The sequence below is a fragment of the Zea mays genome, chromosome 10 (genome assembly GCF_902167145.1).
Source record: "Zea mays cultivar B73 chromosome 10, Zm-B73-REFERENCE-NAM-5.0, whole genome shotgun sequence".
In the NCBI taxonomy this organism is placed as follows: Eukaryota; Viridiplantae; Streptophyta; class Magnoliopsida; order Poales; family Poaceae; genus Zea; species Zea mays.
In genome coordinates, this window is record NC_050105.1 from 84,099,682 (window position 1) to 84,243,860 (window position 144,179).

Below are 144,179 nucleotides of genomic sequence, written 5' to 3' on the forward strand. Positions count from 1 at the left end.
GGCAGGCGTGCACGGGCGAGGGGCGCGGCGTGCAGGGGCGAGGGGCACGGCGTGCAGGGGTGGGCGTGGGGCGTGGGCCTCGGCGGCGTGCAGGGCGGGGCGGCGTGGGGCTCGGCGGCGGCGCGGGCCTGCGGCGGCGCTGCTGTGCGGGCGCGCGGGCTCACGGAGCGCGCGGGGCGGCGGCGTGGCGCGTCGGCCTCACTGAGCGCGCGGGCTAAGCGGGCGGCGGTGTGGGGCGGCGCAACGAGGGCGGGCGTGCAGCGATGGCGACTTGAAATGCGCGATTGAAACGAGCGAGAGAAGGCCGAGGACGACGATGTAGGGCCTCTATTTTCGTCGGCCTCAATGAGGCCGACGAAAATAGTGGACGGTTAATGACGTATTTTTGTCGGTGTGGCCTCGGCCCACGAAAATACGCCTCATTTTCGTCGGCCTAGTGTCCGACGAAAATAACTTCCGTATTTTCGTGGGCCGGCCGACGAAAATATCCCGGCCCACGAAAATTTAGGCGATGGAATATGATGTAATGCAGTACAAGAGAGCTAATGTCCTATGAATTATCCTACAAACCAATATAAGGAAAAGGTGAGTTAGACATAATTATACATACATTGTGTCATAACACAAAAAACAAAGTCTAGCTATCAATTACGTACCGGTTCAATGACTGCATTGATAGCTCCATCCATGTAGTCGTAGTGCTGCATATATCTCATAACAAAAAATCCACAATCATTAGACCCGCTTTCATTGTTGGGCAGTTTGTGGGGAGTTCAATAGGGCACTTCCAAAAAGCAAGGAGGGATGATCTTGGTCGAACATTTTGTATGGCTAGATTGAGCCTACTCATTATTAACCTGGCCCATGAAATCTTCCTGTCACCCATATCCATAGGTGTACAATGGTAAGTCTTCCAGGTAGACCCACCAAGTTCTGGCCCATATGGGTTAGAATCTAACACATGTATCCGTCCAATCTGAAAATTAACAACATACAAGGTCCAATGTCCTGCGCGTAGCATGGGTACCATTATCTGCAAGTAAAAAATGAAAAAGCCAAATGTTGAATACACTATGGTTGATATGCATGAATGTGATTGGAATTTAAATGCAGCAAAAATGTAGTGACAATGTGATGGGTCAGGGAACAGAAAATTACTGATTTGAACTCATCCAGCTTCTTGATGGAAGGCAGTTTGTTCAAAAGGTAACTCTCCAGAATTGAAGGGTCAAAAGGACGAGGAGACTTACTATGTTGCTCCTGCTCCTCAATGTTCAATATAGCCTAATAGGATAGAGTAGTATTATGTATTTTCCATATATGCTATGCATTCAACAAAAGTGATATAAAGGTAGAAGTCATACCCCCAACATTAACATCTAGGATGAGCTGGTGAGCATTAAATAAAGGAATATGTTTAGACGCGTCATCGCGGACACACTCAATGAAGCATTGCATAAACACATTATCGATACACGTGCCATCAGCAAAGGATTGTTGTATGTCACGACAATTGCCACGATGTTCACCAAAGTCAATGATATTTCTACAAATGAAATAAATTAAACATACAACAATGGAAACAACTGTTATTTGTAGATATAAGATACATAATTACATAATATATCCGCAAATACTTAACAATGTATAAACATTGAATTTAATCTACTACATGGGAAGAATGATTTATTGCCTTCAAATATTGAATAAAACTTAACAGTGTCTATACCATTGCCACGATGTTGATAAATCAGAATACATAATAATTAGACAGTATGGCAGGTAACACAAATTTACGAGTATGTACCTATCCATGTGAATGGCCTTAGAACACAAGTAGGTTCGGAGAGCGTGAGCACATTCTAATTTGGATAGGAAGATGCCTGAGGCACTAACATTTCCAATAGGAGTCTTGTCAAAGACTGGGCCAGAGTCATGGTCAACTATGCCACCTGGCACGGTGTGACCTTGCTGCACAAAAAAAGTGAAGTATTCGTTCATCATAATATGTAAACGTCAAATGCACAATATCAAGCCAGAAATTATATATAAGTCAAACTTAAATATTAACAGTATTAGGTGTAACAGATTCATCAGGGCAACTTTCGAAGACTCGCCGCACTTCCTGTTGTCTGATAACTACCTTTTCCACTTGACTAGGAGTCATCTGCGACTCCATCTGGTTGGGTGTCATCAATGGTTCAGATACAAATTGATCACCAGATTGGGAGGCTGGTTCAACACATTGAAAACTATGGATTAGTGCATCATATGTTTGCATGAAATATACATATATGATGACAGATTTATTGCAAGATTGTGTCACATTATCTTTAATGTCTGAACTATATGACTCAACCCGAAGAACCTCGTCAATCAACTCTCCAAATGTATCAGCTAGCTTATACTGCTTCCTACCAATATTATTCAAACATTGCTTCATAGTGGCAACTATCTTGCCAACCTTTGAGTCATAAGCAAGCAACTTAGCTTGGAACTTGGAGCGTTGATGTACTGGAAGCTGCTGGATCTTAGTTGACATCAGATCTTGGATAAGAGGAAGTTGGATGTTAATGTTGGGAAGTTGACCATGTTCATTTGGGTCAGCCTCACCGGAATCTGGCCTTATTGTATGCTGAAGTAAAAAAATATATGATAAGAGAATAAATATGTTAAAGAAACAGACACACAAAGAACAGTGTGGGTATGTGATCTAACCTCGAGCTGACCAATAAATGCCGATTTTTTGACGTAACAAGTCTAACCGCTGCTCCGAAACTGATGAAACCGAATGAAAATTAATAATTATGTATATGGATTGACTCATAGCATCAAGTGAGATCATGAGATAACTACTAAAATGAATTGGATTTAAAAATAGTCATAGATAACATTGTTGTAAAAAACAAAAAAAAATATTCTGATGTGATACACCTAACATAGATGACACCTTATATTGTGCAAAATGGAAACACTACAAAACAAATATAGTATCAAAAAAATGTGCATAATGCTGAAATTATGATATAAAAAGTGAATACTCACAGGGCAATAACCAAATGGTTCGCCACCCTATCGAGGCTTACGCTTATCAGCCATTGACAGCGCCCTTATGATATTCTTGTTAAAATACTTGATGCGTGGAGTGCCACTTTTGTTGTTGGGAGCTACAGCATGGTGCAAGTGATCCAAATAATACAACTACATAACATATAGATAACATGTGAGTCATATGCAAATGAAGATAAGTGAACGTAAACACATAATATATGTCTATATTTTCAGATTGCAAATTATTAATCTAATAGAAGATTTATCATATTAAGTATGAAACTTACAAGAACAACGATGGAACACCCGTATATTATCGCCGAGACGTTATTAGTGCTCCTATTGTGCCATTTCTGGGCAGCTTCACATAGGTCGCTGAAAATGAGATGGCACCAATCAATGTGAGTGAACCGCTCCAATTCTTTTGTCAGTAGAACCTCGTTGTAAGATATTGACCAGCTAGCTATTGGGAAAAGCAGCCGGTTGAAGAGGATCAAAAAAACATCGGATTGAGAGCTCATCGTCGTTGCCTAGCCTCAGTCTGTCCTGTAGCTTTGAAATCACAAACTCATTCTTGCTAATACTCAGGGAGGACCGAAGGGTTGCCGCAGCATTCGCTTTGTCAATATTTAGTGGCTTCCCACCACCAGAATTTGGAAGACCCAATATCAGATGGATAGTCTGCTTGGTGATTTTTAGTTCTTTGTCCGGACCAATACGAAGAGTTATGTCTCTGGGGTCTAGCTTCTGCATGAGCCAACAAAGAAGTGTCTGACATCCAATTGCATCAATTGTCATGTCAAGAATACTAGAGAAACCTTTTCTGACTATAGCTTGACGTTGCCTTTCATTCAATATCTGAATGGACGCAAGAACATCTCCTAGGTTGCATCTGATGTTGAGTCTCTGTAAGAAAAAGGTGGATAGATGGATAAATATGTTAATAATTAAATATCATAATATATGCATTCTTATTTTTACATAGTTCCATGGCCTATTACTATTTTGGATTGATGTGCTAAGGTAATATAGTAAGTTGTATGTTTCAACACAGAAAGCATGCATTGTGATTGTATGCATGATTAAAATATTGGAAAAGATAAGTTTCTGCAATGTTGTAAACTCACCTGCGTCTTGTTTGGAGCATCCATTTTGATATTGCACTTCTTTTTGGGGGGCTCAAAGTCATCATCATCATCCACACTAGGCATTGGGAGCTTTTTAGCATCGGTAGCAACACCTCTCTTTCTATGTTGCGAAGGATCACCATCACATCACGTTTTTGTCGGATCTCTGGTGTCTGTCGAGCGCGGGATGTCAACACTAAAGCATTCTTGACTTGACTCAATGATTAATCGCTTTGGATTGGTTGGGAGTCGATCAACCTTCCGCATAGTTGAAGCAGCAGCATGCGGAGCAACAATGTAAACATATGTGCAACTAATAAAATGATTATCACTGAACAAATATACATGCTGATTTTACATGTACTTTATTGACTTACATACATCAACATATAAAAAATGATTATACGAAATAATTGTACACTCTACACATTCGTCCACAATAGAATTCCTCAATTATGTTATATGGCCCTAGCAACATAGATGGTAAGTGAACAAAACATCATAAAAGTCGTATCATTGCATTGTAGAAATTGCCATATACATCTATGCATACCAACAGAATGTTCATATAAAATAGTATTTATCCAGTGACTAACCAACAAAATAAAAAAATGAATGCAATAACAAATAGAACTTAGTAAAAAACATAAACATTCATATACAGAGATAATTATGGCAATGTCATACTAGGTTCTTACATTTTAAACAAACGAGTTTCATGGATTAAACACATCAGGTCTATAATGTAAACCTATTTAGGCCCTGTTTGGCACTGTAGCTTTCAAATACTACAGTATATCAAATCCATAATATACAGTACGACATGACAGAAAACCACAGTTTTAGCAAAACAGGAGTAAAACGTAGTATTTCTTAAAACATAACCATGTTTGGCAGCCATAGGCCGACAAAAACGTTCCAGCAGCTACCCTTAAAATCGTATAATTGCATAGTAGAAAGCAAAAGCACTGGCAGTTTATGAACTAGATAGATCCCATGACTTTCCCTTGCCCGAAGTCAGCAAAGGTCAGAATGAAACCGTATCCATCCATACGAGAGACTAGATGCTATGAACCAATGTTCTGTTCTCATATCACGGCAAGCAAATAGGACAATGCTCAAAATGGCCATATACATTTATGCCTACTAACACAATGTGCATAAAAACGATATCCAGTGAGTAACAAACAAAAATAAACATTTATGCAGTAGTAGATCACCTGTGATTTCTTTGTCATCGACGGCCAGAAAATTCGTCAAAGGTTGAAACGCAACAACCTAGTCGCCGGTGATGGAGTTGGGCACCTGGAATAGAGCGCAGTGATTAACGCCTCACAAATACGGCGCACGAGCGGTGGATAAGAAAATGGCGGAGATGAATGGGGAGATTGGGAAGTAGTAGTGTAGGGCATAAGGATTTGTGAGGAATGCGAGCACCTTGGGAAGTAGGACGACCGTCGGCGGGCGTGTAGAAGACCAATGTGACGCGGGGCCGAGGATTGTCGGTGGCGGGTGGCTCGATGACACTGTCAACGGCGGCGCCAATTAGGGTTGACGGCGTGCGAGGGCGGAGGAACGAGGAATCGCCCTGCCGACGCCCGAGAAATCGCAATGAGTCGGCCAGGAAAAGTTGATCGCGCGGGGAGTTAGGGTATAGAAGTGTTTGACCGCGTGGAAAGTGGGCCTAAGCCGGTATTTCTAGAACGTGGGTTTGGATGAGGTATTTACGCTAAATCGATTTTGTTTCATAAACATAGGACGAAATTGGTGTAAAGATGTTTTGATTATGGCATGGGTGGTTGACCGCGTGGAAAGTGGGCCTAACCCGCTTTTTATGGAACGTGGGTTCAAGGGTGGTGCTATGTTTACGCTAAATTAGTTTGGTTGCATAAATAGTGAACAGAAGTGGGCTTAACTGGATTTGTTGGTGTTGGTGGCCAGGGCTCTCTACAGTTATTGAGAGCCCAGGGATATATATATATATATATATATATATATATATATATATAAGGAAGAGATAATGGAAGCCCTGGGCTTCCATTAGTATGGGAAGCCCCAGTCAGGTATATCCACGCGCGCCTAATCTGGTTCTGGTTCTGGCTCGGGCGGATTCCAGTGTAAAACGTGAGCTAAAACAGCATAAATGAGTATGAAATTTAGCGTAAATCCTATATCTGTTTTGTAACAGCAAACGAGGCTCAAAATTACGGCGTGAAAATCGCGTGCAACCGATCGTGCACGGGTTCTTGCTCGGGCAAATTCTAGCGTAAAACGTGAGCTAAACCAACGTAAATGAGTACGAAATTTAGCGTAAATCCTATATCTGTTTTGTAACAGCAAACGAGCCCCAAAATTACGGCGTGAAAATCACGTGCAGCTGATCGTGCGCGGGTTCTGGCTCGGGCGGATTCCAGCGTAAAACGTGAGCTAAAACAGCGTAAATGAGTACGAAATTTAGCGTAAATCCTATATCTGTTTTGTAACAGCAAACGAAGCCCAAAATTACGGCGTGAAAATCGCGTGCAGCCGATCGTGCGTGGGTTCTGGCTCGGTCGGATTCCAGCGTAAATGAGTACGAAATTTAGCGTACTTCCTATATCTATTTTGTAACAGCAAACGGGGCCCAAAATTACGACGTGAAAATCGCGTGCAGCCGATCGTGTGCGGGTTCTGGCTCGGGCCGATTCCAGCATAAAACGTGATCCAAAATAGTGTAAATGAGTACGAAATTTATCGTAAATCCTATATCTGTTTTGTAAAAGCAAACGAGGCCCAAAATTACGGCGTCAAAATCACGTGCAGCCTATCGTGCGCGGGTTTTGGCTCGAATGATTTCAGCGTAAAACGTGAGCTAAAATAGCCTAAACGAGTACGAAATTTAGTGTAAAACACGCGCACAATCTCACTTCGCAAGAGATTGCTGTAAAACACATAACAAATGTCATAAATTTGGCGTAAAGCACAGTAAGACTGTTTTTTAATGGAAGCATAAAACACAACAAGAAGTGTCGTAAAATTTAGTTTGAAAATGCATAAATCACGATGGTCTCATAGGGCACTTGTTTTGTTCACATTATATCAAAATATAAAGTACAATGATATTTTGCCAATATTGTTGCATTCATACACGATTTTTTTGACATGACAAAAAACGAGGAGCTAGCCCTGTCTTCGGTACTTAGAGATTTGGAACCATTAGCCTTTAGCTAGGTCATGGTCCGAAATGGAAGCATCGCTGCTCGACTCTTGTCAAAACAGGTCTGTGTAAGCCTGTATAAAGCATAAAAGAAACAAAAAACTAAAATGATTCACCAGTTAAAAGACATGGATTGAGAGGAATGATATAATATAAGAGTAGAGTTATGCATTCACTTAGATCATGCTGCTCTACAACAACCTGTCACATCATTTATTCATTTTCAGATTCTTGTATCTCCCATCATTTATTCTTATTCCTTCGTTACTTATGGTGAGAGTGTTTATCAACCAAAGGTTGGAGCCTAGACTGCAATAAAAATTTGTTTATGTGCAAACCTCTTGCAGAAACCAGAGCACGAACGTTTCCTTTACTTCCTAAAAAGGCCTATTACTGAAAGGATCATCATGAACACAATGAAACAGGCGACACCAACATAGATTCTGGCTACCCTGCTTTTCCTCCCTGCATATATCAATAGTCATTTAGATATTTAACAAATCGAGTAGGAGAGCTACCGATAACAAGAGTCTGTTAGATATTTCTGATGGATTTTGACAGTATGTACTCAACTGGACAGTAATAATGTTGGAAGAGATGTTCTATTTTGGGGAAAACGAGAATAGTGAGTGTCCTACCTCCTCCGGACTCCAAAACTGATGGCGTGAGCACAACCCCGGGCAATGGAGCCGACAATGGAGTTCAGTGTTACAGCATCCAAGAGACTCCAAAACTGATGGCGTGAGCACAACCCCAAGCAATGGAGCCGGCAATGGAGTTCAGTGTTATAGCATCCAAGAGCCGACAATGGAGTGAAGGAAAACCACAATGTGATACCAAAGGTGCAACGCTACATACAAAATCATTGCTATTACAAGAAACAGGGTGGAAAAGAAGAAGAAATGGTCACATTGGTGGGGGTAGTTCATCCCGAGATCAATAATTTCTTCTCTTCTGCCTGTACTTAGCCCTATTCTTCCTCGCCTCCTCTTTCTGCTTTTCGGCCTCCTCCTTCTCAAACTTCTCATTTTCCCTCTTCTACAAGAAGTCCTGCACCGACAGGTATATCACCTGCATTGCAAAGAGAATCGTGAGCCAGCCAAAAGCACAGTCTGGCGTCTGGAGAGACCAGCATCGACCTTCCAATGCCACAACAGTTCGCAAGCAGCAAGTCGCAACCCAGCTAATGATTTTCATGGAAGGACACGCACCCCGAGGGTGAGGATGGAGAGGCTGATGAACGCAAGTGTGAGCAGCACAGACACCACCGTGGCCGTGATGCTGTCGTCGTCGGCGGCCACCCTCATCGCGGCATCCACATCTTCGAGGGTGTAACACCCTGAATTTGGGGGTATAAAATTTTCTTTTCTAATATCCACCAAATTCAGGTGTTACCCTCTTCTTCCTTTGCCTTTCTTTATCTTTTAAAAATAGAGAAGGAATATTTTTCTTTTATGGAAGTATTAAATGTATTAATGGATCTCAAAAAGGGTTTTTGATCATTGCATCACATGCTGGAGCATTAGTCTTCTTGTTGTTGATTGACTTGAAAGAGTTCGACGAGTTAATTTATTCTCTTTTGCGAAGCCCAATTTAATTAATAATAGAAATTTACCAAAAATATTTATTGAATATTCTATTTGGAAATATTATTATTTTTAATTATTATGATTTTTATTTTAATATTTTGAAAAAGAACAAATATTTATTCATACATTTTGAATAACATGCGTTAAGAAAAAGAGGAAAATGAATTTCAAAATAAACAAAAAAGAAAGAGAAGGCTCAGCTGCTCGGCATGTCCGTGGCCCGCTCGGCCTTCCAGCCTCGTCGCGCGCACGGGAGCACGGGTAGCGCCCATCCAGTTCGTGGGCCCACCCGTCAGCAGGGTGCGAGACCCAGTTGTCAGGCCTATTTCCCTCAACTGCCCCCTCCCTTCCCTAGCCGCCACTACTCCTGTTTCCCAGCCACCAGGTTGTTCCTCTTCACGCACGTCCACGACTTCTTCAACCCCAAGCATTCGTTCCCTGCTCTCCTTGGCAACCAGCAGCAGCAGCAACCAGCGGCCCCGGCTCGGCGTGCGGGCGCTCGACCCAGCACGGCGGCTCGGCACCATGGCACGGCGGCTCGCGGCCATGGCACGGCAGCCGACACGGCGGCCCACGGCTTGCCCTGCGCGGCAGCCTACGTGGCCATCCTGCTCGGTCTCTACCCGGCGCGGCGGCTCGCGGCCAGCCAGCGTGACTCGCGCGGCCTAGCTCCTAGCCCGCTGCCGAGCCCTCTCCTGCGCGCCTGTCCCGCATGCCCAGGCGTCCGGCCCCGGCTCCATAGCCCGCCGCAGTGTGCTCCCAGCGGGCCCTGGCTGACATCCAGCCGTCGTGGTCGACCGAAAGGCCACCCTCGCCGAGCTCCTCCCTTCGTGTTAGTTCTCATGTGCGCAGTGGAGAACGAGAAGAAGAAGCAATCGTCCTGTTCGTGGGTGAGATGGGTTGTGGCCGCATGAGATTCCATCGTTTTGAACTGTGAACTAGTACGTATTCAATGTGTGTGCATCGCAAATACATTTGATCCTGTTCTAATTGTGGTAACTTCGTAATCCTGTCGAGTACACGTTAATAATAGTATTTTCTCGCATCACAGGATTTAGCTATTTAATTGATTATTTGGTTGTCCAATGATTAATAAAATAACATTCTAATTTAGGTATAGCTCTAACCTGTTCTCGTATAAAAACCCGTTAATGTGATTATGTCGATGGAAATGTTGTAATTAACACTTTCTTAATAGGATGCGGGATCGGTTAGCGGTTCTAGCTTATCGTCTCACTGTTTTCGCGTGTTGACGCGTGTTGTTTCACGTGTGTCGCGCGCCTTGCCGCGCGCCGTTCGCGCGTATCGCGCGTTGTCCGCGCGCGAGATTAAACCATTCGCTTATAATTACTTATGTAAGTTAATTAGTTATTTATTTAGTCATCCACAATTAAAACAGTAAGTTAGCCAAAACTAAGTAGTAAATATTATTTATATTTGAGATATATCGGATTAAATACTCTAATTAATATTCGCTTAGTGTAAACACGCTAACCATTCGACCGTAGCTTCGACTATCGCGGTTCTTTTCCTTGCATAACTGTAGAAGCGCTCTCTATTTTGTATTGCTCGTTTTTATAATGTTTTACCTTGTAGGGTGTAATGTTCTTATGCACATATGTTTGTTTGCTTGTGCCTATTCGTCTTCGCTCCGCGTTGCGATTAGATCGTGGTTCTCTTCCGAGCTTCGAGGAATCGACGATCAAGCGTTGGCGACCAAGCGATCTAACTCTTCAAGTTCTACAAGTTTGAAGACCCTGAGCATCTGTTTGGTGAAGGCAAGTGTCCTCTGACCCATTATGTCCCATTTACTTTATAATTCACTGTCCCACATACTATGAACAACCTAAGGATTGACTAGCTTTCTATTTACCTGGTTCTTGATTACCTTTTGGGCTACTATGGTTAGATTCATGCTATTGCTTTACTTTAATCGATGAACATGATGTGAACACTCATGATACGATGTTGTCATTATGATTATGATGTTGGACTGGTGATATTTAAGGGGACTCGAGCTGTTTCTTGAGTGCCTCTCCGTAAGGACTGGTTCGTTGGATGACCGCCCGGGAAAACAGTGCAACCATGAGGGTGGACTGGGACGCCCTTAGCTGAATAATTAGAGGAACTGGGGTGTAGTTCGCTTCGCCGTCGTGCCATTAATGGGGCTCGGTGTATGCGGCTCGCTCTGCCAAGGTTGGTTCGCCCCTTAGGGAGGAGTGTGGTGCATTTAGGAAACCTAACGGGCGACTACAGCCTCAGGGAATCTTTGTAAAGGCTTCGTAGTGAATCCCTGGCCATTCACCTTGGGAGTGAATAAGGGTCTTGCAAGCCTGGGGCTAGAGAGGGAATCATGACTTGTGGGTAAAGTGCGCAACCTCTGCAGAGTGTTATGAAACTGATATATCAGTCGTGCTCGCGGTTATGAGCGGCCAAGGGAGCTCCATTGATTAGAGATACTTGATCAGAGATGGTTGGTTTACAGGTGGTGACGAGGATGATGGTTACGATTATGACTATGGTAATGGTAAGGGGTATTCTTTCCGTTTGGAAAGGGTACTTTAGGTTAAGAACTTGGGTTAATGCTAAAACCTGGCTTTCCACTAGTATTAATAACCTGACCAACTAAAAGCAACTGCTTGACTTAACCCCACATAAAGCTAGTCCACTACAGCCAAACAGGACATTTGCTGAGTACGTTGATGTGTACTCACCCTTGCTTTCACAAAACACTAGGTTGCCTTTGGTGCAATCTATGCTCAGGTAAAGAAGAAGGAGAACGGTGTCGAGGCGGATGTCCGGGAGTTCCAGGACTTCGACGAGTTCGAGGATTAGGCTAGCAACCTCCCCCAGTCAGCTGCCTGTGGTGGGTTGTTTACGTTGGCTACATTTCGATTCTGTGTACTTTGATTTATATTATGCAAATGGCTCTAGTCTGTAATAGTATTACTTACTCTTTATTGTAATTCGAAGCAATGTGCTATGATGAGTCATTTATGTAATCGTTGTGTACGTGAATCACTGATCCTGGCACGTACATGGTTCGCATTCGGTTTACCTTCAAAACCGGGTGTGACAGAGGGCCAACTCCGCTTCGCCGGCCACTACAGCAGCAGTCGGGCGTCTGCGCCACAGCCCATACCTCGTGAGGAGCAGGGGACTCGAAGCCCTTCTCCCGCCTCCCTCGAACACATTCCTAGCAGCATGCCTCAACGGAAGAGGCCTCAGCGGCGCGAGGGGTAGAACACAGACCGAGCTCACTGCTTTCTGAAACTATTTATTAGTAATATATGAACAAATCAGCTTGCCGATTATCATGCAGTAATAAATCAGACTTTATGCAATACTAGCACAATCAACAAACTATATAGTGTGTCTTACAATTTACAAACAACAAATAAATAAGAACAAAAACAAATCCTAACTCTGGTTAATATGCACTATGCTAGATGAACTTCTTGTATAGAATTTTGTGACTATTTTTAGAATGTACTATAATGGTGTATTTTCAAAGGAACCATGTCAAAGAAAACATTCTTTATACAAAATTTGGACAAGTTGCACATCAACTTTCAACAAATGCTTGAATTTTCTTTCAGCATAAAGCTAGTGTAAATCACTTCTCACATAAATAAATTCCAGTTAAATCACTGAATGAAAATTTATTGGTAGTTTTGATAACTCAACGTGGAGCGTGAAATTCTCAAGCCAATAACTACATATGTATCAGAAAATGGTATTCAGAAAACAAACAAACATTTTAACTTTTGCATCTTGGAGTAAATTCCCTTTAGTATTCACAAGCGAATGCAAGCACAAATAAATGAGCATCGGTGAGAGAATTGGACACCAAACAGGTTGCAGGGTATAGAAACAGACGATGTGGGCAACTACCAGTCACACCAAACCAACTTTATCTTTGCTTGTGCTAGCTACAATGACGTGGCTAGATTAGAGCATCACAAGTAATGATTAACCTAATCATCAACTAGTCCTGATAAAGCATCCCAACTTTCTCAGTGATTAAAATAACAGTGGTATGGAAGGAGATGCCTCATATATTTTGTGTTATCGTGCCTATATTATAATACATTTGCCACGGGCACGCACGCATACGCGATTGGAAAAACCCTCCACAAAATGAAGGAATGAACAATGCAAATCGCCGCTCCTATTCGATTTGAGGAAGCATAAAAACAATACTGACGCAATGCTAACAGAAATAATTCATGCACGACTGTGCAGGATGGCATCCAGAAACTCACATCGACAACAGGAATGAAGGCCATCCTTGGTCGAACCCAATTGATAACAGATCCTTCGTCAACACTGTATAATATCTAGTTAACAAAACTCACATCAACTAGGAGAATCCGCTAGTCTAGCTTCAATGATCGGTAGATGGACCAGAAGTGGGCAGAACTATATCTACAAACAACAATAGAAGCAAGGGGAGACGGTGGAGCCGCTGGAACTTTGTCACCACTTGTACATGACCTCTTTCGCTTGGAGTCTGCCTCATTGGTGTTTCCTTCACCCAGATCCACAACCACACACCTCTGGGCAATGATTCTGTTGGGGACTTGTTCTCAAATACTATGAATTAAGAACAAGGCAACACAAATGTTATTGGTTAAAGGTCCTTCGTCCTTCGAAATATTATTTCCCTTAGGATATAATGATCTTCAGACGAAGGTCATGAAGGACATACCTTCATCATCATAATATGTGTTAATGAAAGAAGAAGCATATGAAATACAAGAGACACCATGAATAATCATATGACATTGTTAATATGTCTTCTTTATTTTAGCATAGATAAACAAAAACAATATCGAATTACATTTGTACCTTCGGCTTGATAGAAGGTAAAAGTCCAAGCATGACGCACAGATGAATACAAGTCAACATGAACAGTACGGGGGTATTGTTCACCTATTTATAGGCACAGGGCGCAGCCTGTGTAAATTTACATTCATGCCCTTCATATTTACTATTGACTTATGGACAACCCAGCAGGGACTAAATGGCCTTTTTCCTTTTAAGTCGGTTCCTTTTTCCACCATTATTGAGCCAAAGCTCCCTTACGCGTAGCTTCGGAACAACATCAGCCTTCGTCTCAACCATGCTTTTCACATCGTATATGCTTTTAACCTGAGTCCGAAGGTACGTGTTCATATGTTACACTTGGAAAACATTGTTAAATCATGTTTTTGAGGACCTTCGGAAGACGAAGGCCCCCAACAGTAGCCCCTCGCAGTATTAATTTGTTAAGATAACGAATTCAGACTGCGACATAGACGAAGGCCTTAAGCCGAAGGTCCGAAAAACACATTCCCTTTGCTAGAATAGCAACAGTCAATGACAGACGGGGCCCTCCAAATTGCAGCGCACTGAACATATAAATAGGAACTCGCACCAGTTGCATTTGATACGCTGCTTGTGCCATTTGCATTATTTTCTCAATCTTTTAGCTCTTGCTCACTAGCGCTTGCTAGATTTTCAAGCTCTCTGAACATCGGTTTAAAAAGCGCATTTTCACCATGTCTGGAGAAAAGATGTCTCAGGAAAAGAAGGTTGTTGTAGAAACGAAGCTGACCGAAGAAGCGAAGCTGTTTGAGGAGAAGAAGTCTGTGGATCCTTATGTTGCTGGATTTGTTGAATCGATGGCAAAAACAAACAAAGAGAAAACTACTAAAGAGATACTGGAAGGTTTGTCTGAAGATACTGGTGACAGCGATAGCTATGGTGCGGAAAGTGGGGATGAAGATTCTGAGGATCGGCCCTGGCGGCCAAGTCATTCAATCTTCGGAAAATCGACCATCAAACAGAGTCATCTTGAGAACATGAGAGGAAGGTACTTTTGGGATATGTCTATTGTGAGGGCTGGCGGAGACAACAACATCCCTGCCCCTGAGGAGAACGAAGTTGTGATTTACCGAAGCTTCTTCAAAGCTGGACTTAGGTTCCCTTTGAGCAAGTTTGTAGTTGAAGTGCTGAAGACCTACCAAATCTTTCTTCATCAGATCACCCCCGAAGCTATAATAAGAATGGGGATTTTTGTCTGGGCAGTAAGGAGTCAAGGGCTAGAGTCAAGTGCGAAGTGCTTCTGTAGTATGCACGAACTTCTATATGAGACGAAGGCCATGGGTAAAGAACAATACCACAACAACTTCGGTTGTTATGGATTTATCGCTCGCCCTAACGCAAGCCACCCAGTGCCAACATTTCGGAAAAGATGGCCCGGGGCCTGGATGGAAGAGTGGTTTTATGTGAAGAATGATCTAAAGACGAGGGTAGACATAAAAGAAATCATTATGCGTCCCATCTAGTCCCGCTTCGGCCTGCGAAGCCCGAAGATCGAAATTGATGATGCCGCCAAAGCGTGTCAGAAGGCCTTCAGTACTGTTTGCTCCTTCATTGGCACAAGAGATTTAATTCAAGAACATATAGCATTCAGAGTATGGCCGCTTGTGAAAAACTGGGAAATGCCGAAGGATACCATCACTAACTCTAGAGAACATGGTTTGGTCCGGCTGAAGTATACATTCAGGTTTGGGGATAAGTTTGATGAACCAAATGATGATTGGCTGAAGTGTATTGAAGCTACTAGCGATGAATTACTTGGGGCGTACTCCAAAACCGAGGACAATGCCTTGTCCGCAGCCTTCGGGGGTCGGAATAAGAAAAGGTTGAACAGGGTATTCGATGCTATTGGCTTCGTATACCCTGACTATTGTTATCCGCTGCGACGGCAAGGGGTAAAAAGAAAGATTGCTGCTTCTGGAAAGGTTGCCGCTTTGACTATCATAGCTGAGCCGAAGGGCAAAAAGATGAAGGTTCTGACTCACCGGCCGCGTTATATTGAACCGGCCGTGATACCTGAATTTGACGAAGGGGCCTCTTCAGCTGCCAAAACAAAAGAAACTGTTCCTCCTACGCAGAGGACTAAAGAGCCGGCTATAATGTCGAAGTTACTTTTAGTTAAACTAGTTGAGACGATGGCTGATAAGGCTGATGGGTCAAAATTTAAGAAATAACAAAAATGCCAGAGATTCTGAGCCCTTCAACAGAGGCAACAGTGCCGAAGGCACAAAAGAGTTCTGCCGCAACACCTAAGAGGAGAAGGATGGCAAATGTGCTAGATGTTGTGTTAGAAACAGCAAAAACCTTGAGTCCTGCTCCTACAAGAAAAATTGTCGAAGCTTCCAAGGCACAACCCAAAGCTGAAATGAAGCAGGCAGAAGTCAAAGCTGCAACAATTCAGGCTAAAACCGAAGCTGGGCCTTCAGTGCCCACCGAAACAGAGTCTGCCGTAGTTGAAGAAAAGGCGACATAGCAAATTGCGTCTGAAAAGGTTGAAACTCCTGCTCCCGAAGCTTCAAAAGAAAGCACTGATTACATCATTCGTCATGCTTCGGGAAAGGGACTTTCTCAAGAAGAAAAGCTAGAAGCACGACACTATGCCCAAAAATTGAAATACCCGAAGAGGGCATTAGTGTTTAATGGCAGTGGGGAAGAAGATTTTTTGTACTGTCTCTCGGATAATAAAGAAATATCTGTTTGCTGGGAGATAGGTAGAAGCATCGGATTCCCGAAGCTGGAAGATGGCCTTTCAATCTTATCGAAGGATGAGCTTGCTGACAGCTTAGCGTATAACAGCATAAAGGTATAAGAGTTACATTTGAATTTAAAAATGGGGTATTTTATTTGTCATACTTATTCTTTCCTTCACTTGTAGGGCCTGATTCCCAGTAATGCCCTCAGGGCCCAGAAAAACATTGAAGATGAAGGATATACAATGGCTCTCAACAACCTTCGATCAGAGGTAATCGAATTAAGAAACGAAGGTCTTGAAAAAGACAAAATCTTGATTTAATTGGTAAACAAAGTGAAAGAAGATGAAACTAGTTTCAAGGCTCAAGCCGAAATCCAAAAGAATGAAATTGAAAACCTTCGGAAACAGTTGGCAGAAGCCAAAGAAAAATGTGCACTCGCAGAAGCTAACCGAGAGATCAACGAATATTGGAAAAACCATTTAGAGAAATCTGTTGAAGAACTTCGTGCATCCAAGGAAAGATGCTTTGAAAAATCCTTGGGCTGCATGGAGAAAATAAAAGCTAGCTTCGCCAACGTGGGCGCCTATTCTACCGATGAGAACTTCATACGAGGCGACCTTGAAGGTGTTATCGAATGGATAAGTGGGGAGGTCGAGAGCTTCGAAGAAATCTTAAGTGATCGCGGGGATGTCTGTGCATTTTCTGGTGCACGGGGAATTTTAGCTATTGTTGGGGGCCTTCGGCTTCCGAAGGTCCTCAAAAACATGATTTAACAGTGTTTCTAGAGTGTAATGTGTGAACAGGTACCTTCGGACATATATCAAAGAGGGAGAACCTCAAAAGATACGAAGGTTGGCAGTGCCGAAGCTGTGAAGCAGGAAAGCTTCGGCATGTTCGCAGAAAAGGGAACCGACTTAAAGATGAAAAGGCCATTTAGACCTCGATAGATTGCTATGGAATTATCACCAAATGTAAAGGGCATGTATGTAATTTTGTATGGGTTGTATCCCGTGCCTATAAATAGGTGAACAGTACCCCCGTACTGTTCACGCTGACTTGGCATTCGCTTTTTGCGTCACACTTGTACTTTCATCTCCTTCCAAGCCGAAGGTACATTTATAATACAATATTGTTTCTATTTTTCTATGATAATATAATAAAGTTAAATGAATAATATTATATGAATATTCATGTTATCTTTTATGTTTTATATGCTTCGTCTTTTGTATACTGTGATGAAGAAGGTTCGTCCTTCGTGACCTTCGTCCGGAGATCGTTATATCCTAAGGGAAATAATGCTTCGAAGGACGAAGGACTTTATCGTTTAACATTTTCTGTGTTGCCTTGTTCTTAACTCATAGCATTTGAGAACAAGTCCCCAACATTGGCGCCCACCTCCGGTGAACTCACTTCCACTTCGAGTTTTTTTGAACACCTTCGGAAGCTATAGACCCTCGCTATGGCGCCGAAGAAAGCTTCAGCGACTGGGGCTGCAGCACTGCAACCGCTGGACCCCAACCAGGAGACCGTCTCTCTTCGGGAGGCCCGAAACCAGAAGAGGAAGGCTGTCAGCCCGACGATTCAGGAGGATGAACTAGACCAAGAGATCAGGGACATGGAGATGCTACATCAACAGGTGCAGAGGAAGAAGGAGAAGATGGCCAGGCTAGCTGAGCTGCAGAGGCAGATAGACGAAGCTTCTGAAGAAGTCCGTCATCTTACCCACGATGAGCAGAACCGAAGGCCTCAACAAAAAGACCTTCATCAGGAGGGCTTCTTCAATGAAGATGACTGGTATGACAATTTCCATCATGGAAATTTTGTTTTCGACGATGCTTCTCCTCTGTCCGCTGAGCTGCAGGCTACACCTTGGCCTCCGTCCTATAAGCCACCCCAGCTTCCCATGTTCGATGGCCATTCGGACCCGAAGCAGTTCTTGATGAGTTACGAAGCAACAGTGTCTTCGTATGGTGGCAATGCTGCAGTAATGGCAAAGTCTTTCGTTATGGCCGTCAGGAGTGTTGCTCAGACCTGGTATTCCTCCCTTCGGCCAGGAACGATCACTTCATGGCAGAAGCTGAAGGATATGTTATTGACCAGCTTTCAAGGATTTCAGACGAAGCCGGTCACTGCTCAAGCCTTGTTCCAGTGCACTCAGGATCATGAAGAATACCTTCAGGCGTATGTCAGAAGGTTCTTGCGTTTGAGGGCGCAGGCACCAACGGTGCCCAATGAAATTGTCATCGAAGCCATGATCAAGGGGCTTCGTCCTGGACCTGCTGCTCAATACTTTGCTAGGAAGCCTCCTCAGACCCTGGAGAAGCTGCTCCAAAAGATGGACGAGTACATTCGTGCTGACAATGACTTTCGCCAAAGAAGGGAGGAGGCCTTCAGATTTTCTGAAATGACCAGGGGCTTCGGAGGAAGATCCTATCCGAGGCATGTCAGGTCCATCCATAACTCCACTCAGAATGATGATAAGGGGAGTCAGCAGAACAGACCGCAGTGCTCCTCACAGGCTTCGGGGCAACAACAAACTTTCTTCCGGCCACCAGCTCCAAGAGGCAGAGGCGCCAGGGGCTTCGGCGGAAGATTCGGAGATCAACCAAGGAAACTGTTTTGCTTGTTCTGTGGAGAAAGCAAGGGCCATACCACCAGGACGTGCCATATTACAATCCAGAAGCAAAAGGAAATAGCCGAAGCTGCATCTCAACAAGCTCAGCCGAAGCAGGTCATGCACACTGCTTCGTATCATCCACCTTACATCCCACAATACATAGACAACCACCCTGCAGCTTCTGTAGCTTCGGCAAGTCAACCTCAAGCTTCCTGGCAGCAGCCTCCGCCTCCACCTCCACTGCAACAGGGTCAACAGCCAGAAGGGAGTCAATATGCCCCACACCAAAGGGACTTCAGAGAACAATCCGAAGCTCGCACAGTCAACAGCACTGTGCCAGAGTCGAAGCACATTTATTGACACATATCCTACCTTTGATAGCAGTCTTTTCTATTCAGTTTTATTTTCTGTGAAACAAAGAACATTATTAGTTTTCATGTAATAATTTCGTTGTTTCCCACGAGGAAAACCCATTTTCTTCACAGGCTTAAGTCCCTGAAGCTAACAAGGAGGACCTTCGAATTATTAAAAATCCTTCGAAGCAACAGAAAGTCGTTCTAAGGAACGCAGAGTAAGTTGATGAAGTCACAAAAAGCCGTTCCAAAGGGAGCGCAGTGTAAGTTTTCTGCTCAAAAGTCGTTCCTACGGGAATGCAGAGCTTACAGCGAAAAGTCAACGCTGATACCGCCTAAGTAAAAGGCGAAGAAGCTCCTAAGGGAGGCTTACAGCGAAAAGTCAACGCTGATACCGCCTAAGTAAAAGGCGAAGAAGCTCCTAAGGGAGGCTTACAGCGAAAAGTCAACGCTGATACCGCCTAAGTAAAAGGCGAAGAAACTCCAAAGACGTTCCTAAGGGAATGCAGAGTTTACAGAGATATTTTGTGTGTATCTTCGGAACAAACGTCATTTGCATAACATAACATCATCACACCATTTTGCATAGCATAAGCATCATACATCATGTTGCATATGGCAAAAGAAGGGGACACCGTATCAACCTTTGAAAGGACGCTTTGAGAAAGTGAAAATTGTGTAAAGTCATGAGGAAATACAATGATAATCTTCGGAATACAGCTTCGGAGAATGTTTTTACGAAGCATGGATGAGCCTCATCAGAGTAATATAGAAATTGTACAGCTTCGGAGAATGTCTTCTTCACGAAGCATGAAAAGAAGGGAAGGTGTTTTTTCGCCGAAGGCTCAAAAATGGTATGTATGTAGAATTTCATGCATCGTAAAGAATCGAATAATGAAAAGGGACTTATATATTACATTCAAATGTACAAAATATTACATAGATCACACTTCAAATGTTTTTTCTAATAACATCTAGTCTTCTCTTAATACTACTTCGGCAGCCTCATTTAGAAGTTGTTCAACAACTTTATCCATAATATCTTCGGCCATCTTTTTAATTTCGTCGTCCCCCTTCGGCTGAGGGCCCGAAGGCGCTTTAGTCGGATCTGAAGCAGGACACGACTACATTACTATTACAAATCGCAAACAGATCTTAAAAGCCTAAAGATTACAACACGGTAAAAACTACTATTTAGTACCTAATTGACCTTCGGGCTCTGTGCTCTTTTCAGCAGCCTTAGCCACTTCTCTAGCATCATGGATGCCCTTTTCACTTCTCTGAATAATTTCTCTTGCCATTTCTCGGCCACCGTTATCCCAGATATCAGTAAAAAACTTTCCACCAATTATGCTAGCTTCGGCCGAAGGATCTTTTGTGTCTTCAAAGGACAAAGCAGCTTCGGACTGTGCTAAAATTTTCACATGCTCACAGCCCTTCTTCTCTAAAATGGTGGCAATCCCTCTGGCGCCAGAGAAGGCACATATATCTCCTCGGCTATTTAAAATTTCTTCGAAGGCTTCAGCTTCGTGGTCAATCCATTCAATGACACTTTCGGGATTGCCCCTCAAAAAATTTTCTTCACTTGAGAATGCGCCGACCTTGGCGAAGCTAGCCTTTAATTTTTTAACACAATCTACAGATTTATTGTAGCATTTCTTTTTGGACGAACGAAGCTCTTCAACAGTCACTTCTAGATGATCTGCCCATTGATCGCTGAGTTCACGCTTTGTTTCTTCAAGTATACGTTCTTCTTTGGCTCTGGCCAGTTGTTTCCGAAGGTCTTCAATTTCGCGTTTCTGAGCTTCAGCTTGACTTTTGAAAGCAGCTTCGTCCTCCTTTATTTTATCTATCAATGAGTATAATATTTTGTCTTTTTCGAGACCTTCGTTCCTCAGTTCAATTACTTCGGAACGAAGGTTGCTCAGGGCTATAGTACATCCTTCGTCCTCAGCATCTTTCTGTGCTCTGAGGGCATTGCTGAGTATCAGGCCCTGCAGACAGGAATATGTCTGTGTCAATAGTTTTAAACAAACGAAAAATTTTGAATTCAACAAAAATATAAGAATTCCATTTGTCGCACCTTTAAACTGTTGTAAGCTAGGCTGTCAGCCAGATCGTTCTTTGACAGCACCGAAAGTCCGTCTTCTAAAGTTGGAAATCCGAAGCTTCTGCTCATCTCCCGACAGACAGAAATTTCCTTGCTGTCGGGGAGGCAATACAAGAAATCTTCTTCTCCACTGCCATTAAATATCAACGCCCCCTTTGGATATTTCAACTTTTGGGCATAGTGTTGGGCCTCTTGTTCTTCTTTTTCTGTTAATTTTTTCCCCGAAGCATGACGAAAAATATAATCACGAATTTTGGATGCTTCGGGGGTAACAACACCAGTTCCTTCAGCAAAAGTTGGCTTTGTTATTTTTTCTGCCTCACTTTCCAAGGTTTTTGCCTTTGAGGGCTCTGAGGGCCCAGCTTCGGCTTCAGTATCTTGCTCTGGAGCTTTAGAACCCGAAGCTTCGACTGTTGTTTCAGGAGTGACGGCAGCCTTCTTCGGAGGGGTGCTTGAAGATTTGATCGTTTCCAGCACATCTAGCACATTAGCCATTCTCCTTCTTTTCGGAGTCACTGCTGGCACTTTTTGATTTCTTACTGTTTCAATGTTTGCCACAGGACTCAAAACTTCTGATGTTTTGGAGTCCTCGCTTGCTTCCTTTACCTCTTCCATTTTTTCTGTGAATGGCGCTTCGGCCTTCTCTTTCGTTTCTGGTAACAAAATTTTTGATTGCTCCAATTTTGTCTTCGTTGGTATTTCGGCTGTTTCTGTGACTTCTGGCAGCAAAGTTGGCTCGGCTGGTTTTTCAGCTTCGGTGGCCGAAGAAGTCTCTCCGGTAAACTCAGGCACCGAAGCTGGTTCAATATAACGCGGTCGATAAGAAAGAACCTTTATCTTTTTCCTTTTCGGTTCTGGCTCGCTAGGAGCAGCTGCAGTTTCTTCTTTTGCAGAGGTTGTATTTTTTCTCTTCTGCCTTCGAATGGGGTAGCAATAGTCAGGGTAGACAAACCCGATGGCATCAAATACCCGATTCAGCCTTTTCTTTTTTCGGCCTCCGAAGGCTGCTGACATTGCAGTATCTTCGGCCTTCGAGTATGTCCCAAGCAGCTCATCACTTAAATTGTCAATGCTTTTCAACCACTCATCATCTGGCTCAATAAATTTATCTCCAAATTTAAAAGTGTACTTAAACCTGACAAGTCCACCTTCGTCGGCCTCTTTAATGGTTTCTTGTGGCATTTCCCATTTCTCCGCAAGCGGCCACACCCTGAAGGCAATATGCTCTTGTACTAAGTCCCTTGTTCCTATAAAAGAGCAGACAACGCCGAAGGCTCTTTGGCACTCTTCGGCGGCTTCGTTCATTTCAACCTTCGGCCTCCGAAGGCCGAAGCTTTGCCAAATGGGACGCATAATTATACCTTTGATGTCTTCTCGTGCTGATAAGTCATTCTTCACATAAAACCATTCTGTCATCCAATCCCCGGGCCATCTCTTCCGAAAGGTTGGTACGGGACAGCTTGCCCCGGACCGAGAGACGAAGCTGTAGCAGCCAAAGTTGTTATGGTACTGTTCTTTGCCCCAAGGCTTTGTTTCATATAATAATTCATGAACATTACAGAAGCTTCTTGCGTTAGGCTTCAGACCTTGGCTTCTCGCGGCCCACACGAAGATATTTAGCCTTATAATTGCCTCGGGAGTAAGTTGATGAAGATAGACTTCGAAGATTTTCAACACCTCCACGACGAAGCTGCTCAAGGGGAATCGCAATCCAGCTTTCAAAAAGCTTCGATACACCACAACTTCATTTTCTTCAGGGTGTGGACAAGTTTTTTCCCCTTCGTCCGCCCTCACAATGGACAGGTCCCGGAAATACCTTCCTTTCATATTAACAAGATGATTCTCTTTGATAGTTGATTTACCATAAACTGAATGGCTTGGTCGCCAGGGGCGATCTTCGGAGTCTTCGCCACCGCTGTCCACATCATAACTTTCACTGTCACCAGTATCTTCAGACAGCCCTTCCAGAATTTCCCTGGTGATCTTTTCTGTGTTGGTCTTCGACATTGCTATAAGAAACCCTAAGTTCTTCTCTTCATCAAGACTCAGCTTCATCTCAGCAGCAGCCTTCTTAGCAGCTTCAGACATCTTCGGAAACACTAAAAAACTGTTTTTAAAAGCCGAAGCTTCAAAGCTAAAAACTTAGCAGATCACAGTGCACAAGAGCTAAAAGATGAGTGAGCAGGAGTGGTTGGCCAGAAAGCGTGCAAAATAAGTTTGCGGTATGGCCGTATTTATACGCTTGATGCGTTGAAAGTTGAAAGACCCCACTTGTCATTGAATGTTGCTATTCTAGCAAAGGGAAGGTGTTTTTTCGGACCTTCGGCATAAAGCCTTCGTTCATATCGCAATCTGAATTTATTATTTCAAACAAATTAATATTGCGAGGGGCTACTGTTGGGGGCCTTCGGCTTCCGAAGGTCCTCAAAAACATGATTTAACAGTGTTTCTAGAGTGTAATGTGTGAACAGGTACCTTCGGACATATATCAAAGAGGGAGAACCTCAAAAGATACGAAGGTTGGCAGTGCCGAAGCTGTGAAGCAGGAAAGCTTCGGCATGTTCGCAGAAAAGGGAACCGACTTAAAGATGAAAAGGCCATTTAGACCTCGATAGATTGCTATGGAATTATCACCAAATGTAAAGGGCATGTATGTAATTTTGTATGGGTTGTATCCCGTGCCTATAAATAGGTGAACAGTACCCCCGTACTGTTCACGCTGACTTGGCATTCGCTTTTTGCGTCACACTTGTACTTTCATCTCCTTCCAAGCCGAAGGTACATTTATAATACAATATTGTTTCTATTTTTCTATGATAATATAATAAAGTTAAATGAATAATATTATATGAATATTCATGTTATCTTTTATGTTTTATATGCTTCGTCTTTTGTATACTGTGATGAAGAAGGTTCGTCCTTCGTGACCTTCGTCCGGAGATCGTTATATCCTAAGGGAAATAATGCTTCGAAGGACGAAGGACTTTATCGTTTAACATTTTCTGTGTTGCCTTGTTCTTAACTCATAGCATTTGAGAACAAGTCCCCAACAGCTATCTTGGAGAATGCAGGATGTGACCACATCAAGACCATGACCCAGGCCGAAGCTGCCTTCTCCGCAGATGTCACGAAGGGTCCTTCAGCTGAAGCAACCTTGATGGGCGGAAAATTCTATAATGATGTCTGGGTGAATGGTGGCCGAGAGATGGCTCACGAAATTATGAAGAAAAGTGAGAAAGACATCCATGACGCCCGAGCAGAAGCAAGGCGAGATGAAGAAGCTGCAGAGCGCGAAAAACGTAAAGGTATTGTTTCGTGGCTTTTAGCTTCGGCATTTGTTTTTATGGCTTCGGACTGATTAACTTTTTCCTTCTTCAGCTGAATTATCTCCGCTGCCGGAATCGTTCGATCCCCTATGTAACACCCCTGGTGTTACTGTTACTAAAACTTGAGCATAACATCATAAGCATTGGCATTCCATATGTTCGTCACACCTAGAGTGCATTCACTAGGCAAAATTTCAAACAAGTTGTATTGATATGACATTTTGTGGATAAAACCCTAGAGTAGGGTACCTAACCCTAGATTTGGCTTAATAGAGCAAACAAGGCTTAAGGAGGGAAAACTTAAAACTCAATTAAAATAGTCATGAAATGTCACTAGGAATGGACCTAAGTAACATCCAAACCCTAGAAGTGTCAAAAATTCTAAAAAGAACCCAGAAAGCCCTAGCCTTAAACCCTAGGGGGGCTAAGTGCAAAATTAGTACACTTTTGGACTAAAGTGCAAAAACCATGAGATTAGAGTATCTTAACTCATGTGGTACACAAGTATGGTGAATTGCAACTTAAATCCTAAGTTTTGGACTTATTTGCAAAAGAGCCACAATTGAACTCTATGGGCTAAGTCTGAATTTCAGTGTAATTGGCTCAGCTTTGGGGCCTTGTAATTTTCAAACCATAAGGATTTTGCCCTAGGTCACCACATCAAGTTTGTAGAGCTATCATAGGAGAACAAGTTTACTTAAGCATCTAACCACTGGTGTTGAATGAAAACTGAAGATAAATGAGTCTGAAGTTGGACTGTCAAACTGCTTGGAGTCTGAAGTCAGACTAACAGTGGGATTTCATGAACTTAGAGCTCAATTCTAAGCATGATCCAGTAGGAATCTGACTAGTGATGCTATAACAAAGGTGAAGAGGGTTTATAGGTCTACAACTTTGGTGCAGAAGGATGATGAAGTTGTCATGCAAAACATGGAGAAAATCTACCTCGAATATGTTCTGTCATGCACTCTGAAGATGATTCCCATGGTACAGTAACCTGATCGGGTCAGGTTCAGTGAACCTCGCTGCCGACAACCTTTGCGCCCGGATTCGCGCCGGCGTCACGATTCACGTTCGACCGTGCTCGGATAAGCATTCCTCGGCTTAAAGCATCGCGTTGGAGATAAACTCCGACCACTGTTTTTACCGGCGTCGTGTCCCGCCAGGGTAAGCCGCGCTGGCATCACCGGCGTTCGCCGTTATCCGGCCAAGCTACGTGCCTCGAAGCTGTACCACGTCGCGGTGAGTCATTAGGAACCGCCCGGAAGTATAAGTTCGTCGCCGGTGAGGTCGCCACGGTAGATGCCACTGATCTCTCGTGCCAGTAACTTTCTTTCCCTCCGACCGCCATCACATCTTCGTGAAATTGAGCACTGCCGCCCTAGAGGCTATAAATTGTCGCCCCCGTCCGCTCCACTAGGTAATTGCACACCCAGTGAAGCAACTCGTGCCTCAGATCGTCCACCAGAGCGCCCCAATTTAAAAGTTCCCCCAAATTGGTCAAGAACACCGCGTGTGTGAGCTCGCCGCGGTCAGCCCGTCACAGGTCCGATCACGTCCTCCTTGTTCTTGTTTTAGCATCCCTGTGTGCTTGTGGTGCTTCTCGACCGGTTGTCAATTAAACTAAGACTCCATAGATCGCCGGGAACATGTTAGGTTGTCCGCGACACCCGCTGTTACCGTGGCCAGAACAAATTGGGTAGCCGTTCGTGAAATTGAGTGATGGGAAACGCTCATTATATCTTGAATTCGGTCTCGGCTAAGATAGGGCACCGATCTTTGAGTGAATTGGCCGGTACATGAGCTTGTCGGAGCTCTGCGCGACACCACCCACACCGTCAGGGACTCCATTCGTGAAGGAATAGAAACTCGGGGGGTTTTCATAAGCTGCCAGTGATTCCAATGAATAGTGCTGCGACCCCGCTTCTGGATACTCAAAAAGACAGGGTCTTCGGTGCAACGATTAAACGCGGCCGCGCGTGGGCGCGTTCTGCCCTAGTTGGGCTGGTTCAGGCCAGAATCAGCCCAGGGTTGTTCATACTTTTTCTTTTTCTTTTTCTGTCAAAGTTCAAGAAATTCTAGAAAATCGTAGAAAAATGCTAAAAATGCAAGACCAATTTTGCTAGATTCCTAATTTTCCATAGAATTTAATAAAAATAGTTTTAGGATTTTTAATCCAAACAGGAAATTATAGAGTATTTAAAACAGCCTAAGACCTTGCTTTTGGATTTTTAGAAAATAAATAATAAATCCAAAATTCACTAAATTTTTAGGATAATCTTTAAATAATATTTAGAAGCCTTGGGTAGAGTTTGGTATGATTTGGACTATTTTTGGTACTTAGAACGCAAAACCCTACCCCCTGCCCTATGAACTTCACTGTTGACTCCGGAAACCCTAAGTTCTCGGAGATCCGTGAAGAAAGTTGTACTCAAGACTTTAGATAACAAACTTTTATTATTTTTGCATCTTCATGAGCATTACATGAGCATTCATTATTATATTTGGCTATACCTAGAAAACGAAGAGGAAGTAGAAGAAGAAGCAAGGACACCACCACCACCTGAGGAACATCAGGCAGGCAGCTGTTTCTACTTTGATATCTGTGGGACCGAGCCTCATTCACTAGTAACACAAGGCAAGCCCCAGTGCATTTGCCACCTCCTTGTTCCTTTTTAAATCTTTCTCACTTGCTTGATGCATTAGGTAATAGGAGTTGAGTGCTAAAACAATTCCTGCATTTCCTTCCTTGAATTTGATTACCTCCCTTTGAATCCCTGTTTTACAAAAGGTTTTTCCTATGCTTAGTCTTGCTCTAGCAAAACAAAATGTTTTGTTTTTACAAAAAATGATGTTGCAAAGTGGGAGGGATGTTTTCAAAAATAAAACTTGATGGTGGATCCATCATGGCCATGATGGGTTCAACATCAGAAAAGATGTACCTCTGCCAGGTACCAAACTTTGGGTTTGAAATGATTAAGCTGAGACCAGGCGGGTGGCTTGGACGAGAAGAGAGTCTCGGTGTAGTGTCTCCTTCTGAGTCGATTAAGGACCGTCTCGATGTAGGCTTGATGATCGAGGACCCTTTAACTGGTCACATGCCTCGTCATGGGTAAGCTTTGCCTCGGGCAGACTAATACTAGAATAAGATAACATGCAATGGGCGTGGAGAGATGGCGAGAGTAGCGTGTACCCTCCGTGGCAAGAGGCTGGACGGTGTTGTATTTGTGCTCTCGGTTGGCGTGAACCTGATCTAGTCTTAAGAACCCTGGTGGCGAGTTGACATATGCAAGGGTTAAGTGCTACATATGTCGTGTGATTGGAGATCCTCAGCTGAGTATAATCGATTCAGATCGCTGTAACTTCGCGGATATGAAGACTTGGTCACTGCCCTACACGTAGCAATCCAGTAAAGATTGAAGGGTTGTTAAGAAATGGGATAGTGCAGGTCAAGTGGTTGAACTAGGGTAGAAAGAACTCTAGTTGCAGGTAATTTTACTTAACTTGACAATTAAAACTAGATTTTTAAGGAGCCACTTTTAGTAAGCATTTTTGCAAACAAAGTCATTGGTTATTGATAAGCCTTACCTTGACTCCCTTAAAGCCAACATATCCTTGAGAGTCTTTTACTTTGTCAGGGCTTTGTCCCATGTTGTTTTAGGTGAAGAAGCGACAAACTTTTGTTGCTTCTGTTCAAAGGTGGTACCCAAAGAAGAGAACCAAGACTAGAGCTGCGGGAGGGAAGGCCCTCCGTTAAAAACTTTTTACTACTTATTCGGGAGGAGTTTTTACCTCCCCTGGTTTGTAATAATAATACTCAACACTCATATATTATGTTCTGGTCTATAAATATTTAACTCTGTCTTACTTTTCAATAAAAGTAAATTATTGTAACTGCTTCCGCATTTCCGTATCTCCGATGAATTGTAATGTCTGCGTGAGGGGTAAAACGCTCTTGGGAAGGTAAGGAATTCAGATACCGAACTTGTCAAGTGATCAGGTGCACCTGCAGGGTTGTCTGAGGTCCGTGGGACAAGAACAACTGTAGGTGGGCCTAATGACTTGGGAGGTTCCGTCTCAGCTGGTATCGGAGCGAAGCCCATCTCTGCAGATATTATGAGACATTTTCAAAAAGTATTTTCAAAGACTTATCTAGAAAATTTCTTCCCTTCTTATCTAAGTATTTTCTGAAGAATTTATTTTAAAGACCAGATTGTAAGAGTGCAATGTATAGAAGGTGTGAATCAACTAAGGTTGATTCTGTAATTATACATGCATCATGCTAAAAACTATGCTAATAAGAATTTCCCCTCAAGGAGATATGCTGCCGCGCACGAGAAAGACTGCGCGCAAGTCTACCAGGCCATTTGGCGTACCCCGTTATCAACTTGCCCCACAACATGAAGACAGTAGCAGTGGTAGTAACGATCCAATCAGGGATCTGGAAGCACAAGTTGACCAGCTTCGATCAAAACTCCGTCACAGGAACGATATATGGGTCGCGGATGGTGAAAGGATAAATGAATTGAGGATAGACATCCGCCACCTGCAAGACCAACTAGCGGAACGGGATCTAGCGCTCGACTAGGCTGTGAACTCTCGTTCACTAGCTTGGGCAAAGGAAGCTAGAGCTCAAGCCCGCGTGGAAGAGCTTAGCTCGGCCGTGGATAACTTGCAGGTTTATTGCAATACACTACATGAAGAAGTTCATGTGTTGTATTCGCAACTGCACCCGAACGTCCCTACGGATCCTGTCGGGATGGGAGCCGGACCATCTAGAGCAGCGGGTGAAGCCCTCGAAGGAGAACTAGACCTTTTTAGGCCCCCCTCCTTCGATGCATTTGGTCGACCAGTGGTCTCCTACACCTGACAGCGAGGCTACCAAAAGCGACAAAAAGCAAGAATAGTATAGTATAGAAGTAGTAGTAATGTGTAATAGGTAATTTTCGGCGTTTCGACCCCGGGGGGTCCCTGGACCGACGAGTAAATTGTCGCTGCGTGCCCCAGCCTAGATGGGTTGGCGCGAGACGGAACACAAAGGGGGAAAACCATGGCTTCGTGTTATCCTGCGCCAGAGTGGGTGCGCTTGCAGTAGGGGTTACAAGCGTTCGCGAGGGGGAGAGAGAGAGTCCCGCGCAACCACCCCCCGCATGAGGGCCCTGGCCCTTCCTTTTATAGATGCAAGGAGAGGGTCCAGGTGTACAATGGGGGTGTAGCAATATGCTAACGTGTCCGGCAGAGAAGAGCCGGAGCCCTATGTACATGCCAGCGTGGCTGTCGGAGAGGTGCTAGGGCCTGTGTACATGGTGTCGTGGCCGTCGGAGGAGCGTTTGAGCCCTGTAGAAGCATAGCTGTCGGGGCTGTCGGGACCTTGCTGACGTCTCCTTGCTTCCGTAAGGGGCTGAGAGCCGCTGTCGTCATCGACGCACGCGGGGAGCCATCATTACTTGTTACCGGGGCGAGTCTGGATGGGACGCCGGTCTTGTTCCCCCGTAGCCTGAGCTAGTAGGGGTAGGGTAATGATGTACCCCCTGTGGCGTGGTCGGTCCGAGCCCGAGGTCGGGCGAGGCGGAGACTCCTCCTAAGGCCGAGGCTGGGGTCGGGCGAGGACGCGATTCCTCCCGAGGTTGAGGTTGAGGCCGGGCCCTGGGGTCGGGCGAGGCGGAGACCACCTTCCGAGGCCGAGGCGGGGGCCGAGCCATGGGGTCGGGCGAGGCGGAGACTTCTCCTGAGGCCGAGGCCCAAGGTCGGGCGAGGCGGAGCTTCCTGTGGCGCCTGAGGCTGGACTCAGCTGCTGTCAGCCTCACCCTGGCGGGTGGCACAGCAGTCGGAGAGGGGCGAGCGGCGCTGTTTTCCTGTCAGGTCAGTCAGTGGGAGGGCGAAGTGACTGCGGTCACTTTGACCCTGTCGACTGAGGTATGCGTGTCAGGATAAGACGCCAGGCGATCCTGGCATTGAATGCGCCTGTGATACGGTCGGTTGGTGAGGCGATTTGGCCAAGGTTGCTTCACTATGAAGCCTGCTCGAGCTGGGCTTCGGGCGAGTCGAGGGAGCGCCCGTTGCTGAGGAGGCCCTCGGGCGAGGCGTGAATCCGTCTGGGACTACTGTTCCCGCCTGAGGCTGGGCTCGAGCGAGGCGAGATCGCGTCCCTTGAGTAGACGAAGCCTTGACCTGAATTGCGCCCATCAGCCTCTGCAGTTTGCGCTGATGGTGATTACCAGCCGAGTTTAGGAGTCTTCGGGGTACCCCTAATTATGGTACCCGACAGTAGCCCCCGAGCCTCAAAGGGAGTGTTGGTACTCGCTTGGAGGCTTTGTCACACTTTTTTGCAAGGGGATCGGCCTTTCTCGGTTATATTTTGTTCCGGTGGGTGCGCGTGAGCGCACCCGCCGGGTGTAGGCCCCGAGGCCTCAGAGGAGTGGTTTAACTCCTCTGAGGTCTTAATGCCTTTCGTGATGCCTTGGCCGGTCTGGTTGCTCCCTCATGCGATCTGATCGTAGTCCGGGTGCATGGTCAGGTTCCGAGTTTTCGGGCTGGTTTGTTGAAGCTGTCAACGGTTTGGCCAGAGTCGGTTTTGCGAGAGCAGCCCCCGAGCCTCTGCACAGAGCGAGAGGACGTTCAAGGACTGACTCGGCTTTTATCATACGCCCCTTCGTCGCCTTTCCGCAAGGAGGAGGGGGGAAAGCGCCATGTTGCCCTCGGAGGGCACCGAACATGGTGTCTCCAGTGAGTTGCTAACGGGTGATCCGAGTGGACGCCCGTGCCTCGTTCAATAAGGGTCGGCTAGTGGCCCAGAGGCACGCTCCAAAAGTACCTGCAGGTGATTTGCCGAACCCGGTCCCGTTCGATAGGGCCCAAGGGCTCGATGCCTCCCTCTGATGGGATTCCGTTACAGAATCGCTCCTGCTGGTCTCGGAAATGTCCTAGGGTACCTCAGGAGCGTAGCCCGAGCCTCGACCATGTATCAGACGTACCCAGAGTCATCCCTCGCTCTGCGTGCTCTGGGGCGGCTGTCGAACCCTTCGAGGGGCCAGCCTTCGAACCCCTGATCAGTAGTGGGCGCGGAGCCCGAGTGCTCTGAGGCGGCTGTCGAACCCTTCCGAGGGGCCAGCCTTCGAACCTCTGATCAGTAATGAGCCTGAAGCCCGAGTGCTCTGGGCGGCTGTCGAACCCTTCCGAGGGGCCAGCCTTCGAACCCCTGATCAGTAGGTGGGCTCGGGGCCCGCTTCCTTCGCGGAGAAGGATCCCTTTCGAAATATCCCCTTTCCGGTCCCTGTAGCAAGAGAGAGAAAGGGGAAGAGGAAAAGGATACGAAATTAAACGGTGTGGCGCACCTTTTTTGACGCGGTCATCATGGCGGAGGTGAAACGTCGCCCGCTTCGCCTGCCAAAGGTGTCGCCTGCCCTGCCGCGAAGTTAATGCAACGGGACGGGTGGTTCGCGGGGCAGCCGTTGCGCGTGCGCGAGTCGTTCGAGGAACGGGTGTTTCGCCTTCGAGTTTGAATTTCGTGGCGGGTTAGGGCGAAGTGTTGAACGGGCCTTGCCCGGGCCTTTATATACCCGGAAGAGGGAATAGTCAGAGAAAGAAAACCGTGCACCTTGTCCGCTCCGCCGCCACCCCCTTCATTTGGCGATGGCCGACCGGGTAACCATCGTTCCGCCGCGCGACTCGTGGCCTTTCTCCACCGTCACGGTGGACGATCTGGAGGCCCTTGTCGCCGATGGTTTGCTCCGTCCCCTCTCCGATGATCTGGAGGCTTTTTGGGGATTGACCCCCATTGGAATCTGTGGACCCATCTCTTCTTGGCGGAGCTTTTTGCCTTGACGAAGGGGGAAAAGAAGGTCCGCATGGCGGTGCGGGCCGGTGGCTGCATCCTCCAGTTGAGGCAGGCGCGCGCGCAACAGTACATCCCCGCCATCCTTGTGTCTTCGAACAAGGGGTGGCAGCGCCGGTGGTTTTACCTCCGGAATGACGATGGGAGGCTCCCGTCGTTTTCTCAACGAGTGGTGACTGCCACCGGCAGCAACTGGCGCTATGGGGCCACGCGCGAGAAACAGGAGAAACTCCAGCCCCTTCTAGAGGCCTTGCAGGAGCTACGAGACGGGGGGCTTACCGCCGTGGGGGTGGTTGCCGCCATCCATCGCCGGAGGGTGCTTCCCTTGGCAGAGCGGCGGTTGCCGCTTTCGGAGATGATGCCGGGGGTCGACTTGGAGGGTTCGCAGATGTCCTCGGTCTCCCTCTCTGCCGATGACCTTCGCAGGCGGGTAGCAGGCACGGTAGGGAGGCTGGACATCGGCGCCCTTACCCAGCCCTTGATGCGTCCCGAGCGTGGGTGCGTGTCCCCAGTAAGTGTCCGCTCCTTCTCCTATCTTGTGTCAGGTTGCCTTTGATTCTCATAGTCGGGATTTCCGTTCGTCTCCAGGAGTTGCGGTTTTACAAATCTTCCCTGCCACCGGTCCCGGAGGACGCGGTGGACCGAGCAGCGCGGAGGGTTGCTGTGGAGAAGAAGAAGGACAAGGAAAAGGCTCGGGCTCGCGAGCGGATGCGGGCTCGGGATGCCTTGGAGAGGCGCCATCGGAGGCAGGAGAGGGACGGGCTCCCGAGGGAGCCGTCACCGGAGACGCCTGATGACGACGAAGACGACGATGATGACGAAGATGGCGACATGGCGGCCTTCCTTGGCCTCATCCCGGATCTGAGGCTGGGCCTGGGGTCGTCGAGCCAGCCCCCGAGTGGGTCGGCGCCGTTGGTATCTAGGGCCGGGACATCAGGGTCCCGGTCCGAAGAGCAGGGGCAGTGTCACACCCGGATTTCGGGGCACCAAGACCCGGGCACGAACATAATCACCAGGTGTGCTGGGACCAAGTCTCACACATATGATGAATCATGGCACAGGATCGAATGTCACATCATTACTATATAATTGGAGTTCTATACGAAATCAATAATTACATTATAAGGAGACAACAGTCCAGCAACCCAAAGTTGACTAGGAGACGACGACCTAGATCTCTCACGAACACATCGCAGCATCCTCCATGCGCCTCATCCTATGGTACCTGTTCTTGACCTGTGGGGGTGTGAGACAGCAAGAGTGAGCTCACATACGTTCATCGCTCAACAAGTTGTGGGGAATAATGTGCATGAACTCGCCAAAGGTGGGAGCTCACGTGAAGTGTAAGGCTTACCAAAGAGGATGGTTAGAGCTGAGCATTGCTTTTAAAGTTGGTCAAAATTTTATTAGCAATTACTAAGTATAAGTAAATACCAGCCCAATTAAGTAGTAGAACAAAAGTAACAACCTCACCTGCGATGCAATGCATATGACAAATTGAGTTTAAGTTCCATAATTTAATCATGTGAGTGTCCGAGCTGCTCATGACCGTGAGCACGGCTAGTATACCAGTTTTACACTCGGTAGAGGTTGCACATCTTTACCCACAAGTCATGTTACCCATCTGCCAAGAGACGACCAATCACATACACCTCTACCGAGGAGGCGAGGCAGGGTAACACTACGAGGCCTTTACAAAGTTCCACTAGCTTCAGAAAACCCACTACAGTTTATAGGAAGCTCCAGTGCAGGAGTCCCTCGACTGACCACCATCGCAGCAAAATCAACCAAGGACCTCCCTACACTGACCACTCCCCTACTGCCCTTGCCCCTTTCGGGTAAGGTAATCATCCACTAGCTTTCCTAGTTAATCAGCCAAGGGCGTCCATAAACCCTTGTGGTAGCACTGTTTTCACAGGTGGTTCTCCATGTTCCAATTAACATAATGATCTTAACATGAACAATAAATAACAACTAATAACAAAAGTATAATCATGAATAGTGTAAACTTCATACACAAAACCACATAAAGCAATAGTAGGTACTACCCAAAAAGTTTAGTGGAGTCAAGGTATAAAGATAATCAAACTAGGGTAACCTGTTGGGTCCCATCAAAATTAACCTATGCAGATTATTATGATTAATCAGAACACGACTGGGTAAAAAGAATTGATCAAGGGCACAACTTGCCTGGCACTTGAGATTCCAGGTACCACTTGCTCTTCAGATGACACGTGCCTCACTGCTAAACGTAGCAATACAAACAAACATGGCATATGCAAAATTAACATTACACCATACATAAGAACAAACTGTATAATAATGATCTACGCGTTGCTACGAGATCCTGGGATCGAGAACTACTAAAATAGGAGTTATGATTACAGAGTTATGATTTATGGGAGATCTATGTGGTCCAAAATATTAAACTATAAATTGATTATTATACAATATATGAGGAAATATATATTCTTAATAACTAATCCAACTTTAATCTAGATTATAACTTGATTAGGGATTACTTTTTTCCTAGATTATAATTATAGATAGATTAACCTAGATTAGCAGAGTTAATCCAATAGACAAAGGATTAAAATAAACTATGTGCATAATTTTTAATCTAAGTTTTATGGATAACCAGAGGTACTAGGTGATGAACAATATTAAAACAAAATTATTGCAACTGGAATGACTCAATTTGGAGTTAAAATGAATTAGTTATGAATTAAATAAATTTCTGGATTTATTTCTAAACTAAAAATCATTTTTCTGAATTGTTTTATTCCTTTTATTCTCTGGTTGGACCAGGGACACTATTCTGTGAACGACCAGGGGCTGTTTTATAAGAAATCAGGGCCCATCCGCATTTGCCTTATACAAGGATAGGACGGCGGGTTAATTTTTGAATAATACGAGGGCTCGTTTGTGAAAGATGCACGACGAAGGGGTACGGGACTGGCAGGACCGTCCGATCAAGATCCGGCTGCCACGATTAAATCCATTATACATCTGAACCGGTATCCAATAACGACCACAAGATTCACGATCTACGGTCCACACTTAAATAGATGATACCTAATCCGATCCGCTGGATTCCCCATGGACGGTCCTGATCACAACCCTGAAGCGGTAACCTGAATCGAATCTCCAACGTCCATCTGTGATCAATGGCCCACGCGCGTCTTCCCCACCCCTATCCGAGCCGGGCGGCTCTGTGCGCACATGACGGGGGCGGCAAACCGGCAATCACCATCTTGGTGCTCCGGTGAACCATCCCACGTGCCAACTAGCGCAACACAACGAGGAACTCATTGTGAAAGCTATAGGGCCAACTCACCGTGGTTTAGTGTAGCATAGAACCACGCCCACGGTGAAGAGCGGCACGACGGCGGTGCCAAGGCCACGGTGAGCAATCCCCGGGCAGTGGCTGCGACAAAACCTACCGCGGGTGGTGCCAGACGAGGTTAAGATGAGGGCAATTCTCACGGAGGGGCTCTTACCGATGATTGGAGCCGCGAGGAGATCTGACCACGGCGAGACACACCACATTGACGGCAGTCACGCCCTGCCGTGCCATTTTTGTCACCGTGGCCCCGATTCCACCCTGCTGGCGCCACGAGCTACTTCCTAGAGACACGGAGAAGCGCCCTGACTGGTCACCGAGGACCCGACGACGCCAGTGGCCCGGTTCCCAGGGTTGCTGGTTCCTCCCTGTTTGCTTGTCGCCAGCGAGGTCACGAACGAAGCGTCGATGATGCAGATCCGAGGTAATGGGCTAAGTCTTATAGTGCTACGGCAGAGTCCGACCGGTGGTGCCCGATCGGTGAGGTCATGTGGATTAAGCGTGGTTCGGTGCAACGACCCGCGAGCTCCGCGGCGAGCCAGGGGCGGCGACTGCAACTTCTGTTTGAGTCCGAGCGGGGAGGGGAAAGATTCTGACGACGCGGTCTCGTAGTCAGTGGACGAGGGGAGAGCCACCCACCATCCGTTTGCACGCGGTGAGCCCGAGCAGCAGGCCCCATATGTCATTGTCTTCGCGCGCACAACGTCAAGCGCCCGACCCGCGGGTCCCACCGTTCAGTGGCCATAGGAGCACGCGTGGTGGGGTGTCGGGCTAGCCGATTAGTGGGCTGGCGCGGGGGCTAAAAGTGGAGGTAGCCAGCCCAGTAGGAGAGAAATTGTTTTCCCTTTTTTCTCTTGTTCATTTCCATTTCTCATTTTTAAATTTTCAAATCTACTTTCAAATTTGGTTTTGAATTTCAAATTCAATTAAATGCACAATCATGAGAACCAGCATGAGATGTCATTATATTTGTATATATATATTATTCATTCATTTATTATTTTACATAAGCAATTTCTTTTGAATATGTAGCATACATGTAATTATTTTAGGAAAAGTAGTTTATATTGTATGGTCTCTTATTAAAAGAAATGTTCTCACATTAATACTTATAAACTTCAATAAAGGGCTAATTTATATAAGAATCTTTTTATTGATTTTTTTTGTTATAAAACTTTTATTTAAGGAGATGCGACTTCAAATGTTATGGGAATTCTAAAAAAATTATTCTAATTCAAGATCTTTGAAAAATTTTACTATATTCTCAAAATGAGATTTAGGGTGTTACAAATCCTACCCCCCTAACAGAAATCTCGTCCTCGAGATTTGTAAGAAAAAGGATTATACCAAGATCGGTTTGTAATTGAGATTGTAGTTTCTAATAAAAAAATTTAAGAGTCTCTCTCTCTTTTTAATACTATTTAGCAAGTAATTAGAAATGCATGGGTATCTTCTATGTTTAGACACACAGTTAGGTAAGAGGAGAGATGGTCAGAGTGAGGTTAGCTGATGGTAAGAAGAACTTGGTAAGGGAAGACTCCATCCAAGGTGGTAAATCTTGAATCATCTCGAGATCTGCTTTAACTCCTATTCTTCCATGTCGAGGTTGATCTCCTCCTTCTTGCTCTTTGGTGTCTCCATCCGGGTTTGGGACAAGAGGCCAAGATAGATCTGTTATGTAGGTCAAGTTGTTGGGTATGGCCGAGTTGATCTAGGTCACCAATTTAGGCTTAAGTGAATTTGGAATATGGCCTTATCCTTTATACCAGCATTAAGTAACTCACTCTAGATTAGATCATATAAGATTAGATAGGATCTAGATTAGACTGAATATGACTAGATTAAACTAGTTTAGGTTAGATAGACCTATTAGGGTAGAATAAATATTATTAGGGTATGTTAGAATCTTTTGAGATGAGATGGATCTATGAGTGTAGGATATAATCTTTGAAGATGAGATGGATATTGTTAGGCTAGATACTTTAGTGAGGGATAATCTAGTTTATCTAGTTATTTTATAAGCATTTTTTCCTATATGTATATGCAGATGTAATTGTGGACATTACTCCACAACTCATCACACTCAATCAAAGATCCAAATCAAACCAGTATCATAAGAACAAGCACTCAAGCGTATAAATACCTATAAAATAGTTTTGTTTTTGTTCCTAAGAGTAGGTCTCCTATTCCTAAAGTCACTTTAGGCACATGATTTCAAAGTGTGAAATCCACATTTGTCTTTAGAGAGAAAAGGTAAGAATAATCAAAGTAAAGCAGAAATAGATGAGAAAAGATTAAGATAAGTTTAGAAAAGGATCAGAGTAGCAAAGGTAAGTAGATAATGGTTGTCCAGTTCTATCTAGGTTTCATCCTACAGTCAACATTCCTCTGATACCACTTCTGTCACACCCGGATTTCGGGGCACCAAGACCCGGGCGCGAACATAATCACCAGGTGTGCTGGGACCAAGTCTCACACATATGATGAATCATGGCACAAGATCGAATGTCACATCATTACTATATAATTGGAGTTCTATACGAAATAAATGAATAATTACATTATAAGGAGACAACGGTCCAGCAACCCAAAGTTGACTGGGAGACGACGACCTAGATCTCTCACGAACACATCGCAGCATCCTCCATGCGCCTCATCCTATGTTACCTGTTCTTGACCTGTGGGGGGGTGTGAGACAGCAAGAGTGAGCTCACATACGTTCATCGCTCAACAAGTTGTGGGGAATAATGTGCATGAACTCGCCAAAGGTGGGAGCTCACGTGAAGTGTAAGGCTTACCAAAGAGGATGGTTAGAGCTGAGCATTGCTTTTAAAGTTGGTCAAAATTTTATTAGCAATTACTAAGTATAAGTAAATACCAGCCCAATTAAGTAGTAGAACAAAAGTAACAACCTCACCTGCGATGCAATGCATATGACAAATTGAGTTTAAGTTCCATAATTTAATCATGTGAGTGTCCGAGCTGCTCATGACCGTGAGCACGGCTAGTATACCAGTTTTACACTCTGCAGAGGTTGTGCATCTTTACCCACAAGTCATGTTACCCATCTGCCAAGAGACGGCCAATACCATACACCTCTACCGAGGAGGTGAGGCAGGGTAACACTACGAGGCCTTTACAAAGTTCCACTAGCTTCAGAAAACCCGCTACAGTTTATAGGAAGCTCCAGTGCAGGAGTCGCTCGACCGACCGCCATCGTAGCAAGATCAACCAAGGACCTCCCTACACTGACCACTCCCCTACTGCCCTTGCCCCTTTCGAGTAAGGTAATCATCCACTAGCTTTCCTAGTTAATCAGCCAAGGGCGTCCATAAACCCTTGTGGTAGCACTGTTTTCATGGGTGGTTCTCCATGTTCCAATTAGCATAATGATCTTAACATGAACAATAAATAACAACTGATAACAAAAGTATAATCATGAATAGTGTAATCTTCATACCCAAAACTACATAAAGCAATAGCAGGTACTACCCAAAAAGTTTAGTGGAGTCAAGGTATAAAGATAATCAAACTAGGGTAACCTGTTGGGTCCCATCAAAATTAACCTATGCAGATTATTATGATTAATCAGAACATGACTGGGTAAAAAGAAGTGATCAAGGGCACAACTTGCCTGGCACTTGAGATTCTAGGTACCACTTGCTCTTCAGATGACACGTGCCTCACTGCTAAACGTAGCAATACAAACAAACATGGCATATGCAAAATTAACATTACACCATACATAAGAACAATCTGTATAATAATGATCTACGCGTTGCTACGAGATCCTGGGATCGAGAACTACTAAAATAGGAGTTATGATTTATGGGAGATCTATGTGGTCCAAAATATTAAACTATAAATTGATTATTATACAATATATGAGGAAATATATATTCTTAATAACTAATCCAACTTTAATCTAGATTATAACTTGATTAGGGATTACTTTTTTCCCAGATTATAATTATAGATAGATTAACCTAGATTAGAAGAGTTAATCCACTAGACAAAGGATAAATAAATATCTAATTATAAAAGTATGTGTAATAGTATTATTAATATTGTAACTGCATAGAGAATATTTTTATGAAGCTAACATAATTTGAATGGGTCAAATCGGAATTAAAATGAAGAAGTTATGGATTTCTGAAGTTTTAAGTGTTGGATTAAAATAAACTATGTGCATAATTTTTAATCTAAATTTCATGGATAACCAGAGGTACTAGGTGATGAACAATATTAAAATAAAATTATTGCAACTGGAATGACTCAATTTGGAGTTAAAATGAATTAGTTATGAATTAAATAAATTTCTAGATTTATTTCTAAAATAAAAATCCTTTTTCTGAATTGTTTTATTCCTTTTATTCTCTGGTTGGACCAGGGACACTATTCTGTGAATGACCAGGGGCTGTTTTATAAGAAACCAGGGCCCATTCGCAATTGCCTTATACAAGGATAGGACGACAGGTTGATTTTTGAATAATACGAGGGCTCGTTTGTGAAAGATGCACGGCGAAGGGGTACGGGACTAGCAGGACCGTCCGATCAAGATCCGGCTGCCACGATTAAATCAATTATACGTCTGAACTGGTATCCAATAACGGCCAGAAGATTCACGATCTACGGTCCACACTTAAATAGATGATACCTAATCTGATCCGCTGGATTCCCCATGGACGGTCCCGATCACAACCCTGAAGCGGTAACCGGAATCGAATCTCCAACGTCCATCTGTGATCAATGGCCCACGCGCGTCTTCCCCACCCCTATCCGAGCCGGGCGGCTCTGTACGCACATGACAGCGGCGGCAGACCGGCAATCACCATCTCGGTGCTCCGGTGAACCATCCCACGTGCCAACTAGCGCAACACAACGAGGAACTCATTATGAAAGCTATAGGGCCAACTCACTGTGGTTTAGTGTAGCATAGAACCACGTCCACGGTGAAGAGCGGCATGACGGCGGTGCCAAGGCCACGGTGAGCAATCCCTGGCCAGTGGCTGCGACAAAACCTACCGCGGGTGGCGCGAGACGAGGTTAAGATGAGGGCAATTCTCACGGAGGGGCTCTTATCGATGATTGGAGCCGCGAGGAGATCTGACCACGTCGAGACACACCACCGCGGCGGAAGTCATGCCCTGCCGTGCCGTTCTTGTCACCATGGCCCCGATTCCACCCTGCTGGCGCCACGAGCTACTTCCCAGAGACACGGAGAAGCGCCCTGACTGGTCACCGAGGACCCAACGACGCCAGTGGCCCGGTTCCCAGAGTGTCTGGTTCCTCCCTGTTTGCTTGTCGCCAGCGAGGTCACGAACGAAGCGCCGATGATGCGGATCCGAGGTAACGGGCTAAGTCTTATAGTGCTACGGCAGAGTCCGACCAGTGGTGCCCGACCGGTGAGGTCCTGCAGATTAAGCGTGGTTCGGTGCAACGACCCGCGAGCTCCGCGGCGAGCCGGGGGCGGCGACTGCAACTTCTATTTGAGTCCGAGCAGGGAGGGGAAAGATTCTGACGACGCGGCCCTGCAGTCAGTGGACGAGGGGAGAGCCACCCACCATCCGTTTGCACGCGGTGAGCCGGAGCAGCAGGCCCCATATGTCAATGTCTTCGCGCGCACAACGTCAAGCGCCCGACCCGCGGGTCCCACCGTTCAGTGGCCACAGGAGCGCGCGTGGTGGGGTGTCGGGCTGGCCGATTAGTGGGCTGGTGCGGAGGTAAAAGTGGAGGTAGCCAGCCCAGTAGGAGAGAAATTGTTTTCCCTTTTTTCTCTTGTTCATTTCCATTTCTCATTTTTAAATTTTCAAATCTACTTTCAAATTTGGTTTTGAATTTCAAATTCAATTAAATGCACAATCATAAGAACCAGCATGAGATGTCATTATATTTGTATATATATATTATTCATTCATTTATTATTTTACATAAGCAATTTCTTTTGAATATGTAGCATACGTGTAATTATTTTAGGAAAAGTAGTTTATATTGTATGGTCTCTTATTAAAAGAAATGTTCTCACATTAATACTTATAAACTTCAATAAAGGGCTAATTTATATAAGAATCTTTTTATTGATTTTTTTTGTTATAAAACTTTTATTTAAGGAGATGTGACTTCAAATGTTATGGGAATTCTAAAAAAATTATTCTAATTCAAGATCTTTGAAAATTTTTACTATATTCTCAAAATGAGATTTAGGGTGTTACAGGCAGGCTGAGGGGGTACTTGACCCCTTGGCCGAGGTAGTTGAGGTGACTCGGGGAGTCGGGCCGACCTGCCTGTCTCCCAAGAGCGGTCGCTCGTGCCGGCTGTACAGGAGGTTGATCCTCGGGCCGTTGTGACGGCGCATGGGCAGGCCGTCCCTCCAGCGCCCCGGGCGCCCGAAGTGGGAACGGCGCCGAAGCCGGCAGCGGGGCGAACCTCGGCGGTGCCTGCGGGGACCGAGGCCCGAGGGGCCTCCCCGCAGGCACGATTGGCCTTGGTCCGGAGCAGGTAAGTATCTGAGGATACCTCTGTTCTGGCTCCTTCTTCGTGTGTCCTGATCCTGTTTCACCTTTTCCTCTCAGCAAACAGAGGCACGGTTCGGCCGGTCTGGCTCCCAGGAAGGCCGTTAAGACGGTGCCGACTTCTGCAGCCAGTGCCGCACCGCGCCATGCCGGTTAGCTGGCCTCACCACAAGACGCCCTCAAGCAGGGGGCCTAGACGGCGCGAATTGCCATGGGGCAAACCCCCCCAGGCCGACCCCTCCGTCGGGGCGGCCATCGTGCCGGGGGAGGCTGCTGGCGTGGCCGCGGCCCTGAGCCCACCTGACGTGTTGCCGGCGCCGGCCCCAGCTTCAGCCGAGGCCGTTGCTGTTTTGTCCGTGGAGCCACCCGTCGCCGCTGATGCTGGGATGGCTGAGGTGCCGCTGCTCGAGGTCGTCCCCGACCTTCCCAGTCTCGGCCATAAGGAGGGGGCGGCCACCGTTGCCGAGGTCGGTGATCAGAAGCCCACCTCCTTAGCCGAGGTGGGACCCGATGCGTCGACTGCAGGGGTTCCCAACGCCTTGGAGGAGGGGTGCTCAGAACCGCGGCCCGTCTTAGGGAGCGGCGACCTCATCCCCGCGCGGCGTGATCCCGACGAGTGGCATGGGCAGGCGCTCCGGTTCTGGACCCGTGGCACCTCGAAACCCCTCTTCGTCCTTGATGACGAGTGGGAGGAGCAGTCTCGGGATGAGCTCCGTGAGTATGCCGAGGCAGCGATGGAGTCGCTTCGGTCGACCATGGAGATCCTTTCCAGGGATGTTCCCAGGGTCCTCCAGGTGAGGATTTCAGGCATACCTTTCGCGTGACCAGGGCATTCTTTGTGACACCCTGCTTCCCTTCTTCAGGATCTGACGGATCTGAGCACCGCCAAGTCGTTGTTCATCCGCCACGAGACCAATGTCTGGGGTTCGTTGCGGTTCCTGAGGGCCACGCTTACCGAGGCTACTGAACGCCTTGCCCAACGGAGCACCGAGGCGGCGGACCTCTGGTTTCTCTGTGATGAGCTGGAGGTGGAGGCAGCGGCGACGCGGGCAGAGGCGGCGTCGGCACGGGCGGAGGTGCAGCAGCGGCAGCTGGAGCTTGGCCAGGTCATTGGCGAGCGGGACCAATCTCGGGACCAGGCTGCTGAGGCTGTAAGCCGGGCCGAGGTCCTTGGGGGCCAGCTAGCCGAGGTGTCTACTCGGGCCGGAGCCCTTGCGGAGGACCTGGCCGTGGCGGTCGGGTCTGCCCAGTCTGCCCAAGCCGTAGCCTCGGAGCAGCGTGCCCGGGCTGAAGGTATGTTTCAGTCGCTTTGTGACTTCGATTCATCTTCATTCTTCAACTCGTGTCTGAAGAATTCTGTTTGGCTGTTTGCAGAGTTCGAGACAGCTCTCAGCGAGTCCGTCAAGGCTCTCGCCTAGGCGGCTGAGCAGAAGGAGGCCTTCTGCCAGGTCTTTGGCCTCGATGATGTCCCCTCGGGTAGCTCCCCCCAGAGCCGCCTGCGGGCCTTGGGCGGCCATGTGTGCGACAGACTCCGTGAGGTGCTACATCACGGCGTTAGGCGGGCCTTCGCCGTGCTCGCTTCCCACTACGACGTGGATCTGGAGCGGGTCAGCGAGGGGTACTGTCTACCCGACAAAGATGAGGCTGCCTTAGGTGAGGTCCAGAGGCTTGATGCGGCCGTCGCGGGCCCAAGCGCAGTGCTGGTGTCCTCCTTTGAGGTGGAGATCCTTCCGCTTGTGTCGCCGTCCAAGGTCGGGCCAGATCTCGCCGAGGGTGGAGACGGCACCGAGGGTGGAGATCAAGCCAAGGGTGAACTCCTCCCCCGGGTGATGCCTGATTCTGCCGGAGCAGTCTGTTTGGAGCATGCGTGTGTCTTTCGTGGCTGTCGAGGCCTAAACACTTTGTTGTCGTGTTTTAAAGCTGCATTTCTTTTTCCTCTCGTTTTGAGTATCCGAACTTGTTCGTCAGTAGCAAAATCGTTTATTCGAGTAAGAGTTACTTTTCACGGAAGGTGACGAGTGAGGTATCCGTATCCCAGAGGCGTAGGAGTCCCTTGGCTCGGTCGGCCTTGCCGCTTACGTGCGCTCTTGCTCGTTCTGCTATTGATATAGTCGGAAAGCACGAAAGTCGTTTTGGTAGAAAACCTTTCCGAGGAAAATTTTGACGCAGAGGGGGTTCCCCCCTTCTAGCCCCCGAGGGAGGGTCGGGCTTTGCCGAGGCAAGGTTGACCCTTCCTTGACGGTTAGACTTTATTTTGAATAGAAAACAAGGTATATGAACGACTTGAAAACATCTTAAGGGTAAAAGCGATGTAGCTGTCGGATGTTCCAAGCGTTGCTGTAGACCTCGCCTTGATTGTTGGCCAGCTTGTATGTTCCGGGCTTCAAAATCCTGGCGATGATGAATGGCCCCTCCCAGGGAGGAGTAAGCTTGTGGCGCCCTCGGGCGTCTTGCCGCAGCCGAAGCACCAAGTCTCCCACTTGGAGGTCTCGGGGCCGAACCCCTCGGGCGTGGTAGCGTCGCAGAGACTGCTGATATCGCGCTGAGTGTAGCAAGGCCACGTCCCGAGCTTCTTCCAGCTGTCCAGCGAGTCTTCTCGGCTGGTCTGGTTGCTTTGGTCGTCGTACGCCCTTGTCCTCGGGGAACCGTATTCTAAGTCTGTGGGCAAGACAGCCTCGGCCCCATAGACTAGAAAGAACGGTGAGAAACCCGTGGCTCGGCTTGGCGTCGTCCTCAGACTCCAGACCACCGAGGGTAGTTCCTTCATCCACCGCCTGCCGAACTTGTTGAGGTCGTTGTAGATCCTTGGCTTATGTCCCTGCAGAATTGTAAAGCCCAAAATTTGTATCAGGAAAACAAATAAATAAATAAAATTAATCTTAGTGTTTGAGAATTTATGAAACCTTGGAGATCATTTGAACTCCTTCTATTTGTGCATATTCAAATAATGGAATTACATTGGTCAGGTAACAAATAAATGAGTTTAAAAATATGCATCTCATGCTGATGATTTTGTGATGAGCATTTTTTGTTTGAACAAAGGAATCAAGACTTAATTTGACCTCAATTTACAAAATATATATATAGTAAAGAATTTGAGAAAGATAATTACCATAATCCTTTATTCCTTTTTGAATTAAAAGGTGAGGAGAAAGATAAATAATAAAAATAATAAAAGTAACAGTAATAATAATAAATATGAAGATAGGATTTCTTTCCACATTAGAGTTTTGCTTGAAATTCAAAGATGAATCATGGTTAAATTTGAAATGGGAAAATGGAAAATAAAAAGAAAAACAGAAAGGAAATACAGAAGCGCGCGCGGCCCAGGAACCGATTTCGGCCCACCTCGCGCTAGCCCAAACCCCCTCCCACCGCGTGCGCTCGCTTCTCCCTTCTGCTCTCTGGGGAACCGGGCCCACTCGCCAGTACCTAGTCCTCCGGTCTGTCCTCGCAGTGTCACTGCATCATGGGACCATCCTGTCGGATCGGTCTTCTTCAATCCACGCGGGTCGCTCGGGATCGTGCGGGTAGATCGAGTCCATGGCTGAGCTCCAGTCCCGCGCACCCGAAGTCGATTATCCCGGGGAGAATCTCTGCCGTGTGGGGCCCACGGTCAGGGTGGTCTTCGACCCGGTCTGCTGCGACATCCGTGCCGTCTCCTCGGGGTTAGTTTCAACAGAAATAGCGAAAAGCTCGCCCAGATCCTCATCCTTGCTGCCGTGTGCTTGGGGGAAGGTGGACTCCGCCTGCGGGGGGCATAAAACCCGCCGCGACCTCTTACCTCGCCTCTTGGGTTCCCTAGTCGAGCCATCATCCTCCCCCATCATGCACGGCAACGCGCCGCGCAGACCATCTCGCCAACAGCCGCCGCCGGTGATTCTCCTCTGTGCTCGCGCACGGGTCCGCGCGTGCGGGTGGGGGCGTTCTGCGGGGACCCGTGAAGCTGTCCGCGCCTTCAATTTGAACTGCGTGGCCTTGGGGCGACTCGAATTGCTCGCCGTGGTTCGATCTCCGTCGCGGATCCGCTCTCCTCCGTGGGCAGGCTCGCGACCTCTTCAATCGCCGGTATGTGTCCACCGGATAACTCCGCTAGCTGCCCCTCTACGTTTTGCGCCAATCTATTCTAGGATTTGGGCTCTGTAACCCTGGATGCGCTGCTCGTCGGCGTGAAGCCCGCCGTGCGGGGTATGCTCCGCCGTGTCCAAGCGCTTGGGGTGGCAGATGACGTTCTTGGCGTTGGATCCTCATCCAACGGTGGGGATTAAATTGTGCAGCTGATTGTTTCGGGGCGTTGATCTCTGCATGGGCGGACAGGATTAGAATCAGCATACCCCCTTCATCAAACGGATCCGAGCCGTAGGATGGTAGTTCGATGACCGGGATTAGATCACATCTTCATAACACCCTAGCCGTAGGATCTTAATCTGATGCCCCACGCTGCGTACCGGTTCGCTCGAGTTACGATCTAATCTGGGCCGTCAACACTTGATCGGACGTCCGTCCGCGCACCGTACCCCTTCACCGAGCCATAATTGCAAAAGAGACCCTGGAAAATGTTTGAATCAACCCGCCGTCCTACTGCTTAGTATTCTGAGTCGTAGGATCTTTTGCGCCTGGGCCCCTGCTGTTCTCATAAATGAAGGCCCGGTCCAGTGCTGTTTAAAATTGATTAAATGAATAGGAAATTGGATTTTTAATATAAAAATAAACCCTAGAACTTGTATAATTCATAGAATATTCATATGGGCTCCAAAATAATCCATTCCACTTTCTAAATTTTTATAATTTTATTCTCTAACACCTAGAGCCTCTGTTTTATCATGACAACAGTCAGAAAATTTATCCCACACTTAATCCCATTTTAAACACATAAAACCTTTGAAAATCCATAACTTAAAATCTATAACTCCAAAAATTATGATTCCTGTTCCTAGGATTTTATTTCAATATGTAGATTATTACTGTGTATTTTATTTATATGTTTGGTGTAATGTTAATTTTGTCTATACCATGTTTATATCTGTATTGATTCGTTTAGCAGTGAGGACACGTGTCATCTGAAGAGCAAGTTGGTACCTGGAATCTCAAGTCCCAGGCAAGTTGTGCCCTTGATCACTTCTTTTTACCTACTCATGTTCTGATTAATCATAATGATCTGCATAGGTTAATTTTGATGGGACCCAATAGGTCACCCTAGTTTGTTCATCCTGAATACCTTGCTTACCCCTGAATCACTTGGGTAGTTCTGCTACTGCTTTATATGGTTTTGGGTTAATATTTCATTACATCTATGTTCCAATTATGTTGTTATTCTATTTATGTTCATGACAAGATCATTAAATGTTAATTGGAACATAGAGCTTAACTTGAGAAACACGTGCCACCACAAGGGTTTATGGACGCCCTTGGCTGATTAATTAGGAAAGCTAGTGGAGGACTACCTTACCCGAAAGGGGCAAGGGCAGTAGGGGAGTGGTCAGTGTAGGGAGGCCCTCGGGAGGATTTTGCTGCGATGGCGGTCCTGCAAGGGATTCCTGCATTGGAGCTTCCTATAAACTGTAGCGGGTTTTCTGAAGCTAGTGGAACTTTGTAAAGGCCTCGTAGTGTTACCCTGCCTCGCCTCCTCGGTAGAGGTGTATGGGAAGTCGCGATCCCTTGGCAGATGGGTAACATGACTTGTGGGTAAAGGGTACCACCTCTGCAGAGTGTAAAACTGGTATACTAGCCGAGCTCACGGTCATGAGCAGCTCAGGACTCTCTGATGATTAAATTATGGAACTTAAACTCAATTTGTCATATGCATTGCATCGCAGGTGAGGGTGTTACTTTTGTTCTACCATTTAATTGGGCTGGTATTTACTTATACTTAGTAATTGCTAATAAAATTTTGACCAACTTTAAAAGCAATGCTCAGCTCTAACCATCCTCTTTGGTAAGCCTTACACTTCACGTGAGCTCCCACCTTTGGCGAGTTCATGCACATTATTCCCCACAACTTGTTGAGCGATGAACGTATGTGAGCTCACTCTTGCTGTCTCACACCCCCCCCCACAGGTCAAGAACAGGTACCGCAGGATGAGGCGCATGGAGGATGCTGTGATGAGTTCGTGAGAGGTCTAGGCCGTCGTCTCCCAGTCAACTTTGGGTTGCTGGACCGTTGTCTCCTTATAATGTAATTATTTACTTATTTTGTATAGAACTCCTGTTATGTAGTAAAGATGTGACATTCGATCCTGTGCCATGATTCATCATATGTGTGAGACTTGGTCCCAGCACACCTGGTGATTATGTTTACGCCCGGGCTTTGGACCCCTAAAATCCGGGTGTGACAGAAGTGGTATCAGAGGAATGTTGACTGTAGGACGAAACCTAGATAGGACTGGACAACCAATATTTACTTACCTTTGCTACTCTGATTCTTTCTAAACTTTTCTTAATCTTTTCTCATCTATTTTCGCTTTACTCTAATTATTCTTACCTTTTCATTCTAAAGACAAATGTGGATTTCACACTTTGAAATCCTGTGCCTAAAAGTGACTTTAGGAATAGGAGACCTATTCTTAGGAACAAAAACAAAACTATTTTTATAGGTATTTGTATGCTTGAATGTTTGTTCTTATGATACTTGTTTGATTTGGATCTTTGATTGAGTGTGATTAGTTGTGGAGTAATGTCCACAATCACATCTGCATATACATATAGAAAAAAAACGGTTATAAAAATATCTAAATGAACTAGGTTATCCCTCATCAAAGAATCTAGCCTAGCAAAATCCATCTTATCTTGAAAAAGTCTATCCTACACTCATAGATCCATCTTATCCTAAAAAAAAGATTCTCATCTTATCTTGAAAAGATTTATCTTATCCTAATAGATCTATCTGACCTCAAAAGATTCTACCTTATCCTTATGGATTCATCTTACCCCAATAAGCATATTTATCCCACGCTAGTGTAACAACCATGATCTAGCCTAAAATAAATAAGATCTTATCTAGTCAAACTAGTCACACCAATCTAACCTAGATCTGATCTAATCTAAAGTGACTTATCAAACATGTTAGATAATTCTGATGAAATAGATTAGACTCTACTCCTATAGAACGGGTCTTAACTTAGTTCACCCTGCACTAAATTAAGAATGACAGATCGACTTGGCCACATGCAACTACCTTAACCATCCAATAGTTGCATAACCCCACAATTTTAACCTAGCAAGAGATTCTAACCTACCTACACCATACAATCCATCCTACTCACATATATCCTAGCCATATGTCCTTAACTCGGATGACAACTCCAAGAAATAAAGGCCAAAGAAGACCAACCATGTCAAAGAAGGATAGGCACCAACTCAAGTCTTCAAAGGGCAAAACGGAATCACCAGATGAGTCAAGATAATGAAATCTTTCTTTGCCCTAATCCTTATTAACGCAACCTTCTCTAATTCTACCTAATAGCTAAACATAGTATACCCAGGTGTTCCTAATCATTTTCTTATTTAAATGACTTAAAAAAAAGTATAGAGAAAACATTTGTGCTTAAAATCATTTGGAAAAAAAAACCCTCGAAGCTAAACTGCAACCAAACATTTGGCTTTCTATATCCCTTTTCTTACAAATCTCGAGGACGAGATTTCTGTTAAGGGGGGGTAGGATTTGTAAAGCCCAAAATTTGTATCAGGAAAACAAATAAATAAATAAAATTAATCTTAGTGTTTGAGAATTTATGAAACCTTGGAGATCATTTGAACTCCTTCTATTTGTGCATATTCAAATAATGGAATTACATTGGTCAGGTAACAAATAAATGAGTTTAAAAATATGCATCTCATGCTGATGATTTTGTGATGAGCATTTTTTGTTTGAACAAAGGAATCAAGACTTAATTTGACCTCAATTTACAAAATATATATATAGTAAAGAATTTGAGAAAGATAATTATCATAATCCTTTATTCCTTTTTGAATTAAAAGGTGAGGAGAAAGATAAATAATAAAAATAATAAAAGTAACAGTAATAATAATAAATATGAAGATAGGATTTCTGTCCACATTAGAGTTTTGCTTGAAATTCAAAGATGAATCATGGTTAAATTTGAAATGGGAAAATGGAAAATAAAAAGAAAAACAGAAAGGAAATACAGAAGCGCGCGCGGCCCAGGAACCGATTTCGGCCCACCTCGCGCTAGCCCAAACCCCCTCCCACCGCGTGCGCTCGCTTCTCCCTTCTGCTCTCTGGGGAACCGGGCCCACTCGCCAGTACCTAGTCCTCCGGTCTGTCCTCGCAGTGTCACTGCATCGTGGGACCATCCTGTCGGATCGGTCTTCTTCAATCCACGCGGGTCGCTCGAGATCGTGCGGGTAGATCGAGTCCATGGCTGAGCTCCAGTCCCGCGCACCCGAAGTCGATTATCCCGGGGAGAATCTCTGCCGTGTGGGGCCCACGGTCAGGGTGGTCTTCGACCCGGTCTGCTGCGACATCCGTGCCGTCTCCTCGGGGTTAGTTTCAACAGAAATAGCGAAAAGCTCGCCCAGATCCTCATCCTTGCTGCCGTGTGCTTGGGGGAAGGTGGACTCCGCCTGCGGGGGGCATAAAACCCGCCGCGACCTCTTACCTCGCCTCTTGGGTTCCCTAGTCGAGCCATCATCCTCCCCCATCATGCACGGCAACGCGTCGCGCAGACCATCTCGCCAACAGCCGCCGCCGGTGATTCTCCTCTGTGCTCGCGCACGGGTCCGCGCGTGCGGGTGGGGGCGTTCTCCGGGGACCCGTGAAGCTGTCCGCGCCTTCAATTTGAACTGCGTGGCCTTGGGGCGACTCGAATTGCTCGCCGTGGTTCGATCTCCGTCGCGGATCCGCTCTCCTCCGTGGGCAGGCTCGCGACCTCTTCAATCACCGGTATGTGTCCACCGGATAACTCCGCTAGCTGCCCCTCTACGTTTTGCGCCAATCTATTCTAGGATTTGGGCTCTGTAACCCTGGATGCGCTGCTCGTCGGCGTGAAGCCCGCCGTGCGGGGTATGCTTCGCCGTGTCCAAGCGCTTGGGGTGGCAGATGACGTTCTTGGCGTTGGATCCTCATCCAATGGTGGGGATTAAATTGTGCTGCTGATTGTTTCGAGGCGTTGATCTCTGCATGGGCGGACAGGATTAGAATCAGCATACCCCCTTCATCAAACGGATCCGAGCCGTAGGATGGTAGTTCGATGACCGGGATTAGATCACATCTTCATAACACCCTAGCCGTAGGATCTTAATCTGATGCCCCACGCTGCGTACCGGTTCGCTCGAGTTACGATCTAATCTGGGCCGTCAACACTTGATCGGACGTCCGTCCGCGCACCGTACCCCTTCACCGAGCCATAATTGCAAAAGAGACCCTGGAAAATGTTTGAATCAACCCGCCGTCCTACTGCTTAGTATTCTGAGTCGTAGGATCTTTTGCGCCTGGGCCCCTGCTGTTCTCAGAAATGAAGGTCCGGTCCAGTGCTGTTTAAAATTGATTAAATGAATAGGAAATTGGATTTTTAATATAAAAATAAACCCTAGAACTTGTATAATTCATAGAATATTCATATGGGCTCCAAAATAATCCATTCCACTTTCTAAATTTTTATAATTTTATTCTCTAACACCTAGAGCCTCTGTTTTATCATGACAACAGTCAGAAAATTTATCCCACACTTAATCCCATTTTAAACACATAAAACCTTTGAAAATCCATAACTTAAAATCTATAACTCCAAAAATTATGATTCCTGTTCCAAGGATTTTATTTCAATATGTAGATTATTACTGTGTATTTTATTTATATGTTTGGTGTAATGTTAATTTTGTCTATACCATGTTTATATCTGTATTGATTCGTTTAGCAGTGAGGACACGTGTCATCTGAAGAGCAAGTTGGTACATGGAATCTCAAGTCCCAGGCAAGTTGTGCCCTTGATCACTTCTTTTTACCTACTCATGTTCTGATTAATCATAATGATCTGCATAGGTTAATTTTGATGGGACCCAATAGGTCACCCTAGTTTGTTCATCCTGAATACCTTGCTTACCCCTGAATCACTTGGGTAGTTCTACTACTGCTTTATATGGTTTTGGGTTAATATTTCATTACATCTATGTTCCAATTATGTTGTTATTCTATTTATGTTCATGACAAGATCATTAAATGTTAATTGGAACATAGAGCTTAACTTGAGAAACACGTGCCACCACAAGGGTTTATGGACGCCCTTGGCTGATTAATTAGGAAAGCTAGTGGAGGACTACCTTACCCGAAAGGGGCAAGGGCAGTAGGGGAGTGGTCAGTGTAGGGAGGCCCTCGGGAGGATTTTGCTGCGATGGCGGTCCTGCAAGGGATTCCTGCATTGGAGCTTCCTATAAACTGTAGCGGGTTTTCTGAAGCTAGTGGAACTTTGTAAAGGCCTCGTAGTGTTACCCTGCCTCGCCTCCTCGGTAGAGGTGTATGGGAAGTCGCGATCCCTTGGCAGATGGGTAACATGACTTGTGGGTAAAGGGTACCACCTCTGCAGAGTGTAAAACTGGTATACTAGCCGAGCTCACGGTCATGAGCAGCTCAGGACTCTCTGATGATTAAATTATGGAACTTAAACTCAATTTGTCATATGCATTGCATCGCAGGTGAGGGTGTTACTTTTGTTCTACCATTTAATTGGGCTGGTATTTACTTATACTTAGTAATTGCTAATAAAATTTTGACCAACTTTAAAAGCAATGCTCAACTCTAACCATCCTCTTTGGTAAGCCTTACACTTCACGTGAGCTCCCACCTTTAGCGAGTTCATGCACATTATTCCCCACAACTTGTTGAGCGATGAACGTATGTGAGCTCACTCTTGCTGTCTCACACCCCCCCCACAGGTCAAGAACAGGTACCGCAGAATGAGGCGCATGGAGGATGTTGTGATGAGTTCGTGAGAGGTCTAGGCCGTCGTCTCCCAGTCAACTTTGGGTTGCTGGACCGTTGTCTCCTTATAATGTAATTATTTACTTATTTTGTATAGAACTCCTGTTATGTAGTAAAGATGTGACATTCGATCCTGTGCCATGATTCATCATATGTGTGAGACTTGGTCCCAGCACACCTGGTGATTATGTTTACGCCCGGGCTTTGGACCCCTAAAATCCGGGTGTGACAAGAATCATGTCATTGGCACGCTCCACCTGCCCATTTGTCATGGGGTGAGCCACGACGGCCCAATCCACTCGGATGTGGTGGTCCTCGCAGAAGTCCAGGAACTTCTTGCCAGTGAACTGGGTGCCATTGTCGGTGATGATGGAGTTCGGGACCCTGAAGCGATGGATGATGTTGGTGAAGAATGCCACCGCCTGCTCGGACCTGATGCTGATTAGGGGTTGGACCTCGATCCACTTGGAGAATTTGTCGATGGCGACCAGCAGGTGCGAGAAGCCCCCGGGTGCCTTCTGCAAGGGACCGACGAGGTCCAGACCCACACAGCAAACGACCAAGTGATGGGTATTGTTTGCAGGCCTGAGCGGGCAGGTGCGTCTGTCTTGCGTAGAATTGACACCCCTAGCAGGAGCGTACAATCCTAGTGGCGTCGGCCACCGCGGTCGGCCAGTAGAAATCTTGTCGGAAGGCGTTCCCAACGAGGACTCGAGGTGCTGCGTGGTGACAGCAAGCCCCCGAGTGTATCTCTTGCAACAGCTCATGTCCTTCAGCGATGGATATGCATCGTTGGAGAATGCCTGAGGGGCTGCAGTGGTAGAGCTCCTTTTCATCGCCCAATAAGACGAACGACTTGGCACGCCGCGCCAGTCGCCGAGCTTCGGCTTTGTCGAGGGGGAGCTCTCCTCGGTGGAGATATTGCAGGTATGGGGTCTGCCAGTTTCGATTAGGCGTGACCCCATCCCGCTCTCCCTCGACACGTAGTGCCTCACCCTCGGTGGCTGAGGGTGCCTTGAGCTAGGCCGAGACCTCCTCGGGCTGGGCCGAGGCCTCCCCGGGCTCGGGCGTGTCGTCCGTCTTGACGAAGGGTTGATGTATGTCTCTGGAGAAGACATCCGGGGGAACCGCTGTCCGCCCCGAGGCTATCTTAGCCAGCTCGTCCGCAGTCTCGTTGTACCGTCAGGCGACGTGGTTGAGCTCAAGTCCGTAGAACTTGTCTTCCAGGCGCCGAACCTCGTCGCAGTAGGCCTCCATCTTCCGGTCGCGGCAGTGGGAGTTCTTCATGACTTGGTCGATGACAAGCTGCGAGTCGCTACGAGCGTCTAGGCGCCGAACTCCTAGCTCGATGGCGATGCGCTGCCCGTTAACCAGAGCCTCGTACTCGGCCACGTTGTTTGACGCCGGGAAATGGAGGCGCATCACGTAGCGGAGGTGCTTCCCGAGGGGTGAGATGAAGAGCAGGCCCGCACCTGCTCCTGTTTTCATCAGCGACCCATCGAAGTACATGGTCCAGAGTTCCGGTTGGATCAGAGCTGTTGGTAGCTGGGTGTCGACCCATTCAGCCACGAAGTCTGCCAAGACTTGGGACTTGATGGCCTTCCGAGGAGCGAACGAGATTGTCTCGCCCATGCTTCCACCGCGCACTTTGCTATCCTACCCGAGGCCTCTCGGCACTGGATGATCTCCCCCAGGGGGAAGGATGACACCACAGTCACCGGATGAGACTCGAAGTAGTGTTGCAACTTTCGCCGCGTCAGGATTACTGCGTATAGCAGCTTCTGAATTTGCGGGTAGCGGATCTTAGTCTCGGATAGCACTTCACTTATGAAGTAGACCGGCCTCTAACGAGCAGTGCATGTTCTTCTTCTCGTCTCTCGACTACGATCGCGGCGCTGACCACCTAAGTGGTTGCGGCTATGTAGATCAAGAGGGCTTCTTCTGCAGCAGGGGGCACCAAGATGGGCGCACTTGTAAGGAGTGCCTTTAAGTTTCCGAGGGCTTCCTCAGCCTCGGGGGTCCAAGAGAAGTGCTCGGTCTTCCTTAAGAGGCGATACAAGGGTAGGCCTCTTTCGCCGAGGTGCGAGATGAAGCAGCTCAGAGCCGCAAGGCATCCCATGACCCTTTGTACTCCTTTCAAGTCTTTGATAGGCCCCATGTTGGTGATGGCCGCGATTTTCTCCGGATTGGCCTCGATGCCCCGCTCGGAGACGATGAACCCCAGGAGCATGCCTCGGGGGACTCCGAAGGCACATTTCTCGGGGTTAAGTTTCACACACTTCGCCCTCAGACACTTGAATGTCGTTTCAAGGTCAGAGAGGAGGTCGGAGGCTTTTCTCGTCTTGACCACGATGTCATCGACGTAGGCTTTGACCGTTCGACCGATGTGCTCTCCAAACACATGGTTCATGCACCTTTGGTATGTCGCACCTGCATTCCTCAAACCAAACGGCATAGTAGTATAGCAGTACATGCCAAAAGGGGTGATGAAAGAAGTCGCGAGCTGGTCGGACTCTTTCATCTTGATTTGGTGATACCCTGAGTAGGCGTCGAGGAATGACAGGGTTTCGCACCCAGCAGTGGAATCCACGATTTGATCGATGTGAGGCAGAGGGTAGGGAACCTTCAGACATGCTTTGTTTAGACCAATGTAGTCTACACACATCCTCCATTTCCCACCTTTCTTTTTCACAAGCACAGGGTTGGCTAACCATTCGGGATGGAATACCTCTTTGATAAACCCAGCAGCCATCAGCTTGTGGATCTCCTCGCCTATGGCTCTGCGCTTTTCTTCGTCGAAACGGCGTAGAGGCTGCTTCACGGGTCGGGCTCCAGCTCGGATATCCAGCGAGTGCTCAGCGACATCCCTCGGTATGCCAGGCATGTCCGAGGGACTCCACACGAAAACCTCGGCATTCGCGCGGAGAAAGTCGACGAGCACTGCTTCCTATTTGGGGTCGAGCTCGGAGCCGATCTGAACTTGCTTGGAGGCGTCGTTGCTGGGGTCGAGAGGGACGAACTTAACCGCCTCTGCTGGCTCGAAGTTGTCGGCGTGGCGCTTCGCATCTGGCACCTCCTTGGAGAGGCTTTCCATGTCGGCGATGAGGGCCTCAGACTCGGCGAGGGTCTGAACGTACTCCACATACTCCACGTCGCATTCGTACGCGTGTCGGTATGTGGATCCAATGCGTGTCAGTATGTGGGGCCCAACATCTTGAGCTTGAGGTAGGTGTAGTTGGGGACAGCCATGAACTTGGCGTAGCACGGTCTCCCCAGCACCGCGTGGTAGGTTCCTCAGAACCCGACCACCTCGAACGTGAGGGTTTCCTTTCGGAAGTTGGAGGGAGTCCCGAAGCAGACGGGCAGATCGAGTTGTCCAAGGGGAAGGACGCGCTTCCCGGGGATGATCCCGTGAAAGGGCGCTGCACCGGCCCGGATCGTGGACAGATCGATCTGCAAGAGCCTGAGGGTCTCGGCGTAGATGATGTTGAGGCTGCTGCCTCCGTCCATGAGGACCTTGGTGAGCCTGACGTTGCCGATGATGGGGTCGACAACGAGCGGGTACTTTCCTGTGCTCGGCACGCGGTCGGGGTGGTTGCCTTGGTCGAAGGTGATGGGCTTGTCGGACCAGTCTAGGTAGACTGGCACCGCCACCTTCACCGAGTAGACCTCCCGGCGCTCCTGCTTGCGGTGTCGAGCCGAGGCGTTCACCACTTGCCCACCATAGATCATGAAACAGTCGTGGACCTCGGGGAACTCCTCTGCCTTGTTGCCCTCCTTCTTATTGTTGTCATGGCCTTTGCCACCTTCCGCCGGGGGCCCGACCTTGTGGAAGTAGCGCCGAAGCATGACGCATTCCTCAAGGATGTGCTTGACGGGACCCTGATGATAGGGGCACGATTCCTTGAGCATCTTGTCGAACAGGTAGGCCCCTCCGGGAGGCTTCCGAAGGTTCCTGTGCTCGGCGGCAGCGACAAGATCTACGTTGGCGGCGTCGCGTTTTGCTTGCGACTTCTTCTTGGCCTTCTTCTTCGTGCCGCGCTGGGCGGACGCCTCGGGGACGTCTTCCTGCTGGCGTCCCTGAGGTTGCTTGTCCTTCCGGAAGATGGCCTCGACCGCCTCCTGACCAGAGGCGAACTTAGTGGCGATATCCATCAACTCGCTCGCCCTGGTGGGAGTCTTGCGACCCAGCTTGCTCACCAGGTCGCGGCAAGTGGTGCCGTCGAGGAACGCGCCGATGACATCCGAGTCGGTGATGTTGGGCAGCTCGGTGCGCTGCTTCGAAAACCACCGGATGTAGTCCCGCAAGGATTCCCCTGGCTGCTGGCGGCAGCTTCGGAGATCCCAAGAGTTCCTAGGGCGCACGTATGTGCCCTGGAAGTTTCCAGCGAAGGCTTTGACCAGATCATCCCAGTTGGAGATCTGCGCAGGAGGCAGATGCTCCAGCCAGGCTCGATCGGCGTCGGAGAGGAACAGGGGGAGGTTACGGATGATGAGGTTGTCAATATTCGTTCCACCTAGCTGGCAGGCCAGCCGGTAGTTCGCAAGCCACAGTTCCGGCCTTGTTTCCCCTGAGTACTTGGTGATGGTAGTCGGGGCTCGGAACCGGGTCGGGAACGGCGCCCGTCGTATGGCCCGGCTAAAGGCTTGCGAACCAGGTGGTTTGGGCGAGGGGCTCCGATCCTCCCCACTGTTGTAGCGTCCCCTACGCCTGGGGTGGTAGCCTCGGTGCACCTTTTCGTCGAGGCGGGCTCGACGGTCATGGCGGCGGTGCTCGTTGCCGAGGTGACCCGGGGCCGCAGGCGTCGCATCCCGCGTGCGCCCGGTGTGGATCGAGGCTTCCTGCATGAATCTGGAAGTCGCGGCGTGATGCTCCGAAGGGTACCCTTGCCTTCGGGAGGCAGAGCTCTCGGCCCGTCGGACCGCGACATCCTCCAGGAGATTCTTGATTTCTCCCTGGATACGCCGCCCCTCGGTGGTGGATGGCTCCGGCATCGCTCGGAGTAGTATCGCCGCTGCAGCCAGATTCTGGCCGACCCCACTAGAAGTCGGGGGCAGCCTTGCCCTGGTATCGCCAGGGATACGGCGTTGGACATCCTGGGCCTGATGACGCGCTTCTCCAGCTAGTGCTCGGCCTGCCCACTCCTACTCGATGTTTTGCCGGAGCTGCACAAGTTGTCCTGCTTCCTCGTCGAGCTTGGCCTACATCTCACGGATTTGCTCGAGCTGTGTGTCCTGACCCCCCGCAGGGACTAGGACCACAGCTAGCTCCCGCAGGATGTCAACACGAGGCGCAGGCCTAGGGGGATCATCGTCCTCCGGCATACCAAGGTGGTTGCCTTCGTCGTGACCCCCTAGATCGACGTGGAAACATTCGCGACTTGGGCCACAACCTTCGTCGTCAAGGCTGCGGCCATCATTGGAGCAATCGGAGAGGCAGTAGTCGCACGCGGTCATGAAGTCTCGCACGGCGCTAGGATTACCAAGCCTGGAGAAATCCCAACCAGTGTCGGGCTCGTCGTCTTCCTCAGAGCCCGGGGGCCCGTAGGTCAAGACGGTCGTCAGTCGGTCCCAGGTCGACCACATATGGTACCCCAGAAGGTTAGGATATGCCTTTATGAAAGCGCTCACCGAAGCGGGATCGCTTGGTGGATCGAAGCTGAATCTAAAAGGCACAGGGTGGAAAACGGACGGTACCTCTCGATCGATGGACGGTGACGAAGTCGCGTCGGGGACGGACTGCACCGTTCTGCCAGGTATGAGGCTAACGCCCAGCAGGCCCTTCGCGAGCGTGCTGGCGTCATCTGTCCGCTTGGGGTTGGCGTGTTGTGGGGAAATGACGCTTGTAGTTGTCTCGGGCACGAGGTCAACGCCCGCCGTGTCCCCCGCTGGGGTGCCAGTGTCGTCGACTCGCTCGACCGCCAACGAGGTGCCGCATCCTGCTTGGCTACGGTTGCCCCGCCTCCTCCTTCTGCGGCGAGGAAGGCGACGGAACAAACCCGGATGTTGCTCTTCCGCCATGGGGGGAAGACGTCGCCGAGTCCGCCACCGCCGGGCGGGCTGACGGTCGTCGTTGTCGCTGTCGCGCTGCGGGGGAAGGAGTACCATGTCGTAGCTGCCGTCGAGGGACATGAACTCGAGACTCCCAAAACGGAGCAGCGTCCCGGGCTGAAGAGGTTGCTAGAGACTACCCATCTGGAACTTGACGAGAAGTTGTTCGTCAACACGCAGCACCCCCTACCTGGCGCGCCAACAGTCGGTATTTCGACCCCGGGGGGTCCCTGGACCGACGAGTAAATTGTCACTGCGTGCCCTAGCCCAGATGGGTTGGCGTGAGATGGAACACAAAGGGGGAAAACCGCGGCTTCGTGTTATCCTGCGCTAGAGTGGGTGCGCTTGCAGTAGGGGTTACAAGCGTTCGCGAGGGAGAGAGAGAGAGTCCCGCGCGACCACCCCCCGCATGAGGGCCCTGTCCCTTCCTTTTATAGATGCAAGGAGAGGGTCCAAGCGTACAATGGGGGTGTAGCAATATGCTAACGTGTCCGGCAGAGAAGAGCCGGAGCCCTATGTACATGCCAACGTGGCTGTCGGAGAGGTGCTAGGGCCCTGTGTACATGGTGTCATGGCTGTCGGAGGAGCGTTTGAGCTCTGTAGAAGCACAGCTGTCGGGGCTGTCAGGACCTTGTTGACGTCTCCTTGCTTCCGTAAGGGGATGAGAGCCGCCGTCGTCATGGACGCACGCGGGGAGCCATCATTACTTGTTACCGGGGCAAGTCTGGATGGGACGCCGGTCTTGTTCCCCCGTAGCCTGAGCTAGCTAGGGGTAGGGTAATGATGTACACCCTGCGGCATGGTCGGTCTGAGCCCAAGGTCGGGCGAGGCCGAGACTCCTCCTGAGGCCGAGGCTGGGGTCGGGCGACGACGCGATTCCTCCCGAGGTCGAGGTTGAGGCTGGGCCCTGGGGTCGGGCGAGGCGGAGACCACTTTCCGAGGCCGAGGCGGGGGCCGAGCCCTGGGGTCGGGCGAGGCGGAGACTTCTCCTGAGGCCGAGGCCCAAGGTCGGGCGAGGCGGAGCTTCCTGTGGTGCCTGAGGCTAGACTCAGCTGCTGTCAGCCTCACCCTGGCGGGCGGCACAGCAGTCGGAGAGGGGCGAGCGGCGCTGTTTTCCTGTCAGGTCAGTCAGTGGGTGGGCGAAGTGACTGCGGTCACTTCGACCCTGTCGACTGAGGTACGCGTGTCAGGATAAGGCGCCAGGCGATCCTTGCATTGAATGCGCCTATGATACGGTCGGTTGGTGAGGCGATTTGGCCAAGGTTGCTTCACTACGAAGCCTGCCCGAGCTGGGCTTCGGGCGAGTCGAGGGAGCGCCCATTGCTGAGGAGGCCCTCGGGCGAGGCGTGAATCCGTCTAGGACTACTGTTCCCGCCCGAGGCTGGGCTCGGGCGAGGCGAGATCGTGTCCCTTGAGTAGACGAAGTCTTGACCTGAATTGCGCCCATCAGCCTCTGCAGTTTGCGTTGATGGTGATTACCATAGGAGTCTTGGGGGTACCCCTAATTATGGTACCCGACAGTAATGTAATCCTGTTGTATATACGAGTCTGTAACATTACCTTTTTCAGTAATGTGAAATGGATGGTTTGTTCTGGCATATCATATTTCTTCAAATGTTCTATGCCTCAGATGCTGTCTAAGACTCGCGCACAGGATGGGGCGGGCACCTCTCGTGGGAGGGAAGCAACCCCGAATCCACCCCCAGTACCTCCAACATTAGCAGAGGCCATCGCTGCCTTGGTTAATGCCACAGCTGACAACACCCATTTCCTGCGGGAAATGGCAGGCAACAGATGAAGCAACAAGGCGGGCGGGCATATCCGCAAGGACCCCGTGAAACATCATATATGGATTTCTCAGAGACACGCCCTCCATTGTTTGTCAAGGCAGAAGATCCTCTGGAAGCGGATGAGTGGATCCGCGTTATTGAACAGAAGTTCGGGCTTCTCCGGTGTTCGGAAACTCAAAAGCCCTTGTTTGCGGCACAACAACTGCAAGGCCCTGCCAGTACGTGGTGGGGAAATTTTGTTGCCGTTCAGCCGGCTGGCCATCAAATCACATGGGATGAGTTCATGTTGGCTTTCAGGGAGCATTATATACCTGAAGGGGTCCTCCATATGAAGCAGGAGGAGTTTATGAAGCTCAAGCAAGGTGGGGATACTGTCACTCAGTATCTCAATAAATTCAACCACTTTTCCCAATACGCTATTGATCAAGTCAACACGGATATAAAGAAGAGAAATTGCTTCATGAGAGGCTTGAATGATCGAATGCAACGAAAGATGGCCACCTGCATTGATCTTTCTTATGGAAGGGTTGTGAGCACAGCGCTGGCAGTTGAGGCTAAATATGCTGGCTCCGGAAAATCAAAGGGGAATGGAGGCGATAGGCCCAATCAAGGGTCTGAGAAAAGACAAAGGTTGGTCATCCGACCTTTTAATCAAAGTCGTTCTTCATCACGCCCACCCTCCTTCCCTTTCAAGCAACCAATTTTTATCCGTCCTACCGCTGCCCCCACCGCTACAAATCAGCCGGGTGCCCCTGGCACTCATTTCCCTGCTCTTCCAAGCTCATCAACATGTTGCTTCAACTGTGGAAAGTCTGGGCATTTTATTAAGGACTGTCCATACCCAAAGCAGAATCGATCAAATAATCAACAGAGTTCCGGGAGTTCCAAGGGAAATGCGGCAAACAATACCGCGGGCAAAAATACAAGGAAAATGGGACGGATCTATTATACTCAAGTGGCCACAACACTGGAAGGCAAACCGGTTATGATGGGTACGTTCCTCGTGGCCAATCACCCTGCAATTATTCTCTTAGATTCTGGTGCTTCGCATACTTTCATAAGCAAGAAGTTTGTGGAAAAACATTGCATTCCATATACTGAATCAAGGGAAGGGTTTACTATTCATTCGCCTAGGGGACAAATATTTACTAAAGAAGTGGCTTACCACGTGCCCGTAACATTGGCTGAATGGGACTTTCCTACAAACATGATTATTCTAAAAGGCCAAGACATAGATGTAATTTTGGGCATGAATTGGTTAGCCCAACATAAAGCAATCCTCAACACTGATCTGAGAACCATCAGGTTGAGTTATGGCCAAGAAGAGATTCTTTTGTCTATCCTCGTAGCCATTCCAGCTAGACCATATGGCAGAGTATATGAAGCCATCATACCGGAGATCCAAGATATTCCGATAGTATGTGAGTTTCCAGAAGTTTTTCCAGAAGATCTACTGGGATTGCCTCCAGAAAGAGATGTAGAATTTGTGATTGAGTTGAAGCCCGATACGACTCCTATTTCTAGAAGGTCATACTGAATGCCTCCAAATGAACTGGCAGAACTCAAGACCCAATTACAAGATCTACTTGAAAAAGGATTTATCCGACCAAGTTCTTCACCTTGGGGTTATCCAGCCATCTTCGTCAAAAAGAAGGACCAAACATTACGGATGTGTGTGGATTATAGACCCCTTAATGAGGTCACTATCAAAAATAAGTACCATCTTCCCTGGATTGACATTCTGTTTGATCAACTTACCGGAGCCCGGGTATTCTCCAAGATTGACCTCAGGTCGGGTTATCATCAGATCCGTATCCGACCTGAAGATATACCAAAGACCGCTTTCACCACACAGTATGGGTTATTTGAATATCTGGTTATGTCTTTCAGACTGACAAATGCTCCTGCCCACTTCACATATCTGATGAACTCAGTATTTATGCCCGAGTTGGACAAATTTGTGGTGGTATTCATTGATGATATCTTAATATACTCCAAGAATGAAGAGGAGCATGCTCATCACTTGCGGATCGTATTAACACGCTTAAGGGAACACCAATTGTATGCTAAGTTCAGTAAGTGCGCATTCTGGCTGGAGGAGATTCAATTTCTGGGACATGTATTATCTGCCAAGGGGATTGCGGTGGATCCCAGCAAAGTCAAGGATATTTTGGAGTGGAAACCCCCAACCACTGTACATGAAGTCCGAAGTTTCCTTGGACTGGCTGGTTATTACCACCGATTCATACCAGATTTTTCCAAGCTTGTGAAACCAATCACAAGTTTATTGAAGAATGATATTAAATTCAATTGGTCTTCGAAATGTAATGAGGCATTCGAACAGCTAAAAGTATTATTAACCACTGCTCCGGTATTGGCTCAACCGGACATTGAAAAGCCCTTTGATGTGTATTGTGACGCATCAGGCAGTGGTCTCGGCTGTGTCCTAATGCAAGAGGGCCAAGTAATAGCTTATGCTTCAAGGCAATTGCGCCGACATGAGGAACATTATCCAACTCATGACCTGGAGTTAGCTGCGGTGGTTCATGCCCTAAAAATATGGCGTCATTATCTGCTGGGGAATGTCTGTCACATTTATACAGACCACAAAAGTTTGAAGTACATCTTTATCCAGTCAGAGCTTAATATGAGACAAAGGAGATGGCTTGAGCTAATCAAGGATTATGAATTACAGATTCACTATCACCTAGGCAAAGCTAATGTAGTGGCAGATGTATTAAGTCGCAAGGCTTTCTGTCATTGCCTTACCATGAAGACTTATGACATTACGTTATGCCAAGAAATGGAGAAGTTGAACCTGGGAATGATTCAGCATGGAACTTCAAATCATTTGAAGCTTCAGTCAGTCATCCTACAAAGAATAATTGACGCACAAAGAAATGATGAGGGTATGAAACACATCCATGAGAAAATAGAAGCTGGTAAAGCCAACTGCTTCAGAAGAGACGATCAAGGTGTTGCATGGTTTAACAATCGCATAGTGGTGCCTAAGGATAATGAGATCCGCCAGCAAATTCTAGATGAAGCACATCTTAGTCACTATTCTATCCATCCCGGAAGCACTAAGATGTATCATGACCTAAAACAACATTATTGGTGGACAAAGATGAAGATTGAAATCGCACGCTATGTGGCAAGATGTGACACTTGTAAACGTGTCAAGGCCATACACATGAAGGCTGCTAGTCCATTACAATCTCTACCTATCCCTACATGGAAATGGGAGGATATTAGTATGGACTTTATTGTGGGATTGCCCAGGACAACAAAAGGATTCGACTCTATTTGGGTTATCATTGATCAACTTACAAAGATCGCCCATTTTCTTCCCGTCAAAGTAAAGTATCCAGTAATCGCATATGCGAAACTGTATATTGCTCGCATTCTCAGTTTGCACGGTATTCCGAAGACTATAGTGTCGGATCGTGGACCTCAATTTGTATTCAAATTCTGGGAAGAACTTCACAAATCCTCATGTACTAAATTGCTCCATAGTTCGGCCTATCATCCTCAAACCAGTGGGCAGACTGAGAGGGTAAATCAGATACTTGAAGATATGTTGCGAGCATGTGTTCTGGAATTCCCACCGAAATGGGATGATTGTTTACCATTAGCGGAGTTCTCATATAATAATAGCTATCAAGAAAGCATTAAGATGGCGCCCTTCGAAGCTTTATATGGACGACGATGTCGTACTCCGTTAAACTGGTCTGAACCAGGTGAAAGAAATTTCTTCAGGCCTGATATGGTAAAGGAGACAGAAGAGAAAGTCCAATGAATAATTCATAATTTAAAGAAAGATCAAGCTCAACAAAAGAGTTATGCAGACAAGCGACGACAACCCTTGTACTTTCTAGTTGGAGATTATGTCTACCTGAAAGTTTCACCGATGAAGGGTGTATCACGTTTTGGGGTAAAAGGGAAGCTTGCACCTCGATACATTGGTCCTTTTCCTATCATTGAAAGATATGGACTACTGGCATACCGACTTCAGTTACCTGAAACCTTGTATGCAGTACATAATGTGTTCCATGTGTCTCAATTGAAGAAGTGTCTTTGGGTTCCCGATCGAACTATCAAAATAACGGATGTTGCCTTAGAACCAGACTTGACATATTCAGAACACCCTATTCAAGTCATGGATCAAAATGACAGGATTACCCGAAGAAAAACTCTCAAGTTTTACAAGATACAATGGAACCAACATTCAGAAGATGAGGCTACATGGGAAACTCAGGACTTTTTAGAAAAGAATTTCCCAGGCTTTTTAGCCTCATGTAATTTGTAAAGTGTATACAATTGTTGTAATAAAGGAGTGAGCCCCAAACCACCCCTACCTTGTACCAAAAATAAGGAAATAAAGATGTGTCGTGTTTCCTTTTCCATTACTTGCCTAGGACTTTTAATCTTGGGACGAGATTCTTTTATGGGGGGAGGTTGTAACACCCCTGGTGTTACTGTTACTAAAACTTGAGCATAACATCATAAGCATTGGCATTCCATATGTTTGTCACACCTAGAGTGCATTCACTAGGCAAAATTTCATACAAGTTGTATTGATATGACATTTTGTGGATAAAACCCTAGAGTAGGGTACCTAACCCTAGATTGGGCTTAATAGAGCAAACAAGGCTTAAGGAGGGAAAATGTAAAACTCAATTGAAATAGTCATGAAATGTCACTAGGAATGGACCTAAGTAACATCCAAACCCTAGAAGTGTCAAAAATTCTAAAAAGAACCCCAGAAAGCCCTAGCCTTAAACCCTAGGGGGGCTAAGTGCAAAATTAGTACACTTTTAGACTAAAGTGCAAAAACCATGAGATTAGAGTATCTTAACTCATGTGGTACACAAGTATGGGGAATTTCAACTTAAATCCTAAGTTTTGGACTTATTTGCAAAAGAGCCACACTTGAACTCTATGGGCTAAGTCTGAATTTTAGTGTAATTGGCTCAGCTTTGGGGCCTTGTAATTTTCAAACCATAAGGATTTAGCCCTAGATCACCACATCAAGTTTGTAGAGCTATCATAGGAGAACAAGTTTACTTAAGCAACTAACCACTAGTGCTAAATGAAAACTGAAGATAAATGAGTCTGAAGTTGGACTGTCAGACTGCTTGGAGTCTGAAGTCAGACTAACAGTGGGATTTCATGAACTTAGAGATCAATTCTAAGCATGATCCAGTAGGAATCTGACTAGTGATGCTATAACGAAGGTGAAGAGGGTTTATAGGTCTACAACTTTGGTGCAGAAGGATGATGAAGTCGTCATGCAAAACTTGGAGAAAATCTGCCTCGAATATGTTCTGTCAGGCACTCTGAAGATGATTCCCATGGTATAGTAACCTGATCGGGTCAGGTTCAGTGAACCTCGCCACCGGCAACCTTTGCGCCCGGATTCGCACCGGCGTCGCGATTCACGTTCGACCGTGCTCGGATAAGCATTCCTCGGTTTAAAGCATCGCATTGGAGATAAACTCCGACCACTGTTTTTACCAGCGTTGTGTCCTGCCAGGGTAAGCCGCGTTGGCATCACCGGCGTTCGCCGTTATCCGGCCAAGCTACGTGCCTCGAAGCTGTACCACGTCGCGGTGAGTCATTAGGAACCGCCCTGAAGCATAAGTTTGTCGCCGGTGAGGTCGCCACGGTAGATGCCACTGATCTCTCGTGCCAGTAACTTTCTTTCCCTCCGACCGCCAGCACATCTTCGTGAAATTGAGCACTGCCGCCCCTAGAGGCTATAAATTGCTGCCTCCGTCCGCTCCACTAGGTAATTGCGCACCCAGTGAAGCAACCCGTGCCTCAGATCGTCCACCAGAGCGCCCCAATTTAAGATTTCCCCCAAATTGGTCAAGAACACCGCGTGTGTGAGCTCGCCGCGGTCAGCCCGTCACATGTCCGATCACGTCCTCCTTGTTCTTGTTTTAGCATCCCTGTGTGCTTGTGGTGCTTCTCGACCCGGTCAATTAAACTAAGACTCCATATATCGCCGGGAACGCGTTCGGTTGTCCGTGACACCCGCTGTTACCGTGGCCAGAACAAATTGGGTAGCCGTTCGTGAAATTGAGTGAGGGGAAACGCTCATTAGATCTTGAATTCGGTCTCGGCTAAGGTAGGGCGCCAGTATTTGAGTGAATTGGCCGGTACACTAGCTCGTCGGAGCTCTACGCGACACCGCCCGCCGTCAGGGACTCGATTCGTGAAGGAATAGAAACTCGGGGGGGGGGGGGGTTCATAAGCTGTCAGTGATTCCAATGAATAGTGCTGCGACCCCGCTTTTGGATACTCAAAAAGACAGGGTCTTCGGTGCAAAGATTGCATGCGGCCGCGCGCGTGGGCACGTTCTGCCCTAGTTGGGCCGGTTCAGGCCAGAATCAGCCCAGGGTTGTTCATACTTTTTCTTTTTCTGTCAAAGTTCAAGAAATTCTAGAAAAATTGTAGAAAAATGCTAAAAATGCAAGACCAATTTTGCTAGATTCCTAATTTTCCATAAAATTTAATAAAAACAGTTTTAGGTTTTTTAATTCAAACAGAAAATTATAGAGTATTTAAAACAGCCTAAGACCTTGCTTCTGGATTTTTAGAAAATAAATAATAACTCCAAAATTCACTAAATTTTTAGGATAATCTCTAAATAATATTTAGAAGCCTTGGGTAGAGTTTGGTATGATGTGCACCTTGTTTGATACTTAGAACCCAAAAACCTACACCCTGCCCTATGAACTTCACTGTTGACTCCGAAAACCCTAAGTTCTCGGAGATCCGTGAAGGAAAGTTGTACTCAAGACTTTAGATAACAAACTTTTATTATTTTTGCATCTTCATGAGCATTACATGAGCATTCATTATTATATTTGGCTATATCTAGAAAACGAAGAGGAAGTAGAAGAAGAAGCAAGGACACCACCACCACCTAAGGAACATCAGGCAGGCAGCTGTTTCTACTTTGATATCTGCGGGACCGAGCCTGATTCACCAGTAACACAAGGCAAGCCCCGGTGCATTTGCCACCTCCTTGTTCCTTTTTAAATCTTTCTCACTTGCTTGATGCATTAGGTGATAGGAGTTGAGTGCTAAAACAATTCCTGCATTTCCTTCCTTGAATTTGATTAGCTCCCTTTGAATCCCTGTTTTACAAAAGGTTTTTCTTATGCTTAGTCTTACTCTAGCAAAACAAAATGTTTTGTTTTTACAAAAGATGATGTTGCAAAGTGGGAGGGATGTTTTCAAAAATAAAACTTGATGGTGGATCCATCATGGCCATGATGGGTTCAACATCGGAAAAGATGTACCTCTGCCAGGTACCAAACTTTGGGTTTGAAATGATTAAGCTGAGACCGGGTGGGTGACTTGCACGAGAAGAGAGTCACGGTGTAGTGTCTCCGTCTAAGTCGATTAAGGACCGTCTCGATGTAGGCTTGATGATCGAGGACCCTTTAACTGGTCACATGCCTCGTCATGGGTAAGCTTTGCCTCGGGCAGACTAATACCAGAATAAGATAACACACAATGGGCGTGGAGAGATGGCAAGAGTAGCGTGTACCCTCCGTGGCAAGAGGCTGGACGGTGGTGTATCTATGCTCTCGGTTGGTGTAACCTGATCTGGTCTTAAGAACCCCGGTGGCGAGTTGACATATGCAAGGGTTAAGTGCTACATATGTCGTGTGATTGGAGATCCTCATCTGAGTATAATCGATTCGGACCGCTGTAACTTCACGGATATGAAGACTTGGTCACTGCCCTACACGTAGCAATCCAGTAAAGATTGAAGGGTTGTTAAGAAATTGGCTAGTGCATGTCAAGTGATTGAACTAGGGTAGAAAGAACTCTAGTTGCAGGTAATTTTACTTAACATGGCAATTAAAACTAGATTTTTAAGGATCCACTTTTAGTAAGCATTTTTGCAAACAGAGTCATTAATTATTGATAAGCCTTACCTTGACTCCCTTAAAGCCAGCATATCCTTGAGAGACTTTTACTTTTTCGGGTAAGTCTTGCAAAAGTACACTTCATACTTAGGGCTTTATCCCATGTTGTTTTAGGTGAAGAAGCGACAAACTTTTGTTGCTTGTGTTCAAAGGTGGTACCCAAAGAAGAGAACCAAGACTAGAGCTGCGGGAGGGAAGGCCCTCCGTTAAAAACTTTTTACTACTTATTCGGGAGGAGTGTTTGCCTCCCCTGGTTTGTAATAATAATACTCAGCACTCATATATTATGTTCTGGTCTGTAAATATTTAACTCTATCTTACTTTTCAATAAAAGTAAATTATTGTAACTGCTTCCGCATTTCCGTATCTCCGATGAATTATAATATCTGCGTGACGGGTAAAACGCTCTTGGGAAGGTAAGGAATTCAGATACCGAACTTGTCAAGTGATCAAGTGCACCTACAGGGTTGTCTGAGGTCCGTGGGACAAGGACAACTGTAGGTGGGCCTTGGGAGGTTCCGTCACACCATGGTCGATCCAAAAACGAAGGAAGCACTGGAGATCATTAATATGGCTGAATCTATTGTTGATGAAGTCGTCAATAAATTGTTGAATGAAGTTACGGAGAAAATCCTGAAAGAAGACTAGCACTTATTCTAAAAACATTTTAAATGGTCGATGTAATAGACACTAGAATGAACATTGTGCTTTTTATTGTAACGAAGTTGTAACATTTGATGTGTGTAACTTTGGATCAAATATGTAAATTATTATAATTTATTTCTTTACGATGCATGAAACTTACATACATACCGTTTTTGAGCCTTCGGCGAAAAAACATCTTCCCTTCTTTTCATGCGTCGTGAAGAAAAAGATCTAGGCCTTCGTAAAAATATCCAAGCTTCGTAAACAAGGAATCCCTTCTTTTGTAACAGAGCTAATGAAGTTGTATTTCTCAAAGCTTATTTTGTGCCTTAGCACATTTTTATTTTTACGAAGCATTCTCCGAAGGTCGACTTCGTATTCGATTCGTGCCATTGATGCGATATGATGTATGATGTGATGTTATGCAGAATGATATGATGATATGATGCAAAATGATGCTAATGACGGAGACACACACTCACACTCCCACACTGGAACATAATCTCTGCATTCCCTTAGGAACGACTGAAATCTCTTTGTCGTTTATTTTTCGGCTTCACCATTTATTTTTTGGTGTAAGTTCTGCATCCCCTTAGGAACGTATTTTGAACTTCTTCGCCTTATATTTCGGCGGTATTTGGCTCTGCATTCCCTTTGGAACGACTTTTGAGCAGAAAACATACGCTGTGCTCCCTTAGGAACGACTTTTTTGTAGCTTCGGTAAAACTTACGCTGCGCCCCCTTAGGAACGACTTTTTTGTAGTTTCGGCAATTTTTAGCTCTGCATTCCCTTAGGAACAACTTTTGAGCTTCAGCAATTTTTGAGCTTCATCAGTTTGTGAAGAAGATATATTTCATTCTAATTGAAGCGAAATTATTACAAGGAATTAAAACTAGATTTACATTGCTTGTTCCTTATTGAAAAACAAAATGACATAGAACATAAAGGTATTTCAGAGGTAGGATATCGCTCAATAAATGTGCTTTGATTCTAGCACAGTACTGTTGACTGTGCGAGCTTCGGATTCCTCCCTAAATTCACGTTGTTGTTGGGAGTGCTGGCGCCCTTCTGGCTGCTGGCTTCGGGAATAGGTCGGTTGCAGTGGTGGTGGGGGTGGGAGCTGTGGCCAGGAAGCCTGTGAATGGCTAGCCGAAGCAACAGAAGCTACAAGATGATTGCCCACATATTCTAGTATGTAGGGAGAGTGGCACGAAGCAGTGTGCAAGACCTGCTTCGGCTGATTCTGCCGAGCTTCGGCTTCTGCGATCTCCTTTTGCTTTTGAATGGCGATTTGGCATATTCTTGTAGTATGGCCCTTGTCCTCACCACAAAATAAGCAATAGATCTTCCTGGGCTGATCCCCAAATCTTCCTCCGAAGCCCCTAGCGTCTCTGCCCCTTGGAGCTGGCGTCCTGAAAGAGCTTTGCTGTTGCCCCAAAGATTGTGAGGTGTATTGTGACCTCTGAGGCTGGCTTCCTTTGTCGTCGTTCTGACTGGAGCTGTGGATCGACCTAACATGCCTCGGGTGGATTCTTCCTCCGAAGCCCCTAATCATCTTAGAGAATCTATAAGCTTCCTCCCTTCTTTGGCGGAAGTTGTTGTCAGCCCGGATGTACTCATCCATCTTCTGAAGCAGCTTCTCCAGAGTCCGTGGGGGCTTTCTCGTGAAGTATTGAGCCGTAGGTCCTGGCCGAAGACCCTTGATCATGACCTCAATGACAATTTCATTGGGCACTATAGGCGCTTCTGCCCTCAGTCGCAAGAACCTTCAGACATATGCCTGAAGGTATTCCTCATGGTCTTGCGTGCACTGGAACAGGGCCTGAGCTGTGACTGGCTTCGTTTGAAAGCCTTGGAAACTGGTAGCCAGCATGTCCTTGAGCTTCTACCACGACGTGATTGTCCCTGCCGAAGAGAAGAATACCATGTCTGGGCTACGTTCCGGACTGCCATGGCAAAGGACTTTGCCATGACTGCGGTATTGCCCCCGTACAAAGATATAGTTGCTTCGTAACTCATTAGAAACTGCTTTGGATCTGAGTGCCCATCATACATGGGAAGCTGAGGTGGCTTGTATGATGGGGGTCATGGGGTAGCCTGCAGTTCTGCTACCAAGGGAGAAGCATCATCAAAAGTAAAGGTATTGTGACTAAAATCATCATACCATCCATCTTCGTTGAATAGGCCCTCTTGACGAAGCTCCCTGTGTTGGGGCCTTTGGTCTTGTTCATCTTGAACAAGATGACGCACTTCTTCAGTAGCTTCGTCGATCTTCCTTTGAAGATCGGCCAACCGAGCCATCTTCTCCTTTTTCCTTTGCACTTGTTGAAGGATGATTTCCATGTCCCTGATCTCTTGATCCAACTCCTCCTCCTAGAGCGTTGGACTGGTGGCCTTTCTCTTCTGGCTTCGAGCCTCTCGGAGAGAAAGAGTTTCCTAGTTTGTGTCCAGTGGCTGCAGCGCAGCAGCCCTTGGCGCTGTTATCTTCTTCGGCGGCATGACGAAGGTCAGTGCTTTGCCGAAGGTTGTGGAAGTAGGTACACCGGAGGTGGGTGCCAATGTTGGGGACTTGTTCTCAAATACTATGAATTAAGAACAAGGCAACACAAATGTTATTGGTTAAAGGTCCTTCGTCCTTCGAAACATTATTTCCCTTAGGATATAATGATCTTCAGATGAAGGTCATGAAAGACATACCTTCATCATCATAGTACGTGTTAATGAAAGAAGAAGCATATGAAATACAAGAGACAACATGAATAATCATATGACATTATTAATATGTCTTCTTTATATTAGCATAGATAAACAGAAACAATATCGAATTACATTTGTACCTTCGGCTTGACAGAAGGTAAAAGTCCAAGCGTGACGCACAGATGAATACAACTCAGCGTGAACAGTACGGGGGTACTGTTCACCTATTTATAGGCACAGAGCGCAGCCTGTGTAAATTTACATTCATGCCCTTCATATTTACTATTGACTTATGGACAACCCAGCAGGGACTAAATGGCCTTTTTCCCTTTAAGTCGGTTCCTTTTTCCACCATTGAGCCGAAGCTTCCTTGCGCGTAGCTTCGGAACAACATTAGCCTTTGTCTCAACCATGCTTTTCACATCGTATATGCTTTTAACCCGAGTACGAAGGTACCTGTTCATATGTTACACTTGGAAAACATTGTTAAATCATGTTTCTGAGGACCTTCGGAAGACAAAGGCCTCCAACAGATTTGATGGTCAAGCAACCAAGCCGCCATGGACCCTATCGCCATCGCCATTGCTGGGAGCTACGCCAACGTGTGGAAGCGGTTGAGGAGAGCGAGCGGCCAAAGAGCGACACGAGCAGCGGCACGTGCGAGCCGCAGTGCGCGGCACGGAGGAGACGCTCTTCCGGCGCTGCACCATGGATCTCGTCTATGGGGACGCTTGTCCGCCGCGGTTGTGCTGGCTTCGCCGCGCTCGCTCGTGTCGTTCAACCGCCGTCACTAAAACCCTAGTCTCAGCCATCGTGGAAGGCCAGGTAGAGCGGTTGTTTTATACGATGGTACATGAGCGTAATATATAGCTATTGGGAGCACTGGGCTTCCAAACCCATGCTGGAAGCCCCAGCCCCTCCCTGCACCATCCGACCAGACCATTCCAAGCCATCCCACATCTAAGAAGACGATCCTGGTTCGACCGATGTGAGCTAGGGTGGCCAGCATGGCAGACGCAGATATGACAGGCAACAGTTTTAAGAAAGGCAGGCCATCCGCGCGACGTGGGATGGTGGGATGGTGGGTTATTGAACTGCATGTAACGCAATCCACGGGATTGCATTATATGCATGAGCGAAATTATGGGACGGTTATTGCGGAGGATAGATCATAATTTTTTTCATAGGTTGATATCTGCATGTAATACCGAGGAAAGATTGTAAATGATATACTTTCTGGTATAATGTTTCGTAAAAAGTATCAGGTTATGTTTCTAGTATATTTTCTATTATTGAAAGCAAACATAACAGTTGTGAAAGGTATTCAAATCAGCATAATTTGTAATTGGTATTGCATAAATTGTGCTATTAAAATTCATATAAGCATAAAAGGTATGGGGGAATATCCCGACCGGTTATGGTTTGAGACGTGGGTAATCCCTGAAAATAAGGTGTTCGGCGCGGAAGTATTGGCTTATTGGACAGTTGTTAATCAGTTGAAAGTCAACATACAAAGCGAAAAAACCCATCTTGGTTGTCCACATACTCCCAGGCTTGAGCGGTTATGTCATCACCATTTCATAGATCGCCGACTACGCGGTTCTCCCTGATGCGTCCTCTAGGCGCCATTGTTGCTAGCCCTAGAAACAAGACGCCACCTACAACTCAGCGTGGACCTGGTAGCAATGAGGTATGTGGAGGAGATGGTGTTCTGACTACTGTGATGCGCGGACCGATGAATACAATAGGATCTGGTGAGATGGATACACCAAATATATTACAATCACACGTAAGTTTAGTGCTTTTACCTATGTTTATGATTTGAATTCTCTAGCGATGCTATTATGTTCTGGAGAAATGAAAAGTTGATGTTGATATAATGATTTTATATGTTCTACATAGCCAGATTCGATTGATCTTAGTTTAGTTCCTAGGATTGGTATGGTATTCCGAGATGTTGATGATGCGTATAATTTCTATGAACGATATGCATATGAGGTTGGATTTCCTTTGAAAAGGTATAGGGAAAAGACAAACTGTAAATGGTTAAATTGCTCTAGAGAGGGGAGATGTGCAGAAAGAAAAGATGGTAACCCTAGAGTCCGGAACAAATACACATGTCGAACACAATGCAAAGTAGGGATAAAACTTAGAAAAATTTATGATGATGCAAAAAAGTGTCATATCTGTCAGGATTGAACTAGTTAACCTTGAGCATAATCATGATTTTGTAACCCAAGAAACTGAGAAACAACACCTCCGCTATAACAAGACACGTGACCCGGAATTTATGGACTTTGTTGGAGCAATGCATGACAGTAGGGTACTACAACACTGTATTGTGGATATGATTTCAGACATGCATGATGGACCAGAAAATGTTCCTATTAAGACACAAGATTTGAAAAACATGTAAGAGCTATTACCCAAATCTGAGTTTAATTTTCATTTACGAATGACATCGTCATTTTGATAATAGATTGTGATGCAATTGAGTAATTTGTTTTCTATAATGAACAGGAAAGCGACTAAAAAATGAGAGAGTTGTGCTAATGATGTATCTAAGCTTTTGGAATATTTTTCTATGTGCAAAAAACAGAACCCTCAGTTTTTTTGCGACTTTCAACTTGATGTCGAAGGGAAGATAAAAAGCATTTTTTGGTCACATGTTAGCATGCAGGCAGAATATGTTGATTTTGGTGATGCTGTAACTTTTGATACAACACATAAAACAAATATGTACGACAAACCACTAGGAATGTTTGTTGGAGCTAACCATTATCTTCATTGCACATTGTTTGGTTTTGTGTTACTCGGGGATGAGACTTTAGATACATTCGAATGGGCTTTTAATGCATTCAAAACATGCATGGGCTTTGAAGGTCCGCGGGTTATGCTAACAGGTATGAAATTTTATTGAATTTACTGAATATGTATCGATTTGGAAATATTAAGTTAAATTAATAGTTTTTATGACATATGATTTAGATCAAGATCCCGCGATGCCAGTTGCACTACGAAAGGTGTTCCCAAATACAATTCACAGACTTTGTTTATGGCATGTCCAGAACAGATTTATGCCATTACTTAATGAATTATATGCAAGATTTTCGGAGCAAGACTTCAAAACCAAGTTTCAATCTATTGTGCATCATCCACTGACACCGTATGAGTTTGGATCTGCATGGGCTATGATGCTTGATGAATTTAAACTACATGAAGATGTTGTGCTAAGGAAACTTTATGAAATTTGGAATGATTGGATACCTGCATTTTTTTAAAGATTTTTGTGGAGTTATGGTTTCAACACAACGAAGTGAGAGCATGAACAAACTAGTGAAGAGCTATCTTGTGGATGCAAGCACTCCACTACATGTATTTGCAAAACAAATTATGAAATTGTTACATAACAGGAAGATGAAGGAGTCGAAGGAAGCATTGGTGTGCAAGGTATGTAAAAAATAAATACTTTAATATACGACGTTTTAATATTGATTAGAGTTAATTATTGTAGGGAAATAAAGCAACTGATACCTTATATATGTTTGAGACCAGAGTTGCAAGGGCATACACTAGAGCCATTATGAATAGATTTGAGGATGCAATGAAATATGCCACTGCGTACAAAATATCCCAAGATCCAGAGGGTGGACCAAATGATTGGGTGGTGCAACACACGAATAGGTCATGTAGAATTGTGTGGGGACAACACCAGTTCAAAGTTGTAGTAAACGTGGACGACGGTAAGTATACTTGCGAGTGCAAGAATTGGGAACATACAGGTTAGTTTTCTAAACCTAATAATATTAATGTTGTACATGTTGGATAGGTAACCTGATAAAACATTACACAATGATATATGCAGGTCTTCTTTGTGTACACTTATTGAAAGCTTTTATGCACCTTCAGATATATCGAATACCAAAAGAGTACATCCTGCAAAGATATACTAATTTAGCTAGACAGGACGTTCCATTTGACAGATTAGAAAAAAAATTCTAAAGGAAAAGATGGGATTACTAAATCATATAGACAGAAAATGTTGCTAACGAAAACAATGAAGGTTATTCATCATGCAAGTATGTCCAAAGCAGGATATGAAAAGGCACTTGATACATTAGACGAACTGGTACGAGTTTTGTCAAGAATAGAACCTGATATAGGGTGTGATGACAGCAACGATGGTATTGATTGTGATGAAAATCAGGTGATGGGTGAACTTTGATCTACTTGATTTCATATATGTATATACTAAGTAATTAATAATTGTATTATTATTGAGTGCAGGAGGTGGGTGTATTTGCTGGGGTTGTGGGATCAAGCGGCCAAACTGAACAATCTGAACAAAATGTAATAAAATTATGTGTTTGAATAAATTTGAATAAATTTTTATTGTAACATTGCTGGTAAGGTTTATTGTATTAGAATATGTCTGTGTTGCAGGACATTGGTCATGAAACCGTGGGTGATAAAGTTGGGTGTAAGCCTGGTGCATCAAATGCTTTAGTAAGAGTTGAATATGTAAAAATTTATGCAACATAAGAATTGTATTTATGTTAAATACCATAATAAATTATGACACTCTAATATGTTGACAGGATGTCGTTGGCATAAGAAAAATGGTGGGAGGCATTGGAATAGAAGGATGGGGTGGTTGCGAAACGGACAAATAGTCTAGGAAGGTAATAAACAAAAATACAATGCAGTATCAATAACAACCAATGTGTTGAAGGGCACAACTGAGGTGTATGTTTTTATTTATTATGCAGAAGCTAGATTTTAACATTGGAGGAGTAAGTATGGATAAACCAATAAATGTGAAACCAAAAGGAAGAACAATTATAAACGATGAGGCAAGGACTGTAAAATTAGGCGCCAAAGGAGAAAAAAAAGATGAACAGAAGGTGCAAGAAGTGCGGAGTTGCAGATGGTCATAATAGCAGAACTTGCCTTTCAATCGAAGAAAATATAGCTCATTTGGTAATCCTTGCTAACCCAAGAAAGAGGGCGTCCGCTAAGGTCGAGAAACATTAATACGTTGAGAGCTCTAGAATGGAATGAAACAACTACTTCAAAGAAGCATGCAATAAGTCTAGGTACAAGTGATGAGTCAGATAGTGAAATGTAATTGAATTTGTGTTGGATGGATTGTTTATTACTGTTAAAAATTTATGAGATGGATATAAAGTGGATAATAACGTGGTTCAGTATGGTTTGTTGTTATGATGTTATTTGGTAAATTTTAAATGGCATCGAAATATACTAAATCGCATATAAAATGGGACTGAAGCTGAACGAAGAAATAAACGTTGGAATGTAGTATTTCGTAAATAATGAATATTAACATGCATACTAAGCCGAATGATCGTTCGTAAAACTACATATACAACAACGTAATTTTCATAGAGCTGTAGTTTGTATATAGTAAAAAAATTATGTTGAGGCGTCGGGGTTACTTGTAGCAATTATAAGTTTATAAACATTGAACACGTTTTATTGGGATGTTGCATATACAGTATAGTAGCTGTATATGATGTGCATAAATATTTAATACACGATGAGCTGAAAACGAGGATTAAAAGGGAAAAAATAGTACATGTAGGAGGAACATATAGCTTAGATTTAGATGGAAAATGACATAAACATAATGTCATACGTCATTTAAGATGTTCATGACGATTAAACCCAGAATTCACCAACCAAAAGACTAGTTTTGTGAGACCAGCTAACACAACATGCCTAGTGTTATAAACACACTTGTTTCATCTGCCTAAAAGCATAGCTAGTACTACATGTTATTCAGTCTAATTAGAGGCTTCATTGTGTCGATCATAACTGAACCTCCTAATATCAGCTGGGAGTGGTTTGATCTTGTTCAGACTGTGGAATGTCAAGTAATGTAGAAGAGTAGCACGGTTCTCAAGGGATAGGTCCTGCAATACAACTATACATGTCAGAATAAAATTAAAGTTTTAAATGGATGTATATTAAGTGTGGAAATATCAGTTAGAATACCGTGTCAATCTCATCAGCCATATACCCTTCTGTATATTCATAAAAGATAATGTATCTGGTGACAAAGAAGCCACAATCATTTGAGCCTACTGGCATAGTTGGGCAGTGTTTAACAAGATCGATCTTGAAATTCCCAAATTTAGGAAGCATTTCCTTCGGCCTAGCTAGTTGCATTCCCATGCTGAGTCGGGACATCATCAATCTAGACCAAGCATACTTTCTCTTCTCAAAAGTTATGATTTCATTGTGATAATGTTTCCAGGTGGTGCCGCCAATTCCAGGACCATATGGGTTGGAGTCTAAGATATCTATGCAGCGCCTATGGAAGTTAACAACATATAATGTTCAATGTCCCCGACGTAACATTGGTATCATTAACTGGAAGTAAAAAAAATATTATCAAAACGATCAGTGTGGAATATTGATAAAAAATTTGAATATAGTAAACATTAATATGCAATTGAAACAAGATAAGAAAGGAAAAAGTGTTGTGACATACACATTTGCATTTTTTAAACTCGTAGTCCGAAGGAAGATTGCGAGCCAGGTAATCAGATAATATACTTATTTAAAATGCCTGAGGATCCTTGTTGTATTGCTCTCGCTCTTCGATGTTAAGTATATCCTGTAATAATTAATTATGAAAAATTTTAGATCATACAACAGCCTCGCATTGACGGTCAATCATTATCCATATAGACATTATGACATCATAGAGGATGCACCGGATGTTCAGTTTCTGTGTGAAAAAAATAAAAACATGTAAACAAATATAATAAAAAAAATGATCGGTCACAAAAATGCATGTTGGTAAACTGAAAAAGGCATAAAACCACATGAATGATTTTGATTCATAAATATTAAATGAAGACAACATATACTACCAAATAAGAGACATGTAATTAGCTGACGCCAACATGATTAAATATCCATAAAAATAACTGTTGCATTAATACAATTAGATGCCATTGCCACCAACCTATTTTCTTCTATCCCTGGTTTTCTTTTCGTTTCTATTCTTCACCATATTTGTTTGCTTGATAGTTGCCTCTTCAACAATTTTTTTTGCTTTGGCATATTTGGTGAATGGTAAATAACATGTCTACGTGGCGATTGTCGCTGAGGAGACATTGGTTTCTCATCAAATTTGACATGTCGATTCTTCTTGGGTGCAGCCATGAACTCATCATCATCATCTATGTTTTCACTTACATCAGTTTGTCTTTTCCCGTGTCCTGCAGACCGCTTTGTATTACGCCTAACATAAAGTTGCTTCATTTGTTTTGGTGTATCAACATCTGGAGCAATAGACTGCCTCGGCTTGTTGGCATTATTCCCGGTACGGGGGATTTCAACAGTGAATACTTCCTGACTTGATTCGATTGTAATTTTCTTTGGAATGGAGGGAGGATGATCAACATATTTCATTGTGAGACTATTGTCGGGGACCATAATTAGGGGTACCCTCAAGACGCCTAATTCTCAGCTGGTAACCCCCATCAGCATAAAGCTGCAAAGGCCTGATGGGTACGATTAAGTCAGGGATCAGTCCACACGAGTGACTCGATCACGCTTCACCCGAGCCTAGCCTCGGCTGAGGGCAGCCGACCTCGAGAGACTTCCGTCTCGCCCGAGGCCCCCCTTTTTACGGCGGACACATCACCGGCTCGCCCGAGGCCTTGGCTTCGCTCAGAAGCAACCTTGACTAAATCGCCACACCGACTGACCAAATTGCAGGAGCATTTAACGCAAAGGTGGCCTGACACCCTTATCCTGACACGCGCCCCCCCGGCAGAGCCGAAGTGACCGCCGTCACTCCACCGCTCCTCTGACCAGTCTGACAGAAGGACAGCGCCGCCTGCGCCACTCCGACTGCGGTGCCACTCGACAGAGTGAGTCTGACAGGCAGTCAGGCCTTGCCAAAGGCGCCACGGCGAACTCCGCTCCGCCTGACCCCAGGGCTCGGACTCGGGCTAAGACCTGGAAGACGGCGAACTTCGCTCCGCCCGACCCCAGGGCTCGGACTCGGGCTAAGACCCGGAAGACGGCGAACTCCGCTCCGCCCGACCCCAGGGCTCAGACTCGGGCTAAGACCCGGAAGACGGCGAACTCCGCTCCGCCCGACCCCAGGGCTCAGACTCGGGCTAAGACCCGGAAGACGGCGAACTCCGCTCCGCCCGACCCCAGGGCTCGGACTCTGGCCAAGACCCAGAAGACGATGAAACTCCGCCTCGCCCGACCCCAGGGCTCGGACTCTGCCCTGGCCTCGGCCGAACGACTTCCGCCTCGCCCGACCCCATGGTTCGGGCTCGGCCTCGGCAACAGAAGACAGACTCAACTTCGGCTTCGGAGGAGCCCCCACGTCACCCTGCCTAGGGCACAGACCCGCCACGTCAATAGGGAGCGCCATCATCATCCTACCCCGGATCGACTCGGGTCACGGAGAACAAGACCGGCATCCCATCCGGCCAGCTCCGCCGGATGGGCAATGATGGCGCTCCACCAGCTCTGTGACGACGGCGGCCCCCAGCTCTCTTACGGAAGCAGGACGACGTCAGCAGGGACTCGACCGCTCCAACAGCTGTCCCTCCGCCAGGCTCCGTCGCACCTCCGACAGCCACGACATCACGCCAGCAAGGTGCCAAGATCTCTCCGGCTGCCACATTGGCATGTACCTAGGGCGCTAGCTCTCTCTGCGCTAGACACGTAGCACTCTGCTACACCCCCCATTGTACACCTGGATCCTCTCCTTACGACTATAAAAGGGAGGACCAGGGCCTTCTTAGAGAGGGTTGGCCGCGCGGGACCGAGGACGGGACAGGCGCTCTCTTGGGGCCGCTCGCTTCCCTCACCCGCGTGGACGCTTGTAACCCCCCTACTGCAAGCGCACCTGACCTGGGCGCGGGACGAACACGAAGGCCGCGGGACTTCCACCTCTCTCACGCTCGACTCCGGCCACCTCGCCTCTCCCCCCTTCGCGCTCGCCCACGCGCTCGACCCATCTGGGCTGGGGCACGCAGCACACTCACTCGTCGGCTTAGGGACCCCCCTGTCTCGAAACGCCGACAGTTGGCGCGCCAGGTAGGGGCCTGCTGCGTGCTGACGAACAGCTCCCCGTCAAGCTCCAGATGGGCAGTCTCCAGCAACCTCTCTGGCCCGGGACGATGCTTCGTTTCGGAACTCTTGAGTTCATGTCCTTCGACGGCAGCTATGACATGATACTTCTTCCACCGCCGCGCGACGACGACAATGGCGGCCGACAACCCGCCCGCCGGCGGCGGAATCGACGACATCTTCCTCGCGTGGTGGAAGAGCAACATTCGGGCTCGCTCCGTCCTCTCCCCCGCCAACGGAGGAGGAGGCGGGGCCATCAAGGCTAGGCGGGAGGCCGCGCTTCGTTGGCCGTCGAGCGAATCGACGCCCCCGACGCCCCGACGGAAGGCACGCCGGACGTCGACCTCGCGTTCAAGACGGAGGCAAGCGCCGTCCCCCCGCGACACGCTGACCCCGAACAAGAAGACGACGCCGGCGCGCTCGCGGAAAGCCTGCAGGACGTCGCCCTCGTACCTGAGATGACGGTGCAACCAGTCCCCGATGTGACTACGTCGCCCCTCGTCGACCCAAAGGTACCGACTAACTCCCATCTTGCGTCATTTCGACTCGGCCTCAACCCGCCAAACGACCTCGTTTTGGCGGGCGCTCTCATTGAGGCGAATGCAACCCCACTGGGGTTTCGTATGCGGTCGCCTTGGGACCGGCTGACGGACGTCTCAACCTCGGGCCCTCTGGGTCCGAGGAAGATGACGATCCCAACATCTGTTGGGATTTCTCCGGACTTGGCAACCCCAGTGCCATGCGGGACTTCATGACCGCATGTGACTACTGCCTATCCGACTGTTCCGACGGAAGCCGCAGCCTTGGCGACGAGAGCTGCGGCCCAAACCGCGAATGTTTCCACATCGAGCTAGGGGATCCCTCCGAAGGCAACCATCTCGGCATGCCGGAGGACGGTGATCTTCCTAGGCCGGTGCCTCGCGCCGACATCCCACGGGAGCTAGCTGTGGTCCCCGCTCCGGCGGGGGGTTACGACCCACAACTCGAGCAAGTCCGCGAGGCGTAGGCCAGGCTCAACGAGGGAACAGGAGCGCTTGAGCCGATCCGTCGGGACGTCGGGCAGGCATGGGCGGGCCAACCCTTGGCCGGAGAAATACGTCACCTGCCCCAAGGTCTCCAGCACCGCGTCGCCAACGATGTCAGGGTCAGGCCGCCGCCCGCATCCAGCGGGGTTGGTCAGAACCTGGCAGCCGCAGCGATGCTCCTCCGCGCGATGCCGGAGCCATCAACCACCGAGGGTCGGCGAATCCAGGGAGAGCTCAAGAATCTCCTGGAAGGCGCTACGGCCCGACGGGCCGAAAGCACTGCCTCTCGAAGGCAGGGATATCCCTCGGAACCTCATGCCGCGACTTCCCGATTCATGCGGGAAGCCTCGGTCTACACCGGGCGCACGCGCAACACCGCGCCTGTGGCCCCGGGCCACCTCGGCAACGAGCACCATCGACGCGACCGTCGGGCTCACCTCGACGAAAGGGTGCGCCGAGGCTACCACCCCAGGCGTGGGGGACGCTATGACAGCGGGGAGGATCGGAGTCCCTCGCCCGAACCACCCGGTCCGCAGGCCTTCAGTCGGGCCATCCGACGGGCGCCATTCCCGACCCGGTTCCGACCCCCGACTACTATCACGAAGTACTCGGGGGAAACGAGACCGGAACTGTGGCTCGCAGACTACCGCCTTGCCTGCCAACTGGGTGGGACGGATGACGACAACCTCATCATCCGTAACCTCCCCCTGTTCCTCTCCGACACTGCTCGCGCCTGGTTGGAGCACCTGCCTCCGGGGCAGATCTCCAACTGGGACGACTTGGTCCAAGCCTTCGCTGGCAATTTCCAGGGCACATACGTGCGCCCCGGGAATTCCTGGGACCTTCGAAGCTGCCGGCAACTGCCGGGGGAGTCGCTCCGGGACTACATCCGGCGATTCTCGAAGCAGCGCACCGAGCTGCCCAACATCACTGACTCGGATGTCATCGGCGCGTTCCTCGCCGGCACCACATGCCGCGACCTGGTGAGCAAGTTGGGTCGCAAGACCCCCACCAGGGCGAGCGAGCTGATGGACATCGCCACCAAGTTCGCCTCTGGCCAGGAGGCGGTTGAGGCTATCTTCCGAAAGGACAAGCAGCCCCAGGGCCGCCCATCGGAAGAGGCTCCCGAGGCGTCTGCTCCGCGCGGCGCCAAGAAGAAAGGCAAGAAGAAGTCGCAATCAAAACGCGACGCCGCTGACGCGGACCTTGTCGCCGCTGCCGAGTACAAGAACCCTCGGAAGCCCCCCGGAGGTGCAAACCTCTTCGACAAGATGCTCAAGGAGCCGTGCCCCTATCATCGGGGGCCCGTCAAGCACACCCTCGAGGAGTGCGTTATGCTTCGGCGTCACTTCCACAGGGCCGGGCCACCCGCTGAGGGTGGCAGGGCCCGCGACGACGACAAGAATGAAGATCACCCAGCAGGAGAGTTCCCCGAGGTCCGCGACTACTTCATGATCTATGGAGGGCAAGCGGCGAATGCCTCGGCTCGGCACCGCAAGCAAGAGCGCCGGGAGGTCTGCTCGGTGAAGGTGGCGGCGCCAGTCTACCTAGACTGGTCCGACAAGCCCATCACCTTCGACCAGGCCGACCACCCCGACCATGTGCCGAGCCCGGGGAAATACCCGCTCGTCGTCGAACCCGTTGTCGGCAATGTCAGGCTCACCAAGGTCCTGATGGATGGGGGCAGCTGCCTCAACATCATCTACGCCGAGACCCTCAAGCTCCTGCGCGTCGATCTGTCCTCCGTCCGAGCAGGCGCTGCGCCCTTCCACGGGATCATCCCTGGGAAGCGCGTCCAGCCCCTCGGGCGACTCGACCTCCCCGTCTGCTTCGAGACGCCCTCCAACTTCTGAAGGGAGACCCTGACGTTCGAGGTGGTCGGGTTCCGAGGAACCTACCACGCCGTACTAGGGAGGCCATGCTACGCGAAGTTCATGGCCGTCCCCAACTACACCTACCTGAAGCTCAAGATGCCGGGCCCCAACGGGGTCATCACCGTCGGCCCCACGTACAAACACGCGTTCGAATGCGACGTGGAGTGCGTGGAGTACGCCGAGGCCCTCGCCGAGTCCGAGGCCCTCATCGCCGACTTGGAGAACCTCTCCAAGGAGGTGCCAGACGTGAAGCGCCATGCCGGCAACTTCGAGCCAGCGGAGACGGTTAAGGTCGTCCCTCTCGACCCCGGTGGCGACACCACCAAGCAGATCCGGATCGATTCCGGGCCCGACCCCAAATAGGAAGCAGTGCTCGTCGACTTCCTCCGCGCGAACGCCGGCGTCCTTGCGCGGAGTCCCTCGGACATGCCCGGCATATCGAGGGATGTCGCCAAACACTCGCTGGATATCCGGGCCGGGGCCCGATCCGTCAGGCAGCCTCTGCGCCTCGGTCATCAAGGAAGGGTCGGCCTCGCCTTGGTAGAGCCCGACCCTCCCTCGGGGGCTAAAAAGGGGGGAACCCCTCTGCGTCAAGATCTTTTTAAATCAAAAAAAGGGGCCTCTTGCGTGCTCCCAGCTACGTTCTCCCGACTATGTCAGAAGCAGGGTCTTGAGGAGCGAACACGGGTACATGAAAATGGCAAGGCCGACTGAGCCGAGGAACTCCCGTGCCTCCGGGTTAGGGATACCTCACTCATCACCTGCCACGAAGAATGACCCAATTCGAGGAGCCACCCTATTATTGACGAGCCAGGAACGAACATGCAGATGGAAACAAAGGAGAGTACGACTCCATGCAAGAAAAACAAAGTGTTCAGGCCTCAGCGGCCGCGGTGAGGCGCACATTCAACAAGAAACTGTTCAAACGAGAATTAGGCGCCGCCTTGGGAAGGAGCCGCGCCCTCAGCTCCATCCCCACCGTCGGTGGGGTCCATCTCGGCCTCCGGTGGCGTCGCAGGGGGAAGGACCTCCGCCTCAAAGGTGGTCGCCAGCACCGCGCTCGGACCCGCGGCGACCGCGTCAAGCCGCTGGACCTCCGCTAGAGCAGCATCGTCTTCGTCGGGAAGACAGTACCCCTCACTAACCCGCTCCAGGTCCACAACGTAGTGGGAAGCGAGCACGGCGAAGGCCCGCCTGACGCCGTGGTGTAGCGCTTCGCGGACTCTGCCGCGGGCGTGACCACCCAAGGCTCGAAGGCGGCTCTGAGGGGAGCTTCCTGAAGGGACGTCGCCGGAGCCGAGGACACGATAAAAGTCCGAGATGGCCTCGGACATGGCCGCGAGGTCCGCCTCCCTCTGCTCGGCGGCTCCGGCAAGCGCCTCAGCAAGCGCCTTGGCGGACTCGTCAAGGGCGGACTCAAGCTCTGCAAGCAACCAGGAGAAATACCTCAAGCACAAGCAAAGGAAACGGACAAGAAAAAGAACCAAGGAGGACCAAGACGTACCTCCGGCTCGGGCACGGTGCTCCGAGGCCGCGACCTGGGCCGCGGCTAAGTCAGCCGCAAGGGTCTCGGCTCGGCTTTCGGCCTCGGCAGCCCGACCCTGAAATCGGTCCCGTTCCTCGACGACCTGGACGAGCTCCGATCGCTGCTGTTGCGCCTCCGCGCGCGCTGCTGCCGCCTCGGCTCTCAGGTCAGCGCAGAGCAGCTGGAGGTCCGCCACCTTGGCATCCTGCTGAGAAAGGCGCGTGGTAGCCCCGGCGAGCGAAGACCTTAGGGATCGCAGCGAGCCCCAGACATCAACCTCGCGGCGGATGAACGACGACTTGGCGGCGCTCCGGTCCGTCAGATCCTGGGGAAAGGAAACAGGGCGTCACAACAGTATCTCGCTCACAAAAGGAAAAAAGGTATGCCCGAAACCGCTACCTGGAGGATTTTGGGGACGTCTCTGCAGAAAACCTCCAGCGACGACCGGAGCGACCCCACCGTTGCCTCTGCGCACTCGCGGAGCTCGCCCCAGGACTGGTCCTCCTGCTCATCATCGAGAACGAAGACGGGGTCCGAGGCCTCGCGGGTCCAGAATCGGAGCAACGGGCGCCGGGCCTCGGGGCTCCGCCGCACAGCGATGAGGCTGTCACCCGGCTGGACGGATTGCGCGACCGCGCCCACCTCTTCTGAGGTCTTGGGCGCCGACGCATCAGCCATCCCGGCGCTGGTGGCAACTGGACGCCCTTCGACAGGGACGGCGGCAACCTCGGCGGTGGCAGGCGCCGGCATGACCGGCACGACAGGCGAACTCAGGGCCGCGTGGGCGTCAGCCGCCTCCTCAACCACGATCGCCGCCTCGGCTGAAGAGCCGGCCTCGGGAGCCCGCTCCTCCGAGATTGGCGACGCCCGAGCCCCCGATGGCGGAGTACCCCGCGAAAGGGTCGGCTGAATGGCGCTGGCCACACAGTTCGGCGCCGTCTTGAGGGCCTTCCGGGGTGCCAGGTCGGTCTGGCCATGACTTCGCTTGCTGGATAAAAAAAGAGGGGGGATCACAACCGAGACATACGAATGAGAAGCCAAGACGAAGACGTTCCGAGGTACTCACCCACTCCGGGCCATGATCCACCGCGCCTGGGGGGAGCCTTCTTGGATCCCGGCTCCCGAAACAGCCGCCGAGGTCCGCTTCGCCGGCGCTTTCGGCTCCACCCTTGCTTGGGGCGCCTGGGAGACAGTTTCCCCGGGCACGGCCGCGACGACCTGAGGGTCACCCCCATGCGCCACCGACACGAGCGGCGGCCCCTGGGAACAGACGCCTTGGCCTGGGCCTCCAGAACTGCCTCAGCTCCTCTGGCTGAGGGGTCAGGTGACCTCTCGGTTCGCCCCCGTGCCTCGGGTCGGGAGCCCGACGCCCCGACTTCGGGGGCTGACGGAGTCGGCCCGCTCGGGGGCTGGCTCGACGGCTCCTGGCCACACCCCAGGCCGGGGCCAAGGCCGAGACGGGCGGCCATGTCATCCTCATCATCATCATCATCGTCGTCATTGTCGTCGAGCGTCTCCGGCGACGGCTCCCTCGGGAGTCCGTCCCTCTCCTGGTGGCGACGGCGCTTCTCCAAGGCGTCCCGAGCCCGCCTCCGATCGCGGGCCCGGGGCTTCTCCGCGTCCTTCTTTTTCTTCTTCTCCTCCGCGGCGACCCGCCGCGCTGCACGGTCCACCGCGTCCTCCGGGACCCGTGGCCGGGAGGGTTTGTGCCACCCCACATCCTAAAAGGAGGGGAGGAAGGAACCCGATCGTAAGGACCCGGAGCGACCAGATATACGAAGAAGGAAGGAGCGAACACTCACCAAAGTCATGCACCCCTGGTCGGGGCGCATCCGAAGCTGGGAGTATGCGTGGGGGTCCGGCTTCCCCATCGCGGCCGACACCCGCCATTGGAGGGCGTTGAAGGGGAGAGGATCAGGGGACATTCGTGAGCCCTCCCAGTCAGCTTCTGGGGTCATCTCCCAGAGCGGCAGCCGCCGCTCCGCCAATGGAAGCACCCTCCAACGGTGGATAGCGGCGATCACTCCCGCAGCGGTAAGTCCCCCCTCCCGCAACTCCTTCAGGGCCTGGAGAAGGGGTTCGAGATTCTTCTGCCTCTCGTGCGGGGTCCCGTGGCGCCAGGCGTCGGTGGCAGCCGTAACTACTCGCTGGGAAAACGGTGGGAGCAACTCACCGTCATTCCGGAGGTAGAACCACCGGCGCTGCCACCCCTTGTTCGAAGACGCAAGAATGGCAGGAATGTACTGCAACGCCCGCGACTGCCTCAACAAGAGAATGCAGCCGCCGGCCCGCACCGCTGCACGGATCCTCCTCTCCCCCGTCGACAAGGCGAAAGGCTCGGCGAGGAAGAGATGAGTCCACAAATCCCAATGAGGAGCGATCCCCAAGTACCCTTCGCATAACGCCACGAAGATAGCGGCCTGCGAGATGGAGTTGGGGGAGAGGTTGTGCAACTCCACCCCGTAGTGGAATAGGATGGCCCGCATAAAGCGGCCCGTCGGCACACCAAATCCCCGCTCATGGAAGGAGACGAAGCTCACGACATACCCCGGCGGTGGGGAAGGAGCGGCTCCGCCCACGGGAGGAATCCACTCTGGCCGCTGCTTGTCGGTGAGGGGGCGGAGCAAACCTTCGCCGACCAGCTCCTCCAGATCACTCGCCGTCACCGTGGAGAAGGGCCACGGATCGCGCGGGGGGATTATGGTCACTCGATCCGCCATCACCAAAATGGAGAAGATGGCGGCGCGGGGGGCAGGGAGAAAGGTTTCTCTCTTCTCCGACTAAAGTTTCCCGGGTTGCGAAAACCTAAAGGGAAAAGAAGGGAGCAGAGCGAAGAACCGTCACCGGACCCCCTCTCAAGTATATGAAGGCCAGGGCGAAACCGTTTCCAGCACACCGCCTGGACCGGTCGCGGGATTCAAAAAGCGCGAAGCGGTACAACCGTTCCTCAAACGGCTCGTGCACGCGTAACGGCCGCCCCGCCAACCACTCGCCCCGTCGCATTAACTCCGCGGCGGGACAGGCGGCGCCTCTGACGGGAGGAACGCGCGACGCTTCGCCTTCGCCGTAATAGCCGCGTCAAAAAAGGTACGCCACGTCGTTCGATTTCGTATCCTTTTCCTTTTTTCTCTTTCTCTATCTCTTGCAACAGGGACCGGGAAAGGGGGATACCCCGAAAAGGATCCTTCTCCGCGAAGGAACCGGGCTCCGAGCCCCCCCTACTGATCAGGGGTTCGAAGGCTGGCCCTCCGAAGGGTTCAACAGTCGCCTCAGATCGCGTGGGCCCGACACCCACTACTGGTCAGGGGTTCGAAGGCCAGCCCCCCGAAGGGTTCCATGGCCGCCTCAGGCTACTCGGGCTCCGCGCCCATTACTGATCAGGGGTTCGAAGGCTGGCCCCCGAAGGGTTCACAGTCGCCTCAGACACCGAGCGAGGGATGACCAGGGGTACGTTTGATACATAACCGAGGCTCGGGCTGCGCTCCCGAGGTACCCTAGGACATTTCCGAGACCAGCGGGAACGATCTTGTAACGGAATCCCATCGGAGGGAGGCATCGAGCCCTCGGACCCCGTCGCCAGGGGACCGGGTCTGGCAAATCACCCGCAGGTACTTTTGGGCGTGCCTCTGGGCCCCTAGCCGACCCCCAACGAACGGGGCACGGACGTCCACTCGGATTACCCGCTTGCAGCTCACCGGAGACACCATGTTCGGTGCCCATCGAGGGTAACATGGCGCACTCCCCCCCTCCTCCTTGCGGAAAGGCGACGTAGGGGCGTATGTAAAAAGTCGAGTCTGTCCCTGATCGTCCTCTCGCCCTGTGCAGAGGCTCGGGGGCTGCTCTCGCAAAAACCGGCTCCGGCCAAACCGTTGACAGCGTCAACATACCAGCCCGAGAGCTTGGGCCCCGACCGTGCACCCGGGCTACGGCCAGTTCGCATGAGGGAACGACCAGACCAGCCGAAGCATTACGCAAGGTATTAAGACCTCGAAGGAGTGTAACCACTCCTCCGAGGCCTCGGGGGCTACACCCGGCGGGTGCGCTCGCGCGCACCCACCGGAACAAAATGCAACCGAGAAAGGCTGGTCCCCTTGCAAAAAAGTGCGACGAAAGCCTCCAAGCGAGTGCTAACACTCCCTTCGAGGCTCGGGGGCTACTGTCGGGGACCATAATTAGGGGTACCCTCAAGACGCCTAATTCTCAGCTGGTAACCCCCATCAGCATAAAGCTGCAAAGGCCTGATGGGTACGATTAAGTCAGGGATCAGTCCACACGAGTGACTCGATCACGCTTCACCCGAGCCTAGCCTCGGCTGAGGGCAGCCGACCTCGAGAGACTTCCGTCTCGCCCGAGGCCCCCCTTTTTACGGCGGACACATCACCGGCTCGCCCGAGGCCTTGGCTTCGCTCAGAAGCAACCTTGACTAAATCGCCACACCGACTGACCAAATTGCAGGAGCATTTAACGCAAAGGTGGCCTGACACCCTTATCCTGACACGCGCCCCCCCGGCAGAGCCGAAGTGACCGCCATCACTGTAACACTCGGTTTTAAAGAACAAAGCCGGGTGCATCTCATACATGCGCCAAGAAGACAACATATATAATAACAGAGTGTATAGAGATAAATGTCACGATACATCAGAGTACTTATTACATAGCGGAAGACTTATTACAAAGTAAGAGAATTAATATAAACGAACTAAGGATCGTTGGCGCCAATGTCAACTGAGAAACGCCACCTAGATCAGATCATACTCCTCGCCTTGTGGCTCCTCCTGAACCACCTGTTCTTCTCCTGTGGGGGGGTGTGAGACAGCAAGAGTGAGCTCACATACGTTCATCGCTCAACAAGTTGTGGGGAATAATGTGGCATAAACTCACCAAAGGTGGGAGTTCATGTAGTGTAAGGCTAATCAATGGAATAAAGGCTGAGGCTGAGCATTGCTTTTATAAGTTGGTCAAAATTTTATTAGCAATTACTAAGTGTAAGTAAATACCAAACCTTAATAATAATAAAGAACAGTAATAGTAAAATAATCCCAAATGCGATGCAAATGTCAAATTGAATTTAAGTTCCATATTTAATCATGTGAGGGTCCGAGCCGCTCTTGACCGTGAGCACGGCTAGTATACTAGTTTTACACTCTGCAGAGGTTGCGCATCTTTACCCACAAGTCGTGTATCCCATGTCGCCTGGGTTTGCAAGGCCCTTAGACACTACCGAGGTGAATGGCTAGGGATCCACTACGAGGCCTTTACAAAGTTCCACTAGCTTCCGAAAACCCGCTACAGTTTATAGGAAGATCCAGTACAGGGTTCCTGGCTGACAGCCATCGCAGCAAAATCAACCAGGGACCTCCCCGCACTGACCTCTCCCCTACTGCCCTTGCCCCTTTCGGGTAAGGTAGTCTTCCACTAGCTTTCCTAATTAGTCAGCCAAGGGCGTCCCATTATACCCTTGTGGTAGCACTGTTTTCCCGGGTGGTCGCTCCATGTTCCCATTAATTTAATGATCTTAACATGAACAATAATAATAACAAGTTAATAACAGAATAATCATGAATAGTGTATCTCCATACCCAATCCACATAAAGCAATAGCAAGTACTACCCAAAAATATTTCAGGGGTGAACAAGGTATAGAGGTAATCAAAACTGGGGTAACATAAAGGCTCCCATCAAAATTATCCTATGCAGATCATTAAAATTAATAAGAACATGGCTGGGAAAGTAAGTGATCAAGGGCACAACTTGCCTTCAATGAGCTCCTGCTCAGCTATCTCTACCAGCTGAACCTCAGGATCCCCCGGTGCTTGCTCGTCTACTCGCATCAACACAATACATACATAGCATAGCATAAATCAACATCACATCAACATGCAAATGGAATATACAATAATAAACTAGACATTAAAATATGATCACTGGAACTGGAATCATTAAATTTGGAGTTATATATTTTAAGTTATGAAATTCCAAAGATTTTATGCATTTAATATAGGGTTAAGTGAGAAATAAATTTTAATGTGTATTTCATGTAAAAACAGTGGTACTATTTGATAGAGAATAATATTACGAAATTATAGGAAGTGGAATGGTCCAAATTGGAGTTCATATGAATTTCCTACAATTTAAACAAGTTTCTGCAATTAAATTTGTACTAAAAACCATTTTCTAAACTATTTTCCTGGTTTTATTAATTTTCTGGACTGGGCGTCAATTTCTGGTAAGCGTAGGGGTTTCGGTGTAATTATTTCCAAGACTCAGAGAATCCCACAATGGACGGCGGGTTGAATACTGGAAACCAGGGGGTTTATTTTGTAAATGTCGCGAGGTCGAAGGGGTATCGGCCACCATGATCCGTCCGATCCACATTAGACGGCCCAGATCAGAAGGCTATATCACCCGACTGTTATGTGCCCTGATCCACACGATCCTAATCTAACGGCCAGGCACCCACCCACTACAGGATTTAATCACATCCGCACAATTTGGATCGGACGGCCCACGACTCATCACACTATCGTCCAATCGGAGCCGTTGATTACAAGATCAACGCCCGGCGCCTTCTCTTCCCCACGCCGCAACCAGGCGGCGGCGTTTGCACAAGGACACGGCAGAGACCATCGCCGGGAGACCACTAATCCCGCACCCCGATGCTTTATCTTCAATCAATCGAGCGCTACGCGTAGAGGAGGAGATGACGAACACAATGGATGGCTCCTTACCGGTTTTCGCGCAGCAGAGCTAGTTGCCCACAGTGGAGAACGGATCCGCGATAGAGGAACGATTCCGGCCAGCCATTACCGGCATAGTGACGCGTTAAGAAACTATCGGTGGGGTGCTACACGCATAATGGAGTGCAAGGACTCAATCACATGGTAACTCACCGAGATGTAAGTAGCCTAGTGCCCAGACCACGGTGAGGAGCGGGTGGCGGCAACCTCGAACGCCGGCGACGACTTCCAGCGAGACCAGAGCATCAACCCGCCCGAGCAAGTCACGGTCACACTCCTAACAGCAGATTGAAACTCCCCGGATAAGGTCACGCCATGATCAACAGCCAAGGCACGGACCCATGGCGGCGGATCCATTCTCCCTCTCCTGGTGTTCTCTCTCTCTCCTCTGATTTTGAAGCTTGCTCGGCGGCGGCGGTCTTCGGTTCCTAAGCGCGGAAACTATGCAAGCGAGGCGGCTAGACCCGGCAGCTTATATGGCGTCAGCATATTGACCCACGAGCACTCGCCCATGCCGGGTTGCTCGGGATCCCGTTGCACAGCGCGCGCTTCTTGCGGAGAGTAGCCGTCGCGCGAGGAAGATAGGGTCGCGTGGTTGGGCGTCTGTCCTGTGGGCTAGGCGTGTCAGTGACCCTGGGGCTGCCGCAACGCGTGTGCGCGACGGGCCCGCAGGTCAGCGTACAGAGGCACAAGCGCAGGAGTAGGGCGTTGGGTCGAGCGCGTTAATGGCTGCGCGAAGGGGGTTTCCAGGTAGGCTAAAATTTGGTAGTGAGGCCCAGGTAAACTTCTTCCCTTTTCTTTTTTTTTTCTTTTTATGTTTCTATTTTCCTAGTTTGTCTTATTTTGAATTCTAAATTCAAAACCTCCATTTAAGTTCAACTTTGTGGGACATTTGTACTCAGACTAATTATCAATTTGATCATACCAAGTGCGGTGAAGTTATTTAATTATGATTTTATTTTGTATTATCTAAAGTCTTCATTTCTTTCCTCTTTTCTAAATTCCAGAGTGCAATTAGGGTTAGAACTAATTCTCTTCTTTTATGCCTTCTTATCATCATTACCACTGTGTACAAATGCACAAACCAATAAACACCAGCATGATGCATGTATTATTTGAGTGTCTTTTGTTAATTATTTATTTGTTTAAATGTGATTTTCACCTGAAAAGATGAATATAGGTAACACACATATATGTAAGGGAAAACTCTTTCTCCTTTTACACTTTCTTACAATTTGAGTATTACAAATCCTACCCCCCTTAAAAATAATCTCGTCCTCGAGATTTAAGAAGTTCTAGGGAAAAGGTGGGGAAAATCTATGCGAAGCTCTTCTTCTCTTTCCCAAGTTGCTTCATCTTCTCCGTGGTGGCTCCATTGCACTTTGCACATCTTTATAACCTTATTCCTCGTGACTCGAGTCAAAGTATCCAAAATCTTGATAGGGTACTCAGTATAAGTTAGATCCTCTTGAACACTAAGGTCCTCCATTGGTAACTGTTCCTCAGGTACCCTGAGGCATTTCTTCAGCTGAGATACATGAAAAACATCATGAACATCCGCGAGATGATCCGGTAACTCCAATTGGTATGCAACCTCTCCCACTCGCTTTAAGATTAAGAAGGGTCCAATAAAGCGAGGGGACAATTTTCCTTTGACTTTAAACCTTCTCATGCCCCGGAGCGGTGACACCTTCAAATAAACATAATCTCCCTCCTTAAACTCAAGTAGTCTTCTCCGGGTATCAGCATAGCTTTTCTGCCTGGATTGTGCAGTTCTCAAATTCTCCCTTATTTGCTGAACTTGTTCCTCTGCTTCCTGTATAATCTCAGGTCCAAACAACTGCCTTTCACCAGTTTGATTCCAATACAAGGGAGTCCTGCACTTTCTGCCATACAAAGCCTCAAACGGTGACATCTTCAAGCTGGCCTGGTAGCTATTATTATATGAGAACTCCGCATACGGCAAACTCTTATCCCAACTACCACCATGTTTAAGAGCACAAGCTCTTAACATATCTTCAAGCACTTGGTTAGTCCTCTCAGTCTGCCCATCAGTCTGGGGATGGTAAGCCGAACTGAAATTCAATCTTGTATCCAATGACTCGTGCAACTTCTTCCAATACCGAGAGGTAAACTGTGATCCTCGATCAGACACGATCTTCTTTGGCACACCATGTAAGCATACAATCCGTGCCATGTACAACTCTGCCAACTTGGCACCTGAATACGTGGTCTTCACTGGAATAAAGTGGGCTACCTTGGTTAGCCTGTCCACAATCACCCATATAGAATCATAACCAGCAGACGTGCGGGGTAATCCAACAATGAAGTCCATGCCAATCTCTTCCCATTTCCACTCAGGTATCTTTAGTGGATGCAATAGTCCGGCTGGCCTCTGGTGTTCAGCCTTAACTCTTTGGCATACATCGCACATAGCCACATGTGCAGCCACATCTCTCTTCAAACCATACCACCAATACTTTTGCTTCAAATCCTGATACATCTTAGTACTCCCAGGATGGATAGAATAAACTGAATCATGTGCCTCCTTCAATATGGTTTCCCGAAGACTATCGATATCGGGAACACAGATCCGATTCTTGAACCATATCGTGCCTTGCTCATCCTCTGTGAATTCCGGGCCTCTACCCTCTGTTATCAGATCCTTGATCTCTTGAATCTTAGCATCACCAACCTGACCTTTACGAATTTCTTGCTCCAAGGTAGGTTCCAATTCAATAGTAACTCCTTCCGTATGTGTAACAATCCCCAGGTTGAGTCTCTCAAAATCTTTAGCTAACTCATCGGGCAGTTGGACGACACAAGCAGAGTGAACATGCTCCTTCCGACTCAAGGCATCTGCAACCAAATTCGCCTTGCCTGGGTGATAGTGAATCTCCAAATCATAATCCTTAATGAGCTCCAACCAACGGCGTTGCCTAAGGTTGAGATCCTTCTGAGTGAATATATACTTCAAACTCTTGTGATCCGTGTACACTTGACACTTAGTTCCCATAATGTAGTGTCTCCAAATCTTCAGTGCATGCACAACCGCTGCCAATTCCAAGTCATGAGTGGGGTAGTTCAATTCATGCTTCCGCAACTGACGAGATGCATAGGCAATCACATGTCCTTCTTGCATGAGCACACATCCAAGTCCTTGGCCACCTGCATCACAGTAAATGTCAAATCCCTTCTGCAGATCTGGCATAATCAATACTGGGGGTGACATCAATCTCTCCTTCAATTGATCAAAACTCTCTTGGCATTTCTCATCCCACTTAAATTCTCTTCCTTTCTCCAAAAGCGATGTCATGGGCTTAGCAATCTTAGAAAATCCTTCAATAAATCTCCGATAATATCCTGCGAGTCCCAAGAAACTCCGAATCTCCGTAACTGTAGTAGGCACTCTCCACTCCATTATCTCCTTTACTTTAGCAGGATCCACAGCTATTCCTCCCTTAGAAATAATATGACCAAGGAATGGCACCCTGTCAATCCAAAACTCGCACTTGCTGAACTTAGCATAGAGTTGATTATCTCGTAACTTCTGTAGCACCAACCTCAGATGTTCCTCATGATCATTATCACTCTGAGAATAAATGAGAATATCGTCGATGAATACCACGACGAATCTGTCCAAATACTCCATAAACACTTTGTTCATCAAGTTCATAAAATAAGCTGGTGCATTGGTTAATCCAAACGACATAACAGTAAACTCATATAATCCATATCGAGTCGAGAAAGCCGTCTTGGGAATATCCGATGGTCTAATCCTCATCTGATGGTAACCCGATCGGAGATCAATCTTCGAAAATACTCTTGCACCTCTCATCTGATCAAATAAATCCTCAATACGGGGTAATGGATACTTGTTCTTCACAGTAACATCATTAAGTGATCTATAGTCCACACACATCCGCTGTGATCCATCCTTCTTCTGTACAAACAGTACCGGTGCTCCCCAAGGTGAGGAACTCGGACGAATATACCCCGCCTCTTGTAACTCAGTTAACTGCTTCTTAAGCTCCTTCAACTCTTCTACGGACATTCTATATGGCCGTTTAGAAATAGGGGCGGTTCCAGGTAGGAGATCAATAACAAACTCAACTTCTCTATCAGGTGGCATCCCTAGTAACTCTTCTGGAAAGACATCCGAAAATTTCTCTAACCCCACGGATGTTGACACCAACAAACTTCTTATCTACTAAGAATGTCGCTAGTCTGATGGGGGTAGTTACTGCAATTCCAACTTCAAACCTTTCTCCTTTGAAACTGGTGAGTTCTATGGTTCCCTTAGCACGGTGTATAAACTGTCTTTGCCTTTCTTAACCATGGCATACCAAGGATCACGTCTATAGTGCTCTCTTCTAACACTATAGGGGTAGCAAATTTGGGTTAGGAATATAGGGTAAGAAAGGAAGAATTGTAGACAAGACAGTGATTACGAGGAATGTTACTACGATTGATTTATTAGCTAAGTAGATTAGTGTGTTATCCACTAAAGCTAATACCTTATGATGGTACATGCTAGGATGCCCAACTATAATGTTGCAATCAATCAAAGAAGCAAATCAAACATTTATCATCAGAACAATCAACCAACATTTTTTTAATAGAGAAAATAGTTTTGGTTTGGTCTTAGGCCTCCTATCTCTTAAAAATGTCATAGGGGTAGGGATTCCAAGATTTGAAATCCATCTTGTCTTAGAGTAGTAAAGGTAAGAATAATCAGAGTAGAATAGCAAAAGGTGAGACAGGATCAAGACAAGATGAGTATAGAAAGAATCAGAGTAAGATAAGTAGGTAAGGGTTTGTCCATTTCTATCTAGATTTCGTCCTACAGTCAACATTTCCTCTGATACCACTTCTGTAACACCCGGTTTTAAAGAACAAAGCCGGGTGCATCTCATACATGCGCCAAGAAGACAACATATATAATAACAGAGTGTATAGAGATAAATGTCACGATACATTAGAGTACTTATTACATAGCGGAAGACTTATTACAAAGTAAGAGAATTAATATAAACGAACTAAGGATCGTTGGCGCCAATGTCAACTGAGAAACGCCACCTAGATCAGATCATACTCCTCGCCTTGTGGCTCCTCCTGAACCACCTGTTCTTCTCCTGTGGGGGGGTGTGAGACAGCAAGAGTGAGCTCACATACGTTCATCGCTCAACAAGTTGTGGGGAATAATGTGGCATAAACTCACCAAAGGTGGGAGTTCATGTAGTGTAAGGCTAATCAATGGAATAAAGGCTGAGGCTGAGCATTGCTTTTATAAGTTGGTCAAAATTTTATTAGCAATTACTAAGTGTAAGTAAATACCAAACCTTAATAATAATAAAGAACAGTAATAGTAAAATAATCCCAAATGCGATGCAAATGTCAAATTGAATTTAAGTTCCATATTTAATCATGTGAGGGTCCGAGCCGCTCTTGACCGTGAGCACGGCTAGTATACTAGTTTTACACTCTGCAGAGGTTGCGCATCTTTACCCACAAGTCGTGTATCCCATGTCGCCTGGGTTTGCAAGGCCCTTAGACACTACCGAGGTGAATGGCTAGGGATCCACTACGAGGCCTTTACAAAGTTCCACTAGCTTCCGAAAACCCGCTACAGTTTATAGGAAGATCCAGTACAGGGTTCCTGGCTGACAGCCATCGCAGCAAAATCAACCAGGGACCTCCCCGCACTGACCTCTCCCCTACTGCCCTTGCCCCTTTCGGGTAAGGTAGTCTTCCACTAGCTTTCCTAATTAGTCAGCCAAGGGCGTCCCATTATACCCTTGTGGTAGCACTGTTTTCCCGGGTGGTCGCTCCATGTTCCCATTAATTTAATGATCTTAACATGAACAATAATAATAACAAGTTAATAACAGAATAATCATGAATAGTGTATCTCCATACCCAATCCACATAAAGCAATAGCAAGTACTACCCAAAAATATTTCAGGGGTGAACAAGGTATAGAGGTAATCAAAACTGGGGTAACATAAAGGCTCCCATCAAAATTATCCTATGCAGATCATTAAAATTAATAAGAACATGGCTGGGAAAGTAAGTGATCAAGGGCACAACTTGCCTTCAATGAGCTCCTGCTCAGCTATCTCTACCAGCTGAACCTTAGGATCCCCCGGTGCTTGCTCGTCTACTCGCATCAACACAATACATACATAGCATAGCATAAATCAACATCACATCAACATGCAAATGGAATATACAATAATAAACTAGACATTAAAATATGATCACTGGAACTGGAATCATTAAATTTGGAGTTATATATTTTAAGTTATGAAATTCCAAAGATTTTATGCATTTAATATAGGGTTAAGTGAGAAATAAATTTTAATGTGTATTTCATGTAAAAACAGTGGTACTATTTGATAGAGAATAATATTACGAAATTATAGGAAGTGGAATGGTCCAAATTGGAGTTCATATGAATTTCCTACAATTTAAACAAGTTTCTGCAATTAAATTTGTACTAAAAACCATTTTCTAAACTATTTTCCTGGTTTTATTAATTTTCTGGACTGGGCGTCAATTTCTGGTAAGCGTAGGGGTTTCGGTGTAATTATTTCCAAGACTCAGAGAATCCCACAATGGACGGCGGGTTGAATACTGGAAACCAGGGGGTTTATTTTGTAAATGTCGCGAGGTCGAAGGGGTATCGGCCACCATGATCCGTCCGATCCACATTAGACGGCCCAGATCAGAAGGCTATATCACCCGACTGTTATGCGCCCTGATCCACACGATCCTAATCTAACGGCCAGGCACCCACCCACTACAGGATTTAATCACATCCGCACAATTTGGATCGGACGGCCCACGACTCATCACACTATCGTCCAATCGGAGCCGTTGATTACAAGATCAACGCCCGGCGCCTTCTCTTCCCCACGCCGCAACCAGGCGGCGGCGTTTGCACAAGGACACGGCAGAGACCATCGCCGGGAGACCACTAATCCCGCACCCCGATGCTTTATCTTCAATCAATCGAGCGCTACGCGTAGAGGAGGAGATGACGAACACAATGGATGGCTCCTTACCGGTTTTCGCGCAGCAGAGCTAGTTGCCCACAGTGGAGAACGGATCCGCGATAGAGGAACGATTCCGGCCAGCCATTACCGGCATAGTGACGCGTTAAGAAACTATCGGTGGGGTGCTACACGCATAATGGAGTGCAAGGACTCAATCACATGGTAACTCACCGAGATGTAAGTAGCCTAGTGCCCAGACCACGGTGAGGAGCGGGTGGCGGCAACCTCGAACGCCGGCGACGACTTCCAGCGAGACCAGAGCATCAACCCGCCCGAGCAAGTCACGGTCACACTCCTAACAGCAGATTGAAACTCCCCGGATAAGGTCACGCCATGATCAACAGCCAAGGCACGGACCCATGGCGGCGGATCCATTCTCCCTCTCCTGGTGTTCTCTCTCTCTCCTCTGATTTTGAAGCTTGCTCGGCGGCGGCGGTCTTCGGTTCCTAAGCGCGGAAACTATGCAAGCGAGGCGGCTAGACCCGGCAGCTTATATGGCGTCAGCATATTGACCCACGAGCACTCGCCCATGCCGGGTTGCTCGGGATCCCGTTGCACAGCGCGCGCTTCTTGCGGAGAGTAGCCGTCGCGCGAGGAAGATAGGGTCGCGTGGTTGGGCGTCTGTCCTGTGGGCTAGGCGTGTCAGTGACCCTGGGGCTGCCGCAACGCGTGTGCGCGACGGGCCCGCAGGTCAGCGTACAGAGGCACAAGCGCAGGAGTAGGGCGTTGGGTCGAGCGCGTTAATGGCTGCGCGAAGGGGGTTTCCAGGTAGGCTAAAATTTGGTAGTGAGGCCCAGGTAAACTTCTTCCCTTTTCTTTTTTTTTCTTTTTATGTTTCTATTTTCCTAGTTTGTCTTATTTTGAATTCTAAATTCAAAACCTCCATTTAAGTTCAACTTTGTGGGACATTTGTACTCAGACTAATTATCAATTTGATCATACCAAGTGCGGTGAAGTTATTTAATTATGATTTTATTTTGTATTATCTAAAATCTTCATTTCTTTCCTCTTTTCTAAATTCCAGAGTGCAATTAGGGTTAGAACTAATTCTCTTCTTTTATGCCTTCTTATCATCATTACCACTGTGTACAAATGCACAAACCAATAAACACCAGCATGATGCATGTATTATTTGAGTGTCTTTTGTTAATTATTTATTTGTTTAAATGTGATTTTCACCTGAAAAGATGAATATAGGTAACACACATATATGTAAGGGAAAACTCTTTCTCCTTTTACACTTTCTTACAATTTGAGTATTACAATCACTCCACCGCTCCTCTGACCAGTCTGACAGAAGGACAGCGCCGCCTGCGCCACTCCGACTGCGGTGCCACTCGACAGAGTGAGTCTGACAGGCAGTCAGGCCTTGCCAAAGGCGCCACGGCGAACTCCGCTCCGCCCGACCCCAGGGCTCGGACTCGGGCTAAGACCCGGAAGACGGCGAACTCCGCTCCGCCCGACCCCAGGGCTCGGACTCGGGCTAAGACCCGGAAGACGGCGAACTCCGCTCCGCCCGACCCCAGGGCTCGGACTCTGGCCAAGACCCAGAAGACGATGAAACTCCGCCTCGCCCGACCCCAGGGCTCGGACTCTGCCCTGGCCTTAGCCGAACGACTTCCGCCTCGCCCGACCCCATGGTTCGGGCTCGGCCTCGGCAACAGAAGACAGACTCAACTTCGGCTTCGGAGGAGCCCCCACGTCACCCTGCCTAGGGCACAGACCCGCCACGTCAATAGGGAGCGCCATCATCATCCTACCCCGGATCGACTCGGGTCACGGAGAACAAGACCGGCATCCCATCCGGCCAGCTCCGCCGGATGGGCAATGATGGCGCTCCACCAGCTCTGTGACGACGGCGGCCCCCAGCTCTCTTACGGAAGCAGGACGACGTCAGCAGGGACTCGACCGCTCCAACAGCTGTCCCTCCGCCAGGCTCCGTCGCACCTCCGACAGCCACGACATCACGCCAGCAAGGTGCCAAGATCTCTCCGGCTGCCACATTGGCATGTACCTAGGGCGCTAGCTCTCTCTCCGCTAGACACGTAGCACTCTGCTACACCCCCCATTGTACACCTGGATCCTCTCCTTACGACTATAAAAGGGAGGACCAGGGCCTTCTTAGAGAGGGTTGGCCGCGCGGGACCGAGGACGGGACAGGAGCTCTCTTGGGGCCGCTCGCTTCCCTCACCCGCGTGGACGCTTGTAACCCCCCTACTGCAAGCGCACCTGACCTGGGCGCGGGACGAACATGAAGGCCGCGGGACTTCCACCTCTCTCACGCTCGACTCCGGCCACCTCGCCTCTCCCCCCTTCGCGCTCGCCCACACGCTCGACCCATCTGGGCTGGGGCACGCAGCACACTCACTCGTCGGCTTAGGGACCCCCCTATCTCGAAACGCCGACAACTATCTTCTGAACAATGCTAAATCTGCATAAATGGTATGTAAAATATTTGAGATATATATTGCACCTTTAAACATGTATTATGAACAACCACACACACGCTACAAATAAAAAAACTGACATTGTCACTATAGGAATACTGAACATTCTCGTCGGCCGATTTAATTCCCGTCGGCCAAAGCAAAGGCCGACGGGAATTAGTTAACTCCCGTCGGCTAAAAAGTAGTCGACGGGCCTTACGTTAACTCCCGTCGGCCCTGAGTCTAGCCGACGGGACTTGGTTAACTCCCGTCGGCCCAGCCACCGGCCGACGGGCCTTACGTTAACTCTCGTCGGCCCTGACGCCATCCAACGGGAATTAGTAACTCCTGTCGGCCCTGACGCCAGCCGACGGATATTAGTGCTTTATGGGCCGGCGGTCATCTCGCGCGGCTCATTTCCTCTCTCTCTCTCTCGCTTTCCAAACCACCGCCGGCTGCCATTGTCGCCGCCCCGGAGCGCCGCCCGCCGCACACACCCTTCCCTGGCCCGCTGCCGGCCCTGGAGCGCCGCCCGCCGCCCGCCCTTGCCCCCGGAGTGCCGCCCGGTGCTCGCCGCCCATCCCCGTTGCGCCGCCCCGGACCATTGAGGTATATAATTTTTTGAATTATTTAATGTAAATGCGAGTGTTATTATTAAATGTGTGTATAAATGTTTATTTTTGTCTGTTTTTTATGGCCGACGGGAGTTAACTTTCATGTGATTAGAGTTAGTTTAGGGTGTGATTAGAGTGTGATTAGAGTTAGTTTAATATCACATGTGATTAGAGTTAGTTTAATATCACATGTGTGCCTTAATGTTAGGTATAAGTGTTGGGGGCCTTCGGCTTCCGAAGGTCCTCAAAAACATGATTTGACAATGTTTTCCAAGTGAAATATGCGAGCAGGTATCTTTGGAATCAGGTTACGGGTATACAAGAGCATGGTCAAGACGAAGCTTGACTGGGACGGAAGGCGATCATGACGAAGGATAAGACGATCACGAAGCTATGTGCAGAAAAGATTCGGCTTGACAGCAGAAAAGGGGAACCGACTTAAAGATGAAAAGCCAAATTAGACCTCGAAGAATTACTATAGAGTTATTGATAAATGTAAAGGGCATTAATGTAATTTTACACGGGCTGCGTCCCGTGCCTATAAATAGATGAACAGTACTCCCGTACTGTTCAGGCTGACTTGTCATTTGCTTTCCGCATCACACCTGTACCTTTACTTTTCATCAATCCGAAGGTACATTTATAATTCGTTATTACAAATTTGATAATAAAAATAAGTTGATGATAATATCGGTATTATTATTCGTATTTCATATATGTGTTCTTCCTCATCATCTATCGAACTTACGAAGGTCTTTTCCTTCGTAACCTTCGTCCAGAATTCATTATATCCGAAGGGACATAATGTCTTTAAGGACGAAGGGCTTTATCATTTAACACTTTTTATGTTGCCTTATTCTTAACTCTTAGCATTTGAGAAAAAGTCCCCAACATTGGCGCCCACCTCCGGTGAACTCACGTCCATTTTTTGAGTTTTGAACACCTTCGGCAAGCATCACCTTCGTCATGCCGCCGAAGAAAGCTTCAGCTACAGGGGCTGCCACTCTACAGCCGCTGGATCCCAATCAGGATGTCCTTTCTCTTAGGGAGGCCCGAAGCCAGAAGAGGAAGGCCACCAGCCCAACGCCTCCAGAGGACGACTTGGACCAAGAAATCCAAAACCTGGAGATGCTCCATCAACAGGTTCAACGAAAGAAGGAAAAGATGGCTCGTCTAGCTGACCTACAGAGGCAGATAGATGAAGCTTCGGAAGAAGTTTGTCATCTTACTCAAGATGACCAAAACCGAAGGCCTCCGCGCAGGGAGCTTCATCAGGAGGGCTTCTATAATGAGGATGACTGGTATGAGGATTTCCATCATGGAAATTTTGCTTTTAATGATGCTTCTCCTCTATCAACAGAACTGCAGGCTACACCATGGCCCAATCTTACAAGCCACCCCAGCTCCCCATGTACGACGGCCATTCAGACCCGAAGCAATTTTTGATGAGCTATGAAGCAACCATATCTTCGTATGGTGGCAATACTGCGGTCATGGCAAAGTCTTTCGTCATGGCCGTCAAGAGTGTTGCACAAACCTGGTACTCCTCTCTTCGGCCAGGGACAATCACCTCATGGCAAAAGCTGAAGGACATGTTGATAACCAGCTTCCAAGGGTTTCAGACGAAGCCGGTTACTGCTCAAGCTTTATTCCAGTGCACCCAGGACCACGAAGAATACCTTCAGGCGTATGTCCGAAGGTTTCTGCGTATGAGGGCACAGGCGCCAACAGTGCCCAATGAAATTGTCATTGAGGCCATGATTAAGGGACTTCGGCCGGGACCTTCAGCGCAATACTTTGCCAGGAAGCCTCCTCAAACTTTGGAGAAGCTGCTCCAGAAGATGGACGAGTATATTCGAGCTGACAATGACTTTCGCCAAAGAAGGGAGGAAGCATTCAGGTTCTCTGAAATGACCAGGGGCTTCGGAGGAAGATTTCATCCGAGGCACGTCAGGTCAATTCACAACTCTACTCAAAGTGATGATAGAGGGAGCCAACAGCAAAGGCCACAATACTCCTCGCAAGTTTCGGGGCAGCAGCAAAGCTCCTTCCAGCCGCCAGCGCCAAGGGGCAGAGGCGCCAGGGGCTTTGGGGGAAGATTTGGGGATCAGCCAAGAAAACTTTACTGCCTATTCTGTGGTGAAGACAAGGGCCATACCACCAGGATGTGCCATGTTACCATCCAAAAGCAAAAGGAGATAGCAGAAGCTGCAGCACAACAGAGTCAGCCGAAGCAGGTCATGCATACTGCTTCGTACCATTTGCCTTACATTCCAGAATATGTAGGCAATCACCCTGCAGCTTCTGTTGCTTCGGTAAGCCAACCCCAAGCATCTTGGCAACAGCCTCCACCGCCACCACCAACACAACGAGGTCAGCAGCCAGAAGGGAGTCAACACACTCACCTTCAGCGGGACTTCAGAGAGGAGTCTGAAGCTCGCACAGTCAATAGCACTGTGCCAGAGTCGAAGCACATTTACTGACAAATATCCTACCTCGACAGCAGCTTTTCGCATTTTCGCATCCAGTATTACTTTCTTTTTAATAAGGAACACTTATGGGAAGTTTAAGTGTCTTTTATCATTTTTCAATTTCTTGTAACAGTTTCGCTTTTTACCATAATGAAAATATATCTTCTCCATAGGCTTGAGTTGCCAAAGCATAAGAATTTATGGTGGCATGGAGGACCTTCGAATTATCAAAAATTTGTTCTAAGGGACGCAGTGCAATTTATTCGAAGCAGTAAAAAGTCGTTCCTAAGGGAACGCAGTGTATGTTTTCTGCTCAAAAGTCGTTCCGAAGGGAATGCAGAGCTTACAGCGAAAAATAAACGCTGATTCCGCTGAAAGTAAAAGGCGAAGAAGCTCCTAAGGGAGGCTTACAGCGAAAAATAAACGCTGATTCCGCTGAAAGTAAAAGGTGAAGAAGCTCCTAAGGGAGGCTTACAGCGAAAAATAAACGCTGATTCCGCTGAAGTAAAAGGCGAAGAAGCTCCTAAGGGAGGCTTACAGTGAAAAATAAATGTCAACCTTCGACAAATATCATTTTGCACAACATTACATCATTTCATCATTTGCATAGCATAACATCATACATCATAGTGCATCAACAACGCAAGAAGGGGGGTCTCGATATTGATATTCGAAGATTGTTTTGAAGAAATAGTGACAAGGCACAAAAAATAGCCATTGAAAAGTTATACCTTCGTCAAACTCTGAAATGGAAGGATCTATTGATTATTGATTTTACGAGGATTGATTACTGATTTTTACGAAGCATGAAAAGAAGGGAAGGTGTTTTTTCGCCGAAGGCTCAAAAATGGTATGTATATGATGTTTCATGCATCGTAAAAAATAGAATTATAAACAGCTAATATGCTAGGTCCAAAGTTATACAATGTTACACATGATTCTCAACAAGCATTACAATCTAAATGTTTTTACAGCAGCATCTAATCTTCCTTTAAGACTACTTCTGCAGCTTCGTTTAGAAGCTGATCAACAACTCTATCCATGATGGCTTCGACCATTTGTCTAATTTCGTCATCCCCCTTCGTGTGGGGGCCTGGAGATAGCTCAGCAGGTTCTGAGGGAAGAGAAGATACAGATATATTACTATTACAAACCATGAACAAGTTCGAAATCAAAAAGTTACAATGAGGAGCCAGAAATCACTAATTAATACCTATTTGCCCTTCGGGCTCTGCACTTTTCTCAGCAGCCTCTGCTACCTTTCTAGCATCATGGATGCCTTTTTCACTTTTTTGAATAATTTCTTGGGCCATTTCTCGGCTGCCATTGTCCCAGATGTCGGTGAAAAATTTTCCACCGACCAGGCTTGCTTCGGCCGAGGGGTCTTTTATATCTTCGGAGGACAAGGCAGTTTCAGATTGTGCTAAAGATTTCACATGCTCACAGCCTTTCCTCTCCAAAACAGTAGCAATCCCCCTGGCGCCCGAAAAAGCACATATGTCTCCGCGGCTATTCAAGATTTCCTCGAAGGCCTCAGCTTCGTGACTGATCCATTCAATCGGGCCTTCTGGATTACCCCTTGTGAAGTTTTCTTCGCTAGAGAATGCACCAACGCTGGCGAAGCTGGATTTTATTTTCTTAGCACATTCTATGGATTTGTCATAGCACCTTTTCTTGGATGCGCGAAGCTCTTCAGCATTTCTTTCTAGATGATTTGCCCATTGATCACTAAGTTCTCGTGTCGTCTCTTCAAGTATGCGTTCTTCCTTAGCTCTGGCTAGCTGTTTCCGAAGATCCTCAATTTCGCGTTTTTGGGCTTCAGCTTGAGCCTTAGAAGTAGCTTCGTCTTCCTTTATTTTATCCACCAATGTAAGCAGAATTTTATCTTTTTCCAAAGCTTCGTTCCTCAGCTTAATAACCTCTGTTCGTAGGTTGTTGAAAGCAATATTATAGCTCTCGTCTTCGGCATTCTTTTGCGCTCTCAAAGCGCTGCTCAGTATTAAACCCTATATGAAAAGAATTAGTATAAGAATAAAAGAATGATTCAAAAATTATAAATTTCCAAATATACAATTTTCATACCTTCAGACTATTATATGCAAGGCTATCCGCAAGATCGTCCTTCGTCATAGCGTAGAGGCCAGCTTCAAGCTTCGGAAACCCCATACTTCTAGCCATCTCCCGGCAGACAGATAATTCTTTGTTGTCTGGGAGGCAGTATAAGAAGTCATCTTCGTCTGTGCCATTGAATACTAAGGCCCCCTTCGGATACTTCAGTTCTCGGGCATAGTGATTAGCTTCAAAAATCTCTTCTTCAGATAATCTCTTCCCCGAAGCATGTCGTACAATATAATCAAGTACTTTGGAAGATGCTTCGGGGGCAGCAGTGCCAGTTTCTTCAGCCAAAATTTGTTCTGCTATTTCTGTTTTTTCGGCTTCCAAGGATTTCACCTTGGCGGGCTCTGAAGGCCCGGCTTCAGTTTTAGACTGTTGCTTTGAAGCTTCGGCGACAAAGGCTTCAGTGTGCACTTCGGAAGTTATAACAATTTTCTTTGGAGTTGTGCTCGAAGATTTAATTGTCTCTAAAACATCTAGCACATTAACCATCCTTTTTCTTTTAGGGGTCACTGCTGGACCCTTATGGCTTTTTGTTGCCTCAGTTTTTGCTGAAGGACTCAAGACTTCTGATGTCTTTATTTCTTCAGCCCTCGGTTCTTCTATTTTTTCAGTCACTGGCACTTCGGCCAGCACTTCAATATTTGGCAGGGGAGTTGGCTCTTTAGCTTCGGTGGCCGAAGAGGTCTCACCGGCAAACGCAGGCAGTGTGGCCGGTTCAATATAACGTGGCCGGTGTGTGAGAACCTTTACCCTTTTCCTCTTCGGCGCCGGCTCACTAGGAGCAGCTGAAGCAGTTTCCTTCGCAGAAGATGTATTCTTTCTTTTTTGACCCCGCGCTGGATAACGGTAGTCGGGGTAGACAAACCCAATTGCATCAAATACTCGGTTGAGCCTCTTCCTCTTTCGGCCTCCGAAGGCCGCCGATAATGCAGTATCTTCGGCCTTTGAGTATACACCAAGTAATTCATCACTGATGGCCTCAATACTTTTCAATCAGTCATCATCTGGCTCAACAAATTTATCTCTGTATTTAAATGTGTATTTCAGCCTGACTAGTCCACCTTCGTCAGTTTCTTTAATGGTCTCCTTCGGCATTTCCCATTTTTCCGCAAGTGGCCATACTCTGAAGGCAATGTGTTCTTGGATCAAATCCCTTGTCCCAATAAAAGAGCAAACAACACTAAAGGCTCTTTGGCATTCTTCGGCTTCTTCATTCATTTCCACCTTCGGCCTCCGCAGGCCGAAGCGTTGCCAGATAGGACGCATAATGATACTTTTAATATCTTCCCGTGATTTCAAGTCATTCTTCACGTAAAACCATTCCGTCATCCAGTCGCCGGGCCACCTCTTTCGAAAGGTTGGCACGGGGCAGCTTGACCCAGACCGGGCGCCGAAGCTGTAGCAGCCAAAATTGTTGTGATACTGTTCTTTACCCCAGGGTTTTGTCTCGTACAATAACTCATGTATGTTGCAGAAACTTTTCGCATTAGGTTCCAAACCTTGGCTCCTCACGGCCCACACAAAGATACTCATCCTTATGATTGCTTCGGGGGTAAGTTGGTGAAGGTAGATTTCAAATATCTTCAATATTTCCACAACAAAACTGCTCAAGGGAAATCGTAGTCCAGCCTTCAAGAAGCTTCGGAATACCACGACTTCATTTTCCTCAGGAGTCGGACAAATCTTCTCTCCTTCGTCAGCCCTCACAACGGACAAGTCCCGAAAATATCTGCCCCTCATATTGATAAGATGATTTTCTTTAATACTGGATTTACCAAAAACCGCATGGCTTGGTCGCCAAGGTCGATCTTCGGAGTCTTCACCACCACTATCCACATCATAACTGTCACTGTCACCAGTATCTTTAGATAAACCCTCCAAAATCTCCCTAGTAATCTTCTCCTTATTAGTCTTTGACATTGATTGAAGAAAGCCCAGATGCATCTCCTCAGAAAGGCTTAGCTTCGAATCACCAACAGCTTTCTTATCTTCAGACATCTTTGCAAACGCTAAGAAAGTGCTCTCGAAACTGAAGCTTAAAAATCTAAAAAGCCAAGCAAGTGTTGTTGCGCGCAGGCTAAAAGTTGGGTGAGTAAAAGCAGATGGCAAGAGAGCGTGCCAAATAAACTCGTGGTGAGCTCTTATTTATACACCTAGTGCGTTGAAAACTGGAGGGTCCCGCTTGTCAAAGACTGTTGCTATTCTAGCAAAGAGAAGGTGTTTTTCGGACCTTCGGCTTAAAGCCTTCGTCCATGTCGCAATATGAATTTATCATTCCAGCAAATTAATATTGCGAGGGGCTACTGTTGGGGGCCTTCGGCTTCCGAAGGTCCTCAAAAACATGATTTGACAATGTTTTCCAAGTGAAATATGCGAGCAGGTATCTTTGGAATCAGGTTACGGGTATACAAGAGCATGGTCAAGACGAAGCTTGACTGGGACGGAAGGTGATCATGACGAAGGATAAGAGGATCACGAAGCTATGTGCAGAAAAGCTTCGGCTTGACAGCAGAAAAGGGGAACCGACTTAAAGATGAAAAGCCAAATTAGACCTCGAAGAATTACTATAGAGTTATTGATAAATGTAAAGGGCATTAATGTAATTTTACATGGGCTGCGTCCCGTTCCTATAAATAGATGAACAGTACTCCCGTACTGTTCAGGCTGACTTGTCATTTGCTTTCCGCATCACACCTGTACCTTTACTTTTCATCAACCCGAAGGTACATTTATAATTCGTTATTACAAATTTGATAATAAAAATAAGTTGATGATAATATCGGTATTATTATTCGTATTTCATATATGTGTTCTTCCTCATCATCTATCGAACTTACGAAGGTCTTTTCCTTCGTAACCTTCGTCCAGAATTCATTATATCTGAAGGGACATAATGTCTTTAAGGACGAAGGGCTTTATCATTTAACACTTTTTATGTTGCCTTGTTCTTAACTCTTAGCATTTGAGAACAAGTCCCCAACAATAAGTATTAATTCTATTATTATAATAGATTTAACTTATTCTATTAAATTGTTGAATTTGATGTTATTTATTGATTAGATTTAACTTATAATATTAGGTTGTATGAAGGTTTCACTATTGATAAATTTAATGTTATTTATGTATATATATAGTTATTTATGTACATATATAGTTTTACTACTTACCTATAGATGTATGTGTTACGTTTAGAAATGTGATTGTCTCACACACACTCTTTACTCGTACACACAGCCGCAATAATGGGTGATAGACGTGATTGGATGTATGAAGGTTTCAAGAAGGGTGGTGTCACACAAGTGAATGGTTTGCCAAGACGCAGATGTTTTTGGACCATGCAGCTGCTTTATCACAAATAGATAATATTAGGTGTCTATGCAATACATGTAGAAATATGACGAGCCACACCAAGAGGCAGGTCACACTACACCTGTGCTCGCATGGTTTCGTGCCAGGCTATAAGATCTTGTATCTCCACGGTGAAGATGTTGAACGAGCAACAGAAGTAGAAGTTAATGATGGTGAAGATGATGTTGATAGGATGGACCAGATTTTTGAGGATCTGCAGCCCGAAAAGGAATTTAGGAAGGGCACCATCGTCACGAAGGGACCGCCCAAGTGACGTAGTGGGATAAAAATTACAGAAGAGAATAGGAAACTTGTCCTAGATGAGAGTGGGAAAAGGGTTTTGGTGAGGAGCATAACTGGACTCACATATGTGGCTTGTGGGAGCTTCCTTATGCTAAGTCATTGATTTTGATGCACAACATCGACGTCATGCATCAAGAGAGTAACTTTTGCCAAGCCCTCATAAATACATCCATGGATTTCCCTGATAAAACGAAAGACAATGACAAGGCACGCATGGACTTAGCAGTGATATGTGATCGTCCAACCCAAGTGCTTAGAGAAAACGGAGGCAAACCAAAAGCTGACTATTGTCTAAAATCTAAGAAACGGAAAGAAGTGATGAAGTGGATGAAGGATATTAAATTCCCCAATGGTTATGCCGCTGGTTTTAGAAGATCTGTGAACTTGAAGACAATGAAGATGAATGGACTGAAGAGCCATGACTTCCACATAATTATGGAGAGGCTCATGCCTGTAATGTTTCGTGGGTAAATTTCCGAAGCTGTGTGGAAAATGTTAGCTGAAGTTAGCTATTTCTACAGACATTTGTGTGCTAAAGAAATCAGAAGAGATGTGATGGAACAGCTGGAGAAAGAGGCACCGGTGCTTTTGTGCAAATTGGAAAAAAATATTTCCACCGGGTTTCTTCAATCCTATGCAGCATCTCTTTATACATCTTCCATATGAGGCTAAGGTCCGTGGTCCTGTTCAGTATAGGTGGATGTTTCATATAGAAAGAGCATTAAAGAAGCTTAGAGCAATGGTGGGCAATAAGGCAAGAGTTGAAGGATGTATTGCGGAACAATTTAAACTAAAGGAGGTAGCACACTTCACAAGTTGTTACTTTGCAGAAGAACATAATGTATTTGCTCGAAAAAAAGGTACCATGATGATGAACGAGAGATGCCTCCGTGTAGTGATCTTTCGATTTTTCAGACAAACGGCAAAGTCGTTGGTCCACCCAAGGGATATCACCTCAGTATGGAAGAACGGAAGTCTGCTTTACTGTACATGTTCACGAATATGCCTGAGGTGGAGAAATACTTTGTGTAAGACTTATTTTCTTAAACTGTTCATATGTGAATTAGTTTATGTTATCAAATATCTCATGTCATACAATAATATTTGACAGCGAGTTTGATGAACAAAACATGAGGTGTCTCGGTAGGCCAACAACGAGAGACATAGACAAATTGCGACGCGATGGTATGCATGGGCGACCTAATTTCATTATGTGGCCTCGGGTCATGTAAGTCTTAATTATGTGGCTCCGAGAGCTAATTTCAGTTAACTAATATTACAGAATTTGCTAATGCTTTGTGGCATAATTGACAGTTTGGGGAGGAAATGAATTTGAATGATGACTTACGTCGGTTATCTATTGGAAGCGTAACTGCCAAAAGCTATGGATGTTACGACGTCAATGGCTATCGCTTTCGTTCAAGCATTTTCGAGTCAAGTCATCCTATGCCCGCCACTCAAAATAGTGGACTCGTTACTAGGGCAACCGACATGGAAGGACACGAAGCCTACTATTACGAGAAAATCAAAAATATAATCGAGATTACATTTGCTGGAAATAAGCCTTTAGCGCTAGTTTTCTTTGAGTGTAAATGGTATGACTCGAAGTATTATAGGACCGAATTTGGGATGACACAGATCCAACCTGAAAAATTGCTTCAAGGATACGACACGTATATCCTTGCCCATCAAGCAGACCAAGTTTATTTCTCGACATATCCATGCAAAAAGTTGTCTAAATGGAGGGTTGTGTACAATGTAAATCCCCGCGAACGCCTATACACTCCTGGTGAGGACGAATATCAAATTGGTCACCTTGAGCAGGTTGATGAGGTGTTTCAAGAAGAAGAGTTGCCAACTAGTTTTCATATTGATCCTGCACCGACATTAGATTCACTAGTTGCAGACGTTAACGACTTAACTTTTCCCGAGAGACGAAGAAGACAACCTGTCAGGAGAAAAGTTACATGGCGACCTCTGCATAGAAGAGAACAAATAGATCCTGATTTTGATGATATTTAACAAGTAAAGTTGTTTTGTTATTTCATTTGTTTCTATTTTTAAGGATTATGTCATTTTTGATGCACTAATGAATAATTTCTTATTTTTGATGCAGGATGTCGCCAAAATCAAAGAAGTCAGTGAAGGGGCTGTTCAAGGACCTGGGCCTTTTTCAGGGCAGTTCTTCGAGCAACAGCAGACGTCGAGAGCTGTTGAGCGCGGTACATGGAGATGAGGTAACATATCTTGTACACATAAATTTGTTTACATATTTACAAATAAATCTTGAGTTGTATGTACCAGGATGAGCAACACACTGAGGAGCAGCACAATGAGGAGGAGCAGCACAATGAGGCTGAGCAGCACAATGAGGAGGTGGAGCACGTGACATGGGACCAGGACACACAGCATCACCAGCCATGGGACCAGTGGGACCACTAGAGAGAGCAGCAACAGGTGTGGGACCAGTGGGGCCAACAGGGCAAACCGGCTGACAACCCGATGGATGATGGCTCGGGAGGCTTTTCAGCGACACGCACACGTCGTTCAAGAAAAAGCCACTCAGTAAAGCCTCATCACGTGATAGAGCGAGAGGCTGATAGGACTTTAATCATGCCACATGGAGATCGGTGAGTGTAATATATTAACTTACCTCATATAACTATTATGTGTATTGTTAATGTTTTTGTGTAATGCAGGAATTGGGAGGACCTGTCCTTTGACGGCAAGGGACACCACACTCAGGTTAACCTTACGTTGGGTTCTCTTGGCCGCCTTCACTACCCTGGTATAGTGAAGGTGTCAAATGGTGATACCGAGGATGAGGTGCTCGTCAATACCTGGGACGAGTACAAGTTTAAAAAGGAACGAAACCACACTGACAGACAGGGACTTGTGCGTAATGACTTTTGGGTATGAATTCTTTATTATTTTTGTTATGTTTCTTAATATTGTAAATCTATGACTTATACCATTGTATTTGTATTCTTTATGTTGTAGCTTCGATATCGGTTGCCTAACGGAGAGGATTACATGGGGCACGCTGAACGTGTCTTCCAAAACAATGCAAAGAAGCTGGTGAAGGATGCCATATTGAAAGTCGCCTAGGGGGGGTAAATAGGCGGAATCTAAAAATTATAAGCTTAAGCACACACTACAAGCCGAGGTTAGCGTTAGAATTAAAATCGAGTCCGAAAGAGAGGGTGAAAACAAATCACAAGCAAATGAAGAGTGAGACACAGTGATTTGTTTTACCGAGGTTCGGTTCTTGCAAACCTACTCCCCGTTGAGGTGGTCACAAAGACCGGGTCTCTTTCAACCCTTTCACTCTCTCAAACGGTCACCTAGAACGAGTGAGCTTCTCTTCTCAATCAATCGGGACACAAAGTCCCCACAAGGACCACCACACAATTGGTGTCTCTTGCCTTGATTACAATTGAGTTGGAAACAAGAAAGAAGGAAGAAAAGCAATCCAAGAGCAAGAGCTCAGATGAACACAAATGTCTCTCTCTGTTGTCACTATTTGATTCAAGTGATCTTTGGACTTGGGAGAGGATTTGATCTCTTGTTTGTGTCTTTGAATGAAGTCTAGAGCTCTTGTATGAGGTTTGATGGCTGAAAACTTGGATTCATTGAAGTGTGGTGGTTGGGGGGGTATTTATAACCCCAACCACCAAAGTGACCGTTGGTGGAGGCTGCTGTCGTATGGCGCACCGGATAGTCCGGTGCGCCAGCCACGTCACCAGGCCGTTAGGGTTCGACCATTGGAGCTCCTGACATGTGGGCCACCGGACAGTCCGGTGGTGCACCAGACAGGTCATGTTCACTGTCTGGTGCGCCCTCTGACGCCTGCTCTGACTCTATGCACGTAGTCGACACCGTTCATGTTCACTGTAGCCGTTGCAGACGACCGTTGGCGCTTGGAGCCGTTGCTCCGCTTGGTGCACCGGACAGTCCGGTGCTACACCGGACAGTCCGGTGCTACACCGGACAGTCCGGTGAATTATAGCGGAGCGGCTCCCAGAATTCCCGAAGGTGGCAAGTTCGGAGTTGGGTTCCCTGGTGCACCGGACAGTCCGGTGCGCTAGACCATGGCGGCCTTCGGTATACTTTGCTCCTTTGTTTTGAACCCTTTCTTTTTGACTTTCTATTGGTTTGTTGTGAACCTTTGGCACCTGTAGACCTCATAATCTAGAACAAACTAGTTAGTTCAATTATTTGTTTTGGGAAATTCAAACACCAAAATTCATATAGGAAAAGGTTTGACCCTATTTCCCTTTCAATCTCCCCCTTTTTGGTGATTGATGCCAACACAAACCAAGGCAAATATAAAAGTGCAGAATTGAACTAGTTTGCATAATGTAAGTGCAAAGGTTACTTAGAATTAAACCAATATTCATTTCATAAGATATGCATGGATGGTTTTCTTCTTATTTAAAATTTTGGACCACGCTTGCACCACTTGTTTTGTTTTGCAAATGTTTTGGAAATTCTTTTCAAAGTCTTTTGCAAATAGTCAAAGGTATATGAATAAGATTTTGAGAAGCATTTTCAAGATATGAAACTTTTCTCCCCCTGTTTCAAATGATTTTCCTTTGACTAAACAAAACTCCCCCTTAATGAAATCCTCCTCTTAGTGTTCAAGAGGGTTTTAGATATTAATTTTGAAGAGGGTATACCAATTTGAAATGTTAAAAAATAAGATACCAATTGAAAAATCTTCTCTTAACACAAATTTGAAAGACTATATTTTTGAAATTCGTGGTGGTGCGGTCCTTTTGCTTTGGGCTAATACTTTCTCCCCCTTTGGCATGAATCGCCAAAAACAGATACTTGTGAGTGAAATATAAGCCCTTTTTCAAACTTTCTCCCCCTTTGGTAAATAAAATAGGAGTGAAGATTATACCAAATTGGAGAGCGGTGTGGAGCGACGGCGAAAGATGAATAATTCGATGGAGTGGAGTGGAAGCCTGTGTCTTTGCCGAGGACTCCATTTCCCTTGCAATCTATGACTTAGCATAATATTCACTTGGAAACACATTAGTCATAGCATATGAAAGAGATATGATCAATGGTATATAAATGAGCTATGTGTGCAAAATATCAATCAAAATTCCTAGAATCAAGAATATTTAGCTCATGCCTATGTTTGGTAAAAGATTTCTCATCTAATGGCTTGGTAAAGATATCGGCTAATTGATCTTTGGTGTTAATGTAAGCAATCTCGATATCCCCCCGTTGTTGGTGATCCCTCAAAAAGTGATACTGAATGGCTATGTGCTTAGTGCGGCTGTGCTCAACGGGATTATCTGCCATGAGGATTGCACTCTCATTATCACATAGAAGAGGGACTTTGGTTAATTTGTAACCATAATCCGTAAGGGTTTGCCTCATCCAAAGCAATTGCGCGCAACAATGGCCTGCGGCAATATACTCGGCTTCGGCGGTAGAAAGAGCTACAAAATTTTGTTTCTTAGAAGCCCAAGACACCAGAGATCTTCCCAAGAACTGGCAAGTCCCTGATGTGCTCTTTCTATCAATCTTACACCCTGCCCAATCAGCATCTGAATAACCAATTAAATCAAAAGTGGATCCCCTGGGGTACCAAAGGCCAAACTTAGTAGTATAAACTAAATATCTCAAGATTCATTTTACGGCCCTAAGGTGAACTTCCTTAGGATCGGCTTAGAATCTTGCACACATGCATACGGAAAGCATAATATCCGGTCGTGAAGCACATAAATAGAGTAAAGAACATATCATCGACCGGTATACCTTTTGATCTACGGATTTACCTCCCGTGTCGAGGTCGAGATGCCCATTGGTTCCCATGGGTGTCTTGATGGGCTTAGCATCCTTCATCCCAAACTTGGTAAGAATGTCTTGAATGTACTTCGTTTGGCTAATGAAGGTGCCCTCTTGGAGTTGCTTGACTTGAAAGCCTAGAAAATACTTCAACTCCCCATCATAGTCATCTCGAATTTTTGAATCATGATCCTACTAAATTCTTCACAAGTGGATTTGTTAGTAGACCCAAATATGATATCATCAACATAAATTTGGCATACAAACAAATCATTTGCAATAGTTTTAGTGAATAGAGTAGGATCGGCTTTTCCGACTTTGAAGCCATTAGCAATAAGAAAATCTCTTAGGCATTCATACCATGCTCTTGGGGCTTGCTTGAGCCCATAAAGCGCCTTAGAGAGTTTATAGACATGGTTAGGATACTCACTATCTTCAAAGCCAGGAGGTTGCTCAACATAGACCTCCTCTTTGATTGGTCCATTGAGGAAGGCACTCTTCACGTCCATTTGGTAAAGCTTAAAGCCATGGTAAGTAGCATAGGCAAGTAATATACGAATTGACTCAAGCCTAGCTACAAGTGCATAGGTTTCACCAAAATCCAAACCTTCGACTTGTGAATATCCCTTGGATACAAGTCGGCTTTGTTCCTTGTCACCATACCATGCTCATCTTGTTTGTTGCGGAAGACCCACTTGGTTCCTACAACATTTTGGTTAGGACATGGAACTAAATGCCATACCTCATTTCTCGTGAAGTTGTTGAGCTCCTCTTGCATCGCCAGCACCCAATCCGAATCTTGAAGTGCTTCCTCTACCCTGTGTGGCTCAATAGAGGAAACAAACGAGTAATGTTCACAAAAATGAGCAACACGAGATCGAGTGGTTACCCCTTTATGAATATCATCGAGGATGGTGTTCACGGGGTGATCTCGTTGAATTGCTTGGTGGAATCTTGGGTGTGGCGGTCTTGGACCCTCATCATCTTCCTTGTCTTGATCATTAGCATCTCCCCCTTGATCATTGTCCTCCTCTTGAGGTGGCTCCTCTTGATCTTCATCATCTTGGGCCTCATCCTCATCTTGAGTTGGTGGAGATGCTTGCATGGAGGAAGATGGTTGATCTTGTGCTTGTGGAGGCTCTTCGGATTCCTTAGGATACACATCCCCAATGGACATGTTCCTTAGCGCAACGCACGGAGCCTCTTCATCATCTAGCTCATCAAGATCAACTTGCTCTACTTGAGAGCCGTTAGTCTCATCAAACACAATGTCACAAGAAACTTCAACTAGTCCAGTGGACTTGTTAAAGACTCTATATGCCCTTGTGTTTGAATCATAACCAAGTAAAAAGCCTTCTATAGCCTTAGGAGCAAATTTAGATTTTCTACCTCTTTTAACAAGAATAAAGCATTTGCTACCAAAGACTCTAAAATATGAAACATTGGGCTTTTTACCGGTGAGGAGTTCATATGATGTTTTCTTGAGGATTCGATGTAGATATAACCGGTTGATGGCGTAGCAAGCGGTGTTGACCGCCTCGGCCCAAAACCGATCCGAAGTCTTGTACTCATCAAGCATGGTCCTCGACATGTCCAATAGAGTTCTATTCTTCCTTTCTACTACACCATTTTGTTGTGGTGCATAGGGCTAAGAGAATTCATGCTTGATGCCCTCCTCCTCGAGAAAGCCTTCTATTTGTGAGTTCTTGAACTCCGTCCCGTTGTCGCTTCTAATTTTTTTTATCCTTAAGCCGAACTCATTTTGAGCCTATCTTAAGAATCCTTTTAAAGTCTCTTGGGTTTGAGATTTTTCCTGCAAAAAGAATACCCAAGTGAAGCAAGAAGAATCATCCACAATAACTAGACAGTACTTACTCCCGTCGATGCTTATGTAAGCAATCGGGCCGAATAAATCCATGTGGAGCAGCTCCAGTGGCCTGTCAGTCGTCATGATTTTCTTGTGTGGATGATGAACACCAACTTGCTTCCCTGCTTGGCATGCACTACAAATTCTGTCTTTCTCAAAATGAACATTGGTTAGTCCCAAAATGTGCTCTCCCTTTAGAAGTTTGTGAAGATTCTTCATTCCAACATGGGCTAGTCAGCGGTGTCAGAGCCAACCCATGTTAGTTTTAGCAATTAAGCAAGTATCGAGTTCAGCTCTATTGAAATCAACTAAGTATAGCTGACCCTCTAATACTCCATTAAAAGCTACTGAATCATCACTTCTTCTAAAGACAGTAACACCTGTATCCGTAAAAAGACAGTTGTAACCCATTTTGCATAATTGAGAAACAGAAAGCAAGTTGTAATCTAATGAATCTACAAGAAAAACATTGGAAATAGAATGGTCAGGTGATATAGCAATTTTACCCAATCCTTTGACCAAACCTTGATTTCCATCCCCGAATGTGATAGCTCTTTGGGGATCTTGGTTTTTCTCATAGGAGGAGAACATCCTTTTCTCCCCTGTCATGTGGTTTGTGCACCCACTATCGATGATCCAACTTGAGCCCCCGGATGCATAAACCTACAAAACAAATTTAGGTCTTTGTCTTAGGTACCCAAACGGTCTTGGGTCCTTTGACATTAGAAACAAGCACCTTGGGTACCCAAACATAAGTCTTTGACCCCTTATGTTTGCCCCAAACATATTTGGCAACTACCTTGCCTGATTTGTTAGTGAGCACATAAGAAGCATCAAAAGTTTTGAATGAAACATTATGATCATTTGATGCAATAGGAGTTTTCTTCTTAGGCATTTTAACATGTGTAGAACGCCTACAGCTAGAAGCCTCATTCTTATAAATAAAAGCATGATGAGAAACAGAATGAGTCTTCTTAGCATGAATTCTCCTAATCTTATCCTCACGATAACCAGCAGGATATAAAATATAGCCCTCGTTATCCTGAGGCATGGAACTTTGCCCTTAACAAAATTAGACAATTTTTTAGGAGGGGCATTAAGCTTGACACTATCTCCCTGTTGGAAGCCAATGCCATCCTTAATGCCAGGGCGTCTCCCACTATAGAGCATGCTACGAGCAAATTTAAATTTCTCATTTTCTAGTTCATGCTCGGCAATTTTAGCATCTAGTTTAGTTATATGATCATTTTGTTGTTTAATCATAGCAAGGTGATCATGAATAGCATCAACATTAATGTCTCTACATCTAGTGCAAATAGTAACATGCTCAACAGGAGATGTAGAGGGTTTGCAAGTATTTAATTCAACAATCTTAGCATGTAAAATAGCATTCTCATCTCTAAGATTGGTTATAGAAACATTGCAAACAACTAATTCTTTAGCCTTAGCAATTAATTTTTCATTTTCAACCTTAAGGCTATAGAAAGGGATGCATCCAATTTATCAATCTTAGCAATAAAACTAGCATTATTATTTCTAAGATTAACAATTGAATCATCACAAACATTTGATTTCTCAACCTTAGCAATTAATTTGGCATTTTTATTTCTAAGGCTAGAAATAGTGTCATGGCAAGTGCTTAGCTCACTAGTTAATTTTTCATATTTTTCTACCTCTAGAGCATAAGCATTTTTAGTCTTAACATGCTTTTTGTTTTCTTTAATAAGGAAGTCCTCTTGGCTATCCAAGAGTTCATCCTTCTCATGGATAGCACTAATCAATTCATTTAATTTCTCCTTTTGTTGCATGTTGAGATTTGCAAAAAGAGTAAACAAATCATCCTCATCATCACTAGAATTAGCCTCATCACTAGATGTTGCATACTTAGTGGAGGATCTAGATTTTACCTTCTTCTTCTTGCCGTCCTTTGCCATGAGGCCCTTGTGGCCGACGTTGGGGAAAATAAGTCCTTTGGTGACGGCGATGTTTGCGGCGTCCTCGTCGGAGGAGGAGTCGGTGGAGCTCTCGTTGGAGTCCCACTCCCGGCAAACATGGGCATCGCCGCCCTTCTTCTTGTAGTACCTGTTCTTTTCTCTTTTCTTTCCCTTCTTGTCGTCGCCCCTGTCACTATCACTAGATAATGGACACTTAGCAATGAAATGACCGGGCTTACCACACTTGTAGCAAACTTTCTTGGAGCGGGGATTGTAGTCCTTCCCCCTCCTTTGCTTGAGGATTTGGCGAAAGCTCTTGATGATGAGCGCCATCTCCTCATTGTCGAGCTTGGAGGCGTCGATGGGGACCCTACTTGGTGTAGAGTCTTCTTTCTTCTCCTTTGTTGCCTTGAATGCAATGGGTTGTGCCTCGGGTACGGAGGAGGCGCCTTGCTCGATGATCTTCTTGGAGCCTTTCATCATTAATTCAAAGCTCACAAATTTTCCTATCACTTCCTCGGGAGACATTAGTTTATAACTTGGATCACCACGAATTAATTGAACTTGTGTAGGGTTAAGAAAAACGAGTGATCTAAGAATAACCTTGACCATCTCATGGTCATCCCATTTGGTGCTCCCGAGGTTGCGCACTTGGTTCACCAAGGTCTTGAGCCAGTTGTACATCGCTTGTGGCTCCTCCCCTTGGTGAAGCATGAATCGACCGAGCTCCCCCTCGATCGTCTCCCTCTTGGTGATCTTGGTCACCTCGTCTCCTTCGTGCGCGGTCTTGAGCACGTCCCAAATCTCCTTTGCACTCTTCAACCCTTGCACCTTATTATACTCCTCTCGACTTAGAGAGGCGAGGAGTATAGTAGTGGCTTGGGATTTGAAGTGTTGGATTTGTTCGACCTCCTCCGAATCATAATCCTTGTCCCCTTCCTTTGGTACCTGCGCTCCATACTCGACAATATCCCATATGCTTTTGTGGAGTGAGGTTAGGTGATGCCTCATTTTATCACTCCACATAGAATAATCTTCACCATCAAACATAGGTGGTTTGCCTAATGGGACGAAAAGTAATGGAGTGTGTTTTGAAATACGAGGATAGCGAAGGGGCATCTTACTATACTTCTTGTGCTCATGGCGCTTAGAAGTGGCGGATGCCGATTCCGAGCCGGATGTGGAAGGTGATGAAGAGTCGGTCTCATAGTAGACCACCTTCTTCATCTTCTTCTTCTTGTCACCCTTCCGTTGGGACTTGATGGAGGAAGAGGATTCCTCCTTGTGCTTGTGGGCGGACTCCCTTGAGTGCGTTCTCCCCGAGCTTGCGGACTTGTCGCCGGTCCCGATCTCCCTCTTGGCGGATGCTCCTGACATCACTTCGAGCGGTTAGGCTCTAATGAAGTACCGGGCTCTGATACCAATTGAAAGTCGCCTAGAGGGGGGGTGAATAGGTGGAATCTGAAAATTATAAGCTTAAGCACACACTACAAGCCGGGGTTAGCGTTAGAATTAAAATCGAGTCCGAAAGAGAGGGTGAAAACAAATCACAAGCAAATGAAGAGTGAGACACGGTGATTTGTTTTATCGAGGTTCGGTTCTTGCAAACCTACTCTCCATTGAGGTGGTCACAAAGTCCGGGTCTCTTTCAACCCTTTCCCTCTCTCAAACGGTCACCTAGACCGAGTTAGCTTCTCTTCTCAATCAATCGGGACACAAAGTCCCCACAAGGACCACCACACAATTGGTGTCTCTTGCCTTGATTACAATTGAGTTGGAAACAAGAAAGAAGGAAGAAAAGAAATCCAAGTGCAAGAGCTCAAATGAACACAAATGTCTCTCTCTCTAGTCACTATTTGATTGAAGTGATCTTTGGACTTGGGAGAGGATTTGATCTCTTGTTTGTGTCTTTGAATGAAGTCTAGAGCTCTTGTATGAGGTTTGATAGCTAAAAACTTGGATTCATTGAAGTGTGCTGGTTGGGGGTATTTATAGCCCCAACCACCAAAGTGGCCGTTGGTGGAGGCTGCTGTCGTATGGCGCACCAGACAGTCCAGTGCGCCACCGGATACTGTTCGGTGCGCCAGCCACGTCACCAGGCCTTTAGGGTTCGACCGTTGGAGCTCCTGACATGTGGGCCACCGGGCAGTCCAGTGGTGCATCGGACAGGTCCTGTTCACTGTCCGGTGCGCCCTCTGACGCCTGCTCTGACTCTGCGCGCGCAGTTGACATTGTTCCTGTTCACTGTAGTCTTTGCAGACGACCGTTGGCGCTTGGAGCCGTTGCTCCGCTTGGTGCACCGGATAGTCCAGGGCTACACCGGACAGTCCGGTGAATTATAGCGGAGCGGCTCCCAGAATTCCCGAAGGTGGCAAGTTCGGAGTTGGTTTCCCTGGTGCACCGGACACTGTCCGGTGGTGCACCGGACAGTCCGGTGCGCCAGACCAGGGCGGACTTCGGTATACTTTGCTCCTTTGTTTTGAACCCTTTCTTTGACTTTGTATTGGTTTGTTGTGAACCTTTGGCACCTGTAGAACTCATAATCTAGAACAAACTAGTTAGTTCAATTTTTTGTGTTGGGCAATTCAACCACCAAAATTCATATAGGAAAAGGTTTGACCCTGTTTCCCTTTCACATATACTATGCGAGAATTCAGGCTACAAATCTGTATTTTCAAAAGCATCCGGAAGAAGCAGGCCCCTTGAATAAAAAGGAAGGGTCCTCAAAGATATATTTGACTGAGGATCAATATCGTGAGGTTAGTATTAAATTTGTTTTACCCTTTATATTGATTGTTGTGATTGATATAATATGTAACATTGTGTGTGCAGGTGATGGTTCCATGGATGGCGCCCGTGCCTGATGCGTACTATGCTTGGTGTCGATATTGGGCTTCCGAAGGCTTCCAGAAAGCGTCAGTGCATCACAGACAATGTCGAGGAACCAATCCTAACCACAAGTTTGGCGGTGATGACATGATACAAAAAGCTAAAAGAATGGTAAGTTTGATCTAGCTATGTCGATCAGCAAATAGTATGCTTGCTTATGAATGTTTTTTGTTTATACAGGAAGCTACGAGTGGCCAAAAGCCTAGTGACATTGAGGTCTACCAGGAGGGCCACAAAGGACCAGACCCGAACAACCCTGGCCAGCTTTGCAGCTAGACAGCCATGGATCGCTTGGTGAGTTTGGGCCCAAAAGTACAAACGTTCAAAGTATAGAAATTCCTGCATTTGTAAGGTTGTGAAGGATGTATAGGCGGCATATGGGTAGGAGATGGTTCGTCGCCATGGCCCGAACTTCGACTGGCGCCATGAACCGGTGGATCCCTCGATGGTGTACGCAAGTGGTGGTGGCAAAGCGCATGGACGGTAAGCTCTAACTTATGAAATTATATGGTTGACACTAAATTGATTATGCAGTAATCACATTTTTTGAATCACTTATAGATATGCACTCTTCGATGGATTCATTGACTCATCGTCGGTGAGATCTCAGAGGACGGGTTCGTCTTCCCGTAGCTCATGCTCTCGTCGACCGAATGAGCAGGAGTTGGAGATTATGAGGATGCGTGAAGAGATGAGACAACAACGCGAATTTATGGAGGCTTGCAATGCACATAACCAAGCGATGTATCAAGTGAGTACACATAATCCGAACTCTAAATTGTTATATTTCAATACAACATCTTCAATAGTAACATATATGTTTAACAGTTAATGCAGCAACAGGGCATGACAACAAATTTTCCACCGCCACCACAATGGAGCCAGTTTGCAAACACACCAGCTCCGCCACCACAGTTCAACACCCCTCCGCACATATACCTGCACCTGGAGATAGGGTACGTTTGATAACTCTCGATTAATTTATGCACTTGTATACTTTTTTATATTTGCATTTAACGTGTTGATATTTGCTAACTTGCATAGGTTACGCCCGAAGCGGGTGGTAGTGGGTCTGATCCCGCAGCAGGGACTGGATTTGTTGACTCCCTCTTCACGTTCCCTCCTCCTGGTGGTGGTGGCGGCAGCGGTCAAAGCTCTAACCACCCAAGTGGTGGTTATCTCTAAACATTTGAACATGTTTCTTAACTCGTTGACTCTTGGTCGTACTTGAACTTATGTCGTACTTATATTTCAATCCTATGTCGTACTCGTTGACTCTATGTCGTAGTTGAACTTATATTTGAAATGTTTGTGTAAACTATGTTGGTGGATGTTATGTTTGTAATGCGTGATTTGATTATGAATGCATGTGTTTGTAATTTGTCTGTTATGTGTGATATATGTTATGTGTGCAGAAATAGTGACCTAATTTAGTGCTGGTTTTATAGCAGTATAGGGTAATTCTCGTCGGCCCAGTTAATTCCCGTCGGCTATGGTCGAACCGATGGGAATTAATTATTAACTCCCGTCGGCCCAGTTAACTCCCGGCCGACGGGGATTAATTAATAATTCCTGTCGGCCAGGAGAACCGACGGGAATTAGCCATTACTCCCGTCGGCTAGGTAGTGGCCGACGGGGAATTATTATTCCCGTCAGCCGCTGACGGGAATAACCTTATCCCCGACATCTGACACTTGTCGGCTAACAACCGACGGGAATAAGCCTTAAACCGACGGGAATTACTTATTCCCGTCGGTTTAAGGCTTATTCCTGTCGGTTCCTGGCCGACGGGAATAAAGTGTTTTCCTGTAGTGTGTATTGAATTGAATATAACTACATCCACATGTTAGCGTACAATACGAGGGTATAAACACTAGTGTCCATCTCTATATATAATTATTGTCATAACTATGTACGTAATTAGCATAACAACAAGCATGTTTGTTCATAACTATATAAAAAATTAAGAGATGAATGTGGGTCTCTGTTACTTAAATAGCATAAGTGCAAACGTCATCCATCTGCCTACGTGTATAATACATTTATGCATTTCTAATATGATTCTCTGTAAATTAATTAGTATAATAAATATTAACGTAATCTGCATAGATATTGCAAGGGTTTTGCCAAAGCCAACTAAATGTGTGCCATTGTGCATGTTTGTTTCCATTTAACTAAATATGTATCATTGTTCATGTGGATAACAAATGAACATCGAACATATCAAAACCCTAGATAGCTCGGTTGCAACAATACCAAATGTAAAAACTCGAAACTGGGCATGCCTTCGAATCCGATGAACATATTAGGTCACTGACATATGCTAGATGAAAAATGATGGATTGCACGAGGTATCCTGCAATGTCAGTAAACACCTTTGAAAATCCCAGTACCGATAAAATGTGAAAACCACAATGCCGAAAAACCCAGTAATGCGAAAGGGGAAATCCACGAGCGACGACGGTCAGCCAGATATTCGCTACTAGCTATGGGAGGAACAACGGCCAAAAAAAATCTCACCTTTGATGGAACTGTCGGCCGACTCCGCAACTGGATGTGGGTGAGGGTGAGATGCCCTAATCGCCGCGCCGTCGAAGCTCGCTGCTGGAGAAGATTCCCCCGCGCCAGATAAAACCTTCGCTCACCTCGCCGTCGCCTAGATGGAGAGAAGAACTGGCGAGCGCGTAGAAAGCGGATGAAGAGGAGGAGAACGCGCGACAGTTGTTTAGGAAGCAATCAACCGATAATTGAGGTGGGGTACGCGGGGTATTTGTTTCCTAACCGGCGTTGGATTTGGGTGGGTCTGATTCTCAAGCTGGTGGGGTCGAACCAACTAATTTAGATCAGGGCTTCCGTTTGTTAATGTGAGCCCTGAGCCCAGGGCTCTCTCTCTCTATATATATATACACGTAAAAGGAGTTGTCAAAGGAGCTGCTTATCTCTCTCTCTCTATATAGAGAGAGAGAGAGATACGAGAAGCCTTATCCAGTTATACTCTTCTGACGCCTGTACGCGCACGGTTCTGCCTCGGACGGATTTCAGCGTAAAATGTGAACTAAAATAGTATATATGAGTACGAATTTTAGCATAAATCGTAGAGCTGTTTCGTAGGTAATAGTGATGGAGCTAGAAATTACGGCATGAAAATCGCACGCAGCCACGATGCAGACGGCAGCGGCATTTACTGGTAGATTATGAACTGTGTTTTGGAGTATTTGGACAAATTGGACCACGACTTTACACATACTCTATCCCCTCATCATCCAGCAGCGTTCGGACAGCTACATGCTAGGAGATTGAGCTCTACACTGAGTCTACCTTTGACTCTTTGAGGACGCCCTCCTCCTTCTACACGTGTACACTGACCTGCATCTAATATGCAGCTCCTTTGACAACTGCAGCACTGAGACTGACTGCAGCGGTCGACGCTACCGCCCCCTCCCCTTGTATGTCGGCTGTAGGGGGCACCCTATAGCCGCAGCAGTGCCCCTACAGCGTCCCCTACGTGTCGGTCCCCTTCTCTCTCCTCCCAGATCTAGCGTGTCACTGTTCATCACCCTAAACACTGTGCTGTGGGTCCACGAGTAATTGTTAGTAGATAAAAAATTGATAGTTGGTATAGAAAATGATATTTTATAGTGGTAGTGGGGTATAGGGGGAACTGCTGCGGGAGATGAAAAAATAGGGGGGAAATAGGAGGGAAAAGTGATATAGGGGGAAAAATTTAGAGGTAACGGTTGCGGATAGCCTGAAATCATGCGACTTAAGGGAGAATGCGATACACTATCAAACTATATGATGTACCTGATGGCTGTGCCTCCGATGCATCCGTCCATGTTGCCAGTCAGCACGTACGGTCGCAGAAGATCTTGAACCTCGGCATCGGCTTAGCCCCATCCTTGCAGTACCGGCGACGACCAAGCTAGAATATCTGGTATGTTACATAAGGGAACTCGATCCACGCTCTGTTGGTCGTTCCCCATTCGAACAAGAGCAGAACGGGTCGTTTCATCTGCAGCAATCACTTACGCAGATCAAGGAGATGTGGGTGAGGGCGTGAGGCTTCTCATGTACGCTGCTGGCAAATGCGGCGGAGAGCTGCACGCACGACAGCTTGGTGAAGGAGGTGAGCTCATCACCTTTGTGTGGCTACTCATGCTGCATCATGGTGTTGGGGACCAGTCAAAGAGGGAGCTCAAGCTTTTAAGACCTAATCAACCAGATGTAGCCGAGCCATCGTCATCCGCAGGGAGGCCCCTTGATCCTGAACTAGAGCCGCTTTATGCCTTCAAACTTACTACGCAGGAAGATCAGTGAGACAGATGTACGTGTGCGTTTGTTGGATTTTACTCGGAGTTTTATGGACAAGATTCTTTTCTAGTTTTCATGATGCAACGAGTATTAATTGTTATTAATATTTGACTTGGACCATTCTTAACTCTATTCGGTTTAATTCCTTAATCATGGTCCAAGTATATACTAGCTTGTAAGCAGCTTTACATTGTTATATGAGTTCGGCGAGTGCCGTGCTGATAGGCATCGAAAGGCTCGTCCACTCCTGGATCGGTGGTACTTACTCCTGCCAGTTCTCTATAACCATATATTGTCTCCTTGCACCACGTCGCCTGCATGTCCCCCGTCATCTGCGCTGAGCTGTGCGCCATGGTGCGCCGGATGGGCCTCCTAGCCGCGCGCGTCCAGCTGAGGCGACGCCTATTCGAGCTCTCCCTCGACGTGCTCATGGAGACCATCGCGCGGACCTAGACCTCTAGCTCCGAGACGTGTGCCGCTGACACTGACGTGTCGGTGTCGCCCGAGGCGAGCGAGTTGATGTGGATCTCAGAAGAGATCATGCCCTACCTCAGCACGGCCAACCTGTGGGACTACCTGCCATTCCTGCGGTGGTTCGACGTGTTCGGCGTGAGGAACAAGCTCATGGTCGCCGTGAGGTGGAGCCGTGGAGGAACGCGTTCCTGTGGCGGCTCATCGATGCAGTGCTCCTCTCCTCATCCACGGATGGGTAAACTCAGAGCTCTAAAGGCCTAACGTCTTGCTCGAGGCCTATGCAATGATACTGTGCAGTTACACGTCCTGCAAGAGGTGGTCAATGGTAGTCTCAAATCCTGTACTAGTGTGCTTAGTCAGGCAGCTTGGAGTATTTAGGGTTATTGTTTTACTCAAGACAAATGGTTATGCATCCCATATGAGGGCATACAGATTGTGTTGCATGGTTGTGCTTCTTCACAGCATAGTGATAACTGATGTTCTTCTGCACATTACACTAGTGGATTCTTTAGATTCTGTTGTTAAATTAGGCATTACTTCATCAACTTGTGTTGAAGGTATTATCCTACAAATCTTTAATGCAAAAACTGTGCCTTATGATGTGGTGGTTCTATCAGCTTTGTCGATGAGACGTGTTGAATGGAAACATGGGTCACAACCAATGCAACTAGGAATTAGTGGTGCCATTGCGGATATGCGTCCAACGCCATGGCCATCCTATGATGATGCTGGAGAAAGTGAACTATTTGAAGAGTGCCAGCAGCAGTACATGGAGAAACAAGCAAAAGCCAAAGAGACACCCGAGACAACAGTACAACCATGAGGGTAGTTTGACACGCCCTTAGCTGATTAATTGGAGGAATCTGGGGTGTAGCTTGCTTCGCCGTTATGCCGTCAATGGGGGCTGGGGCATAGTGCTTCCTCTGCTAAGGCACTATACCACAACCTAGCTATAACGACTTACTTACAGTCGATATAAACCGTTATAGCAACATACTATCAGTCGCTATAGAGTTATACCGACTAACACTTTCTGACGATGTAAGTGGCGTCGGCATAAACGTATAGCGACAAACATGTTTATACCGACGGACGGTTAGACGTTAAAAAGATATACCGACTAACATATTTATCCCATCGGACAGTCTGTTAGAACTTATACCGACACACTGTCTAATGCGATATATGTATTTTTACCGACTAACAATCAAACGCTACAGCTATATGAGCCTAAAAAAATATATTACTAGCAGTTTCCAATTATCATCAACATCAGATAACAATTGTGCTGCATTCATATATAGCAATTGTACTGCATTCATACATAGCTCATGTTTTCATTCATGACAATAACAATTGTACTGCATTCATACATAAAGTTCATAAGTTTGCTTTTGTTGTAATAAAGATCAAAATAAGCAGCAACAACACTAAGTTTGGCTTGTGAAAGCTCAGAAATACTAGCTAGTACAACCACATGTTGGTTTCACAATTTTAAGTTCACTTGCAAATTTCTCTTTTGGAGAAAATACAAAACAAAATATCTAGTTGCATCCATCCAAAAGAACTTTTGATCTTTCTTGTTGTAGCATCCATAGGCACCACCGCGATCTGCTTGCTATTGTCATCATGGAGTAAACAAGTAACTTACTACCTCTAGGACCTCCCACCTGACAAAATTAAAACCCAAATCATTAGTAGACTACTTAGAAATCCATTCCAAAATAAACTATAGAATAGATACCACCATTGTTGTATCTAGTATTTCTCATAGTACTACAATTTTAGACGTTAAAAAGATATACCGACTAATTGAAGCATAAGGACTAAACATTTTAGCATTTAGTTCCTTGACCCTAAATCAACCTCAATGAAGTCAACACCAAGTTACTAGGAAAATTAAAGTATGTGAATGATTTAAAAAAAAGCAAGTTGGAGAACTATAGAAATTCTTCTTGCTACAATGTATCTCTTTGAAAAGATCTATTGCACTCCATTAGATATCTATGTATTTTTCTTTCCGATGAAAAGATATCAAATTATTTAGTGAGCATGTAGATAAAAGCATAATCTATAGGATTAGGCAGGCTTAAAAAGAATTGAAAAACCTTATAAAACATATAAATAACTCAATAAATGTCATGTAGTATTTTAGAGATGCTAACTAGTTATCGTCATTTGAGTTTTAAATATAATAGTACCATAAAATTTCTCTAGAGCTCACAAATAACTTAAAATCCTAAACATATATGTGATCAGCAAATAAATATAATATAAATTAAACTGATTTGTCAAATAAAATAAAATTGTTCACCACCACACTCCACATATGCTCAATAGCTCACCAGTCAGCACCACACTCCAAATTGCAGTCACGAACAACTAGCCTATTAGGATTCAGTATTTAGCAAGGAACTAAATTAAAATAATTAATCAGTATCGACTCATTGAGCATTCAAATATTTAATGTTTCAGGCTTTCAGATCACTGTTCAGTGCTCACCTATCGGCAGTCACCAGTTCTGCGCTTCACCTCAAGCCCTCACGACTCATGGCACCAGCACCACCATCACCATAGGCAGAGGCACAAAGTAGGGCATCAGCCAGCAGAGACAACATCACTCACCGTCGTAGAGGTGCCCAGTAGCCAGCGTCGTAGAGGCACCCAACAGTCCAGGGACAGGCGACGACACAACACGAATAATAATAGAACAACATGTCAAATATGGAAGCTTATGTGTCAATGGGACCTATACTTATAAGTGTTGAGTGACCAAATAATATAGTACTTATTTCTTGATCGACAGACACCTTTCTCAAATGCATGTCAACAACCCCTCCTGCATAGAATTAGATTAGATTAATACGAAGTGTAGTGTTGTACTGACTCCTGTCACCACTATTGAAAGTGGCCTAGAGGGGGGTGAATAGGCAAGTTAAAACTTTTTCAACAAAAACTAGAAGCAAACTGGGTAAAACTGAATTGATCTCGAAATTCACCCAGTTAACTTTGGAAATGAGATGTTCTAAATGATCCACAGGGTACAAAGTAGTAGATCTGAGAAGGGCACTTCTCAAAATCCACACACCAAAAAGATATAAACAAATCTTTCACGGAATGGTGAGAGAACGAAGAACACGAATAAGAACAATGAACAAGAACAGAAGAGACACAAGATTTATCCCGAGGTTCGGTCACACCACCAAGGTGCCCTACTTCCTCGTTGAGGCGCCCACAAAGAGCCAGGTCTCTTTCAACCCTAATCCTCCCTTTGCCGACCACAAAGGTCAAGCTCACACACTAATCTTTGCACAAACGAGCGGGTAATACAAACTTTCTTGTGGTCTTCCACAAGATTTGGAGACTCACAAGAGACACCTAGTCGTCTAGGAGCTAGAAGCTCCAAGAGTAATGAATCCACAAAGAACTCAATGTAGTACCAAAGCTCGAATGAAGAAGAGCAAGAGAGATTAGGAGATGAATCACAAAAACCGCAGCTCTCAAACTCACTCAAAGATTTCTCTCCAAAGATTTGAAATGGGAGAGGCAAGAGGTGTGTGAGAGAGAGTGGGAGGTGTTCTTCAAGTTAGAAATGGGGTTTGGGTCGTGCTCCTGTGTGTGGGGAGAGAGGTAGGAGTGAGTATATATAGGTGGAGCTCAAAACTAGCCGTTGGGCAGATTTTTCAGTCTAAGACCGGTTGAACCGCCCCCTAGGGCGGTTGAACCGCCATTGGCAGGTCAGGCAGACTATCTGCCAGTCTGACTGGCAGACTGACCTGCAGACTGGTCAAGTTGACCAAGACTGGTTGAACTGCCCCTAAGACCGGTTCAACCGCCTGGGGCAGGCTGACAGACAGTCTGCCAGTCAGACTGGCAGACTGCAGGTCAGACTGCAAAAATAGGTCCTTACACTGGTTGAACCGCCCCTAGGGCCGGTTAAACCGCCTGGGGTCACACTGAAAGTCAGTCTGCCAGTCAGGAGGTCAGACCGATCAGGTGACCCTGACACCAGTTGAACCTCCCCTAGGACCGGTTCAACCGGTTTTGACCAGTGAGGTCCGGGGAAAATACCCCGGCTGAACTTTTCCTGGACACCGGTTGAACCTCTCTGGACCCCGGTTGAAGTTGAAGTTCAGCTGGAGTTGAGAAAGCTCAACTCAGCTGAAGTTCAGCTCAGCTGAAAAGCTCAGCTGCAGCTGAAGAAGCTTAGCTCAGCTGAAGTTCAGCTCAGCTGCAGTTTAAGAAGTCCAGCTTCTTTTCAATAAGAACACTCTAGGTTTCTCAAACCTAACCACGGTCAACCATAGAATTTTAAAGAGATTTTTGGTTTTCAAAAAATAGCTTTTGAATATAGAGGCTTGAGCTTTGGCAAACACCTACCTTCTTTTTGGATCCCTCTTTATAGTACGACGATTCCTATACTCAAGTTAAATAAAATATAATTAAGTAAACTCCTTGAGTCATTGGTGTCTCATGTGTGATTTCTCCATGGCGTTGCTTCATAAGGATCACAAACATCTTTGTCTCACCTTTTGAAGCAAACATAAATCAAACCATGTGACTTGTACCATATCACCATATGTGAGTTCAAATCATGGCTTCAAGTCACTGTACTGACGTATCAACATGTTATAACTCTTCATAGCTGATTAGTTCATCGACTTAGTGCAAGTACACTCTTCTTCACCTTAGCCATGGTACCTTGGTCCACAAGCCGTCGCTTGGCCTTCACCTTCGCTTAGTTCCTCGAAGCCCTTTCCTTGCTATCTTCACCCTATCAAGCCATTCTTGAGTCACATCATATTGATCATCCATTGAGAGAATCATTTCTTCAATATTGTGAACCTTGCTTGAATGTCTTCTAGATATAACCGTTAAGATCAATCAAGCTCTAGTTTGATTCTCATAGAAGCATATATGGACTGATAGTAATATGGTCAAGCCAATTCACGATTCCTCATATCTTATTCACTTTGGCTTGACCTATCCTCTTAATCACTTTATCCTCTATTTTGATCATATGTATGTAGTGATTTCTCGGGTCTTGTCCATATATTCAAACCAATATAGAGATCATATAATATCCATTTACATTATCTCATTGGTTATTTAACCTCGTGTTGAACCTTCGTTCACTGATCATTATACACTATTCAAGTATGTTCATCATACTGAATTTCCTGTTCAACACTTAGCAAACTCGTTAGACCTTTAAATGTGTTGTTATCCAAATCACCAAAACTCACAAAAGGGATGAATGCACTTTCAATCTCCCCCTTTTTGGTGATTGATGACAACACATTTAAAGCTTACATAAGATTTGATAAATAAGATTTTGAATCCTATGATATAGTTTCCACCCCCTAAATATGTGCATTTCAGAAAATAACACTTTTGTACTCAAATGCCAAAAGCACATATTTGGGTCAAAGTATGGAGACAACTTATATTATACTATTCATGAGGTGCAGTGTGTCATAAAATAAACCTGATGCTCATGACATAGTATGCACTCATCAATTTTCTACATCTTATGTTTTTCTTATGTTCCCCCTTTTTGTTAATTATATCTCCCCTTCTTAAAAGTCTTCTAACACTTAGTTACATAAGACTAAAGGTAAGCTTTAATGCAAAATTTCTCCCCCTTTGTCATAAATCTCCAAAAAGGATACAAAGAATATAAAGGGTAGAAATTATGATTAAGCAAGATGGGAACACACTATTATGAAAAGGGTCCTTAGATGGCACAAAGGTAATGGAGAAGTGACATGAAGTGATGTACCTTTGCATTTTTACCTTTTCAAGGGGAGTTCCAAACTTGTGTTGGATTTACAATTCATTTGCAAGCTCTTGTTGGTATAGTTGTGACATAGGTCCAAGATATTAAATGAAGATTGTCATACTAAATCGAAGGTGACGCTTGATACCTGGAATCTAGATGTCACCTAGTATCTTCTTATCATAACAAGAGGCAACATGAAAATTGCACAAGTGTGGATTATACAACTAGTGATCATGTATGAAAATTATCAATTGAAAAACACCAATTGATACAATTTGATAGATAAGCATATCACTAATTTCATATTACATTAAGTTCTCATCAGGTTTTATTGCACACATATATATGTATTCAATTGATACCTATTGAGAGTACTTATTTGCAATTTAAAGTACCATTGGCATAAAAAGAGTATCAATTGAATATAATTATACAACAAAAGGAACATGTGCACTATTTAATCAATTAAGTTCTAGAAAGGAGAATTTATAAGCTATGCTACTTTAGACATTTGCAATCCAAAAGGATGTGATACATGTTTACCAATTTTAGATGATGTTGGAGTATCATATAAAAGAGAAACTCATTCCCTTATGAAATGTATAAAAGATACATTTATTGGAGCAAAGAAATTTTGATACCCATCAAATTTGCAGTGGAAGCGATTGTCTTTGCCTGAAAATTCCTTTCTAATTTGAGACTACACACATAATAGACTTGGAAATGAAGTTAGTCTCAAAGATTCAAATTATAGATCATTCTCCCCCTAAATGTGTGCATACAAGTGATGAATACTTGTTTAGCTTATGCACTTGGACTTATGAGGCCAGGGGATTAAGTTCTACAATTTGAACCTTGGTACAAATAAAGTATGAAAATATGAAATTGCACCAATTGAAGGAATTACTCATAATCAAAAGGTATACTAATAGACATGATATGCAATATTTTAAGCCAAGATTCTTGAGAAGTTAGCATGTTTGACTCATACCTCACTAAGATGACTTAAGACTAACTTATGACATCACCACAAGAGGTATTAATCAAATATCTAGAGATTCTTTAATCGTCACCACAAGTGCAACCTTATGATGTGACTTAAGATATTGCATATACATGCATACACTAGCATGTAAGAGCCTAGATACACAAATGTAATACAATAATTCATGGAGTGACACACCTTTGTTCTACGCCACATGGTCTCCATTATAATCATGAATTTCCATCTTAGCTTTTGATAGGCTTGACATTTCAAAGAGAAACTTATCCTCTTCACACGATCAAGAGAAACTCATTTTCATTTCTATGGAACCATTCATCCTCGTTTGATGTTCTCCAGGGTGTGAGACTACACAACATGAACTTGAAAGAAATCATTAGTCTCACAAGATATAGGCTAAACTCTCTCTCAATTTGTGCTTGCAAGAATACACAAAGTATACTTATGCACATCAACAATACGAGGTTGAAGAAGATGTTTGCACTATATCTTGGTTGAACATAACATGCCTTCATAGATGATGAAAATAAACCAATTGAAAGTTTAAGGACTGAAAGTATATCAATTGAAATCCTGAAGGGTAAAGCATGCTAATATGAACCTCAAACCTCATAATGAAGGATATCATATAAATATGTCACTACATCTTCATTATTTGGTTGACAAAAAAATATAACTCCCTTCTTGAATCATTGTGATCACTTTTATCTTTACAATTTCATCCAGCCAAGTGATCATGAACTTCTTTCATCTTTTCTTGATTCGATCATACTTGATATGAGATTAATTGAAGCTCAATGATTGAAACAACCAAGACTCTTATATTTGTAGATTTTGAATTCATCTTCAAAGAACTTGGGAAGACCTTGTTGAAACACTTAGAAAAGAGAGCATTAGAAACACAAGAGAGGGTTTCACAAATGATGATCCTTATATGTGGATGGTAAATGAATCATCGTTATTGAAACCCAAAAGGATAGACTAAATTCCTTTAAATTAGTGCACACATATAGTTGATGTCAAAGTTATATGCACTATTGAACATTTTATATTGCAAGGAATTTAACCTATACTATGGTACATCCCACTAAGGATAGAATACTAAAACAACCGAAGGAGTGGAAGTTTTCATACCTTGGCCTCTGATCAACTTCTTCTTAATTTAGTTGAATAGTATCTTTTAAGCTTGTGATTTATCCAATTTAAAACAAGCACCATCTCTTAACATAGATTTTCTATGGATAAACTCAACACAAGAGATGACATTAGTAGCACAAGCACTAGTTTCTTATTTAGCAACCCTTTATATGTGGAAGGCAAGCGAGTTGCTAAAATAGAGAAACATCATAATATGGACTAAATTTCCCTTGAGCCCTCATGCACAATATATTTTGAATGACATGGATAATATGCATGGTTGTTCAATGAAGTCTAAATGGCTGACTTAATCCATATTATGGTGAGTGTCTAATAAAGAAGAATCAAATCCAAATTAACTAGATAGAGAATACGTCACATAATTTTGGATTGTTGACCATATGATAATATTCATTCATCTTCTAATTGGACCTTTATTTCATAATCAACAACTGATGTGTATCCTCAAGTGCTTCTTCTTCCTTAGTGGCTACACAAGTCACAAAAGATATAAGATTTGAAAATAATATGCACTTGAGATTCAGTTGTTACCACCCTTGTTACTATCTCCAAATATGATTTATACATCCATTAACGAGCACCCAACTTGATCCATTGAAGGAGTGATCCCGCAAAACAAGTTTAAGCTTCATATCTTGGTACCCAATTTGAATTGGGTCCTTTGAGATTAGTAGTAAGAGCCTTGAGTACCCACATATACTTGACAACCATCTTACATGGTTTCAAGTCAATATTTAATCACACAGATAAAAGCTAGAGTTAAGAATAGGAGCCTTTTCTCCTTTTTTTTGATACATCATTGTGTTGCCTTCTTGATGATGAACCTAGCTTGACCTTGGGTGCACCTAACTTATCATGGTTAGTCGCACAAACATTCATATCATAAAGACAAGTTATGCATGGAATTTACAACTTAGTGATCCAATTCAATGTGAAGCATATGGATATCGATCAAAGTAGATTTCTAAGATATCAAAATATGGGTTTCCAAAATTTAGAGAGTATGGATCACTAATTGTACCTTTTACAGTTTAAAAATCATATCCATGTTAGTGCATATGTATGTGATGAATATCAACAAAAAGATTCTTATGCACTTTTAGAATTAACGATAAGGGAATTTTAAACTGCATCAAGAGTAGCTATTTAGAAAACAAAGATTACAATCCATATGAATGAGATACAAATTTACCATTTTGGATTGTCTTAGTATAGCTTACTCAAGTGAAACTTATTCTCTATGACACAAGATATATAATGTTCTCCCACTAGGTATGTGCATCAAGTATTTGAATGACTTGCCACATGCACTTTCAATTCAGTTAAGAGTCTCATGAGGAGTATATTACATATCATGGTCAAGGCATGACAAATTTGCAATGAATTAACTTATGCCTAAGAATACTTAACACCATATAGAATGTACCATTTGTTATACCAATTTGACAGATCTTACTATCTGTGGTGGTGTCACCTTAGTATTCTTCTTTTCATCATTTGTGGAGACTTCCTTCTTTGTTATCTCTTTTCCTTTTAAAACTAGTCGATAAAACACTTTGAAAAGAGGTATTAGTAGTACAAGGAAGTATTTAATGAATGATGATATCTATATATGAATGGCAAACAAATCATCATTTATGAGGCGTAAAGGCATAAATTAAATTCCTTTTAAGTTAATGCACATGGAGCAGTGAATTCACAATATGCACTAATTTACAAATTTAAGCCAAAAGGAATTTAACCTTCATACTGACATTCCTTTCCATAGAATATATTATTACCAATTGAAAGGATGCCACTTGGAAGGAACTACTGTTGATCAACTACCAATTGAAGCAATTTGTTCCATACCTTTGCCTTGAGCATTCCTAATCTTTCTTTTAGGTGAAGATTAACCTTTAAAGCTTGTGATTTTACCAATTGAAAGAGCACAATCTCTACTTATGAATTTCCATGAAATATCTTAAAAGAGATTGTATTAGTAACACAAGCAATTGTTTCCTATTTAGCAACCTCTAGTATATGAATGACAAGAAGGTTACTAAAACAAGGAAACCTCATGATATGAACTAAATTACCCTTACAAGCATCATGCATAACATCAATTGTAAAAAAGATGAAAGTAGCATGATTATTTAATTAAGTTTACATGGCAAGTTTAATTCATAGCATGGTGAGTGATTAATGGAGAAGACTCAAAACCAATTTAAACAAGAATGAATACATCACATAGTATTGGTTCGATCTTCTTTGAATGTTGAATGGCACACTCCATTTGGGAAACACATTCTCATGTTGTGAGACTACATAAACACTTAGATATAAACATTAGTCTCACAACTCTAGTCATATAGAGAATTCCCCATTTGGTAAGTGCTATAAGAATTTGAATTTCTTACTTAGCACTCTATTCATTTAAGAACATGGGATAATACTCTTTATGTCTAGGTCATGGCAATAATATGATGATTAACTTGAAATATGCCACGAGATACATACAATCAATTTAAAGCATGTAGATTGTCACAATATAAAAAATATGAACTTGCAATCTACCATATAATTAGATCCTTTCCAAAGCAAGGTAAAATCTTTTAAGTTCATTCTCAAGTGCTTCATTTTTCCTATGTGGCTACAAAAGACACAAAGGAATATACCAATTAAAAGCAATGTGCACTTAAGAATTAATTGTTACCATCCTTTGAATATCACTTGGTTGTAGGCCTTTTGCTTGATTCCCACAAAGGTTAATCCTTATTCCCTACAACACAAGTTCTTGCTAGATATGAATATGAAGTTAGTGATATAACAACTCAATTCATCTTTGGGTCAATCTTAAAGGATAGACAATGTAAGATTGATAGCTTGAGATAAGAGTTGAGTTGAACCGCTCAAGCACCCCAAAGCTTCATATCATCGTTGGGTACCTGCAAAACTTATTAAGTACATTTTGGTACCCATCTCATGATAGGTCTATCAAGGTTAGCCAATAAGGACTTAGGCACCCAAATAGCCTTGGTCCTAGAATGTGGTGAACTCATCACCTTTCTAGCACAAGAGTCAAATTTGGGTCTCCTAAGCATATTTGAATGTATTGACAAGTTAGGCTTAGGAGTTTTACCCTTTGGACAAACCTTGAATAGATGACCTTTTTCACGGCAATTGTAGCAAATGTGATGCTTGTCCTTGCAATGCATTTGCCTTTTGCTTTCATCCTTTTTGATGGTCATCTTTCTTGATCGTGCAAGGTCTTGATTCTTCATGTGGGGGCATGAATCAATTTCATGGCCCTTCTCCTTGCATCCATAGCACCTCCTATCGCTTCTCTTTGATCTTTCTTTGTTGAAGCACATAGGTACATTGTTAGAGCAAATCATATGAGCATTAATTTTCTCACCATGGATTTTTCTCATGCCCTTCTTGGAAAGCTTGGTATTCCTTTGAAGGGGTTTTATGCATGCTACGGTTGTCCCCTTCTCAAGCTTTTTCACCATATTATCACGGTTATCTTGAGAAGGTTGAGCATGACACTTTCCCTTCAAACGAGTTAAGCTCCTTCTTAGCATTCCAACTTCTTCCTTGAGCTCTTTATTTTCTTGTGTGATAGAAATATCACTAATTCCTGAAATTTCTAGCTCAATGGAAGATTGGCTTTCTTGAGAGCAACATTTGTTAGCACATGATAATATAGTTTCTACTTGAGTACATGTGCATATGTGAGGTTGGTATGATTTCAAATTAGTTAACACAACCTGATGAGCCATTTCTAACATGATATGTGAATCCATAAATTTATTATGAGAGCACACAAGCATATCATGTTTTTCTTTCAAAGCTAGATTTTCAATATTTAGCCTTTCTATCGTGTTCTTGAACATAGCATTTTTATTTTCTAATTGAGCAATATATGATGAATGGTTAACAGCTTTAATTTGCTCAATTGAAATGTCTTCATACCTTTGGACCAAATCATCATGAGAGCACTTTAGCTTCTCATGCTCTTTGGTCAACTTCTCTAAGTCTTCTATTTTTCTGATGAGGAAGTCTTCTTGCTTATGAAGCATTTCTTTTTGTTCTTCCGCTCTTCTCATGAGTTTGAGCAAGCTCATCCGGTTCTTTTTGCTTAGTTGAGCGAAGAATTTTTGAAGATCATCCTCATCTTCACTATCACTTTCTTGCTCCTCCTCATCCTCACTTTCTCTTTCACTGTCACTCCCATTAGCAATAAAGCACATATGAGAAGTGGATTTGAAAGACGAACCTTGTGAAGCGGTGGATTCGTCGTTTGGTCTCCATCGATCATTTTCTTCTTCAATTTTGTTCTTTGCCTCATCTTCCTTCATTTTGAGGAACATCCTTTCGGCGATTCTCATGGCAAGATCTATTGCCCTAGGATCAACATTTGCACCAAAAGATGAAGTCGAGGCAATCTCAACTTTTTCAAGCTTACAAGCACTTTCGTTTCTTAGTCCCCCCGACATGATCTTTCCTCACGCGGTTAAGCGTTAGAACAAGGATTAGGCTTTGATACCAATTGAAAGTTGCCTAGAGGGGGTGAATAGGCAAGTTAAAACTTTTTCAACAAAAACTAGAAGCAAACTGGGTAAAACTGAATTGATCTCGAAATTCACCCAGTTAACTTTGGAAATGAGATGTTCTAAATGATCCACAGGGTACAAAGTAGTAGATCTGAGAAGGGCACTTCTCAAAATCCACACACCAAAAAGATATAAACAAATCTTTCACAGAATGGTGAGAGAACGAAGAACACGAATAAGAACAATGAACAAGAACAGAAGAGACACAAGATTTATCCCGAGGTTCGGTCACACCACCAAGGTGCCCTACTTCCTCGTTGAGGCGCCCACAAAGAGCCGGGTCTCTTTCAACCCTAATCCTCCCTTTGCCGACCACAAAGGTCAAGCTCACACACTAATCTTTGCTCAAACGAGCGGGTAATACAAACTTTCTTGTGGTCTTCCACAAGATTTGGAGACTCACAAGAGACACCTAGTCGTCTAGGAGCTAGAAGCTCCAAGAGTAATGAATCCACAAAGAACTCAATGTAGTACCAAAGCTCGAATGAAGAAGAGCAAGAGAGATTTGGAGATGAATCACAAAAATCCCAGCTCTCAAACTCACTCAAAGATTTCTCTCCAAAGATTTGAAATGGGAGAGGCAAGAGGTGTGTGAAAGAGAGTGGGAGGTGTTCTTCAAGTTATAAATGGGGTTTGGGTCGTGCTCCTGTGTGTGGGGAGAGAGGTAGGAGTGAGTATATATAGGTGGAGCTCAAAACTAGCCGTTGGGCAGATTTTTCTGTCAGAGACCGGTTGAACCGCCCCTGGCAGGTCAGGCAGACTGTCTGCCAGTCTGACTGGCAGACTGACCTGCAGACTGGTCAAGTTGACCAAGACCGGTTGAACCGCCCCTAAGACCGGTTCAACCGCCTGGGGCAGGCTGACAGACAGTCTGCCAGTTAGACTGGCAAAACTGGCAGACTGCAGGTCAGACTGCAAAAATAGGTCGTGACACCGGTTGAACCGCCCCTAGGGCTGGTTCAACTGCCTGGGGGTCACACTTACAGTCAGTCTGCTAGTCAGGAGGTCAGACCGATCAGGTGACCCTGACATCGGTTGAACCTCCCCTAGGACCGGTTCAACCGGTTTTGACCAGTGAGGTCCGGGGAAAATACCCTGACTGAACTTTCCCTGGACACCGGTTGAACCTCTCTGGACCCCGGTTGAAGTTGAAGTTCAGCTGGAGTTGAGAAAGCTCAACTCAGCTGAAGTTCAGCTCAGCTGAAAAGCTCAGCTACAGCTAAAGAAGCTCAGCTCAGCTAAAAAGCTCAGCTGCAGTTTAAGAAGTCCAGCTGCTTTTCAACAAGAACACTCTAGGTTTCTCAAACCTAACCACGGTCAACCATAGAATTTTAAAGAGATTTTTGGTTTTCAAAAAATAGCTTTTGAATATAGAGGCTTGAGCTTTGGCAAACACCTACCTTCTTTTTGGATCCCTCTTTATAGTACGACGATTCCTATACTCAAGTTAAATAAAATATAATTAAGTAAACTCCTTGAGTCATTGGTGTCTCATGTGTGATTTCTCCATGGCGTTGCTTCATAAGGATCACAAACATCTTTGTCTCACCTTTTGAAGCAAACATAAATCAAACCATGTGACTTGTACCATATCACCATATGTGAGTTCAAATCATGGCTTCAAGTCACTGTACTGATGCATCAACATGTTATAACTCATGGCTGATTAGTTCATCGACTTAGTGCAAGTATTCTCTTCTTCACCTTAGCCATGGTACCTCGGTCCACAAGCCGTCGCTTGGCCTTCACCTTCGCTTAGTTCCTCGAAGCCCTTTCCTTGCTATCTTCACCCTATCAAGCCATTCTTGAGTCACATCATATTGATCATCCATTGAGAGAATCATTTCTTCAATATTGTGAACATTGCTTGAATGTCTTCTAGATATAACCGTTAAGATCAATCAAGCTCTAGTTTGATTCTCATAGAAGCATATATGGACTGATAGTAATATGGTCAAGCCAATTCACGATTCCTCATATCTTATTCACTTTGGCTTGACCTATCCTCTTAATCACTTTATCCTCTATTTTGATCATATGTATGTAGTGATTTCTCGGGTCTTGTCCATATATTCAAACCAATATAGAGATCATATAATATCCATTTACATTGTCTCATTGGTTATTTAACCTCGTGTTGAACCTTCGTTCACTGATCATTATACACTATTCAAGTATGTTCATCATACTGAATTTCCTGTTCAACACTTAGCAAACTCATTAGACCTTTAAATGTGTTGTTATCCAAATCACCAAAACTCACAAAAGGGATGAATGCACTTTCAACTATCTCTTTTTGTTTCGGACAGACAAAATGGTCTAGAATTAGTTGTCTTGCTTTCCAAAAATTAAGTACTAATAGTGACTGAAGGGAGTACCATACGTTGAGCAACTGAGCAAGTTGGGCAATTAAAAGTTCAAGTTGGAATGCTATTAAAACATTTTTAATCAAAATACAGTGTTGATTATTATTGAACACTATGAATAAAAGGTCAGAAATATGGATTAGATACGCCACAAGTAGTTACATTCTCTAGTTCTTCTGGTCTTCTAAGTCATTTCTCTCGTATATATTCATAACTTCCATATATTAGAGCAAAAAAGTGTACCCTGTTCATCTATCTAGTCTGAGATTATAAATGATTAATAGACTCACTCACTCGATTAGTCTCTCTAAGCCAGGGTGGACGTGCTTGCCAATTCATGTGTTTCTTACTCACTTCTATTGCATTCTAATAAATTATTTTGCTGTTGACTTTCTTTTTGGACCATTTATTAAAAGAAGTGTTCGGACCTTTGATTCATTGTAACCTCATGATAATGATTCCGAATGCAGAAGTCTAGACAGTGAAGTCTCTAAGGATCTCCACATGTTCAGAATCAAATTGGTTCTGCTCAATGGTCCCAAACTACAAAGCAAATCTGAATGGTCTCCACTTCCCGGTCTAGTCCAGCTACAACTTCAAAATTTTGAAATTACTATGACATATGGAGTATTGACAAATCATCTCAAGTTGACACTGAACCTACATGTGTTATTTCCTC

The 144,179-nt window shown here is 46.0% G+C and overlaps 1 pseudogene; it reads right to left on the reverse strand.

Moving 5' to 3' along the window:
- Positions 1 to 8,182: 8,182 nt before the first annotated feature.
- On the reverse strand, positions 8,183 to 73,695 carry LOC103642573 (uncharacterized; annotated as a pseudogene).
- Positions 73,696 to 144,179: the final 70,484 nt, after the last annotated feature.